The 141,654-nt window shown below is 46.0% G+C and overlaps 6 protein-coding genes and 1 pseudogene across 24 annotated transcripts; 4 read left to right on the top strand and 3 right to left on the bottom strand.

Moving 5' to 3' along the window:
• The first annotated feature begins 9,554 nt into the window (after window positions 1-9,554).
• EDDM3B (epididymal protein 3B) lies at window positions 9,555-9,998 on the top strand. The gene has a single exon (XM_062206595.1). It carries the CDS (start codon window positions 9,555-9,557, stop codon window positions 9,996-9,998), a length of 444 nt encoding a protein of 147 aa, XP_062062579.1.
• Window positions 9,999-17,277: 7,279 nt separating this feature from the next.
• On the top strand, window positions 17,278-18,196 carry RNASE6 (ribonuclease A family member k6). Its single transcript, XM_062204676.1, has 2 exons — window positions 17,278-17,422; window positions 17,726-18,196. Exon 2 carries the CDS (start codon window positions 17,731-17,733, stop codon window positions 18,193-18,195), a length of 465 nt encoding a protein of 154 aa, XP_062060660.1. The 5' UTR covers window positions 17,278-17,422; window positions 17,726-17,730; the 3' UTR covers window position 18,196.
• A 7,206-nt stretch (window positions 18,197-25,402) lies between these two features.
• On the bottom strand, window positions 25,403-105,866 carry RNASE1 (ribonuclease A family member 1, pancreatic). 11 transcript variants are annotated; one of them, XM_062204668.1, is made up of 7 exons: window positions 105,767-105,866; window positions 103,045-103,119; window positions 100,223-100,291; window positions 92,135-92,162; window positions 28,057-28,110; window positions 26,873-26,976; window positions 25,403-26,100 (listed from the first exon to the last, which is right to left on the bottom strand). In XM_062204668.1, exons 6-7 carry the CDS (start codon window positions 26,932-26,934, stop codon window positions 25,632-25,634), a joined length of 531 nt encoding a protein of 176 aa, XP_062060652.1. In that variant the 5' UTR covers window positions 26,935-26,976; window positions 28,057-28,110; window positions 92,135-92,162; window positions 100,223-100,291; window positions 103,045-103,119; window positions 105,767-105,866; the 3' UTR covers window positions 25,403-25,631. The 11 variants fall into 11 exon arrangements, with proteins under 11 accessions (XP_062060652.1, XP_062060659.1, XP_062060650.1 ...); XM_062204675.1 differs by lacking the exon at window positions 28,057-28,110 and having other exon boundaries at window positions 25,403-26,104; XM_062204666.1 differs by lacking the exon at window positions 28,057-28,110.
• Window positions 28,685-30,281, bottom strand: LOC133770517 (tyrosine-protein phosphatase non-receptor type 2-like; annotated as a pseudogene).
• A 266-nt stretch (window positions 105,867-106,132) lies between the features above and the next one.
• On the top strand, window positions 106,133-112,368 carry METTL17 (methyltransferase like 17). Its single transcript, XM_062205525.1, has 14 exons — window positions 106,133-106,223; window positions 106,377-106,530; window positions 106,620-106,754; window positions 107,943-108,024; window positions 108,249-108,330; window positions 108,668-108,741; window positions 109,219-109,313; window positions 109,651-109,721; window positions 109,915-110,022; window positions 110,279-110,347; window positions 111,008-111,058; window positions 111,312-111,404; window positions 111,642-111,826; window positions 111,914-112,368. The coding sequence occupies exons 1-14, from the start codon at window positions 106,143-106,145 to the stop codon at window positions 112,017-112,019; spliced, it is 1,386 nt and encodes a 461-aa protein (XP_062061509.1). The 5' UTR covers window positions 106,133-106,142; the 3' UTR covers window positions 112,020-112,368.
• A 7,600-nt stretch (window positions 112,369-119,968) lies between these two features.
• Window positions 119,969-122,722, top strand: SLC39A2 (solute carrier family 39 member 2). 2 transcript variants are annotated; one of them, XM_062204662.1, is made up of 4 exons: window positions 119,969-120,196; window positions 120,377-120,507; window positions 120,736-120,786; window positions 121,212-122,722. In XM_062204662.1, exons 1-4 carry the CDS (start codon window positions 120,082-120,084, stop codon window positions 121,842-121,844), a joined length of 930 nt encoding a protein of 309 aa, XP_062060646.1. In that variant the 5' UTR covers window positions 119,969-120,081; the 3' UTR covers window positions 121,845-122,722. The 2 variants fall into 2 exon arrangements, with proteins under 2 accessions (XP_062060646.1, XP_062060647.1); XM_062204663.1 differs by lacking the exon at window positions 121,212-122,722 and having other exon boundaries at window positions 120,741-120,770.
• Window positions 122,723-130,440: 7,718 nt separating this feature from the next.
• NDRG2 (NDRG family member 2) lies at window positions 130,441-139,036 on the bottom strand. Of its 8 annotated transcripts, none has more exons than XM_062205518.1 (17): window positions 138,962-139,036; window positions 137,407-137,473; window positions 136,619-136,699; window positions 136,251-136,292; window positions 135,884-135,989; window positions 135,527-135,647; window positions 135,305-135,367; window positions 134,112-134,172; window positions 133,825-133,911; window positions 133,587-133,643; window positions 133,307-133,410; window positions 132,766-132,810; window positions 132,418-132,469; window positions 132,121-132,168; window positions 131,840-131,875; window positions 131,624-131,675; window positions 130,441-131,433 (listed from the first exon to the last, which is right to left on the bottom strand). In XM_062205518.1, the coding sequence occupies exons 3-17, from the start codon at window positions 136,691-136,693 to the stop codon at window positions 131,267-131,269; spliced, it is 1,116 nt and encodes a 371-aa protein (XP_062061502.1). In that variant the 5' UTR covers window positions 136,694-136,699; window positions 137,407-137,473; window positions 138,962-139,036; the 3' UTR covers window positions 130,441-131,266. The 8 variants fall into 8 exon arrangements, with proteins under 8 accessions (XP_062061502.1, XP_062061501.1, XP_062061503.1 ...); XM_062205517.1 differs by lacking the exon at window positions 138,962-139,036 and adding an exon at window positions 138,349-138,421; XM_062205519.1 differs by lacking the exon at window positions 138,962-139,036 and adding an exon at window positions 138,097-138,191.
• Between the last annotated feature and the right edge of the window lie 2,618 nt (window positions 139,037-141,654).

Below are 141,654 nucleotides of genomic sequence, written 5' to 3'. Positions count from 1 at the left end.
TGTTGCCTATGAAAATAGCTTACCTGTTCACGTTGATGAGTCTTTTCCCCATTTACAACCTCAGTCCACTGACCACAGCTGGTTCTGCTCTCCTTGCCTTTGATGTTCCTGCACGTGCCAGTTTGTCCTGAGTGTCTGTCGCCAACAATGGTGGCTACGTTCGTTGCCAGGGGCCAGATAATGAGACACCAGCACCTTTTCTTTTCTGCTCTAGCACATATGCTTAATAAATGAAAATGTCCCTGAAATCAGTAAGAATCAATTTTCTCGCTGATTCTTGACATGTTGACCCTTCCTCATTTTTTCTGCTCAGCTGTACCCTGAGAGGGTTGGATGACAGAAATAAATGCCTTTTCATTATCAGTAAGTTCCTTACCAGGAAATAGAGAGATGAACTTTACCTTTTCTAAAGATAATTGTGGTAAGTTAACCTATTGAGAGGGGTAAAAAAAAATTCTAGGGCTCATAGGCATGAAACAGAATTTTCAAGAGAAGCAAATCAATTTGCTCAAATTGGTCATTGTCAAAATAAAAGCCAATATATCTTTTTCAAGATGAGAAAACTTAGGACTAAGTAGCAGCACGCAGAGATGTATTTCTCTCGCTCTCTCTTTCACAGACACACACACGCACACACACGCACACACACACGCACACATGCATACACTGCAGCACGAACACCAAGATGGACTTAGGATAGCCAACTGTTTTTTTAAGCATGAGGCAGTTTTGATATTGTTTCGAATGGGATGCTTCTAGGAGATATTCTCTTATCATGACTGTTTTATGCAAAATTCGAAAAAGTATTATATTATATTCTCTTTAACCTTTTTGTTTATCAACTGATAGCTAACAAACATGAAGTCTTAGGGAAGTTATAGAAAGACTCCAAGCTTATCCTTAATTCTATTTCAAATAGATTTTGTTACAGGTGAAACGGCAGTGGAGAAAATATTATTACTTCAGTTCTTTGTCTCACATGGAAGTTTCCAAGCAGACAAGCAGAGAGATTTAAAAGCAAGATTTACTAGAGTCTGAGACCTCCAGCCAGAGTGGCATATGGGGGTGGGTTTCCAAGAGTGGCGAAACCTGAAGGGGCTGGTGGTACTGGGGTTGCTGAGCACAATTTGGGAGAAGAAAGAGAAACTTACCAGCTTGACACTCAATTACAAGGCAAGGACATAACCCATCACAAGACCTGATCTATAGTCTTATTTGCAGTATTTACTTGTTTATAGTAAATGGTGAGCTCAGGATGGAATCCCCACTCCCTTCTCCCTTGCTATTCTTCTGGAAAATTGAAAGCTTGCAGGCAGGCACTTTTGACCTTGCTAAAAATAACTTTTAGGGGAAGGTAAGCACTTTGTCCAATTTCCCCGGGACCACCCTGACTGCCTATTAACCCACGTGACTCCTCACAATTTGTCTCCAGGTAAACATATAAAGGTTAATGAACTCTCTTTGTGAAATACACTAATGAATCTATAGGTTCAGTGGTTAGCTTCCTTTAATCTACCTTGTTTATTTATTTATTTATTTGACAGAGTTAGACAGTGAGAGACAATGAAAGGTCTTCCTTCCGTTGGTTCACCCCCCAAATGGCTGCCATGGCCAGAGCTACGCCGATCCGAAGCCAAGAGCCAGGTGCTTCCTCCTGGTCTCCCATGCGGGTGCAGGGCCCAAGCACTTGGGCCATCCTCCACTGCCTTCCCGGGCCACAACAGAGAGCTGGACTGGAAGAGGAGCAACCGGGACTAGAACCCAGCGCCCATATGGGATGCTGGCGCCGCAGGCAGAGGATTAAGCCAAGTGAGCTACGGCGCCAGCCCTCCTTTAATCTACCTTCTGTCAACAGGAACCTGGATATTTTATTTATAAAGTAGCAGTTAACAAGTAAGTTATGAATCACTGGTTTCTCTGTCTTATGAATATCTCTAATTAGTGATGACTACTAATGGTGTGACAATGCAATAGTGGAGTCTTGAACTGGAAACCAATTCTTCCCTATTGGTACTCAACAATGCACAGGGCATCCACAGAAAACTGTATGCTGTGCTCCAGGATATATTTTTATCTGTGGAGAATTAAACAAACTCTCATGTATGTGGGAAACCCCTTGTCTCAATAAATGGGAAACAAAAGGTCAGTTTGGCTTAGGATACCTGACCACTCCTGTGTCAATGTATAATCCATCTGAAGCAGATTTTCGGATAGATTCTCTCTTGCCACACCACAGAAATGGAAGAATATTACCTGGTAATCTGTGTGATTCTAAATATCCCATGTTCGGTCAGTCTCTTCTGCCATGGACTAATTTATCTGTTACTTTAGGTGTCCTTGCGGATTCCACTTCAAAGGCTGTTGTCCATCAGCAGCAACCATTGGATTCCCTTGCCAGAGTAGTTTTAGAAACAGAATTGCTCTTGATGATTGATCAACTGAACGAGCAGGTGTCTGTGCCTTTGCTAATAGTACACACAGTACTATCTGCAACTCCCCCGGGGAGGTTAAAACCCAGTCACACAAGAAAAGGGAACAAGCCGCAAGTCTCCACAAGGTCTCACCAAATTCTCCATGGTTACTTGATAAACTGTTCAGGCCTAGGTCCATTGCTCAAAATAATTTTGCAAATTGAATTTGTAATATCGCTATTCTTTATATTCTGTATTGTTCTTTTGAATCTTCATACACATTAGTTGTGAAATTCCCAAAGAAATATGACTCTTAACAAAGGAATACTAGCCCAGGACTTTGAGATGATAATCAAAGCCTAAGGAACAAAAAAATTGAATTTGACAATGAACTCCTTGAAGACAGCCTGATGATTTTCTTTTTGGTCCTCTGTGATCCTCAAATGCAATTCAAAGTTTTTTTTTGTTTGTTTTTTTTTTTTTTTTTTTTTTTTTTGGACAGGCAGAGTTAGACAGTGAGAGAGAGAGAGACAGGAGAGAAAGGTCTTCCTTCCCTTCCGTTGGTTCATCCCCCAATGGCCGGCACGCTGCGCCGATCTGATCTGAAGCCAGGAGCCAGGTGCTTCCTCCCAGTCTCCCATGCAGGTGCAGTGCCCAAGCACTTGAGCCATCCTCCGCTGCCTTCCCGGGCCACAGCAGAGAACTGGCCTGGAAGAGAAGCAACCAGGACAGAATCCGGCACCCTGACCGGGACTAGAACCTGGGGTGCCAGCGCCGTAGGCGGAGGATTAGCCAAGTGAGCAGCGGCGCTGGCCAGGTATTTTTTTTTTAACATTGACTGTTAGCAGTAAACATTTTCCCTCTAATGTGAGACCAGACCAATTGGAACAGATCATTCCTAGTGCCAAGGGACAATTAAACCTAAATGGTTCATCAGTGATGCTTTCAGAGAAATAACCTTATCAAAAGGAGGAATGTGAGAATTAACAATACAAGAATCACGTATCAAAATCCTAAGCACAATGACGTCAACAAGGACCACAAAAAAGCTCTCATGTGTGCATTTTCAAAATACCTGTATGTCCACTTGTTGCCTTGTAACTAGCCTGCCTCAAGAATAGTCTGTGGCCCCAGCATTTCAGATAAACCAGGTAGTGGTTGTTTCCGCCAACAAAATAATGCCAATGTATCCAATGAATTCCATGAGCTTTATTTTGAAGCTGTTTATCTGGATTTCTTTTCTTTGTCTTTAGAAAATCTTTACCTTTTCCCTGATTTCCTTGGGTGTATGCCTAGGACTTTCCTAGCTTTCACAGCCTCAATTGCAACCCTTTCCTTTTCCCAAATAAAATCCTTTGTTCTGCAGAGGGCATTGGCTCAGTGGTTAAAAATGACAATTGAGACACCTGCCATCCATATCCAAGTGCCTGGATTAGAGTCCAGGCCCCGCTTCTGATTCCAGCTTCTGGTGACACACACTGGGGGAGGCACCGGGGATGGCTCCCTGTCACCAATGTGGGAGATCTGATTGAGTTCCTGGCCCTTAGCTTCAGCCTGACCCTCCCCCAGCCATTGTGGACATTTGGGGAGAGAATCAGCAAATGGAGACTCTCTCTCTCTCTGCCTTTCAAAAAAAATGATAATGAATAAAATGCTTAAAATCTCTTGTTCCATATGGCCTATGTCTGAGTTTCTTTTTTTGTGGTTGATTGTTGCAGTTGATTTCTCCACAATGTCGCAGTGGGTTCGTTTCTGAGAGGAGCAGCGTGGTGGGGGCAAGAGGCGCGGAGTCAACACACAGACCCCGGGAGTTGGGTGAAAGCAGGCCTGAGGCGAGCAGCCTGCAGACTCGTTTATTACAGTTGGTACAACAGCTTATATAGCCAAGACCAGCCAATCTGGTCAAGGGGAGGTCTATACCCCAACCAATCACAGCCTGTTGCCAGGCAGTTTCCAAAGCCATCCAATCACAGCCTGTCGCCAGGCAGTTTCAAATCCATCCAATCACAGCCTGTTGCCAGGCAGTTTCCAAAGCCAGGTGGGTTTCAAAGCCATTCCTGACTAACTGACGCTCACTTGCTAGTGGCCACCTTCGCATGGCCTTCTCATTCCACTACAGTTGATAGGCTGATCCTGAGTTATATAACTAATGAGTTCTCCTGAGTTCTCTGGGACATTCTAGAAAATTATAATATTAGGGGTGGTGGAGACCCCTAAGGGTAGAGATTGGTCAGGCGTAATGGAGATCTGTACTTGTGATTGGCATCTGATGTAGAATTAACCTTGTGGGATTGAGCTCTTGTAGGATCTAATGCTAAAAGTCTTGGTAGAGACAGAATTGAATTAAATTGTAGGCCACCTAGCTGGTGTTTGGAGAGCCCACATTCATCTAGTGTCAGACGTGTTGTTAGGGTGTAGAGATTCAGAGTGTGATTTCCTAGAGTTATTAAAATAAGGACTTCAGCATGGAGACATCCACTCTCTCGTGGTGGAATTTATCTTCTATTCCACTGTTCCCTTATAATATTAATCTTCTGTCCCCTAGTTGTGTCCTTGGCCCTGTATTCCTTTTTGTAAGAGTTCACATTCTTCATTCTGAGTTTTAATTGTAATCAAACCAAGACTTTCATAAAGTTTCTTGATTGAAAATGAAAGGGCCATTTGAACTTTTTCACTGGGTTCTTCACGTTATACTGTAAAGTTAATGACTGATCGGATGCACATGCATTCAATGTACCTGGCCCATTCTGGTGAACTTTTTGTTCCCCATCATTGTTATCATAAAGCAGATAGCATCACTGACTCTTGTACTCTCAGTTCTTCTTTATTATGTTACAAATCCAGGCAGTATTTTGATTGTACCTGGGCACACTTGGCAGTCTTGCAACATCTAACTTACAGAGGAGGTCTATGATCACATGCTTTCCTTAATTTCTCCAAACCACTTAATCTCATTGAGAGAAAAGGTGAGAGTAAAAGCAAGGAAAAGAGAGACAGGATGAGAGAGGGAGAGAGAGAGACACCATTAGTGCCAGCCTTGGGGTTACAGAATTATGAAAATTTAAGTGTATTGCTACCTGACCATGGCTTTACTGTGGCTTCATAAATTCAACCAAAACCTTGGGTGTTTGTTCTTATTGTTGTAATATTTATATTCCATTTTTTCTGGTTAAAATATTCAAGGCAGAATTAAACATTATTAACACTGAAACTTCATTAACAATGAAAAATAATATTTGAGGCAGGTGTTGTGGCTGACACTTGGGACATCTGTATCCCATAATGGAGTGCTGGTTTGATTCCTTGTTGCTGCTTCGCTTCCACTATAGCTTTCTGCTCACGCATCGTGGGAGGAAGCAGATGATGGCTTAAGTGCTTGGGACTCTGCCACCCATGTAGGAGACTCAGATGGACTTCCAGGCTCCTGGCTTCAGGCTGTTCTAACCCTAGGGTTTAACCCAGCAGATGGCCTTTTTTCTTTTTTAAAGATATTTATTTTATTTATTTGAAAGGCAAAGTTACGGCCGTGGTGGGGTGTGTGGGATATTTCATGGGCTGGTTCACTCCCCAAATGGCCACAACGGCTGGGACAGCCTGAAACCAGGAGCCAGGAGTTTTATCTGGGTCTCACACATGGGTGCAGGAGCTCAAGAACTTGGGCCATCTTCTGCTGATATCCTAGGCACATTAGCAGGGAGTTGGATTGGAAGTGGAGCAGCCAAGACTCAAACTGGCACCCATATGGGACTCTGACTTTGCAGGTGGCAGCTTAATCTGTTATGCCACAATGCTGATCCTTTAAAATGTTTTAGAAAATGTTTAGTGAATTAAAATATATTATTAATGTAAAGAAAATAAATTCTATATATTTCATCAGTACAGTTGTGAGAACCATACTTTCCTCTTTTCCCTCTCCCTCCCTCAACCCCTCTCCTTCCTTCCTTTTTTTCTTTAATTTTTACAAAGACGTAATTTCAATCCACAGGCTTAATTCACTACTAACTATAACAAGTATAAAGTAGGAAGACCACAGTTCCACAGAAGTATAAGCAGCAATCATATCACAAGATATCTGTTTCATCCTATTTTTTTTTGTATTTTATATTAACTGCCACATTTCAGAGAAAGCATATATTTGCCTTTTGGGGACTAGCTTATTTCACTAAGCATGATGGCTTCTAGTTGCATCCATTTTGTTGCAAAAGACAGGATTTCATTCTTTTTTATGGTTATTTGAAAAGACAGAGTTACAGAGAGGGAGAAGGGGAGACAGAGACAGGTCTTCCATTCACTGTTTCACTCCTCAAATGGCAGGAACAGCCTGGGCTGTACCAGGCCAAAGCCAGGAGCCAGGCAGGAGCTTCTTCAGAGTATCCCATGTGGGTGGCAGGGACTCAGGGACCCAGGCCATCATCTGCTGCTTTCCCAGGTGTGTTAGCAGAGAACAGGATTTGAAGTGGAGCAGCTGGGACTCAAATCAGCACCCATATGAGATACCAGTGCAGCAGGTGACAGCTTAACCCACTGCACCACAGCACGGGCCCCGTCAAATGTCTTAACGATTACATTCAAAGGTTAAGAGTTCCTTCAGGACTCAAATCATTAGTTACTACCCAAGAAACTACTGTCCCAAAAACTACTAAGCAGAACTCTCCAATGCAAACCCATTTAAGCAACTTTCCAAAGTAATAGTTGACCCACCATCCTGGGTTGCTTTAATAGTTACTGATTTCTGCAAACATGAAAAGGTACTATTCCCTGCAATTAAGTTTAGGTTGCTTCCTAACTGGCTTTATATCTTAGAGACAGTAGGATTTTGGCTTAGCTCACAGTACAATTCATGAATCTAAGCTTGGGATACATAATAAATTTTTCTCAACATCAAAATTCAAATACCACTTACTTAAGAAAAACTAGATTAACAAGAAATATTGAAAATGCCTGGGATAGAACAACCTTATATGTAATAATATTATCAACAACAGATACCAGCACAATACTTAACGGTGTTGGAACTATGTTTACATGCACTTCTTGTAATTCTCAGTTACCTGTTGATGTTCTATAACATACCATAGAATGCGATACCTTGAAAGACTGTGGCCCTCTTTTTAGTTGCTTCTTCATGTGTCCTTCTCCCTCTTTCTATGCTTATTACATCGCTCCTTGACTTGAATCGCAATAGGTAACACAAACTTGTTGGAAAGGGTTCTTGATATATGGGATCTCAGGAGAGACACTTTACTTGTCTTTAGGATCATCTCTTTAGCTATGTAAAACAAATTCCCAGAATTCCTCCCTTTTTCCCTCCTCATAATCCAAAGGATGACAGTAGGAGGATGCATGGGAGATTCTCTGAAACAAGACCCACCCACCCCCACAGCCTATTATTCAAGCAATGCTTGACGTGAGTTGGGAGTTCAAAGACAACATCTGGATATAAATGGAACACCCTGCTTTTCTAATAAGATGGCCCAATGAGAATCTCAACAAAGGTGGCCTAGCTAGGAGCAGCCTGTGAAAGAGTTGGCAGAAAACACATTCAAATATCTCACTTTATTCATTAGGATTATCTTTGACTGGATTCTCTTTCACCTTTCCACTGAAGTACCACAGGTCACACTTCCAGAGGCAGTTCTCCTTGCTGAATATTCCTACAACATGGCAAAGCCATTCCAGGATTTTTTTTTCTCAGAAGTTTGTGGATGAGTTTAGAGACCTGGTTGCCTCCTATAAACTCTGTGGGGTCACATTCCTCCAGTGCCTTGCAATTCCTTTGTGCCCAGGAGTCAATCTTTGATGTCTGTGGCCTTGCTGGAGGTTATTGTCAGGGTAAACCCAAGTGTTCTAGATGAGAAGATACAGGAACATGATCACACACGAAGGCATCCTCCGCCCTCCCCACCATCACCACTACAAATCTGGAACACTCTATCTCCTGCTGCTATTTCTTCCTCTGATACTTGTAGCCTTCTTGGGTGCCAAGCAAAGAGGAAGGACAGACTCCTCTCTTGAGATCCACATACTGATACTACAACCAGTGACCTGAACGCTGAAACTGAGCGAGGTGAGTAAGAAGGACTGGCACTGAGGATGCTTGGGAGAGAGGCCTAGAAAAGCTTGAATTTTTAGATAGCAGGGTTAGGAATTGAATGTCATCCAAATCCTGGGAAACAGGCCAAGATCCAAGTCAACATTTATCCCACTGCTACAGCTTTTCCCCCTTCCCCCAGTCTCCCAAAGCATAATGCCTTCAAAGAGCTGGAATCCTGGCAGTCTCATTGGGTTAGGCCTTTGTGACCAGGGAAAAGCTAACACATGAGAACATATCTATCCCTGTACTGTGCCTTAGGTAGGCCCTCAACACCCTCAGAAGTGCTCTCACGTGCATGTCTCTCACTGGATGCTCGCAGATCTGTTACAAGCACTGGGCCCATGTAAGAACGCTCTTGCTCAGAGCTTAAACGAGGTTTGGGTAGGGCCAGGTGCACTCCTCGTGGTAAATGAGGACAGAGGGCTGGCTTAAAGGGGAGACCTTTTCAGGCAACTCAACTCCCTCTGCCATGACCAGAGTGGTTCCTTTGAGGCTTGCTCGCCCGGAGCGGTGCCTCTGCGCTGGGGTTCTTTGTTGATGGTGTTCCTGACCAGCCTGGGCAGGGACTTCAGAGAACACGAGCCTCCTGCCGAGGAAGTCCCTCCCAGGTGCTCACTCATCGTCTACATTCCCTTAGTCGGTGGCAGCCCTCACCACTATCGTGACATAATCTTTAAGTGTCTTCTCTTCTGGACATACATTCTTCTGAGAATTTAGCTGGCAAAGAAAGCTAGCTAGCTGGTGATTGATTTTTCAAGTAGAGTGGTTAGAGAGTAGTTCAGAGTCATTTAAAACTCTCAGACTTCATTTTTTTTTCTACTACTTTTGGCTTTGCCCACTCAGATGGCTGCATGCATTTATTTCTCAGAAGCCTTATTATCTAATGTGAGTTATTATCTTCTAGTCTGGGAAGCAAATGCTACTATTGGGCCCTTTTGCTTGTATTGGCAAAGACAGGAATTGTAAGTTGGAGCTCGGCTCAGGGCAGTGTGTCAGTAATTTTATTTCTCTTCTTCCCCATGGACATGCAGACAGTCTTTGTGACTACCATGGCATCCTCTCCAAAGCTCTGGATCATTCTCTTGTCCTCGGTGTGCCTCCCATGCAGGCTGCTTGTACACAGCAAGGATTTTTCATGGAAGGAATTCATGGAGCGGCACTACCTAAGTCCAAACAGAGAATTCAGCACATACACTTGTGATGTCCTCATGAAGCAGAAAGAAGCTCCAAAAGACAAGAACCCCCACATATTCATTTATATCCCATGGTACAAAATAGAGCATATATGTGTTAAGAGCACTTGGAATGATCGCTACAGAAATGTGTATGTATGGACCCAGAATACCCTCAAAGTACTCAAGTGTAATCATGAGAAATCTGAAAATGTCTACAAAGAGAGTAGGGGTTACAATCACATTCAATTCCATTGTAACATGGATGGATATGTTGATAGCATAGAAAGCTTAAACTTAACAGAACCTATCCTCTATTAGAAAGTCTACTTACATGCTCATGTTTTGGTAGGCTATTCAGTGCTTCCCAAGTGCTGGCTCTGCATATATCCATAGTCCCTGCCACTCTCCACTTTCTATTCATGTGTCAGTATAGAACACTTTAGGGTTAGGTATCACACGGTATTTTGATACTACAACTTTGCCTGTTATTTCTCTACCTGGACCAATCTTCAGTCCTTACTTACCTAATTAACTCCCACATTTTCTTCATATAACATCTCTGCTTGACTAATCTCGAACTTTTCTTGATATTGTCTCTCCTTATCCCTATACAACATAAATAGCAATTGCTCCCCAAATAAATTGCATCTTTCCAAAGTGTGTGCCATGTATATAAATTTTGTCTTAAGCGTATGTACTTAATGATTGATATGAGTAGTGTGCATATGTGTGATATAGAATATGTTTGTCTATAATTTGTGCTGTGGATATATTTTAAGGTGTACTTGATGTGCGTGTGTGTCTAACATGTGTGATATACCTATGCACGTGATGAGGTATAAATGTCTACATGCTAAGCTGGAGACAAGCTGTAACCTGGGCATTGAGTGTGGTGACAGACTTTGTTAGACATTTATTTGACTCATGATGCTGGTGGGTGGAAAGTGCTACAGTGTGACACCATCATCAGATATTCTTGATAGACTCACGATGGATAGTGTCTCATGACAAGAGCAGGAGAGAGGAGGCGGGCAGGGAAGCAAGAGAGTGGTGGGGGCCAGACTCAGTCTTTTATAGAAATTATTTTAGTAGGCATTTATTGACTCCTTTGAAAGATAACTTACTGCAAGACACCATCATTGATTCCTTCACATGGCCAGTTGTGGTGAAATCATTTCTCTTAAAGGCCCCCTTTCCTCAACACCTTTACATTGGAGAATTGGGCCTCAACATTAATGTTTGTCAAGGAAAAGCCACATTTAAACCATAGCGCTCTGTAGGGACAGAAGACTGTCCCTGAAGGCTCACATCCTGCTCAGCTACCAAATGTAATCACTGCACTGTCCTAGAACCACACTCATGACATACTTCTGCATCAGCCTGAAAGTCCAAAATTCCACCTGAAACTCAAGGCAAACCCCGCCCCAACTGCGGGCTGCAAAATCAAAACCAAGTTACCCACTTCCAAGACACAATGGTGGAACAGGCATAAGGTAAACACTCCTATTCCAAAAGGGAGGAATAGACAAGGGAAAAGGTATCACAAGCAACTCTGAAACCCAGCAGGGCAAACATTACATCTTAAAACCCTGAATCCAGGCCGGCGCCGTGGCTTAACAGGCTAATCCTCCGCCTTGCAGCGCCGGCACACCAGTTCTAGTCCCGGTCGGGGCGCCGGATTCTATCCCGGTTGCCCCTCTTCCAGGCCAGCTCTCTGCTATGGCCCGGGAGTGCAGTGGAGGATGGCCCAAGTGCTTGGGCCCTGCACCCGCATGGGAGACCAGGAGAAGCACCTGGCTCCTGGCTTCGGATCAGCACGATGCGCTGACCGCAGCAGCCATTGGAGGGTGAACCAACGGCAAAAAGGAAGACCTTTCTCTCTGTCTCTCTCTCTCTCTAACTATCGACTCTGCCTGTCAAAAAAAAAAAAAAAAACCTGAATCCAGAATCTTGTGCTCAGTGGGGAAAGGAACAGGCCCCCGAGGCCTTGGGTGGACCCACATCTACAGAACTGGTGGGCTTTCTGAGCATTTCCACGTTTGTGCCAATCTCTGTGCTGCTGGTGTGTGTTGGCTGTTCTCCCATGACTCCGCTCGGCATTCTAGCGCAGGATCTCTGTGGTTCCACAGCCTCCTGCAGCATATTTCTGCTGGCCTCTCGGCTTTCCTTTAGAATAGTGGAAGCCCCTGTGTTCATCCTGTGAACCTGCAGAATTAGGACCATGAGGACTCCACAAGATGTACGGCTTTCCCACTCCAGAGAGTAGCACAAGCTGTACCTGCGCCAGTGTAAACCTTGAGCTCCGTGCTGTGGTACATTAAGCACAGTCTCAGGATGGCCTCTGGCAGCAAGCCTGTGGAGAGTACTTCGGGCCATTCCCTGAAACACTCTGCCCTCCAAGGCCTCTGGGCCTGTGCTGGATGGCCCTTTTCGCACTGTCCTGATGTCCAGCACCTGTCTCACTTTTAATCTGTGCAAATCTACTTAGTAAGCACTTGCTGAACTTAGCCCTTGGTTTTCTCTTCCAAATACATTTTTTTTCGTATTTTACATGACCTGTGATTTTTATAAAAGATTTATTAATTCATATATTTATTTATTAAAATTTATATATTTATTTGAAACTCAGAGTTACACAGGGATAGACAGAGAGGTAGAGAGAGAGAGAGACACAGTGAGAGAGACAGAGAGGTCTTCCATCATTGGTTCACTCCCTAATTGGCCGCAACAGCCAAAGCTGAGCCAATCTGAAGCCAGGAGCCAGGAGCTTCTTCCAGGTATCCCACATGGGTTTAGGGGCCCAAGGACTCGGACCATCTTCTACTGCTTTCCCAGGCCACAGCAGAGAGCTGGATCGGAAGTGGAGCAGCCGGTACTCGAACTGGCACCCATATGGGATGCTGGCACTGCAGGTGGCGGCTTCACCCACTACACCACCGTACCGGCCCCTCATATATTTATCTGAAAAGGCAGAGCAACAGAGATGAGAGATGGAAAAAGAGGGAGAGAGTCAGATAGAGGTCTAATTTTTTTGTAACTGTAATGAAATACTTGAGGTATACTAACTTGTAAAGATAAGGAGTTCATGTAACTCATAGTTTTATAAGCTGGAAGTCCAAACAGCACGGTACAGTCTCTTACCAGGGTCCATTACCTGTCACTCATGGCACATGGCCTTCTTACTGTCATAATCCCCGGGTGACACATGGCATCACACAGCAAGAGACTGGGAGCATGCTTTCTGTGTCTGATCTCTGTAGCTCTTTACATATACAAAGCCGTGAGGATTGAATCAATGTGGACCCAACCTAATGACCTAATGTTATCTAATTGTTTCCAAAACAAGATCATTTAAGTTCCCTCCCTCTTAATATCTTCAACATAAGACTTTGGAAGTTAAACAAATTCAAGGGGACAAATCATATAAAACTATAGAATGCATGAAATTTAATTTTTACTTTGATGAAAACAAACATGTCAAGATCCTATCAGTCAGGGTCAGCATTGTAATGTCACTGCCTGCAATGTGTGGGAGCTGAGTCATGTCCCAGCTGCTCCACTTCCAATCCAGCTCCCTGCTAATGGCCTGGCAAAGGCAGCAGAGGATGACCCAAATGTTTGGTCCCCTGACTCCAACAGATGAAGCTCCTGGTTCTTGGATTTCAAATATAAATGGTATCTGAAATTCCAATTGCTCATTGCAGATTTATAAGAAAGCAATTGATTTATTTATTATTGTCCAGCCTTCCCAGAAACAGAAATCCTTCTTATCCTATAGATATTTGAAGCCGTTAAAATCACTGGATAAGAGTGACTATTTTGGCTGTAATACACAATGGATTGGAAGGAAAACAGGCCAGGAGCAGAGTCCGTGAGGGAAGCTATTGTATGAAACACCCCCCCCCCCATAAGACAACGAGGTCCTGAATAAGGGCAGCAATGGAAGACAAGACATTCAGAAGGTAACTGTCACAAACACGCCCTTCCCTCTGGGATCATGGGCCTTCTCACACACAGTTCACTCTTTAGAGGCCCTTGTCACTCCTTCATCTAACTTCCAACTATTTCTTAAAATTCAGCTGAGGCCTTAGTCCCTCCAATATTCTTTATCCTCTATGATATCTCCACTGTTGGTAAAAACCAGCCCTGCCTTATCTGAGGTGCCATATCACACCTCAGGCGCCATCTTAGGCTCTGGCCCAGTTGCCATCTTGAACAATAAGTTTTCAGTTTCCCACCTGGCTCACTAAACGTCAGGTGACTTAGATGGTCCAACCACAAGCATCAACTCCACCCCACCCTAATGGCATTTGCTGCTCCCACTTCCCTACCCTTGCAAGGCTATAACAAGACCTGCTTTTCTTTACATGTGCTCTCTCTTGACCCCTCTCTCTAGCCCATCCATCCTCCTGACAATAAACTCTTCAACTCTGGTGTTTGCTGCATTTTGTGCTGGCCTTTCACTGGTGCTGTGACTCAGATCCAGGCTTTGCCATCAATCTTGCTCTCCCTTCAGGGATCTGAGCTGTTTTGGGATCCCGGATTTCTGCCAGCCACAAAACACACCCCCAGGACCCTTTCTTTGCCATCAAACGCTCTGTGATTCCCATCCACACATCGGCCCTTCAAAATCCTGAGTTAAGATGGAGTGGGCAGAGGATCCTCTCAACTTGACTTTCTACAGGTGTGATTCTACATGACTTGTCTCTGAAGTCCTGATACCACACACCACAACTCCTATGGCCTCATGCCCTTCTTTGGACTTTGTGTCCCGGGCAACAGTGGGTGTGGGGGGCAACAGTGGGTGTGGATGATGGCTCAATCCCCTGTAACTTTTTTTTCTTTTTCTTTTTCTTTTTTTTTTTTTTTGACAGGCAGAGTGGACAGTGTGTGAGAGAGAGACAGAGAGAAAGGTCTTCCTTTGCCGTTGGTTCACCCTCCAATGGCCGCTGCGGCCAGTGTGCTGCTGCCAGCGCACTGCGCTGATCCGAAACCAGGAGCCAGGAGCCAGGAGCCAGGTGCTTCTCCTGGTCTCCCATGTGGGTGCAGGACCCAAGCACTTGGGCCATCCTCCACTGCACTCCCGGGCCATAGCAGTGGGTTGGACTGGAAGAGGAGCAACCAGGACAGAATCCGGTGCCCTGACCGGGACTAGAACCTGGTATGCCAGTGCCGCAGGCGGAGGACTAGCCTATTGAGCCATGGTGTCGGCCCCCTGTATCCCTTCTACAGGCTCTGTGTCTCAGGCTCCTCTGGGTGCAGGTGAGAACTCCCACCCTGTACTCCCTTACTCTCCTTGTTGGACTGCTGTGATCTTGGGGATGCCTGCTATCTGCCAGTCCGACCTCTACAGGTCACTACAGGTGCTTCCTCGTCCCATGTTTCATCCGACTCTCCTCTCCGTTGTCTCCTAAATAATTTTGTTCCTCTAAAATTGGCCCCAGATCTCAAACACCACTGCCTCATCTTTCTCTGCAATCAGGCATGGCCCATGTATGACCTCAACAACCAGTCCAAATGGCCACTACTTCCCTTAACCAGCCAAGCCTCCCTTAACGTGGCTACAACTCATCTATCTGTCTCTCACCCTACTTTATCAACTACTGGATTTTGCTTTACCCTTGGCCCTCTACCAACAACGGCACTTTATATGCGCTCTCCTTCAGGAACCTCCTATTGTGGCTACTCTATTCACTAATATTTCTGCTTCTACAAACTCCTGTACTCCCAATACTCAGAGAATCATGTCATCTACTTCTGCATTCTGCCAGGCAAGATGCAACATGTTGAATTACCACCATAACAGAACAACCTAACGAGCTTTTGCCACATAACATTCCCTGTGTCATCAATATAACCATCACTTCCACAGCTTCCTTCCTCTAGCCCACCTGGAACTTCATTTCTTTAAAATCATACCTTACACAGTTGTATCAACTGTTCTACACCAGGGCCATATGTATTGGTGATCCTTTTCCCTCATCTAATATTATGCAACTACTCAAAGTTCCTTTTACAGACTAGTCCCTCCACCCACAAGAGAGGAGCAATGTTCCTCCCAGTCTTGGTTGGAATTAGCTTTGCAGCTTCCCTCTCCTTGGTGGCAATCTCAGGAACTGCTCTCTAGGCTGCAATGTTACATCCATTAACTGGTTCCAAGAACAACTCCAACAACTACAAGAGGAGGTCACCAGATTCATTGAAATTTCAGCAGATGCTATTCAGGGTCTTCAAAATCAGATCACCACACTAGCAGATGTAGTGTTACAAAATAAAGGAGCTTTGGGCCTTATAACAGCTGAAAAAGAGGGAACTTGTGTTTTTCTGGGAGAACAATGTTGCTATTGTGTTAATCAACCTGGCCAAGTAGGGTATGTTAAAACACTCCTACAGATTACCACATCTGTTCAACAATCTGGGCTAGAAAGCTAGAAAGAAGAACCCCTTCTTGCTCCCTTTCTATGAAGTCCTCTCATTACTTGGTTAATGCCACTCCTAGAACCATTGGCTGCTATTCTCACCCTGGCTTTTATACCACCTTGTCTGTTTAAGGAGGTGATAATGGAATATGAACCACTCTTCACCAACCTGGCGGTCAACCAAATGCTATGACAGGGATATACTCAGCTCCTCACTCAGGACTTGAGGTGTCACCCCACACCAGCAGAAAGTGACTCATTGCCCAATGCCAACAGGAAGTAGCTCTAGAAGACAGATCATCGTCCCTCCACCCGTCCTGGGCTTTTGGGGCTAATGAATCCCATACAACATCTACTTTATAAAAAACAAAAGGGGAGATATTAGTAGAAACCAGCCCTGCCTTATCTAAGATGCCATCTCAAACCTCAGGCATCATCTTAGGTCCTAGCTGAGTTGCAATATTGTACAATAAGTTTCAGTTTCCTGCCTGGCTCACTAGAAGTCAAGTGACCAAGATGGTCTAACCACAAGCGTCAACTCCACCCCTACCCTAATGGGATTCACTGCTCGCACTTCCCTACCCCTGCAAGGCTATAGCAAGATCTGCTTTCACTTGACCCCTCTCTCCAGCCTGCCGATCCTCCTGACAATAAACTCTTCCTTTAACTCCGGTGTTTGGTGCGTTTTGTGGTGACTTTGACCCATAGTCTTTGTAGAGTTCTTCGTCATACCATAAGTGCTATTTTATATTTATGAATGTGCATTATACTTGTCTATTTAGTGATTATCTCCTTCATTAGCTCATGAGTAGCACAGTACCTGAATCTGAGTAGCACAGTACCTGGCCCAATAAACACATGCATGACATTTTGTAGGAACTCACAACATTATCTAGTGTGTGGCAGCTACTGTATCAGATTTACATGGAACATTTTCTCTTGAAAAACTGAATCCACAGAGCTTAAAACTGAAGTCTCAGTTTAGGAAGGAAGCATTCAGCCCATATCAGGACAGATCACTTCCTCAAAACTTTTAGCTGTGAGCCATCTTGCTTCTTTAAGCGGGCTTTCTCTTCCTGTTTGCACAGAGTAGCAAACTATTTTAAGGAGCAGGCTTGAAAGTCTGCTCTCATGCGTACTCCGCAAGGTTTCTCTTTCCTGGGGCTCAGAACATTTCTTCCCTTACCCTATATGGGCAGCTCTGGTAAGCTTGGAAGAAGAGAGGCAGACCAAAGCTTGTGAGCCTGCAATGAACCATTATCTCTGTTCTCAGAGGAAACACTAAGACAGAGACCTGTAAAGACCAGAAACTTCCGGGCTGGGGTGAGTAGAGCAATGATAATGACCAGGAGCATAAATATCTCTGGAGGGAAGGGGAGGGAACCAGGCTCCTGACGCTATCGATGGTCATCAAATGCATGACTGCAGGTCAAAGAGAAGAATGGGGTCTTCCAATCAAGGAAAAAGGTCTTATTGGGCTTTAATTTCTTTGGAATTATGAGATTCTATGTGAAAGAGAAAATGGGTTTTATTTTCTTGAACAGCTAGGACATCTAAATAGTTAGGATTAAAAGTTTTACTCTTATTTTGTCTACTTCTATCATTATCTTTTCTCTTCCTACACAGAAACGATGGTGCTAGATCTTCAGGGATGTTTGCCCCCCTTCCTATTGCTGCTGCAACTATTGGGTCCCATGTGTTCACTTTGTGCTTGGCCTGAGTACCTCACCAAGGCTCGTTGGTTTGAAATTCAGCACATTCAGCCAAATCTTCTCCAATGCAACAGGGCGATGAGAGGTGTCAATAATTATACCCAGCACTGCAAGCCCTTCAACACTTTTCTGCATGACTCTCTTCAGGATGTGGCTGCTGTCTGTGATTTTCCCAAAGTCACCTGCAGGAATGGTAGGCACAACTGTCACCAGAGCTCAAAGCCTATCAACATGACCAACTGCAGACTCACTGCAGGGAAGTATCCTGACTGCTCCTACAGTGATGCAACCCAGTACAAATTCTTCATTGTCGCCTGTGACCCCCCTCAGAAGAGCGACCCTCCCTACCACTTGGTTCCCGTACACTTAGATAAGATTATCTAAGGCTTTCATCACTTTCCCTCTCATTTAATAAATCTGAATAAATATGCTTTATAATTTCCTCTGCTTTTTTTTTTGTTTGTTTGTTTGTTTCCTTGTTCCCACTGAAGAAGGAAGGATGTCAGTGGAAGAATTAAAGAGCTTAGGACACCAGACCAGAGATGGGACAAAAAGAAGTAGGATTTCTGCTTTGGAGCTATGTGTATTGACAAAGGTCATAAGGCAGAGGGTAAAGAAAGGGTCAGACTTCCAGATTTTTAAATCTGTGACTTGGGCCAAATAGTTTACATAACTTGTTACATTTAACTATACAACCTTAATTAGCATCTTTACCTCCACTTTATAAATATTGTTTCCAAGAAATGAACTGATTTAACTAAGATCACATTTATAAGAGGTATGTATAATTGACAGAACTTGAATTAAGTTCCTAAGCCCATGTCCTTTCATTCTTACATTAACATTGAGAGGAGACTGCAAGTTATATAACAAGGCAATATTTAAAATTTTTATTTTACTACTTCCTGCTTTATTTGTATGTCCTTGCTAAGGTTTGAATGTGTCCCCCAAAGTTCATGTGTTGGAAATTTAATCCTCAATGCACCAGAGCTCAGAGGTAAGACCTTTAATACATAATTAAAACATGAGGGCTTTGCTTTCATGAATGGATTAATGCTTGGATTGTAGGAGTGGGTTTGTTATAAATACAAATTTGGCCCCTCTTACTCTCTTGCATGATTTCTAACCATATGCTTCTGTATATAATCTGCATCACCAGATACATCCCCTGGATCTTGGACTTCCCAGTCTCCAGAAACATGAGACAAATACATTTCTGCTCATTATAATTGATATTCTGGATAGCAGGATATATTGGACTAAGGCAAAAAAAAAAAAAATGAGTGGTGGAGCTGTTGATATTAAAAAAAAAAAAAAAAAAAAAAAAACCCTGACAATGTGGACTTGTCATTGGAATAGACAGAGGCGAGAAGAATCTGGAGGCTCAGGCTAGTAAAAGCCTACACTGTCATGAGCAGAGCATTAAGATTCTAGTGAGGATCGGGAGAAGAGAAGAAAGGCAGGGACACTCTGCAACATCTTAAAGATTAGTTAACTAGTGGTGATCATACACCTGGTAGAAATATGGAAGGTAAATGCCACCCCGATGAGCCTTTTGATGGAACTGAGGGACAAGGCATTGGAAACTAAAGTGAAGACCCTTCTTGTTAGACAGCTGGGCAGAACGGTGCTCATGTCCTCGGACTTTGTGCTAGGCAGGTCCCGAAGGAACATCTGCGGCAGCTGTGCCTCTAGAGGAGAAGCCATTTCCTCTCTCCTCCTCCTTTTTGTTCCTTGATTTCACACCCTTACCCCAATTCAAACAATACCCCTAGATACTCTCACCTCTCCTTTCTGTGCCTCTGCTGGGTGCCTAGAGGCACGCAGCCAATATTAGCTCAGTCAGTATCACTGGATCTGTGAAGTGTTGTCTGCCTTTGATAACTGTGGATCTGAAGTTTTACACTTCTTTATTGGTTTCTGGATTCTGATTTGTTTTTTGTTTTATGGACAACACCTAATGTCTTTCTAACTCAGAGATTATGACTTTTTAAAAACCATAGAGAAAATAAAACAACATAAACCAGCTGGATAAAACAGAGAACGTATTTATTCCGTCCTTTCTTTTGCCATGAGGCAATTTCAGCATTTTCCAGTTTTCATCTTTCTCTATTTTACCCGTCCAACCTCTGTGAGGAAAAGAAATAGTTACCAGATATAATCTCTCGAACTAAAACTTTGGAGTGAAAGCAGGTTGAGAACAGGAGACATCTAGATGTTTGCACGAGATTTCTCTTAGCTCTCTTGAAGTCTCACAAATAGCAGAAGGGGAAAAACTAGTGTCTAGACCGCCCTAGAATATCAGTGTCAACAGAGGAAGAAAAACAGGCAGTTTCAAAGCCTTTTGAATGATGACACTAAGACTTTTATTGCATGAAATTTCCGGAGATTCAACTCAACAATACTCAGAGGGTGCTCAAAGTCCTCAGATGCCCTTCTTTCCTGAGCCCAGGAACCTATATTCATGCCTTCCTTTCCAGCGTTCTATTCTGAAGGCTATAAAATGAAAGTGATCCTTGTAAATTTATTTCTGTTCCTATGATGATGAAGGAATGATTGGGGGTTTCCTTTCTGTCTTTGCCAAGACCCAATGCAATAATCCAAGGAGAATTATAGATTGAAAGTGAGTTGTTTCGGGTATAAGGTGGTGACAAAGAGAAAGTTGACCTAAGAAATGAGAAGACTCAACCCAAGAGAACTAGAAGAATTGATTATATACTGTACAACAGTATTTGTATGATATTTTGAAAAGAAAAACTATCGTGAAGGAGGATAGATAAGTGGTTGCCAGGTCTTAGGAGATGAGGGAAGGAATGACAATAAAGACACAGCACAGAAAATCTGGGGGCAGGGATGATGGAATTGTTCTGTGTCCTGTTTGTGTTAGTGGCTATACAAATCCATACATGCATCAAAATGCATGTAATTGTATACAAAAAGGTCAATTTTACTGTAGGATAACTTTTAGAAATTAAAAACAGGGAGAGAGAGAGAGAGAAAAAAAAGAAAACAACTTGGGAGCTAAGCCATAAAAGCACACCCTCTGTGAATCAATAGACTTAGATTTCTTTATTCCATTGTCAGTTCCAGGCCTATGTGTATTCGTCTTTTGATGAAGAAAGTCAGATCACAAAGAGCCCTTCCTACCTTGAAGGATGTTCTTGATATTCCTTAGTTCTACAGAACTACAGACACGATCACATGTATATGTGGTCATAGGTACACAAGCTTAGGCTCACATGCAAACAGATTTTGGCCCTAGGTTACAACCCCAGCTCCCCTAACCCCAGATTCCCCCTCTTCAAGTGATTGCTTAGTTGTGTTTGTGGAAGAGGAAGGGGAGATGGGGAAGCAAGGCTGCCAAACAAACTAGCCAAAGCATGGCCCGGTTCTATACCTTCATTACGCATGTTTCCAATGAGGTCTAGGAAACCCCTGTCCCACTGTCATTGCTGACCTGATCTCATCTCAACATCAGTTAAGTGGAAGTGGAGCAACCCAGGAGTTGGAGAGGAAGAAGGGCAACGGGGATTTGAACCAGTGCTCCTATGGGATGCCAGGGTCACAGGAAGCATTATAGTGCCAGCTCCACAAGGACTATTTTCAAAGAAGATAATACAGGAATGGGAAGATAAGCATGAAGGAAGGGAGCTAAGAAGACACCTTCCACCTACACACGGAAACCCAAAATATAGGTGTGGGCTTAAAAGTGGAATGGTGACTGCTGTGGCCTAAGCCAATCAGTATAATATCTGTGCTCTGAAGAAGCCATGTACCAAGTTCCACAGATTCAGCAAATTCACCATGACTTTTCAGCATCCTCTAATCTTGTGATTAAAGAAACACCTGTTGGCTGGCACCGTGGCTCAATAGGCTAATCCTCCGCCTGCTGCGCCGGCACCCCGGGTTCTAGTCCCGGTCGGGGCGCCGGATTCTGTCCCGGTTGCTCCTCTTCCAGGCCAGCTCTCTGCTGTGGCCTGGGAGTGCAGAGGAGGATGACCCAAGTGCTTGGGCCCTGCACCCCATGGGAGACCAGAAGCACCTGGCTCCTGCCATCGGATCAGCACGGTGCGCCGGCCGCAGCGGCCATTGCAGGCAAAAGGAGAACCTTTCTCTCTGTCTCTCTCTCTCTCACTGTCCACTCTGCCTGTAAAAAAAAAAAAAAAAAAAAAACACCTGTTAAGGAGTGACCAGAAGCTGGGCTTCCATTTGGGGTCCCCATTGTTTGCCACTCTGGATATGGATAACTCTGAGTATGACAATATAGAAAACCTTAAGATCAATAGGAAAGTCTGAAACTATTAGCAAATGAATCCTTCTTTGATACATACTATGTGTAGTTATAATGTGGGAACTGGTGCCAAAGAGAGAGGCAGGAGAGGAAGGATGGAAAGCCAGTTAGAAGAGGCAGAAGACATCATAATTTTGTCAGTACACTTAAAACTGCCAGGGGTCAGAAAGAGCTGGGTAGATAAAATGTCTTTATCTGTTGTCTTGCTCAATTTGTGATGCTGTAACAGAATACCTGAGACTGGGTAATTTATTACCAGAACAGGAATTTATTTTGCTCAGGGTTCTGGAAGCAGGTGAGTCCAAGATCCCGGGGCCTTCTTGCAGCAGCATCCTATGGCAGAAAGGCAAGAAAGCACCAGAAGGCAAGACAGAGCCTCCTGAGAAGAATATTAGCACATTCATGAGAGCATGACCTAGTCATTTCTTACAGCTTCCATCTCTCAATCCTGTTGCATTGGGGGATTAAGTTCCCAATACATGAACTTTGAAGACCGTGTTCATCCATCCTCCAAGAACGCAGAATCCCTGAAGTGTGCTCGGTTTCAAAAATCTTTTGAAACCATGTTTTTGAAATGCTGCTTAGAAGAATTTCCACTGACTACGGATGGTGTCTTCTGCCTTCAAGCAGATATTCATCTTAACATGTTAGTTCGTCAGTTTTAAGACTAATCTGCCTGATTTAGTCTCCTAGAAAGGGTTAGCATGCCTTTATTTCGGGGATAGCAATAGTCTCCCCACAGAAAAAGACTTCTCATGACTGAAGTGCCTAAAGTGTTTCTCTCCATGGTTGTGCCTGGTCCTCTACATGACAAGATTTGGCCTTTCCCCTCCTGTGTCCGTCCTCCTGTTCATGGAACCTTCCTCCCTACAGGCTTCCTGGCAATGCAGGTTTGCACCTGGGCCATTGACTTCACACTTCACCTATCATTTTAATCCCTCGTGGGAGTTCCCCAGCAGTCCTGAGTTGGGGAAAGTACGGGAAACCCGATAGCCAGAGCTAGTGAGTGTGCAGATGCAGAAAACTTCAAATGAGTTTTCTTAAAATCTTGCCTAAGGTATTCTCCCAGGACTAGAGGTAGGGAAAATGTTAGGGCTGGAAACAAGGATGACATGAACTTCAGAAAAGAATTAAAGGGAGCATAGTTAGAAATGTAGTGTCTTTTTCCTTCCTCCATTCTTTTTTTTTTTTTTTTTACAGGCAGAGTGGACAGTGAGAGAGAGAGAAAGGTCTTCCTTTACCATTGGTTCACCCTCCAATGGCCGCTGCGACGCACCGCGCTGATCCAAAGCCAGGAGCCAGGTGCTTCCTCCTGGTCTCCCATTCAGGTGCAGGGCCCAAGGACTTGGGTCATCCTCCACTGCACTCCCAGGCCACAGCAGAGAGCTGGACTGGAAGAGGGGCAACTGGGACAGAATCCAGCGCCAACCGGGACTAGAACCCGGGGTGCCGGCGCAGCAGGCGGAGGATTAGTCTATTGAGCCGCGGTGCCGGCCCCTTCCTCCATTCTTAAAATCTTATAAGGACAAAATCTCACTGTCACACAGATGCTAAGATGGACCCTTCTTCCCACCTGTGAATCTTTTTCCTCTTATACAGCCCTCAGGACCAGGGATTCACTCTAGATAAGAAAATCAGAATCATGAGGCTGGCACTGTGGCATGGTGGGTAAAGACGCTGCCTGCAGTGCCGGCTTTCCATATGGATACTGGTTTGAGACCCAGCTGCTCCATTTCCAACCCAGCTCTCTGCCGTGGCCTGGGAAAGCAGTGAAAGATGGCCCAGGTCCTTGGGCTCCTGCACCCACGTGGGAGACCTGGAAGAAGCTCCTGGATCCTGGCTTCAGATCAGCCCAGCTCCAGCCATTGTGGCCATTTGGGGAATGAACCAGTGGATGAAAGACACACCTATCTCTCTCTCTCTTTCTCCCTCCCTCAGTCCCTCCTTCCCTCTGCCTCTCTGTAACTCTGCCTTTCAAACAAATAAATAAATCTTAAAAAAAAAAAAAAAGAAAGAAAGAAAGAAAACCACAGCCACTCTCAACATCACATAAAGACAATGACAGAACTGACCCTACTGGTTTGAAGAAGGGTCTTTCTCTATTTCTGCAACCTCCTCCAGATGCAAGTATAAAGGAGGGATCGAATGTCGTTGATTAAGTGACGACAGAAGCCAGGTCTAGTCCTTTGCATGGCATTGAGGAAGTGTTACCAAGAACTGAGCTGTCTCGCAGGCCAAGTATACTGCAAGTCTGTGAGAGAGTGTGCTATCAAGCACTGGAGAGAACCACAGCTCTACAGCACTTCGTGAAGGACAGACTGGGAAAGTCTCCTCTAGCATCAGAAAGAACCATGATAAGGGAGCCAGAAAACCTGGATTCTAATTCCACCTTTGCCACTAACTAGCAAGTCTATGAGCAAGTACTAAAAACGCAAAGGTTACATTTTTTTAAGAGAATACAGATGTCATGCCATTTATTAAAAGGCATGCTACAATGCTGTACCTGTTAGGAAAAGAGATTAGAGATACCAAGTAATAGTCAGCAAGTATACAAACTGAATGAAAATGGAATATACTGTAGAGTACAGAAGCTTGAATTAGCCATGCACTATGCATTTAGAAAATATGCTTTTTAATATTTTCATCTCTTTGCATTTATAACAATTCACTTCAACAATCACAGATTTCCTTTTCTTCCAATGCCACAACAGAACTTACATTTGGTCAGGGACAACAGACATGTGGTGCACACAGACTTACCTCTCCCATGCCATCAGCAGGGACTGTTATTCTATCCTATCACTGTGTAGAATGGTTTCTACAGCATTCTAATTAAACATTTTCAATTAAAGTTGATATGTAAGTTGAAATCTACTTGTTATCTAGCAATTTCTTCATCCCTCCCAGCTCTAAAATCCAGGGTTCTGATTTTCTGAGTAAGAGGACCATTTTTTTCTGGCTTAGTACTGCTTAGAAGGATAAAGGAAATTCAAGGTCACAATTTCATAAATTCCTCCTCCCCACACTGGGCTCAAGCTCTCCTTCGTTCTTCACCAGAAAATTGTAGTATTCAAGTTCTACCCCCTCTATATAAGGCTGCAGCTCCCTTTTACCTAAAACAGCCTACATTCGAGAGTTTTATGTTCAGTATCAAGGAATCTACAAGGAAAGAAATTTTTTCTCAAGTCACTTAAATCCAAGAGTTAGAAAGGAAGGCACCTAATTACTCCAGTTGCCATACAAAAAGCTAATGGAAACAGTATTGAATGGAAAACTCCAGAAATCATGATGATGGTTGCAACTAAGTTTTATTGAAAGAAACAGTGATCAGGTTAACACAGGACTCCCCCCACAACACACTCCTGACACCCCCACCCAAACCATGGAGAAGCAAGTCTCAAAAAGTGTGTGTGTTGGAGAAGAGACCTAACTGGAGCTGTTCCCCTTATGGTAAGGAAGGAAGAAGGGAGTGGCAGTGTCAAAATGATGGTCTTGGAGATGGGGGGAAGTGCTTCATTCTGCTCTGGCCTTACTCCACAGAAGCGTCAAAGTGGACTGGCACAGATGGGTTCCCCTCACAAGCTAAAATGATGTATCTTTCTTTCTGAATGGTCTGGTACTTGCAGTCAGGGTACTTGGATGTACCTAACAGGGAGCAGTCTGTGGTGCGCATTTTGGAGGTGCTCTGGTAGCAGTTGGTCTTCCCGTCCTTGCAGGTGACCTTCTCCTGGAAACAGACTGCCTGGATCTTTTGCAGGGGTTCGTGCACAAAGGTGTTCAGTGGCTTGCAGCCCTGTGTTATGTCCTGTTGCTCCATCTTTTTGTTGCAGTAGGTGCTGCTGAGGGGAAGTTTTGGATCTACGTGCTGCCGCTGGAACTTCATGGCTGGGGATTCATTGTCCAAACCAGACTGTGCCAATCCCAGCATTAGCAGCCCCAGGACAAGTAGGATGAGGGGCTTGTCCAGAGCCATGGTGATCTCGCTTTCCTGGAAGAGTCTGACTGGGAAAGGGAGAGAGAAAGAAAAGCATCCTCTCAGAAAGAATTCCTCATGCCACCTGTGGTCTATGTGGTTTACAATCTCACTTTCAGATCAGTCAGACATCCCTCTTCCTGAGAGTTTTTCCCAGGGAGGAAACGCTCGCATGTACCTTTCTCCAAGTGTGTTTTACTGCCACTTGCTAGATAGAGGCCCTCCATCCCTCCAGGTGGGGGATCACAAGTGACATAAAATCCTGGGAGTACTGTCTTTGAATACTGGAGTTTCTTTGACCCAAAATACAGTTGAAAAATAAAATACATGTGTGCCCAATGTGCAAATAGCTCATTAGAAGATCATTTTCAATAAACTGTGAGCCAGACCCTTGAGTTATTACCAGGACCTTGTCTGAAAGAGCCCCGTTCTTACAATTCCAAGGACACTCAGTCCAGTGCCTGCCACTGGCATCATAAACGGATTTCACTGTATTTCAGTGAGAGATGCTTTCCTCCTTCAGATTGGGGAATCCCTCTTCTCCAGCCCCCTGAGTATCTTTGCAGCCTGCAAGTTCCATCCCCAAGTCCCTCCCCTTAGCAGATACATACCTGACACAAGTTTTGTGGGCACTAGTGTCAGCCCAAACTTTCTGACCTATACATCAGAGCTAAGCAGGAATTACAGAGAAACCAAACCCCAAATTTAGGAGTGGGAAAAATGCTGAGTTTGCTGGCTCTCTTCTTCCCAACTCTCAAGTAGAAGCAGCTCCTGGAACCATCTCTTGGGCTGCTTACCTGATCTCCAGCTCAGTCCCCTGAGGGAGTGGATGGGCAGTTTCTGCAGTTACTCCGTCCATGGGCTGTGCATTTTATATTAAGCTGTGAAGGGGGGTTGGCTTCTAAGAAGAAAAGAGCGGGAAGGTTATCTAGGGCTCAGAACAGGTGAAAACAAGGATGTTGTCATGAAAGGAGTGGGGAAGCAACCAGGCCACTCCCTTTTCAGGACTTTTGGGAAAAGAGTGAATCATTGCCTCTAAGAATTTTTCTTACCATGTAAACCTCATCTATATGCTGATTCATAAGGAATGCCTGCACTGGCGCCCAAATCTCACATACACCAAAAAAGCCAGGTACCTCTTTGAGGTCCCTTTTCACTAAAGAGTCCTTGAAAGTTAACAAGGGGGAGGGGGGGCAGCGCCGTGTTGCAGTAGGTTAATCCTCTGCCTGCAGCACCAGCATCCCATATCGGCACCGGTTCAAGTCCCAGCTGCTCCTCTTCTGATCCAGCTCTCTGCTATGGCCTGGGAAAGCAGTACAAGATGGCCCAAGTCCTTGGGCCCTTGCACCTGTGTGGGAGACCCAGAAGAAGCTCCTGGCTTCACAAGACCTTTCTCTCTCTCTCTCTCTCTCTCTCTCTCACTGTCTGTAATTCTAACTCTCAAATAAATAAATAAAATCTTTAAAAAAAAAAAAAAGAAAGTTAACACAGGGCTTGTAGGGTGACTATGGGAGAGGGAGAACTCTCCTCAGGGGTCCTGGAAAAGCTCTGGTTGGAATTCTACGTCTCCCAACAGCACTTTACCTGGGCAGGTAGGGAGGGAATAGGGGACTGTCCTGCTGCCCCCCAGGAAGGCTTCAGGACCTGGAGAAGGAAGGAGGGTATATCTGATCAGTGAGGAGAGGAAGTGGCTGCTTTCTCTCACCCTCCACCCCCACGCTGGGGTCTATGGTGGTTTTCATTTAAATATGTAGTGACCACTGATTATATAGGTCAGAGCTGAGCACAGAAATTAAAAGATAAATCAAACTTCCAAATTTTCAGGTGGGAAAAATACAAAATTGGCTGATTGACAGCTCCAGAGTAAGAGTTATCCAAGTATCCCTCTGGGATCTAGATTCAGACAGCAGAGACAGTTATAGGATTTAATCTCCCTGTTCTAAAGTGTTTTTGTCTCTAAATAGGAGACAATAATACGTACTTCTTAGATTTGTTGTTAGGCTGAAATAAGGTGCAGAGGGCTTTGAGGAATAGCCTGGCAAAAAGAGAGAATTCATGTGTGTCAGCTCTTGTGACGGTTCACAGGGGGTGGGGGATAATTTAAACACAAGGTGATATTTGAATTGCTTTCTGACAGGGATAGAGTCAAGTAATTGCCAAGATTTTGTTTTTGATAAACACTTGAGCTAAAAAACCACAGGCAGTCTTGAAGTCTTGAGGAGAAAAACTGGCAGAAGTGAAAAGTGTTATTTTGCTGAGAGGAAATAAACCTTTTATTTTTAAAGTTTACTTTTTTTTTTTTTGGCTATTTAACAAAAATATTTAATGCTGCCAAGAAGTGTAAAAATACAGGAAGAATGGCAGTACAATACAAAGTAATCTCTCCTATTTATTTCTTTTACAACTTGCTACGCTTCATACACGCATTAAGAAACACTTAACAGCCCATGAAATTCAAGGGTTCTGTGAAGTCTGCTGCTGGTGGGTGCTCCCCATTCCCTGGATGCAAGGTTTACTTTGTAAACAGCAGGGAGGCCATCTTCAGGTTTTAGCAAGCCTTACTTCAGTTTCCTGAGTGAGGTTCAGGTCTTGCTTTGCACATCACTGGTTCAAAATTTATGGCTGCAGAATACTCTCAAGTCATGAATATGTAGGTATCTGTCAATCTTGCCTTTTTTCTTTTGTTCAGTCTCATTAAGCCTCTGTTTCACCTGCCGCACCTCCTGAGCCCTGGCGGCTTTTCTGTCCTCTCGGCTCCGTTTCTGTAGAACACCCTCTCACTCTTCTCCAGAGCATCTTGCATTTTAGGGGAAAGTCCTGTACATTGGTCACCTGTCAGTTTTTCTTCATCTAGACCTATTCAGTTCCCATTATATTTTTTAGTCATTATTTTATTTGGTGAATGATCAAAAGCAGGAAATAAATCTTCCTTAGAAAGTTCTTTCCACCATTTTTGTATGTTGGGATCTCCCTTTACACACTGTGCTCCTTCTATCACAGCCATATATGAGAATCTGAGTTGATCTCGTGTCTGAGTAAGTCCCATTCGGTATCTTCTCATGTTCAGTTACACTTGTTTGACAATGATATCTCTTTTTTCCATCAGAACAAGACAGGTGTCTACCAGAAAGAAGGTGCCATAGCGCCCAATGCCTGTACTGCAGTGGATGGTCGCAGGCCCACGGTCAGTGTTCAGGAGCCAGATTCTCTCACTTTAAATACAAAATTGAGAAATGAAGCCAGTGATTCAGGGTCTCCAAAATCTGGCCAGGTAGTATAAAGTGGGATATTGTTCAGATCTCACCACTACTGATATTTTCTAACTGTAGTCGGTGTACTGGATAATATGACTTCACATCTTCTGATGAGAGCTTCACACTGAAGCCTGTTTCTTTAAATAGCATCTCTTGGTCATCTGCTGACCAGTACTGTGCACATTTAACGGATTCTTTCTCGCCAGTTCGGTTAGCATGACAACTGCTTTGGTCTTTTGCTGCCAAACCATGAGCCAGAAGTGGCAACATGTATTAGGAACTGGACCCTGTGTTACGACATAACTGCTCTGCGCCTCTTCTGTGTCAGCTAAGTTGGCATTAATAGAATCATTTTTAGTATTTCGCAGTTTAACATGACTGTGATCATATGGGCTTACATCTCTTTACCTGTATCTGTTTCGATTTCTGTTTTCTGGAAACTTGGCCACTCTATGAGGATAGTCATGCGACCTATTTCAAATTTCCAACTATGGCGGCTGCCAGTGACACTGAGCATCCAGCTCCCCGAACGGGATCCTGCTTGGTGGTAGTGGACATGGCGGCTGCAGCGATGGGGGCCACCTCTGGCGGAGAGGCTCAGGCCCCGCAGGACGCTGGCAGAGCGCTGGCGGTGCAGCGTGTGTGTAGTGGATACTGCCCACGTGTTCACAGTGAGGCCACAGGCTCCCGAGTATTGGACACGGCTGCGGTCCTGCTTCTGCCTCAGCAGGCCTTGCGGAGGCACACCTTCCTAAACGGAATGCGGCCGCAGTAAGCAGAAGGTTATTGGGTTATTACTGGGTATTGCTTTAAGGAAGACTCCTTATCATACTTGAAGGCGTAGAAAACGAGCCAGAAGCAACATGAGCTTTTGCTTCCCACCATAAATATGGCTCGCGATGCTTACGTCCCCTGCTTGGTATTCTTTTACTGTAATCAACCAGCCGGACATTCCTGATTGCTATGTTACTTTTTCAACCCTGGACTAAAAATAAAAGACGCCGGCTGAAGCTATCCATCGGCACTCTTCTGCTAAAGGCTCCTCTGTCTTGGTTCATCATCTGAAACTCCACAAGCAGCCCCCAAACAGGGACCCTTGGCACAATGTGCAAGGGATGGCTCACCTCCCCCAGCAACAGTTACAGACGCTTCAACGATCTGCTGGAGATCCCGGTGAGTCAGGAAGATGGGGAATTCTCTGTCCCCGGAGCAATGGAAACATAGGGCAGAATTGAATTATTTGCTTACGCAAGGCAGATCCTCCATTCCCCCAAAAGGTCATCGGGCAATTACTGCAAGAAACCGATGGCTGTTTCTCTTGGTATCCTGACAAGGGCACACTAAAGGTGGCCGATTGGGAGAAAATAAGACAAGAACTACAACAGGAGCCACGAGCCCCTGTTCCTGTGCTTGCATGGTATCGCTGTTGGGAAGCAATCAGCGAGGTTGCTAGCCCCTTGGTGGCTCTCCAACTTTGCCACAGAAGACTGAGCCTTCTGATTCTGCTATGGTTGCTGCAACAATGGAAATGCCACCAGTACAATCAGCCTTACAGGGAGTGTTAAAAGAGACCCAAGCGCAAGGGGACCCCTTGTTAGCTGTTCGCCCTATTATTAGACCACAAAATGCCATAGCCCGGCATGATACTCTACCTTATAATGGATTTAAAGAACTAAAGAAGAGTCTCACAAAATATGCGATGCAAAGTTCCTATACTATAGGTTTGTTAGAAAGCATAGGAGGAGGCTGTGAAATGAATCCTTGGGCTTGGCAAACTTTGGTTTAAGTTTTGGTTACACCAGCTTAATATACAGTTTGTATATAAAAGATACAAGAATATCAAGATCTGGCCCACATACCAACTATGGAAAATCTGACTTGGGCCGGCGCTGTGGCATAGCAGGTAAAGCCGCCGCTTGCAGTGCCAACATCCCATATGGGTGCCAGATCAAGACCCAGCTGCTCCTCTTCCAATCCAGCTCTCTGCTATGGCCTGGGACAGCAGTGGAAGATGGCCCAAGTGCTTGGGACCCTGTACCTGTGTGGGAGACCCAAAAAAAGCTCCTGGCTCCTGGCTTCGGATTGGTGCAGCTCCAGCCGTTGTGGCCATCTGGGGAGTGAACTAGCAGATGGAAGACTTCTCTCTCTCTATCTGTCTTTCCTTTTCTCTCTGTGAAAAAAAGAAAAAGGAAAAGAAGAGAAAAGAAAAGAAGAGAAAAGAAAACCTGACAAGTGGCATTCCTAATAGGTGATAGTGCTTTTGCCACAATCAATCAACAGGTCGGCTATCCCTGTGGAGAAACTTATACCCAGAGTTCTAATGTGGCCTTAAAAGCCTGGGAAAAGATTCTGGATGTTAGGGACCCTTCCATCTTGTTTTCTGTTATTAAACAAGGACCACAGAAAATTACATGTCTTATGATTAATTAGAAAAGGCTATCGAGCGTCAAGTCAATAATCAGAAGGCAGCTAACATTCTCTTAAAACAAATGGCTTACAAAATGCAAATCAAGACTGTAAAAATGTTTTAAAGGCAGTCTATTCAAAGCCTGAAACTACTCTGGCAGAACTGATTAAGCCATGTCAGACAGTGCATACTGAAAGTTATAAAATTAATCTGTTGGCTGCTGCCCTCAAGGGTCCCCATAAAAACTGTTTTAGTTGCGGTAAACTGGACGTTTTAAGTGAGATTGCCACTCCACACCTAAAACTGCAACTCGCCCATCAAAAAGTATCCAAAATGTCAAAAAGGTTATCGTTGGGCCAATCAGTGTCATTTTGTCCCATCGAGAAACTCCAAAAGGGGCCAACCCTTGGCCCCGGCCAAACAGAGGGTATTTCTGACTCAACAGCAAAATCCTCTGGATCCCCCCTGCCAAGAGCCTTCCAACAAGCTTTTCATGCTACCACCTACAGTGCTGCAACAGACTTATATTTATAAGAGCCCGTTTCTCTAGAAATGCTACAAAACCCCTATTCAACTAATACGGCCTTTGCCTCCAAGATCTGTAAGATTAGCTCTCCGATCTCATGCACACAACAAAGGAACTGTTGTGGTTCTTGAGGTTATTGATGTTGATTATACTGGTATGATTTATGTACAAGCCTGGTCCAATTTACTTCAAGAACTTCCAGTACAAATTTCTGTTGCTTGGGGCCGGCGCTGTGGTGCAGCAGGTTAAAGCTCTGGCCTGAAGTGCTGGCATCCCATATGGGCACCAGTTCTAGTCCTGGCTGCTATTCTTCTGAGCCAGCTCTCTGCTATGGCCTGAGAAAGCAGTAGAAGATGGCCCAAGTGTTTGGGCCACTACTCCTGGCTCCTGGCTTCGGATCAGTGCAGCTCTGGCCATTGTGGCCATCTGGGGAGTGAACCAGTGGATGGAAGACCTCTCTCTCTGTCTCTACCTCTCTCTGTAACTCTGTCTTTCAAATAAATAAATAAATATTTTTAGAAAAACAAAAAAATAAAATTTCTGTTGCTCAACTCCTTGCTCTCTCCCACCTCTCCATCTCTAATAAAGATAAAGTTCACGGTGATTTGGACTTTGGATCCATCCTGATTGCTGCGTCACCTCTATTTTGGATGACCGACCTAAAATGACTTTACAAATTGGAAATAAGGAATTCTCAGCATCAGATGCTTCTATAATTCTCCCAATACAATGGCCTGCCTCTTGGCATTCAGTCTTTGCTGACCCCTTGTGGGGAATTGGTGGTAATTCTCAGGCTCAACAAAGTAGTACTTGGTTAGCTTGATGTGATCCTGGAGGCCAACGCCTTGTTGCTCACGTTCGCCCTAACATGCTTCCTCTTCCCTGTCCCATTTGGGGCAGAGACTTATTACAAGTCCAAGCTACTATCCATACAAATTTACTTTTTTAAAAAGATTTATTTTCCTTACTTGAAAAACAGAGTTACAGAGAGAGGTCTTCCATCCTCTGGTTCAATCTACAGATGGCTGGAGCTTCACCGATCCAAAGCCAGAATCCAGGAGCTTCTTCCAGGTCTCCCACACAGGTGCAGGGGCCCAAGGACTTGGACCATCTTCCACTGCTTTCCTAGGCCATAGCAGAGAGCTGGATTGGAAGCGGAGTAGCCAGGACTAGAACCGGCACCCATATGGGATGCTGGCACTTCAGGCCACAGCGCCAGTCCCCATACAAATTTATAATAGGGGCCTCCACCAAACCAACCCATCCCCACACAGCCCCACCTCTAACTTGGCTGCCTTAGGAGCCAGTATGGGAAGAATAATGGCTCCTTCCTAAAGAAAAATTAGTTGTGGTGGAGGTCTTCATTCAAGAGCAATTACATTTGGGACATACTGAACAGTCTACTAGCCTTTGGAACACATCTATTTTTACTATAAAAAATAAATAAGGAAAATGGTGGTTGCTTCATGATTTATGTGAAATTAATAAATGTATTCAACCCATGGAACCCCTTCAATGTGGGTTACCTAATCCCAATTTAACCCCCTTAAAATATTCTTAATTCATTGTTGATTTAAAAGACTGCTTTTTTACCATACCTTTGGTTAAGACAGACAGGGAAAAATTTGCTTTTACAGTGCCAGTGTTAAGTCATGCTCAGCCCATAATGCGTTATCAGTGGAGAGTACTTCCCCAAGATAAGCTAAACAGTCCTACGTTGTGTCAATATTACGTATATAAGGCTTTAACTCCTTTCAGATCAAAGTTTCCAGATCTTACCGTAATCCATTATATGGGTGATATTTTAATAGCAGGTCCCACCATTAGTTACATGCATTTACAACAACTAACTACTGATTTATTACAATATGGATTACACATTACACCAAAAGAATACAAAAACAGTCTCCTTATTCTTATTTAGGCCATAAGTCACTCACCACTAAATCTATCCCTTCTCTTCCTCAGCACGTTTACCTCAGCCTTTAACCTTGGTCCAATTACAACAATATTTGGGTCACCTCAATAAGGCTCATCCTTACTTAAGACTAGCTACTCAACAATTACTACCTCTTTTTAAAGCATTTAAAAGAAAAAAAATCCTGCTGATAATATTAAAATATCTCCTCAAATTCAAAAGGCTATTAAAGGCATTTTTACACTAAGAGAATTTTGTTGACCACATTCCTAATAATACTCCATTACAGTTAGCCTTACTTAATACCCCTACTAACCCAACGGGGATGTTATTAGCACAATCTCTTAGAAAACATTTTTATAGTTAAATGGCTTTACCTAAATCATACCCCATCCCGTAATACCTATCCCTATTCTCAAGCCATGGCTGATTTATTAACGAAGGATGTCATCAATCTCTTAGTTTAGTTGGATTAGATGTGGTTAATATTTATGTTCCTTTTTCTAAACAAGAACATGAGACTTTATTACAATTTCAACTTACTTATCATATTGCTTTTATAGATTATGTAGATCTTTCTTATAATTTGCCTAAAGATCCTTGATTAACTCCTCTTTCTACTTTGCCATTCTCCTTCCGCTCTAAAATCTCTAAGGTTCCTATTGCTCAAGCTCTTACTATGTTTTCAGATGGATCCCCTACAAGAGAAGTTATTACCTACCAACAGGATTCACACTGAATAGAAAAATATACCTTGCCTCAAAAAACAGCTCAACATAGCAAATTGGCAACAGTTATCTTGGTCTTACAATTGTTTAAAGATCAACCTTTTAATTTTATTGCTGACTCTCAATATGTTGCTAATTTATTGTTTCACCTACCAAATGCCCAAATTAGTCCTGCTATTGATCCTAATTTACTCAGCCTTTTCTTAACCCTGCAGACTTTGTTTTCTTTGTACATTGCTCACATTCGCAGTCACAGTCACATCCCTTTACCTGGTTTTCTTTCAGAAGGCAATAGACATGCAGATGAAGCTTTACATGTTAATACTCTTTTTTACTGATCCTCTTCAAAGCCATGAGTTTTTTCATCAGTCAGCTAAATCTCTCCATAAACAGTTTAAAATCCCTCCTTCTGATGCTCTTGCCATTACTTCTAATTATTCCCAATGTGCTCAAACCCCTCATTATTTTCCTTTTGCAGCTGTTAACCCTCTTGGTCATTGGCAGATGGAGTAACTCACTGACCCTTACTAAAACATTTCTCCTATGTACATGTTGTTATTGATACCTACTCGGGCTATATCTGGGCAACCCTGCTTAAAGGAGAATCCACTTGCCATGTCATTAAACATTTTAACGGCTATGGCTGTCATGGGGAAAACCTTCCCAATTAAAAACCAATAATGGACCCTCTTATACCTCTTTTGCTTTTAAACAATTTTGTCAGTTTTGGGATATTAAACTTGTTCACAGAATTCCTTGTAATGCCACGGGCCAAGCTGTTGTTAAACGAGCCATCACACTCTAACGACTCATCTACAAAAACAAATAAAAAAGGGAGGAAATACCCCTGGAGAAATTAATCAGATTATGTCAATTTTGTTATTTACCCTTCATCATTTAACATTTTCAAATCTCAATTCTGCCGCTTTTGACTATGAAAGCCCAGCACAAAAGCACCACTGTCTGGTACATGAAGGACCATGACTGTTAGTTTATTATAAGGACTCCCCTGGCCCTAACTGAAAAGGCCTTGAACCGTTAATAACATGGGGGAGAGGGTATGCTTCTGTTCCATCTCCTACAGGTCCTGTGTGGATTCCTGCCTGCTGTGTGCACCCTGCCCGACAACAAGAGCTGGCATCAAGGTCTTCAGGGTCCAAACTACAGTTCTGTCTCTAACTGGAAGACAAAGCCAGTTCTGTTGTTTCAACCCCCAGTGTCACGGGAAGAAACACCAACTCCCTGGAAGACACCTAAACCTGAAAGACCACCAGTTACATGGTCGCCTCTGCTGGATCGCCTCTGCTGGACAATGCTTACTTTGGGAACAAACAGAACACCAGAGACTTTGCTTACTGCAGTTTTTGCTCAATGAACATATAATTCCACCCTTATATTGATGATTTTAAGGCTTTACTTCCCTATCCCTGTTTATAGCACTAATTGTTTAAAAACTTCTTTACCAAATGTTACTGTAACTATTTTTTTTTCTTTTGTGACAGGCAGAGTGGACAGTGAGAGAGAGAGAGACAGAGAGAAAGGTCTTCCTTTGCCGTTGGTTCACCCTCCAATGGCCGCCGCGGCCGGCGCACCGCGCTGATCCAAAGGCAGGAGCCAGGTGCTTCTCCTGGTCTCCCATGGGGTGCAGGGCCCAAGGACTTGGGCCATCCTTCTTTGCACTCCCGGGCCACAGCAGAGAGCTGGCCTGGAAGAGGGGCAACCGGGACGGAATCCGGCGCCCTGACTGGGACTAGAACCCGGTGGGCTGGCGCTGCAAGGCAGAGGATTAGCCTATTGAGCCACAGCGCCGGCCATGTTACTGTAACTATTGGAGATCCTTTATTGTTTTCTTGTTTTGGGGATTGTCCTAAACCTGACACGTAGGGTTTTGGGTGGACTAAGCATGGCAAACATTTACAGTCTGGATGGGTTAAGCTTAGGTCATTGTCTCGGCCCATTAATTTCACAAGAACAAAACAGGAAACAGGTGAGGGAGACACAGGCAGTTACTCCTGTGGGATCAGTGATCAATCTGGTGATCCACCCATTTCTCATAAACTTAATATTATTGTGCATGTTGTTCGTAGTCCTCCCTGATTTCTTAGTCCTCAAGAAAATTTTTAGATATGTTTAGTGGGTTCTGTCCTTAATCAATCATCTTTTTGTATGAGAGAAGGAAATTTCCCCTCTAGTAGTGATTCTGTATGTATAGTGCTATTATCACTACCTTTGAAAATGAAACTCGACATGACCTTCTTAGATATTCTAATACCTCGATTAAACACCCCATTCCTTTGTGACTTTTATTCTTTGTTTTACACAAAAATGTCTATTTTCATGATAAGTGAAGAATTTTCTTCCCCAAAAAGCTACATCTCTTTGAGCCATTAAAAAGATGCTTGACTTTGTGTTTTCCATCTACAGTATCCCAACTTCTAGATCAAGTAATCAAGGCATACACTTTAAGGAAACCATCATAAAAGAACTATTACTCAAAAACCACCCCCTTACCACCTTCCACTTCCTGAAGCTGTGCTTGGTTTGCAGAGCTCAGCCTCTCTTTTGTCTCTTCCCTTTTCAATCTCTTCCAAACATCTGTGCAGAAGCCTCTCTCCCCCTCTCTCTTTTCTTAAGATTCCAGAACCATTTAGAGCTAGTCAAATAAGCCATAAGCCTTATTTCCTACTGTAGAAAAAAAAATTTTTTACCTTCTGTGAAATGGACTTCCACCAATGAGGGTGGTTGCCCATGAACTGTTTTCTGTGGAAGAAAGGAAATCATTTCCTGGCACCCTGAAATCCCTGTGAGGAGACCATGGAGGAGTCTGAGTGAGAAGGGATGGTGTAGAGGGGGATATCCAGTTAGAGTAAGTGAGAAACATGGAGATGGAGTCCACTGGGTTCCACAGGTGTGACTGCAACTGCTCTACTCAAGACCTTGGCATCCTCTGCTTGTCTTTCTAAGACTTCCTAAGAAAGTGACTATGCAGTGAGGATGTCAGATTTCCCATTACTTCCAAAATGCCAACTGCTCTGTCATTGGTCATGGTTGGCTATACAGCCTTAAGTCCGAATTCTTTTTCTTTTTCTTTTTTTTTTTTTCTTTTTTTTTTTTTTTTATGTGACAAGAGTTAGACAGTGAAAGAGAGAGAGAGAGAGAAAAGTCTTCCCTCCATTGGTTCACCCTCCAAATGGCCGCTACGGCTGGAGCTACGCCAATCCTGGCCCCCCATACCAGTGCAGGGGCCCAAGCACTTGGGCCATCTTCCACTGCCTTCCCGGGCCACAGCAGAGAGCTGGACTGGGAGAGGAGCAACTGGGACTAGAACCTGGCACCCATATGGGATGCTGGTGCCGCAGGCGGAGAATTAACCAAGTGAGCCATGGCACCGGCCCCAAGTCTGAATTCTTGAGAAGAGTGAAGGAAAGACAGACAGGAGTACTCACGGAAGTCACCCAAGAACCAGTCCCATCATGAAGCCATGTTGGTAACTGGCCTATGCCCAGGCTTGGGTGAAATGTGAAGGGAAGTGCATTTTTGTTCCATCCACTAAGGGCCTGGAAATTAATGCCTATTCCCCCTGTGGGGTCAGCAGGACTGGGGACTCAAACTGAGGTCCAATCAGGGTCTTGTCCACTGGAGCAGCAGGAGGGAAGGAAGAGAAAACAAGGAGAGGATGAGCGGGTCAGAGCTCCCAGCTCCTCAGTCTCTCGGCTACATTCGTTCATTGCATTAGGGATGCTGGAGGAGAGAGAGAAGAAAATTTTCACCTACACCTACACCACCTCACCCTCTTGAATTCTTGTCTAAGACCAGCAACAAATGGATTTTCTACCTTGTCAACTAAAATAAAATGAGAGTGAAAAATCAAAGTTAGAGCTTATTCAGAGTGAAAAGGAGAACTTGGCCCAGGAGGACAATCTGTCAGAGCAATCTGAGTGCTGCTTCACATGTTTTGGGTCAAGTTCAACTTCCATATGGTTTTTTCAGAAGTGATACGTGCAGAATGGATGATTACACATCAAAGGTATGTGTCAATTTGCATTTGGTTATTTTTTTCCATAGCACATCTGGTTACTGTTCAAAGAAAAATGTATAACAGTTCAAGGAAGGGTAAGCACTGGGGTCATTAATCATTCTCCTATAGGTGCCCCTGAAGACGTGAGCACCAGGCTCTCAACCTATTGTTGTCTCCTTTGCTCACTGAGCTGTTTCTTTGGATGTGGGGTGGGTGTTTGCTGGGTCATGCTGACACCATGGAAACCCAGTTGTACAGCTTCCTCAAAGCCTAGGAGTAAAATAGCCTGACCAACTCTAGGCCTCTGCTGCTTCTATGCATGATAAAACCATGAAGGAGGCTGTCTTTAGGCTCACAACTCCAACAGACTGTAAATGTTCACATTGAAAAAAATATGCAAATTCCCATCTCTCTAAGAAGAAATAAATGACCAAGTATATTCACATTAATAGAAGTTTAACAACTTAAATTGCAAAACTGAGGGGACATAGAGAAAAAGCATTGTAATTTAAAAAATTTATTTATGTTGATATATGTACTAGGAAAAAAGAATTTTGGCCTATCCTTGGTTCCATGATCAATTTACTGGGTTAAAGAGGAAGTTTTAGGAATATAGTCTTAAAAGAGCCCCAGAAATTAGGGATAAGTTTAGTAACAGAGTTCATAATACAGAATTAGAGGATGCTCATTAATGAATTTCAGGTATCAATCAACAGTGACTATTCATTAGGAATTTGTGGTACACATTTTTCTAAGTTACTAGGCAGCCTAAATGGCAAGTACTGTAAAAGATAAAAGATACAGGCCAGCGCCGCGGCTCACTTGGCTAATCCTCTGCCTGCAGCGCTGGCACCCCGAGTTCTAGTCCCGGTTGGGGCGCCGGATTCTGTCCCGGTTGTTCCTCTTCCAGGCCAGCTCTCTGCTGTGGCCCGGGAGTGCAGTGGAGGATGGCCCAAGTCCTTGGGCCCTGCACCCGCATGGGAGACCAGGAGAAGCACCTGGCTCCTGGCTTCGGATCCACACGGTGCACCAGCTGCAGCGCACCGGCCATAGCGGCCATTTATGGGGTGAACCAATGGAAGGAAGACCTTTCTCTTTGTCTCTCTCTCTCACTGTCCACTCTGCCTGTCAAAAAAAAAAAAAAAATAGTACAGGGGGGCCAGCCCAGTACTGTGGCCTAGTGGGTGGGGCCGCCCTCTGCAATGCTGGCATCCAGTGTGGGTGCTGGTTTGAGTCCTGGCTGCTCCACTTCTGATCCAGCTCTCTGCTGTAGAGAAACAGGAGAATGACCTACATGTGAGAATGGTGGAAAGAGAAGGAAGTAGGTACCAAATGTAGACAGGGAAGCAGCTGAGAAACAGGAATTTGGGCAAGAATATCAACAGAGAAGGAAGATCCTTGTCAGAAATAAATCTGCTTGTACAGCTTTCAACACCAAACTTTTTTTTCTTGACTTAGGGTCCATTGATATTTCATGTGTTGTTATCATGGCAGCAAAAATGATAATTTTCCAACTCATGTACTCTGTATTGAATAGCTCTTGATTTCTAGCATTAGCAAAAACCCTCTCTTCCCATTCATATTAATCACAATTATGGACTCATAAACCTTATGTTTTTCAATGGCATATAATCCATTACTATACTTAGCTGTTTTGGTGCCCAGATTATCCCATTACTGGCCACCAGGATCCCCTTCAAGCTATCTTTGTGACATGCTACCCTTTCTGCTTTCCTAGTGCTTCATTGTCTTCTGGTATAATTACATATTCCTGCTTTATCTTGCACCTGCCCTGTCTCAGTGCTGGTATCAGTCATTTTCCTAAAGATCTCTGATTCTTTAGTAGGATGTGGTATTAGAGACCAAGATCTGGGTGCAATATGTTTTCATTGCTAAAGGAGTGTCTTTGTTTCAAGTTCTAGCAGTGAACAAAGGTAATAAATATATGCGTGAACATATATATTCATATATATAACACATATTTAAAAATACACACACCATGCATATGTGTATATAGACATACCTGCATTATACATACACATGTATACATGTTTTAGAAATCATGAGTTCACACCATATGTTCAATACACTACCACAAGGTTCTTGCTTGCTTTCCCTGATTCCATAATTATGTGTCCTTTCTTTCACTATGTGAATCCTGGCTCTTAACTCTTGTACTTATTTGCTCACTCTTTTAAGAAATCTAAAGTAGTTTGAGGGTTGCTTAGCTCATACAAAACAAGATTGAAAAAAAAAAAGTTCAGGATAACTTTGCTAATTTTCCCATCTCCCTTCCCTACTATTAAGATCAAAGATTTATACTTAAACTACCATAAAATCAGGAGAGATAATAGAATTATTGCTGTTTAGTACTACACAAAAAAGAATAACTTAGTGTGATTGGCTTTTGCTTATACTGCTGCATTGGGGTTCAAATTCATGTCTGTGTCCCCAGCATTGTTGCTTTTTCCACTATACTGTATTCAATAATTCACAAGTGACAAGATAAATGGACATAGGAACAGTAGGAGGTGGTTTAGAGACTGAGAAGATAACAGGGGGCCAGTGCTGTGGTGTGGCTGGTAAAGCTACCACCTGTAGTGCCGGCATCCCATATGGGCGCCAGTTGGAGTCCTGCTGCTCCATTTCTGATCCAGCTCCCTACTATGGCCAAGGAGAGCAGTAGAAGATGGCCCAGGTCCTTGGGCCCCTGCACCCACGTGGGAAACCTGGAGGAAGCTCCTGGCTTTTGGCTTCAGATTGGCCCAGCTCCGGCCATTGTGGCCATTTGGGGAGTGAACCAGTGGATGGAAGAACTAACTCTCTCTCTCTCTCTCTTTCTCTCTCTCTCTCTCTCTCTCTCTCTCTGTCTCTCTCTCTTTCTGTAACTCTGCCTTTCAAATAAATAAATAAATCTTGAAGAAAAAAAACCAGACAAGCAGGCAGATACATTTGGCATCATGGGAGCACTTTCTCTTTTCTTTGGATGGCTGCTGGATTTAACAGGCATATAATGAGAAGTGTGCCCTAAGGAGCTAGAAGGTCAATGAAAGTTCAGTGCATATCCCAGACCTCCCAGCTCCCTTCCTAATAGCAATATTCCACTTACTCTCTACTCCCAATCCAATTTTAAATGCTTTTCTCTAGAAGAGAACATTTTTAGGAACTTGAACAGTCCATAGTAGCTCAGAAATGTCAAACAAATACCCCACTGTTTGCTGAGATCTTAAGTCAATAATGGTTTTATTGTTCAGGTGAATAAGAGCTGCAGTTCCAGTCATCTGAGCTGGCTGACTTACTGCCAGATCTGGAAGGGGATTTGGTCTGTTTTTCTGGGGCCAGGGCTTATCAGTGAGGCTTCCCCAGGAGCCCAAGGCATTAAAGGTTCTTGAGAAAGAGTACAGGGAAAAGGGTATAACAGGGGACCACAGGCAAGACTGCTACTACTTTCTCTTGGCTGGCTCCCTTCCTCTTTCTCTCATGCAGAAGGCAGCACTCTAAGACAGCATTGAGGTGTAAAAGGAAAACTGCGTTGTTTGGACACCTAATCTTCCATACTTCATCCATCCCATTGCATCCTTTCTCTCTTCTTCTGTGTTTAACTTTTCCCCTGAAGGACTCAGGCACTGTCATGGCTCCCTGTGGAGGGATCAATGCTGAAGAGATGGTTGGTTGTACCTGGTGTCCCAAGTCCTTCTCAGAGGCTCCTCTTCGAACTTGTGTTCCGTGTTGTAAATCTCAATGTGTCTATGGCTTATATCTGTGTTGATACCTCAATATTGGATCGGTCCATTCAAGTCCCTCCATGTGTGTTGCTCTCCAATTCTACATAAAGATGTAATTAGACTTGTGAGTCTATCCTTCCTGCTCAAACACTTCAATCGGTGCTTTATCTCTGTCTCTCTCTCTCACTGTCCACTCTGCCTGTCAAAAAAAAAAAAAGAAGAAGAAGAAGAAATCCATACATGACATGAAAGAAAATTTCTCCCAAAAAAACTGAAGTCTTAAAGAGAAATCAAAATGAAATCTTGGAAAGGAAGAATTCAATAGAACAAATTAAAAATGCAGTGGAAAGCACAGGAAATTATACAGTCAGACCAAAAACAAGAAGAAATTAGAAAACTAAAAAACTCCATTGGGAATCTATAGGATTTTATCAAATGACCCAACATTCAGGTTCTAGGAGTTACTGTATGCATGGATGCATGGAATGAGAGAAAGGATTAGAAGGCCTTTTTAGTGAAATACTAACAGCAAACTTTCCTAATTTGGAGAAAGAAAGGGACATCCAGGTACAGGAAGCCCATAGAACTCCTAATAGACATGACCAGAAAAGATCTTCACCATGACATATTGTAATCAAACTCTCCACAGTAAAACATAGAGAAAAAAATTTTAAAATGTGCATGAGAGAAATGCCAGATTACTTTCAGAGGATCTCCAATTAGACTCACAGTGGACTTCTCATCAGAAATCCTACAGGTTAGGCAAGAATGGCAAAATATATTCCAAATCTTAAAAGAAAAAAACTGTCAACCCAGAATACTGTACCCTACAAAACTCTCATATGAATGAAAGTGAATAAAGGCCTTCCATGACAAACAGAAATTGAAGGAAGTTGTCACCAGCTATCCAGCCTTTCAAAAGATGCTTAAGGATGTGCTGCACACAGAAACTCAGTACATCGTCATCACTACAATAGAAGGTAAAAGCAGAAAATCTCCCAGTAAAGTACAAAGGAAATCTAAAGTAAAACAAAAATAGGAATATTTACAGGAAAATGGCAGGGCAAACTCATTACTTATCAATAGTTACCTTGAATGTAAATGGACTCAACTCTCCAGTTGAAAGGCACAGACTGGATGAATGGATTGAAAACAAAACCTGTCTATTTGCTGCCCGCAATAAACACATCTCATCAACAAAGATGCACAGACCTAAAGTGAAAGGATGGAAAAAGATATCCCATGCTAACAGAAACCAGAAAAGAGCTGGTGTAGCCATCCTAATATCAGAAAAAATAGACTTTAACACAAAAACTGTCAAAAGAGACAAAGAAGGGCACTATGTAATGATTAAGGGATCAATTCAACAGGAAGATGTAACTATTATAAATACATATGTGCTTAATTACAGGGTACCTAACCATTCAAAAGAAATGTTAAGAGACCTAAAGGGAGACATAGACTCCAATACAATAGTAATGGGGGACTTGAATAACCCACTTTCATCAATGAACAGATCAATCAGAAATAAACAACAGAGTTAATCAACACTATAAACCAAATGGACCTACAGATATTTACAGAACTTTCCATCCTACAGTTGCAGAATACACATTCTTCTCACCAGTGCATAGGACTTTCTCTAGGATTGACCACATGCTAGGCCATAAAGCAAGTCTCAGCAAATTAAAAAAAATCTAAATCATACCATGTATCTTTTCAGACCACAATGCAATGAAGCTGCAAATCAAGAACTCAGGAATCTCTAGAACATATGCAAACACATGGAAACTGAACAACATGCTCATGAATGAACACTGGGTCATAGGAGAAATCAAAGAGAAATCAAAAACTTTCTGGAAGTAAATGAAGACAACAATACAACATATCAAAACTTATGGGATACAGCAAAAGCAGTGTTAGGAGGAAAGTTTATAGCAATTGGTGCCTACATCAAGAAATTGGAAAGGCACCAAGTAAATGAGCTATTAATGCATCTCAAGGAACTAGAAAAAACAATAAACCAAACCCAAAACTAGTAAGAGAAGAGAAATAATTAAAATTAGAGAAGAAATCAACAAAATTGAATCCAAAAACCAATAAAAAAAAAGATCAGCTAAATGAAGAGATGGTTTTTTGAAAAAATAAACAAAATTGACATACCATTGGCCCAACTAACCAAAAAAAAAAAAAAAAGGAGAGAGAAGGCCCAAATTAATAAAATTAGAGATGAAAAAGGAAATGTAACAATGGACACCACAGAAACAAAAGAATCACCAGAAATAACTATGAAGAACTGTGTGCCAACAAACTGGAAAACTCAGAAGAAATGGATTGATTCCTGGACACATACAAAACCTATCTAAGGCCGGCACCGTGGCTTAACAGGCTAATCCTCCGCCTTACGGCGCCGGCACACTGGGTTCTAGTCCCGGTCGGGGCACCGGATTCTATCCCGGTTGCCCCTCTTCCAGGCCAGCTCTCTGCTATGGCCCGGGAGTGCAGTGGAGGATGGCCCAAGTGCTTGGGCCCTGCACCCGCATGGGAGACCAGGAGAAGCACCTGGCTCCTGCCATCAGATCAGCGCGGTGCGCCGGCCACAGCAGCCATTGGAGGGTAAACCAATGGCAAAAAGGAAGACCTTTCTCTCTGTCTCTCTCTCTCTCACTATCCACTCTACCAGTCAAAAAAAAAAAAAAAACAAAAAAAAACAAAAAACAACACAACCCTATCTAAATTGAGCCATGAAGACACAGAAAACCTAAACAGACCAATAATCAAGAGGGAAGATTAGGCCGGTGCCACAGCTCAATAGGCTAATCCTCTGCCTTGCGGCGCCAGCACACTGGGTTCTAGTCCTGGTTGGGGCGCTGGATTCTGTCCCGGTTGCCCCTTTTCCAGGCCAGCTCTCTGCTGTGGCCCGGGAAGGCAGTGGAGGATGGCCCAAGTCTTTGGGCCCTGCACTCCATGGGAGACCAGGATAAGCACCTGGCTCCTGCCTTCGGATCAGCGTGGTACGCCAGCCACAGCGCGCTGGCCATGGCAGCCACAGGAGGGTGAACCAATAGCAAAAAGGAAGACCTTTCTCTCTGTCTCTCTCTCTCTCTCACTGTCCGCTCTGCCTGTCAAAAAAAAAAAAAAAGAGGAAAGATTAATCAATAATAAATATCTTACCAGCAAATAAAAGCCCAAGACTGGATGACTTCACTGTTGAATCATCAGACCTTTAAAGAAGAACTAACTCCAATTCTTCTCAAACTATTCAAAACAACTGAAAGAGGGAATCCTCTCAAATTCTTTCTATGAAGCCAGCATGAGCTTAATTCCTAAACCTGAAAAATATGCAACAGAGAAAGAGAACTACAGACCAATTTCCCTGATGAACATAGATGCAAAAATCCTCAACAAAATTCTAGCAAATTGAATCCAACAACACATCAGAAAGATCATTCACCTAGACCAAGTGGGATTTATCCCTCTATGCGAGGATGTTTCAACATTCGCAAATCAAAACTACCATGAGGTTTCACCTCACCCTTGTTTGAATGGCTTTCATACAGAAATCAACAAACAAGAAATGCTGGAGAGGATGTGGGGGAAAAGTTACCCTAATCCACTGTTGCTGGCAATGTAAACTGGTAAAGCCACTATGAAAGACAGTATGACAATACCTCAGAAGTCTGAATACAAACTTACTATATAACTTAGCCATCCCACTCCTGGGAATTTACCCAAGGAAAATGAAATTAGCATATGAAAGAGTATCTGAACCCCCATGTTTTCTGCAGCTCAATTCACAATAGTTAAGACATGGAATCAACCCAAATGCCCATCAACTGAAGACTGCATAAAGAAATTATGGGGGCCGGCGCCGCGGCTCACTAGGCTAATCCTCCGCCTAGTGGCGCCAGCACACCGGGTTCTAGTCCCGGTCGGGGCGCCGGATCCTGTCCCGGTTGCCCCTCTTCCAGGCCAGCTCTCTGCTGTGGCCAGGGAGTGCAGTGGAGGATGGCCCAGCGCTTGGGCCCTGCACCCGCATGGGAGACCACGAGAAGCACCTGGCTCCTGCCATCAGATCAGCACAGTGCGCCGGCCATAGCGCGCCGGCCTCGGCAGCCATTGGAGGGTGAACCAACGGCAAAGGAAGACCTTTCTCTCTCTCTCTCTCTCTCTCTCACTGTCCACTCTGCCTGTCAAAAAAGAAGAAGAAGGAGAAGGAGAAGGAGAAGAAGAAGAAGAAATTATGGGATATGTACACCATGGAATAGTACACAGAGGTAAAAAAAAAAAATGAAATCCAGTCATTTGCAACAAAATGGATGAATCTGGAAAACATCATACTTAGTGAAATAAGCCAGTCCCAAAGCAGCAAATACCATATGCTCTCCCTGACCTGTGATAGCCAAAAGAACATCTAAAAGGCAATCTGTAGAAGTAAATTGACACTTCGAGAAGCAATGACTTGAACAGCCCTTGTCTTGACTGTTGAAGAATGGCTTTTTTTATATACTATTTGTTGAACTCTTTAATAGAGTTTATCATATCTGTATAAAGTCAACTGAAAATAGATCTTAGTTAAAAATAAGAGCGGGAATAAGAGAGGGAAGAGGAAGATGGGTGGGAGTATGGGTAGGAGGGTGGGCAAGGTGGGAAGAATCACCATATTCCTAAAGTTGTAATTATGAAGTGTATGAAGTTTGTAAATGTAAAGCTATACAGTTCTGTATACATTCCTGTGGACTTACTTCTAAGGGTACAGTTTAAAACTTGCCATGGGATCTGTGTGATACTATAATGGTGAATACACACCATTATATTGTCAAACCCATAGAATGCACAACACAAGTGACCCTAATGTAAACTATGGACTTCGGAAGATAATGGTTTGTGAATGGAAGCTCATCAGCTGTAATCAATGTACCAGTCTGGAGGTGCGAGGTGAGGTGTAGACAATTGGGAAGGCTGTTGTGTGGAAGAGGGATACAGGGTGTTTATGGGAACTCTTGTACTTTCTGTTCAATTTTTCTATTAACTTAAAACTTCTCTTTAAAAAAGGTCTATTTAAAAACAGAAGTCTCCCCTTTTTGATTTCTTAAAAAAAATTTCAGGGGCCAGCACTGTGGCATAGCAGGTAAAGCCACCACCTGCAGTGCCAGCATCCCATATGGGTGCCAGTTCAGGTCCTGGCTACTCCACTTCCAATTCAGCTCTCTGCTATGAACTGAAGAGCAGTAGAAGATGGCCCAACTCCTTAGGCCCCTACATCCACATGGGAGACCAGGAAGAAGCTCCTGGCTCCTGGCTTTGGATGGGTGCATCATTGGCCATTTGGCCAATTGTGGAGTGAACCAGCAGATGGAAGACCTCTCTCTCTCTCTCTCTCTCTCTCTCTCTCTCTCTCTCAGCTTTTCCTCCTCTCTGTGTGTAACTCTGACTTTCAAATAAATAAATAAATCTTTGAAAAAAAATTTCAGATACCAAAAAAGACACAGAAAGGCTGTGGAAATAGTGGGTGATCCTGTGCCTGGCTGGGAGACTGCCTGCCTAGCCCATGCATGTGGTTAAGAGAGCATGGCACACCATGTCTCCCGGGAAAGACCCTGGTTGGGGGCCAGCACACTGGGAGCCACACATGACCTGACTGCTGGCAGGCGGCAAAAGCTCCAGGCACATTTCCCCCACCCCCACTTCCTGTTGTGAGGCCTTGTAAACAGCTCCCAGGTGTGGCCCAGACCCATAAGACCAGGGTAAGGCTACATGGGCTATGTGACCTTCAAGCTGACTGGAGAAGCACAACAGTGCCAGTATCAGCTTTTTCCCATAGAATTAGTGGTTTTTTAAAAAAATTTTATAGAAAGCTTTTATTTAATAAATATAAATTTCATAAGTACAACTTTTGGATTGTAGCAGTTCTTGCTCCCATACCCACCCTACAACCCTCAAACCATCCCACTTTCTCCTCCCTCTCCCATCCCATTCCTCATTAAAACTGTATTTGCTGCAATACTGATACACAGAGACATTTTTTTCTTTTACCTTTCTTTTTTTTTTTTTTTTTTACATTTTAGCTTCCATGTATAAGAGAGAACACGTAGAATTTGTCTTTCTGGGTCTGGCTTATTTCACTCAACATTGTGTCTTCTGGTTGCATCCATTTTGCTATAAGTGGTAGAATTCATTCTTTTTTATAGCTGAATAATATTCCATTGTGTATACATACCAAATTTTCTTTATCCAGCCATCTGATTATGGACACCTTGGTTGATTCCATTCAACCAAGCACTGTGAACAGTGCTGCTATAAACATGATTTTGCAGGTATCTCTTTGATACATTGTGTTGAAGTCTTTTGGGTATTTACCTAGTAGTGGGATTGCTGGATCATATGGCAAGTCTATAGTTTTTTAAGAAATCTCCACTCTGCTCACACTGTTTTCCACAGGGGCTGCACTAATTTACATTCCCACCAACAGTGTGAAAGTGTTCCCCTTTGTCCACATCCTCGCCAGCATTTGTAACTCTCCACATTTTGCATTTTAGTCATTCTGACAGCGGTGAGGTGATATCTCATTGTGGTTTTGATTTGCATTTCTCTGATGCCTAGTGATGTTGATTGGTTTTCATATATTTGTTGGCTATTTGTATTTCTTTTTCTAAGAACTGTATATTGAAGTCCTTTGCCCATTTCTCAGATTTTTTTTATTGTTGTTCAGTTTTTCAAGTTGCTGATATATTCTAAATATTAATCCAATGTCAGATAGGTGGTTTGCAAATATCTTTTCCCATTCTGTTGGATGTCTCTTCACCCTATTGATCATTTCCTTTGCTGTACAAAAGCTTCTGAGTTTGATGTAGTCCCATTTATTTAGTTTTGCTTTTGTTGCCTGTGCTGTGAGGGTCTTGTCCAAGAAGTCCTCCCCTACACCAATGTCTTGGGAGTTTTCCCTGTTTTTTTCCATCAGCTTCATAGTCTGAGGTCTCTGATCCATCCCGAGTTGATTTTTGTATATGGTGAGAGGTATGGATCTTATTTTATTCTTCAACATATAAATATCCAGTTTTGCCAGCACCATCTGTTGAAGAGATTATCCTTACTCCACTACATGAGTTGGCTGTATGTTTGTGGATTAATTTCTGGGTTATTTGATTGATCCCCGTTGATCAATCTATCAGTTTTTATGCCAGTATCAAGCTGTTTTAATTACTATAACCTTGCAGTATGCTTTGATATCAGATACTGTGATGCCTCTAGCTTGTTTTTTCTTGCTCAGGATCACTTTGGTTATTCTGGGTCTTTTGTGATTCCATATGAATTTCAGGATTTTTTTCTATCTCTATAAAGAATGCCACTGATATTTTGATAGGGATTGCATTGAATCTGTAAACTGTTTTAGCTGATATAGACATTTTCATGACATTGATTCTTCTGATCCATGAGCAAGAAATATCTTTCTATTTTTTGTGTCCTTGATGACTTCTTTTATCAATGTTTGATCATTTTCATTGTAGAGATCTTTCACTTCTTTGGTTAAATTTATTCCTAAATATTTGATTATTTTTGTCACTGTTATGAATGGAATTTCTTTCTTGATTTCTCTTTCTGTGAATTCATCATTAGCATACAAAAAGCTACTGTTTTTTGTATGTCTTGTAACCTGCAACTTTACTGAACCGGTTTATCAATTCTAACAGTTTTTGGTGGAGTATTTATGTTTTCCCATGTACAACATCACGTCATCTGCAAACACGGATAATTTGACTTCCTCTTTTCCAATTTTGATGCCCTTTATTTCTTTCTCCTCTCTAATTACTCTCGCTAAAACTTCCAGTACTATATTGAATAAGAGTGGTAAAAATGGACTTGTTCTAGATCTGAGAGAAAATACTTTCAGTGTTTCCCCATTCAGCGTGATATGATATTGGCTGTTAGTTTGTGAGATATTATAACATTGAGGAATGTTCCTTCTATACCTAATTATACCTAATTTGTGGAAGGTTTTTTTTTTTTTTTTATCATGGAGGGGTGTTGAATCTTACCAAACACGTTCTCTGCATCTATAAGATGATCATATGGTTCTTGTTCTTCATTTGCAGATGCTGGGCCACCTTTGCATTTCAGGGCTGCCCAGGGTCAAAGCCATCATTGCTTAGTTGTTGTTTTTGCTTTATTGGAGGGGGGAAGGGCAGAACTGATTTATTTGTGAGAAAATATGGAAATCTTGGGGGACATTCTCAAGAGCTTCTAAGTTTTGGTCTGCACAGATCAGAAATCCAAATAACCACAGAAGCCAAGTGGATACTAAAATAAGTAATATGAGCAATGTGTGGAACTAGGGAAGGTAAAACAGAAACACTATGGGCCCTGGGAGGACATTTTGCCAAGCACTCAAGATACTCATACCCAGAGCTCGGTTCAAGTCCCCAGTACTCAACCTCAGACCCAGATTCCTTTTAAGGAAGCAGATGATGGTTCAAGTACATGGGTCCCTGCCACACAGGGGAGAACTGGATAGAGTTCCCAATGCCTGGCTTTGAGCTGGTCCAGTCCTGACTATTGTGGACATTTCGGGAGTGAACCATTAGATAGAAAATCTCCCTCAGTGTGTGTCTTACAACAAGAAAACAAAAAGTCAGCCACAAAAAACTGGATCTAAAACAGTTTATCTTCTTACTGAAAAAGAACAGCAACATTAAAAATACTGAACTGCCATATTATATTTAGAAATAAGATCAGAAGAGTGGGATGTGTGACTTGGAATGAGTCCTAGAAGACCTATGATAACTGGAGTTTTGCTACTCAAGAGAGAATATACAGCTCACACAGCTGCACAAACAACAGCTGTCATAGAGCACGGTCTACAAGCACCACAGGTGCACATTGGTAGAAGCCTCCCCAGTGTTAGAGTGGGGCTGGGAGACGGGACACAAGGATAGCCAAGATGTATCTCCATTCCCTCAGGAACTAGTCCTGGTACCTGCAGGGAAGAACAGCAGATGTGAAGGTAGATAACATGGTCTGAGAAGATCGTGACTCACTCGAGGATGACCCAATGACAGACAGCAAGATGGGGAATATTTGTCCTTTGGGGATAGGACAGTCTTTTATGGAAATTGTATTCAAGTTGTCTCTGGAAATCCAACACTCCAGCCTGCCTCAGGTTGTAGTCGTTTCTCAGACCACATGGTTGGTTCTGAGTTGTGCATTTTGATATTTCTTTGAAACTTTGCAGATGAAGGCAGGTGTGAGGTCGCAGTTACTGCTGCCCTCTCACAAATACATGAGCAACATCGGTCTGAGGATGGAGTTGTGCACAAGGACAAAGCAGCATGGAAACAGAGAGGAACTGAGTCCTGTTTTCATCATCTGAGTTCTGATAAGCTGTTTGTTGAGACATAACAATGGTTTAACTGTTTAACTGTGCATTCGACTTCTTACAAAATAAGAAAGACCAAGTGCTTAGAAGGACGGGGCTTCACAGAAAGGAGATAGAGCAAATTTTGGATTGTAAATTTTTGTAGTGAAATGTATTCATTTACACGGGGGTAGCACCTTAAAGTAAAGCAGTCCAAATACATCTCATTGAGAATATGGTTTTCAGGTGAGGGTCTAGAGAGAGGCAGCGAGTCATGTGCATAGGGGGTAGGAGTGGGACTGGGGTGGCCCCTAGATAGGGACACACCTGGTGTCTTCAAGGGATAGCAAAAGGGCCAGGGAACTAAGGAAGAGGGAATGGGAAGAAGAATGGGGGATTAGTCCTGAAAAGCAACTGGCTTTGGAGGGTCATATAAGACACATGAGCCTTTAAATTGCTTTGAATTTTACCCAAAGTGAAATGAAGAAGCACTGGAGATGTTTAGCAGAGTTGCATGGTCTGAATTGTATTTTAAAAGGACCACTATAGCTGCTGTGGAGGTGTCAAGGGTGCGAGCAGAAAATCTAGTGACAACACTTCTCCCATCACCCAGTGGGACCATGTATAGCTGTGGAGACAGTGACAAATGGTCGGATTCTGCATGTGTTATGAAGGTAGAAACAACAGACTTCCCTGACAGCTTGGGTGTGTGATGAAAGAGAAAGGGAGGCCATTACAGAATTAGACATGATGGAGTTAGCTTCAACCGAGATGAGAAATATGTGGAGAAGATTATGCGTGATAATCACTATTTCCACTGAGGACATGTTAAGTCTGATATATGCACCTACTAGACATCCAAGAGGAGATGTGGAGGACAAAGTTGTAGAAGTTCAGGGTCCGGGAGAGAGCTGGGCTGAAGATTTGAACATTGTTAGAAAACTGGTGATGCTTACATCAGAGAGACTAGATACAATCCTGAAGGGATGTATGCAGACACAGAAGAGAGAAAAATGACAGATTCCTGGGAATCCCCTACAGCAACAGTGCAGGATGGAGGGGAAGAACTGGGGAAAGATACTGAGAACAGGGGTCATGAAACATGACTCAGAAGTGAACCCTTTTCCTAGTCACCTCTTGGACAAGAAGAAATGTCTTTTTGTATACCCAGAACTTGGGACACCTCTTCCCCAGACTCCTCAGCTCCATCAACAGTGGTCAAGGGTTAGGCCTTTGCACTTGGAATAAGAAGGTCTTCTGCTGATGGGTTTGATAGTTTGTGTGCTCAGAGTTGATTGCTACCTGCTCCTTAACAAGACCGACCTAGGAACAACCTTCCTGTGACAGAAACCGGATGAAAGCCTGGTGAGACCAGCTCTGGGGCTCTCAAGGCACACAGTCATGTGGGTAGGGAGGCAAGGGATGTGCGCAGGGCTGTAGCCACCCTTTCCTGATTTATATGTATTTTAAGTTTCTATTGAGCTTGGAAATAAAGAAGGAACACAACACTACATAGGTATGCCTATTTCATTCAAGACATTTTTATGAAGTCTCACTGTAACAGTATCCTATAAGTAACACTCTCACTCATTTTTTAGAGATGTTATAGACTTTCACCTATGCTCAGGATCCAAGGTGTTCAACCATCAGACTTACTATGTTTGTGGATCTGCAAAGAATTTTAATGTGTGCTTGATAGAAGCAATAAAGTACATAAAATTACAGACTTATGTGTTAATCATTCACTCACAATAAAAAAAATACAGAACACTTCTATGAATGCTCTAACATCAATTGTCTCAATTCTCGTCTATGACACACATTACATAATTTTGTATGTAATTTTACCTAGAGCTTTAACTTAAAAAATACTACCTCGAAAAATATTTTCATGGAAAGATTATGGATCCCAGGAGAGCATGAAACCCTGAAGCTCAGGGGCAATGATGTGGCCATATTCATAAAATTCTGTAGAAATGAGAGGCTAAATGCAGGTATTATGTTCTCATCATTATGAAAGGTACTCTAATTATTTGCTTCTTCAGATTCACCATCAAACTGATGGAAGATGTAATTCTTGTAATAATTTATTTCCCTTTGTTCTGATTTCATGAGAAAATACAGTATGTTAAAAGGTGATTTGTTCTGTCTCAGTTTGAGTAAAGGTCCCTGAGAAATCAAGGCCCTCTCAAAAGGAGTTGCTATCCACCTAAGCAGGTCCTGGTCAAAAAGAGACAAAACCATCAGTCCTAGTTGTAATGCTTCAACTTCAGGAGTAAGAAAAGCAGACAGGTATGTTCTGGCTCACCATACATATCACAGAGTGGGCAAAGCAGCCCTGGATACCACACTGACACTTTGATGAGATAAATTTTTACCTTTGCGATGCTTTATGCTACTTATTTCACACACATACACAAGCTACAACATTATCTTTTTTACAAACATATGTGTAGATGTTGTCATTGTTTTATAAATTACAAAACACAGTCATAAAATGGGTGAGTAACTGACCAGTTCATGAAGACTCTCATGCAGAATGAACCAGGGCTAGCGCTCTATATCGCATCATTTATAGATGCTGCCTTACAGAACACCAGTGGGATTCTTGTGTACCCTGAGATGTCATTATGTGACCATTACTCGTGAATGCATTTTCTAGTTCCTAAGGAAAACACTCTGCTTTATCTCTCTCCAGATGCACCTCTCCAAATTTCCATCTGAGTTCTACAGAACTTGTTCACAGTTGAAGAAAAGAAGAAAGGCTCAGCCATTCATCTTTCAGGATCAAGATCTGCTTTTGTTCAATGCCCTTCAGGGGAGATATGTAGGAGGTCCTATAACAAATATGGGGAAGGCACGGGACCAACTTACTGAAACCAAAATTGATGGATAGCCAAGCTTTCTAATTGAGTTAAATCCCATTCCATTCTCTGCAGTTAAATGAACTTGCACCTTGGGATTGTGACTGTCCTGTAAATTGTGTGCACTGTCGCTTTCAGAGACAGCTTCTGCATGAGGAAAGCTGCATGTGTGAGGTTATTGACCGTTGGCATCTCCCTATCAGCAGGTGCAAGGCAGACATTGCCCAAGTACCTTGGGCCTTAAGAAATGGCAAGTGTTGCACATCCTATTTTTGCACATGGGCTCTGTTTAAGGGAGGCGTTGATCAATTCTGAGACCATTGTACTAAACAGTGGTTTTTAACCATAGATGCAGATGTCTTTTCCTCAGAAAATATATTACAATGTTCATTGATTTTAAAAAATGACAATTCTAGGCCAGCGCCGCGGCTCACTAGGCTAATCCTCTGCCTGCGGGGCTGGCACACCAGGTTCTAGTTCCGGTCAGGGCGCCGAATTCTGTCCCGGTTGCCCCTCTTCCAGGCCAGCTCTCTGCTGTGGCCAGGGAAGGCAGTGGAGGATGACCCAAGTGCTTGGGCCCTGCATCCGCATGGGAGACCAGGAGAAGCACCTGGCTCCTGGCTTCGGATCAGCGAGGTGCGCCAGCCACAGCATGCCAGCGGCAGCGGCCATAGGAGGGTGAACCAACGGTAAAGGAAGATCTTTCTCTCTCTCTCTCTCTCTCTCTCTCTCTCACTGTCTGCTCTGTCAAAAACAAAACAAAACCAAAAAAAATGACAATTCTAGAACATAATTTCAGCTATTCCTCTCAGTGGAAGTGCAAATGAGGTCTGCACATGTGCTGCTGCATTAGGTTACAAGGGAAACCATGGTAATAAAACAACAAAGAGCCCAAAAGGATTTTTTCTTCTTTTTTTTCTTTTTCAAAGTCCTTCATTTTCCTCTCACCAATACTCTTCTTGTTAGAATGGACCTACAGGGCCAGTGTTGCAGCAGTGCTTGCCATACCAGCATCCCATATTGGAGCGTAAGTCAAGTTCCAGATGGTCCACTTCCTATTCAGCTTCCTGCTAATACACCTGGGAAGGCAGAGGATGACGGTTCAAGTGCTCGGGCCCCTGCCGCCCATGTGGGAGACCCGGATGGAGTTTCTGGCTCCTGGCTTTGACCTGGCCCAGACCTAGTTGTTGGGCCATGCAGAAAATGAATCAGCAGGTAAAAGATCTCTCTCTCCCTCTCTCCACTCCCGCCCCCCCCCATCACTCTGCCTTTCAAATAAATAAATAAAACTTCTTAAAAGTGGACCTAAATATTTTGAATTAAGTGGTAAGAATTTCTCACATTTTTTTGTAATGGAATTTTATTTTTTTCACAAAGGAAGCAAGGGTGGATATACAAACATGAAATGAGGAAAAAAGGTGTATTTTTTAAAAGATTCTTTATTTATTTATTTGAGAGGTAGAGTTACAAACAGTGAGAGGGAGAGACAGGTCTTCCTTCTGTTGGTTCACTCCTCAATTGGCCACAACGGCCAGAGCTGCGCCGATCCAAAGCCAGGAGCCAGGCGCCTATTCCTGGTCTCAAATGTGGGTGTGGCTGGATTGGAAGAGGAGCAGCCAGGACTAGAATCAGTGCCCATATGGGATGCCAGCACCACAGGCAGAGGATTAACCTATTGTGCCACTGCACCGGCACTGGTACATTATTTTGTAATGGTATAATTTAGTGAAGAAAACATTTATCACTATCTTCATCCCAAATAATATGATGTCTACTTTTTACTTTATATAAATATATATATATATTTGTATTTCTGACTTCCACATATGAGAGATAACGTATTTTTCTACATCTGGCTTACTTTACTTAGCATAATGACCTCTAATTTCATCTACTTTGTTACAAATGCCAGAATTTCATTCTTTTTATGGCTGAGTAATATCACATTTGGTACATTTACCATATTTTCTTTATCCATTCATCCACTGATGGACAGTGGAGTTGATTCCATATCTTTGCAATTGCAAATGGTGCTGCAATAATCATGGGAATGTTGGTATGTTGACTGCATTTCCTTTGGATATATTCCCAGAAGTGGGATAGCTGGGTCGTATGGTAGATCTAGTTTTAGATTTTTTAAGAGCCTCCATACTGTTTTCCATAGTGGCTGTCCTAGTTTAAATTTCCACCAAGTCTATTAAGGTTTCCTTTTCTCTTTAACCTTGCCAGCACTTGTGTTTTTGCTTTTTTTTTTTTTTTTATAATATCCACTCTAACTGGAGTGAGATAATATCTCATTGTAATTTTCATTTGCATTTCCCTGATGACTAGCAATACTGAGAATTTTCTCAAGTGTTTGTTGGCCATTTGTATTCAAGATGTAGCTTTTGTCTGTTAAAAGCAAATTATGGGGCCAGCGCTGTGGCGCACTAGGTTAACCCTCCGCCTGCAGCGCCAGCATCCCATATGGGTGCCGGTTCTAGTCCCGGTTGCTCCTCTTCCAGTCCAGCTCTCTGCTGTGACCCAGGAAGGCAGTGGAGGATGGCCCAAGTGCTTGGGCTCCTGCACCCGCATGGGAGACCAGGAATAAGCACCTGGCTCCTGGCTTCGGTTTGGCGCAGCTCCGGCCATTGCAGTCGTTTGGGGAGTAAACTAGCAGATGGAAGACCTCTCTCTCTGTCTGTCTGTCTCTCTCTCTCTATGGTCTGTAACTCTACCTGTCAAATAAATAAATAAAAAATCTTTAAAAAAAAAAAAAGCAAATTATGCCAAAGTTACATTTTACCCAAATGTATCAGTAGGCTTATATTTGCTCCTGCTTCATATTAAGAGGTCTTCTCCCAAAGTTCTTAAATGTAAAACTGGATCATTTGTGCTAATCCTGGAGGCATGAGAGGTGAGATGAAAATATGCAGAGAAAACAAGCACATGGAGCAAAAAAAAAAAAATCTTAGGGGCATGCTCAGCAGAATTTTAAAGGAAGACTATACTTGTGAAAAGGGAAGTGTGAGATGAGCCATTTCTTAGGCCACTGTAGCAAGTCTGATGGTCATAAACACAAATACCTGCAGCATCCAGACAGGTGGCCTCACTGAGTGGACAGGATGAGGGTGAGGAGGGAGGAGTGGAGTCTGGGAAGACTCCTGAGCTGGCGTCCCCTGCCACAGAGGTGGCCACTGCTCAGCTCTAAGTGACGGGCTACAGTGACGGAGTCTCAGTGTGGCTGTCACCATCACACGATTTTGTAAGATGAGACAGGAATATCAATTTCATGTGGGCGTCTTAAATTGACACCCAAACCACATATTATAGGTGACACTATAAATGCTGCTCAGGACTGATTTTTCTGAGCCACATACACCCCTGTGACTGAATTATATGTTTTTGCATCATATTATAGACACATGAGTATAGCTATCAAGTTCACAGAGGGGATATTTTGTGTTTAATTTATCTTTACATCTTCACCCCTTATAAAAATGACTTCAAACAATATACATAGAAAAAAAAAAAAACAACTTGTAGAACACCGTAAGCTCTACATTGAATCCTAACCAGGTCAATGTTGTATCCACATTTACTTAAAATATTGGTGGTCAAATATTGCATTTGCAGATGACAGCAATATAAAATGTAAAATGTCAATTAATCTGCTGGAAAATTGTGTGGAAAAATGTATACCATTCAAAGGTCTAATTCCAGTTTCCTAAACTAGAAGGTGGACCCAAGATTTACCATCTCTTAGTACGCAGTCTCAACCCTCCAACCTCCCACTGTCCTTCCCCACTCTATACAATGTCCCACACCATCCCCTTGCACTAGACAGCTCACATAGTCCTTAAAGTCTCTGAAAACCCTGTCTACCTTTTATGATGGCCAGTTCAAGGGGACCTTTCTTCTGGAAGTTCTCCTTGTCCAGCCAGCACAAGTAAGTTCCTTTATCCTTGGTGCTCACAAAACCTTGTCCATACACTGGACTGGCATTTGGCCTAGCGCTTAAGATGCTGGTTAACACACACACATCCCATGTCAGGGTGTCTGAGTTTGATGCACAGCTGTGGCTTCTGAATCCAGCTTCCTGCTAATGCAGACCCTGAGAGGCATTCTCTCTCTCTCTCTCTCTCCCCCTCCCTCCCTCCCTCTCTCTCTCTCTCCCTCTCCCTCTCGCTCTCGCTCTCCAGCTCACAACCTCTCAAATAAAATAAAAAGAAACAAACAAATAAATAAAAGATACATCTATCAAATTGGTAAAAATTGTTTTACAAACATTCACACAGTAGTATTATCCCTATTACACTGAGATGAAATTACATGTCTATAACTGTTTCCCCCTGCTTCTCTGAGGAGCAAGAAATAACACAGGTTTCATGTTTCCAGCTACACATCATGACTTTCATACCTCTAGGAACACAGCACACTACCCATAAAGGTCGATTTTTTTTGAAAATCTAGATTCATTTTTCTGTAATATCACACAATGAAACTGAATAGGAAGGAGCACAGCAACCCCAAAACTGACGACTTGGTAGAAAACAGCACAGAGAACTGAGCCCAGGGTGGACCCACACTCGACTCTGCATGTCTCTGCTCTGGCAGATTTTACAGAATGACTTTCCTCTGGAAGCTCCCAGTCATGCGATTTTACAGAAAATAGAAGCAATATTGGAGGCCAGACTTAAGCAGGACAAAGTGAATGAAATGCAGGTGGAACAGGAAAAAATCACCTTGAAGATGTGTTCAAAGATGATTTATTATCTGCAGAATTTTGAGCACAAGCGAATTCATAGCTCGAGTTTCCAGCCAGAATGGTGAGGAGGTGGAGAACATTTGTGTGAGCGGAAGCAGGATGTTACCAACATTGAAGCAGAAGGTGAATTCCATTGTCACCCACGGCCTGCCCCAGCTCCCTCTGTTCTGAGTCCTGGCCAGCCACGAGGAGCTCGGTCTTTCACTACTCTGCCCAGTTACAGGCTGTGTTCATTCTGCAGGCAATGTACAGTTTTCATCTACAGAGTTCAGATCCAACAGACAAAACTCTGTCCTACACAGGGTGACTTGGAATTAAATTCCTTATAGCAGAAGGAATAGTGCTGTCCTTGGATGTCTGTTGGGGGCCAACTGACAAACAAAAAGACGGATTGCACAAGTGGGACATTAGCCAATCTGTGGGTTTCTGCATGGGCAAGACGCAGACACCTGCTTGCTCTGCCAGCCCCACCCCCAGGCTGCTCCATATCTACAGTCCCATGTGGGGGGAAGCAGCTGCCCTCGAGCCTCAGGACAACCAGCTGGGTCTGTTCTCACAGGAGCTTCTGCACAGAGACTGGGTAAGTTACTGGGACAAGGAGAGGAGCCACAGGGCAGCAACTGAGCGAGGGGAGAGGCGAATCAGTGTCCAGGAGACTTGGCACACGTTGGGGATGGGAAGGGAATTGGATATATGACCCAGAGTGACAGCAGAGGGGCCTACAGCGTGAGCCACAAAGACTGTGTCATAACTAGGCCAGGATCAGCATGGTCACTTCTCTCTCTTCTTACAGGAAACATGGCTTCAAAGCTGGACAATTTCCAACTATGTCTCTTGCTGTTGCTGGGGATCTTAGGAACAGCTGTGTCATTCCAGGCCATCCCTCGTAATTTAACCCCAGCTCAGTGGTTTGCAATTCAGCACATAAAGATGGCCAGTAGCATTGCATGTGGCAGTGCAATGCGGGTAGTAAACAGTTACACAGGACACTGCAAAGGCAAGAACACTTTTCTTAATATAACTTTCAGCGATGCTGTGGATACTTGTGTTCACACCCCAAATATGCGCTGCCTGAGAAGCTCCAGGACAAATTGCCATCAGAGCTCACGCCGGGTACCGTTAACAGACTGTATCCTGACCAGAAATGCAAAGGACTACAGGAATTGCACATATAGAAAGTTAACAAAAAATAAATCCTATGTAATTGCTTGTGCCCACAAATCTCCGAAGGATTCTCCTGTATTCCCAATAGTTCCAGTTCACTTAGATGGGACAGTGTAGTTCCTGCACCACCCCTCATCTGCCAAGCTCCACGATAGCCCAGATCCCATCCCGCCACCCTGGGCAGCACCGTCTGTCCTCATCACCACTCCCCAACCCCCTTCAAGCTTTGCTGAGCTGAAATGCCTGTGGACTGTTCAATAAACTGTGTGGAATCATCTGGATCTTCTGTGTCTCTCTCTGTCACTCTGATGTCAGGCACAATCTGACCCAGAGACACTTGGGTTACTCTGCACTAGGAGTCTGGGGGACAGTGAGGTGCAAGAATGAGATTGTATGTCAGGAGGCAGCACAGACTTCTTCCTCTCCTGCCTGAAGCTAAGTGCAGGCTCCACTGATGGCTGCCTACTGACAAAGACCTTGTGCTGAGCAAACTGTACTCGGGCATCTCTGGACCCTCTTCATAACCAAGCCTTACTGGGCTTCAGAGTCCTTCCTCATAGAGTCCAGTGTGAATAGGAACCCTCCTAACTCAGTTTCTCCTGAATCTCTCACCCTTCATACCTGATCAAGTTTCTCTTCCCCACTTACTCCATGTGGATCACCCTGGGAACCTACATTTCATGTGTTGCACTAAAATAAATTTATCTTTTTGTGTTTTTTGACAGGCAGAGTGGACAGTGAGAGAGAGAGAGAGAGAGAGAGAGAGAGAGAGAAAGGTCTTCCTTTGCCGTTGGTTCACCCTCCAATGGCCGCCACGGCCGGCGCGCTATGGCCGGCACATTGAGCTGATCCAAAGCCAGGAGCCAGGTGCTTCTCCTGGTCTCCCATGCAGGTGCAGGGCCCAAGCACTTGGGCCATCCTCCACTGCACTCCTGGGCCACAGCAGAGAGCTGGCCTGGAAGAGGGGCAACCGGGACAGAATCTGGCGCCCTGACCGGGACTAGAACCCGGTGTGCCAGCGCCGCAAGGCGGAGGATTAGCCTAGTGAGCCGCGGCGCCGGCCGTAAAATAAATTTATCTTTTAATTCCACCTTTCCATTTTTTGAAGTATCTTCATGCAAGACGGCTTTCACTCCAGTCCCCAACAAGATGTCGGGCCTCTGAGGCCTCACTGGCACGGCTTTTACAATGCACATTTCCAGCAGTATGCTGGTCACCACCTAAGAAACGCCTATGTTCCACTCTCCCTAGCTTTTCCTGCTTTCTGACCCTTGCCAGAACTGCCCTTAGCATTCCACTTATGGGCTTGTGGATTTGCACAAGGACATGGGTTTGGGAAACCCCTGTGCTCTAAAGAATCCACTGACTTTAGGACATGCCATGAACTCATGCTTCCAACTATCCTGGAGTAACAGAAGGACAAGGTCGGGTGTCGCAAAGCTGGTCAATGTCCTGTGAAGAAATGGGAAGCTTCCGCCCCTCGGTTTCCAGATGCTATGTGCCTTCCCGCTCAGGGCTGCACCATCTCAGTCCCCAGACACCAGGGAGCAGTCACCCGCCTGCCCCAGCCCTCTCCACCACGTGTCCTCATCCACTCTCCTGTCACTGGTCCATCCGTTCATCCATCACCAGACGTCTATTGAGCAGATTCTGTGTTCCAGATGCAGTGCTAAGGGGTGATGATGCAAATGAGCAGACGTGTTCCTACTCTCCTGCTGCCACACTGTGGCTGTGATAAGAATAAAGACACAGGGTTGGTGCTGTGGGGCCAGCATCCCATATGGGCACTGGTTCAAGTCCTGGCTGCTCCATTTCCGATCCAACTCCCTGTTAATGGCCTGGAAAAGCAGTGGAATATGGTCCAAGTGCTTGGGCCCCCACACCCATGTGGGAGACCCAGAAGAAGCTCCTCGCTCCTGGCAACAGATCAGCCCAGCTCAGGTTATTGCAACCATTTACGGAGTGAACTAGTGCGTGGAAGATTCTCTCTCTCTCTCTCTCTCTCTCTCTCTCTCTCTCAAATAAATTTTTAAAATATTTTTTAAAAAGAAAAAAGATACAAAATTTTTTTAAGGAGACACGGGCCGGCGCCGCGGCTCACTAGGCTAATCTTCCACCTGCAGCGCCGGCACATTGGGTTCTAGTTCTGGTTGGGGCGCCGGTTCTATCCCGGTTGCCCCTCTTCCAGTCCAGCTCTCTATTGTGGCCCGGGAAGGCAGTGGAGGATGGCCCAAGTGCTTGGGCCCTGCACCCGCATGGGAGACCAGGAGAAGCACCTGGCTCCTGGCTTCAGATCGGCGCAGGGCGCCGGACACAGCACGCCAGCCATTTGGGGGGTGAAGCAACAAAAGGAAGACCTTTCTCCCTGTCTCTCTCTCTCACTGTCCACTCTGCCTGTCAAAAAAAAAAAATTTGTATTCACATTCAGGAGACAAATTACACACAGCAGTATAGCATAGACATGGGATGTGGCTCAGGAGTAACACTGCAATGTCCAAGAGGGGTTCACTCTAGGCAATGAAATGATGAGAAGCAGTGGTCATACAGACATTAGGGAGTGGGGGCAGAATTCACAGGCCCTAAAATAAATAAATAAAAAAAACTCAGAGAGCCCAACATGTAAATCGTAGAGCTTCACATGCCAGAGGGATTTACCCAGGATCAAAATGCAACAAGGAAAGAGTGGGCTCAGCAAGAACTTACATTTACATCATATCTTAAACCTTAAAAACATAAAACTTAAAAAGTAAAATTAGGCAGCTTAAAATGTTGAGGAGTTTGAATAAGAAGCAATTCATAGGGCCAGGCATTTGATGTAGTGGTTAAGATACCACTTGGGATGATCACATCCAATCTCAGAATGCCTGGGTTCATGACCAGTTCTGCTCTTGATTCCAGATTCCTGCTAATACTCACACTGGGAGACACTTGTGATGACTGAAGTAGTTTGGTTCAAGCTACAAACTTGGGACAGCTTGATTAAGTTCAGGCTCCTATTTTCAACCTGGCCCAGCCAGGTATTTGCGGAGTGAACCCATGGATGGAAAATCTCTCTCTCTCTATCTCTCTCTCTATATATATCTCTCTCTCTCTCCTCTCTCCCCCCCTCCACCCTCCTTCCTTCCCTCTCAGTCTTTAAAAATAAAAGAAGAGGGGCCGGCACTGTGGCGTAGTGGGTTAAAGCCTTGGCCTGTAATGCCAGCATCCCATACGGGTGCCAGTTCAAAACTCCGCTGCTGCACTTCCAATCCAGCTCTCTGCTAGTAGCCTGGGAAAGTGGTAGAAGATGGCCCAAGTCCTTGGGCCCCTGTACCCGCGTGGGAGACCTTGAAGAAGCTTCTAGCTCCTGGCTCCTGGCTTCGGATCGGCGCAGCTCCAACCATTGCAGCCATCTGGGGAGTGAACCAGCAGATGGAAGACCTCTCACTCTCTGCCTCTCCTTCTCTCTCTGGGTAACTCTGACTTTCAAGTAAATAAATAAATCTTTAAAAATAGAAAAGAATGGGCCGGCGCCGCAGCTCACTAGGCTACTCCTCCACCTTGCGGCGCCGGCACACCGGGTTCTAGTCCCGGTCAGAGCACCGATCCTGTCCCGGTTGCCCTTCTTCCAGGCCAGCTCTCTGCTGTGGCCCAGGAGTGCAGTGGAGGATGGCCCAAGTGCTTGGGCCCTGCACCCCATGGGAGACCAGGAGAAGCACCTGGCTCCTGCCATCGGATCAGCGCGGTGCGCCGGCCGCAGCGCACTACCGCGGCGGCCATTATTGGAGGGTGAACCAACAGCAAAAGGAAGACCTTTCTCTCTGTTTCTCTCTCACTGTCCACTCTGCCTGTCAAAAATAAAATAAAATAAAAAAGAAAATGTATTTAAAAACAGAAAAGAATGGCCGGCGCTGTGGCTCAATAGGCTAATCCTTTGCCTGTGGTGCCAGCACACTGGGTTCTAGTCCTGGTTGGGGCGCCGGATTCTGTCCCGGTTGCCCCTCTTCCAGGCCAGCTCTCTGCTGTGGCCTGGGAGTGCAGTGGAGGATGGCCCAAGTGCTTGGGCCCTGCACCCGCATGGGAGACCAGGAGAAGCACCTGGCTCCTGGCTTTGGATCAGCAGAATGCACTGGCCGCAATGCGCAGGCTGCAGCGGCCATTGGGGGGTGAACCAATGGACAAGGAAGACCTTTCTCTCTTTCGCTCTCTCTCTCTCTCTCTCACTGTCCACTCTGCCTGTCAAGAAAAAAAAAAAAAGAGAGAGAGAGAGAAAAGGAGAAAAGAGAAAGAATTATTTTATAAAAAGCAATTCATGAATTGGGATGCCCCAAACACTAAAGAGATTGAGTATTCCAAGGACAAAACATCAAAGACAAATAGTCATTGAGAAAATGTGGAAGCGAAATAGAGAGTATGTGATGGGTTGCAGTTACAAACTGCCTTAGCAAAAAGCGTCTAGGCATGCAATCCTATCATATACAAGCTGGCTACTCTGGATTGACTGAGGTTATGTTGTGCTTCTAACACAGCCTCTTATCAGAATGGACCCAAGCTAAGTTTCCCTTTCACTGGCTGTTTAAGACCAGCAAAAACTTAAAACAGCAAGGCTGTTTTTGAGGCCTAGTTGATCTTGTCTGCTCAGGAGTTATTTAGGCCAGCTGTGCATTTTAGCTTTGCTTTAAAAGTACTGATCAGGTCACCCTTATAACCACAATAAACGTGTTACATTTACAATGACAAGATGCTAGAAATGCTATAAAATATACGTGGAGTAATTTTACTGGAAGGTGTAGGATGCCACTTACGGATCAAGTGCCAGTGTCCTAGTCTAGAAACCGGGGTGGAGATGACCATTTCCTACTACGCAGTCCCTCCCCCCTCCTTGTTAAACTTCTTGTCTGCACAGGTGCAGCACTCGGGTGAGCACTCTTTTGACCCGGCAGGTCCTTTGGGAGTGCCTAACTTGGAAGGGAACAGAGGTGCAGCATCGTCGACTCTGCCCTCTGACTTTGGCCCCGAGAGCCCTGGGCCCTCAGAGATGGTGATTCCATTCCAGAACCACTCCAGGATGACTGAGGTATTGCTCTTGTTAGCACTACCACCGCAGTCACGTCTCAGCCTCTGCTCTGGAGATGCCGTAAATGTTTTTGCACCTCCAGATTTGTCTGCTGACTGGAGTATTGTAAACGCGTGGCGTATTTGGAAAACTGCAAAGCTCGACAGGATCCCCCAACTTGAGGTAAACTAAGGCATGGAATAACTGGCACCCTGGAGCAATAGGTTAATCCTCCGCTTGTGGCGCTGGCATCCCATATGGGCGCCAGTTCTAGTCCCGCTTGCTCCTCATCCAGTCCAGCTCTCTGCTGTGGCCCAGGAAGGCATTGGAGGATGGCTCAAGTGCTTGGGCCCCTGCACCCCCATGGGAGACCACGAAGAAGCTCCTGGCTGCTGGCTTCGGATCAGCACAGCTGATCACAAAAGTTGTATTTTAACTTGTAGTTAACTTATATATCTTTGTTTTCTTCTGTTTCTCTGAGGACCTAGAAATAATGTTTCATGTATGAAGCTACATGTCAATCCTGTTCTTGTAATGCCACAAAATGAAATTGAACAGTGGGGCTGGCCCTGTGGCACAGTAGGTTAATCCTCCGCCTGTGGCGCCAGCATCCCATATAGGTGCTGGTTCTAGTCCTATCTGCTCCTCTTCCAATCCAGCTCTCTGCTATGGCCTGGGAAAGCAGTGGAGGATGACCCAAGTGCTTGGACCTCTGCAGCGGCATGGGAGACCCAGAAGAAGCTCCTGGCTCCTGGCTTCGAATCAGCTCACTCTGGCCATCGCAGCCATTTGGGTAGTGAACCAGCAAATGGAAGACCTCTCTCTGTATCTACCTCTCTCTGTAACTCTGTCTTTAAAATAAATAAATCATAAATCTTGAAGAAAAAAAAAGAGGCCGGTGCCGTGGCTTAACAGGCTAATCCTCCGCCTTGCGGCGCCAGCACACCGGGTTCTAGTCCCGGTTGGGGTGCCAGATTCTGTCTCGGTTGCCCCTCTTCCAGGCCAGCTCTCTGCTATGGCCCGGGAGTGCAGTGGAGGATGGCCCAAGTGCTTGGGCCCTGCACCCGCATGGGAGACCAGGAGAAGCACCTGGCTCCTGGCGATGCGCTGACCACAGCGGCCACTGGAGGGTGAACCAACAGCAAAAAGGAAGACCTTTCTCTCTGTCTCTCTCTCTCTCTCACTATCCACTCTGCCTGTCAAAAAAAAAAGTGGATATCAACAAAGGCAATACATAATATATAATGAGTTTAAAGAATATTGTCCTTATAATTAGTATATTCCTCTGGGTGCCACAGTATAAAGGATCAGTATAAAGGATAAGGAAGCTACAATTAAATCCCAGTTTGTTCCTTAAATATATGCGTTTGGACAAGTGACTTCATCTCTCAGAGATGTTTTTGTGTTTTTAAAATGAAGATGATCTTGGCTTCCTCTTGGAATCAACAAAAGCATTAGATTATGCAGAATTCACAGATACAAGATACAACAGTAAGCATGCAGCAGGCATTCTATTCACTGACTCATTCATTCCTTCAATGAGCAGTTTTGAGTATTGTAAACACTATGAACATCAGTAAACAAAGAAAGGCAGATCCGATTTCTGATCTCATGGAGCTGACAGCCCAGCAGGGAACATATGCACGCATAAAATAATAACAAAATAAATATATAAATACACACAGGACAAGGACCATGACAGGGAGGAAAGTCGCTCTGAGAATGTAGTTCCCTGGGCCTGAGAGGGAAGGCTCTCTTGGGGCAGAGGGTAATGGGCCCAGGCATTTTTACCTTCTTCAAAGTTAGGAAACACAACTTCAGCCCTAGGCACCACTGACTGACACACTGTGGTCATTCAATTAATAATACTTCAGCCAGTGGGCACACACAGGACATGCAGCGTCCAAACGTCCATTCACGCTCTTCTGGTAACACCATCTTGACCCCATTCTTCCATTTGCACCTCTTCCCCTACCTCTGCAGGATGCTGACCACCTGCTTGCTAATCCAGCAGAAGCTGCTCCCTGATCATGAAAATGTAAGTGCTATCACAAGTCTTCCCAATTAGGCCAAAAAGACGGCCGGCTCCTAAGTCATACACAAACGAAGTAACACAGGCTCCCAGCCTGTCTCCCTCTTAGCCTGCGAGTGTGTGAAACCTTACCCACACCTGCCGCCCTGGGCAGGAAATACCTTGCTTCGGATTCTGACCGCATCACCCTCCCATCCCAGTCAGGGATCCCATGCATAATTTCCTGAATAAACTATTCTTACATGGAACTCCCTTCTTCATTCCTCAGAGGTCTTTCTGGGTTCAGCGTGCACTGCAGGCTCTGCCAACATTCAGACAACCTCCACTCCCCTCATATTTACCTTTCACTCCCTTCCTTGCCATTCAGCTCACCCAGTCCTGGCTTCTCCCTTACCAGGCATCCATTTCCCTCGCCTTCCTTTCTCTCTGTGGAGTTTTTCCCTCCAGTTGCTAATGAGGTTGTGGAGAAGAGAAGCCCTAAGGGGGTGCCCAGTGCATCCATACCCGATCCCAGCATTTCTCTGTCACTCCCCAGCTGAACCACCTTCGCCTATGCTGGCTGCAGATCTGAAGTGCTGAGTGGACACGCGGGGAGGAACTTCTGGAACTGCTCTTCCTCTCGGGATTCTACTCCTATGAACATACGATGGATGCCTCTAAGGAGCACTTGAAGTTTCGCAAGGAGCTTCTCAACCCAAAGCTGTAGGTCAGGAAAAACACAGGGGTCCTCCAGCACTGCTGCTTTTTAAAAAACAATAACTTGCAATTTGTTTTAGAATTCTCCTCAGTGTGAACATGAAACTGCCTTACTTTGTCCTTCCCAATGACTGTTTGTCTAAGACATAAAAATAATTGCTTTGCCTCTCCCTCAGTGTGTAAGGACCACAGCTTGACAGAATAACATATGCAAGTTTACTTATGAGTTCTCATTACCAGAAAACCGAACTATTCCTCTACTGGTGTGTGACAGTTTATGCCAACACAATGCTTTTTGTGGACCAGCTGTTCTGTGAGGCCGGCCTTAAGACTGCAGATCCAGCATCTCGGCACAAGGGCGTGAGCACATGAATTCTATGCTTGCGTCTGCACCCGCTGTGAAGGGATTCCAAGAAAGAAAGAGTACCAGGGGCGGGTCTGGACAGCCAGAGGGAGGATGAGAGGACGGCGGTGGCCCGCCATTCTGTCTCCACCGCTTCCCACCCTCTGAATTATTTCACCAGAAGCAGATATTGCCTACTCAGAAATACGGAGAGGTCTTAAAAACAAACAAAACGGCATCCTCACACTGCCCCGCAGTCCCCCTTACCCAGCCTGCTCAGGAAAACGCCCTGATGGCCAACAGACCGGGGAGTGAGAAAGTGCTGGTGGTGGAGGAAGAGGGAGCCGCCAGTGTGCACCGCCTGCTGGACGCCCTGGGAGAGAAGACCCCGGTCCAGCCCCGCGGCGACCAGAGTGGCACAGCAGGTGCTCATAGTCTGCCCTGTCCCAGCAGGGGGCTAAAACGCTCGAAGTGGTTACGCAGAGGCGACAATCCAAGTCAGCAGGACTGTGCCATGCCAATCAATCTTCGTGTTTGTCCTCTGTGGTTCTCATTTAGCTACGGGGAGAGAATTTTAAGTCGAGGTCCTCTCCCGCAATGACAGGTTTGGGCCCCGGAGGCGCGGCGCCCCCTGCCGGCCTCAGTGGCGGCGGCCGCGGGACCGGGCCCCAGCTTGCTACCCGGCTACTCGGGGGATGCTTGCCCCGACCCCACGCCCTCCGCTCCAGGCAGCTCTTTCCAGAGCAGTGCGGACAAGTCTGGGGCTCCAATCTAGAAAGGAAGCGGGAGGCCCTCCGCGTACTGGCTCCAGAACCCTCCACAGGCCCCGCAGGCACAGGGAATACCATCCCGCAACAGATGCTGCCCTATCCCACCACCGCCACGCACGCATGCACGCCCGCCCGCGCTCGTTCTCGCCCAGGAGGAAGGCGGGGAACTAGGGGACGGCGGGAACCAGCCCAGAGCACGCGTGGCAGCAGCCTGGTCCCGCGCCGCTCCTGCCCTCTGCTGGGAGGAAGGCGCAGTTACACATGGCGGTCTGCGACGGCCGCCGAGGGAGGCCTAGGCCTGTGGCGCTCAGCCTTGACGCAGGCGCCCTCGGCCACTGAGGAGACCGGGAAACCAGTGAGCCGAGGTCAGTTAGGGGTGCAGATTCCAGAAATGACGACGAGGGATTGGGTCGCAGGATTCTGTCATGTGAGAAGAGGAGGTGTCCGCATAGCCCAGGGATCCTGGCAAACAGCCAGTAAGGCTGGCTGGGACTGACATCTTATGAACATGTGTAGTGGCGGTGGCGTTTTGTAAAGTTGCTGCAAAGGTTAGGCAGAAATGTGTTACGGCATTCACGTCCTTCTTCATTAAGGGGGTTTAGAGCTATGAACATTCCTAAAGACGAGTTCCTTGTACTACAGCCATGCTGGGCCCTTGACCTGGGGCATCTTATTGAGGAAACATTTCTCGGGTACCTGGATGCTAAGCCCTGCTGGAGGTATATTGTCAGACAACGCAGACCAAAGGGGAAAATCCCCTCTTTCATGGGGCCTTTCTCCAGTGAAGGCGGACAGACAATATAATAGTTGTGCAAATTATACAGACTGCTAAGGTAATAAGCTATACCAGGAGAACATCGCAAGAAAGAAGCAGTGAGTGACATTATGAAATGGGATAGTCAAGGCAAGCATCCTTGATCTTGCGACAGCTAAGCAAAGACTAAGAGGTGGAATGGCCACTATCCTTGACATGGCTAGGAGCAAATGTCTCAAAGCAAGGCTCTGCCTGGGATCTTTCCAGAACAGCAAAGAAGCCAGATCCTAGAGAAGAGGGAGGAGAATGGGAGAGGCCTTGTCCTGAGAAGACGGCATTTAAGAGCAAGCGGACTTTTGTAGAGTTTTAGTTTTTATTCAGGGTGAAATGAGAAGCACTGCTGAGCAGGGTTGTGTGATCTGAGTTATGTTAAAGGATTTCCTAGGCTGCTGGGGACGGGGGTCAAGGGTAGAAGCAGAGGGTCTAGGCCCAAGGCTTTGACAGTAACCCCCTGGGGAGATCAGGCCTCTCAGAGTGAGTTTTAAAAGTGGAAAGAGCTGAATTCACTGACAGGCTGGAAGTGGGACAAAAGAAAAAGAGATGAATCGAGATTAATACCAAAGCCGTTAGCCTCAAGAGGGAAAAGAAGGGGTGAACATCTGGCTGATGTGGCTGCTTGGGACACCACAACCCATACTAAAGTGCCTGGCCTGGTTCAAGTCCCAGCTACTCTGCTTCTGATCCAGCTTCTTGCTGTGGCAAGAAGTGCCCATCCTGGCAGGCAGCAAGTGACGGCTCAAGTACTAGGGCCTCTACTATGCACGTTGGAGACCCAGATGGAGCTCTGGGTTCCTGACTTTGGTCTGGCCCAGCCCTCGCTGTTGCAGGCATTTGGGGAATGACTCATTAGATGCAAGATCCATATCTCTCTGTCTCTCTGTCTCTGTCTCTCTCCCTCCTCTTTCAAATAAAATGAAAATTAAATTTTTAAAGATTTATTTATTTATTTGAAAGGCAGAGTTACAGAGAAGCAGAGAGAGAGAGAGAGAAAGTCTTCCATCCTCTGGTTCATACCCCAAATGGCTGCAACAGCTGGAGCTGGGCCAATCCAAAGCCAGGAGCCAGGAGCTTCTTCCAGGTCTCTCAAGTGGGTGCAGGGGCCCAGGGTCTACTGCTTTCCCAGGCCATAGCAAAGAGCTGGATAGGAAGTAGAGCAGCCAGGACTCAAATCAGCACCCATATGGGATGCCAGCGCTGTAGGTAGTGGCTTTACCAGCTATGCCACAGCGCCAGCCCCCCAAATAAATATTTTTTTAAATTTTAAAAGAGAGAAGAGGACAGTGATGCCAATAGAGAAACAGTCTGAGGTAAAGAATAAAGGAGAAGGTAATTATTCCCATGTGCCATGTATTTCGAGTGTCTGTGAGACATCCAGGTGAAGACATCTAGCAAAGAGTTGGATGTACTTTCCCAAGAAGCAGGAGAGGGAGCTGGACTGGATATATAAGTTTATGAACTCATGGAATAGCAATGACATTTTAAAGCCATAATACTGGATAAGACCACCACAGCAGTGTGTATGTAGGTCAAGAAGATGACTGAGAGCTGAACCCTGGGATCTCCAAAATCAAGATGGGGGGGTGGTGTTACTTGTGGAGGATACTGGAAACAAAAGCCTTGAAAGATAAGGGAGGGGCCAGCGCTGTGGTGCAGTGGGTTAAAGCACTGGCCTGAAGCGCTGGCATTCCATATGGGCACCGGTTCCAGTCCCAGCTGCTTCTCTTCCGATCCAGCTCTCTGCTATGGCCTGGGAAAGCAGTACAAGATGGCCCAAGTCCTTGGGCCCCTGCACCCACATGAGAGACCTGGAAGAAGCTCCTGGCTCCTGGCTTCGGATCTGCGCAGCTGTGGACGTTGCGGTCATCTGGGGAGTGAACCAGCAGATGGAAGACCTCTCTGTCTCTACCTCTCTCTGTAACTCTTTCAAATAAATAAAATAACTCTTGGGGAGGGAGAGAGAGAGAAAGAGAGAGAGAGAGAGAGAGAGAGAGAGAGAGAGAGAGAGAGAGAGAGAGAGGAAGGGAGGAAGGGAGGAAGGGAAGGGAAAAGCCAGGAGGCAGAGACCTACCTACACTCAGTCTGCAGGTTACCTGCCTCTCATCTCTGTTCTTATCACAGAAACCACCTTCTCAGATCAGCATCATCAAGGAGGAGGAAGTGATCAGCTGTGCTTGATGTTGCTGAGTGTGGAAAATCAACCCTATCTCGGTGGGGCTTCTCACTTCCAATACAAGGACAGCTTCCATAGCCTCTTGACCCCCAGTGGATGGCGCTGAGGAGGCTGGGGAGTCCCGTGAGGAGATTCAGAGTTCTCAGCCTGGAAGCTTTGCACAGAAGGTGACTAGGAAGGGGGTCCACATTCAAGCCATATCTCCTGTCCTACAGAGGGAATGAAGAGGTGGAAAGCCAGCTATCTACCTGTGGCTCACTCCCTGTGGCTCAGCAGTAGCTCCCTCCCTAGACCTGAGACTTCACATGCTCTCCACTTCTGCTCCCCCTCCCCTGCACACTCACTTGCTTTGTCATGTCCTCCTTCCTCCCCCATGATACTCACCGACTGTGCACATCACCCTGCCAATCTTCAGTGTCGCACACAGACCCACCTCATTTTGTAAACAGCCACAGAGTTCTGCTGGAACCTTCTAGGTGAGGAGCCATGTGTCTAACTCCCACTTCTATGGCTAGCTTTCTGTGTCATGTAGGCCAATCACCCCACCACTCTGGACCTCGGTTTTGAAGTGAAGGGCTTGGAATAAAAGACCGCACTGTTCTTTCCAGCTTAGACTCTGTGTAGTTCTCTGAATCCCTGATTACTCCCATCCTTAGCTGTCTGCAGTTCAGCTATCTCTGATGAAATTTTTTAAAAAAATACCCTAACACTAATTAATCCCAAGAGGAAGCTTTGACAGGTGCTTTATAGCCTACAATATCTCAGCATCCAACATTTTCATGCCTTATGGTTTTGCAAGGAGTGTTGGAAACAAGCAAGAAAGCCTCTACCTCTTTGGTGCATCTGTTTCAGTAAGGCAATTGGGAGTGCGCCTCCCTTCAGGGCTGCCCAGTAGCTGACATTCTCCATCCTCATTTAGAGCTGAAAAGGTTTTCCTCTGTGCACATGACCCAGGGTGACCCACCCGCAGACTCCTGTCCCACCCTTGTGAGAGATTTAAGTGTTTCCCGGCTGGAAAAGAGAACATAAGCATCTTGTCTGAGATCACGCGGTTGCTGAATAGCAGAGCTGTGAGTCAAACTCTGATTTTTTTTTAAGTCCTTGCACTTTAGATAGGCAACTAAGCTTGGCCCTTTTAAGGGAAAGATATGAGGCAAGTAGAAGACTGAGTCAAAGGACGATACCCCACACAGGAAAATACCCTGGTTTTGGAGGAAAAATACACCTTGATGGTGTTAGGAAGCCAAGGATTTCTCTGAATAGAACCACAGGGAAAACCCCCACTATAAAAATGTCAGCAGGAATTACTGTTGTTGGGAGACAGAATGGCTCAAACTGAAATCTCTTGAGCTCAAATCGAGCTTCGTCTGGTACAGATAGGCCTGGATCTTTATCTAAGGGTTTTCTAGGCATTAGGCCTCCTGCACCTTAGCTCCATTCCACCTATACTATTAGTTAGCAGCGTTTCCTTTTTATCAACTCACATTTCCACAGTTTTGTTGAATGCAATAAAAAATATGAAACCACAGATTTGATGTATTATTCATTCACACTAAAATAAACACATCACAATGAGCACTTTAAATGTATATATGTAAGCTTCTTAACACCAATTCACTCACTTCCCCTTACCTACATACATTTCACTCTCTTACATTCAGCTTTATCTTGTACTTTAACTTGAAAAATTCCACCTGGAAAAATGCTTTCACAGAAAAATAAAGGACCCAAGGACAGTAGAAAAAAAATGAATCCCAAGGTTAAATATTTGATCATATTTTTCCATTCTGTTCAAAGCAGAGGTTCAACAACACAGGCTTATTTTCTCATCACTATGGAAATGTTCCTAATGACTTCCCCGAATTATTCCTAATATTTTTCATGGAGTTAACAAAAGAAATAATTTGTGTTACTTTTTGCTATGAGTCCTTACATAAGTAAATTAGTGTGTTAAAAGGCAATTCTTTCTGTCTCAGATTTACCAAGAGTCCCTGAGAAATGGAGGCCCATGACGAATTAACCCATCTTAAGTCAACCTAAATGAGACTTTGTGGAAAGAAATGAAATAACTGTTTTGTGACCTTAGCTTGCTATCTGCTCTCAGTCTGTAACAGAGCATGCAAAAATACGCCCTTTAAATGCCATTACCGACCTTTCCATTCAGTCTACTTGCCAAAAGTATCTCCAGGAATTTCAAGAGCACAAGTCACTCAAAACAACTGGTCTACAAGCATTTTGAAAATTTGTTTTAAACTACTGTTCCTGTGCTATTTTGTGATCCAGTGGGATTAGTTCACAATGTATATAGCACCACGCTCACATGCTAACAGTACATATTTGGCTTCGTAAGTCTTCATTTCTTTTTTAAGGGCCTGTCTTGACATTTATTCACTCAATGTTGTGCATTCCAAGTTTTACAGTGTACCTGCCCCTCCTCTAAGCACTGGAACACAAATGTGAATAAGGACAGTTTCTACCTTCCAGCGTTCTCATCAGAAGCCTGGCAGCTCACAAGAAGTTATGATACACAGTGATGTGTTAGTGGCATACAGCTTTTTGATACCAAAGTTCCATGACACCAAAAATGTTCCTGTAAGACTGTGAAGTTAGCACCTTCCCATTTCCTCTTCAATGATGTACAACGGGCAAGAGAGATCCCTAAGATGTCTCTAGTACAGCTTTCCATGCAGCAGCCTTCCCCCGGGAGAAGCCCTCTGCCCCACCTGCCATGTCTGTGGAAGGTGACCTGCTGGGAGCAGCCCTTCCTAAGTGATTGCCTCAGATGCTCTACTCCAGTCTGTCTTCAGGGACATCTAAGATCAGGAAGAAAAGGACTGCTTTATGTCCCGGATATAAACAGTGTCTGTATTCTTTGGGAGAAGGTGGTGTTGAGGACACTGATGCCTTGTCTTCCAAATGAGAGTACATGTCAACATTGGCTGAGAGTTGAGTTGATACTGGACTGAAGTAGAGCTTTGTTTGGCAGGAGTGTGGAGCCGGTTGTGGGCCTGTTAGTGGGCAGCAGGAAGATGACGACATTGATTGGAAAGAGGAATCAAAGAGCCAGGGCTCTCCTCTCGCTCTGCCTAAATCCAGATCCTGCTTTTCGCAAAAGCATGTCAGATACATGATCTTTGCAGCAGCCTGACTCCAAGCCATGAGTTACGGCGCAGGAGTGGTTCTACACACCTAATAAAACCAAATATATGCTGTTAGCATGGTTCTACGCTCCCTGGCCTTTGAAATGAATGATGGGAGTGAGTTTAACAAGTCCTTCCTGGATTGTGTGGTCCTTCTTGTCAATAACCAGATTGAAGACTTCCCCTCATCACCACTGGCCCGTCGGTGCTACTCCAAAGAGTCCAGAACTCACCGAGAAGGAACTGTTTTATAAATATGGTTTAAATGAATGTCTGCTGGTGGAATAATGTCCTGTCACAGAAATTCTTGGTTCTGACTTGTAGTGCTTGCTACAGTCATAAATTGTGAGACATCATGGGAACGTGATGTGATCCCACTGTACTTCCCTGAAATGTCATCAGCTCAGGAATTCTTTCCCCCCATCTCTTAAGACATCCAGTTCCACAATTTTCATGATCTGTGTTCAAAGTACCTCACACCCAACCTGCCACTCCCCACAAATACTTCTACCCTGATCATACTCATTTAGCCACCAATTTCTATATCTAATTATTCACACTGAGAAGCAAGCAAAGGCTAACTATCGCATGCTTGAATTTATAAAGTCTGAGTATTGGGCTGAGTACCCAAAACATTTTTGAAAGGTGAAAGAGTACTTAAAACAAGTCTTCAGGGTGGGCATTTGGCTCAATGGTTGAGCCACTGCTTGGGATGCCACATCACATGTTTCAGTGTCTGGTTCAAGTACTGGATTCTCTGCTTCCAATCCAGCTTCCTGCTAATGTACATCTTGGAGAGGCAGCAGATGGCAGCTCAACTACTTGGGTCCCTGTTATGCATGTCGGGAACCTGGATTGAGTTATAGGCTTCTGCCTTCAGCCTGGCCAAGTCCTGGCTGTTGCAGGCACCTGGGGAGTAAACCAGTGGATGGAAGACAATCTACCTGTCTGTCTATCTATCTCTCCCTTTCAACTAAAATGAAAATTAAATAATTATTAATTTAAAAACTCTCCCGTTGATTTTCATATTCACCCACTCATTTCAATTGTCTATAAAGAGCATAAAATATATATAAACAACATATCTCTTGAGCCAATCACACCTCTTCAGCCCCATAATGATTGGCCTGCATTCCTACATCCAGATTTCTCTATAGTCAATACGGTTCCTTTTTTACCTTTACCTCCTTATTTTACTCAGCTCCATCCTGGAACACTAAATCTGCCTTGGCTTAGTCATGCCAGCTGGCACCTGGCTCTTCCTGCTGATCATGACCCAGGCTTGTAAATCATGTTCAAGTTCCTCACTTGCTATTCCAGGGCCTTGGCACCCCAAGGTTATTCTCTATGCCATCAGACTGATTAGCTACCTGTTGTGAACCCTTCGCTTGCTCTGCCTTGCCCTGCCTGGAATGACATGGAAGGTCCTGACATCTGTGTCAGCCTTAGCTCATACTGCTCCATGTTGGCTGGCTCTTTACCCTCAGGCCCATCCCTTGGTGTAAACTGGTTTCTGTAAACTTGAGTAGATCAATGTTCCTGCTTGCGAGCAGTTTTTACTTCTCTAAAAGCTTTATGCTAAACATTTTGCAAATTTTACTTTATTACATCTACCCAATAACTTTACAGCATTTTACAGTTTAGAAGACTGAGTCGTAGCAAAGATGAGTAAATATCACAGGGTTAGCATCAGGACCTGTCCCAGACTAGGTTGTCCATAATCTAAACTCTTAACCAAACTTAGATAAAAATTTCAGAGATACAAGCCTGCAGGTCTCAATAAATGCCTTCTTTATGCTAAATTCATGATGACTCCAGGGCTGGTGCTGTGGCATACTGGATAAAACTGCCACCTGCGAGGGGCCGGTGCTTTGGTGTAGCAGGTAAAGTTGCCGCCTGCAGTGCCGGCATCCCATATAGCTGCTCCTCTTCCTCTTCCAATCCAGCTCTCTGCTGTGGCCTGGGAAAGCAGTGGAAGATGGCCCAAATCCTTGGGCCCCTGCACCCATGTGGGAGACCCAGAAGAAGCTCCTGGCTCCTGGCTTCGGATCGGCGCACCTCTACTCATTGCAGCCAATTGGGGAGTAAACCAGCGGATGGATGACTCTGACTCTCTCTCTCTCTCTCTCTCTCCCCACCCCCGCCTCTCCTTCTCTCTCTGTGTAACTCTTTCAAATAAATAAATAAATCTTAAAAGAAAAAAAAAAAAACTGCCACCTGTGGCACTGGCATCCCATATGGACACTGATTCAAGTCCCAGCTGCTCTACTTCCAATCCAGCTCTCTGCTATGGCCTGGGAAAGCAGTAGAAGATGGCCCAAGTGCTTGGGCCCCTGCACCCAATATAGGAGGCCCAGAAGAAGCTCCTGGCTCCTGACTTTAGACCGGCCCAACTCTAGCCATTGCGGTCACTTGGGGAGTGAACCAGTGGATGGAATACCTCTCTCCCTCTCTCCCTGTCTTTCTCTCTAACTCTGCCTTTCAAATAAATAAATAAATCTTTTTTAAAAAAATAAATAAATTTATGATGGTTCCACTTGCCTTGCAAGCAAATTTCCAGTTTCTTAGGAAGAGGTCCATTTACCAACCCTCCCCTGAAACTGTCCTCTTCAATTCCATCTGAGCATCTTTCCAACTTGTCAAAAGAAACAAAGAAATCATCACCAGCTCAGAGTACGAAAAGCTCTAGATCCAGATATCCTTTTGTTCAGTGATCCTGAATAGACATGTAGGCAGCCCTGACAAAAAAGAGCGCAAACCCAGTCACATTGCTGAGCCTGAGACCAGAAGATGTCAACACACCAAACATTTTTTGAGTTAAGATTAATTAGCTCCGTCTATTCATTGCAATTAAATTTGCCTGCACATGTTACTATGAAAACTCTTCATGCAATATATAACACAAGTGGTGTGCACTGTCACTGCCATTCCCACAGGTAGCTGCTGGATAGGGAAGATAGTGATGGCTGTGGTCTCTCATTGGCAGGTTAAAGGCAGACACTGTCAGATATCCCATAACTAAAAAATTCTCTTTTTTTTACTTAATAAATATAAATTTCTAATAATAATAATAAATATAAATTTCCCCCCATAACCTCCCTCCCACCCGCAACCATCCCATCTCCCACTCACTCTCCCATCCCATTCACATCAAGATTCATTTTCAATTATCTTTATATACAGAAGATCAATTTAGATCAAATAAGTAAAGATTTCAACAGTTTGCACCCACACAGAAATACAAAGTATAAAGTACTGTTTGAGGACTAGTTATACTGTTAATTCACATAAAGAAATCTCAAATGGTAGACATCAAAGTGGCTTTGAGCAACCGTGTGGCCAATGTCCTTAACAGATGTTTTTACCATGATAGAGAAAAGCTCTTCCTGGAACTGTATCTTACAATGTTCCTTGATTACAAATAATGACATATTGAGTATTAGCCAATAATTCAGTGCCAGCTGTGGCACTAATGTGGCACTTAAGCTAATGAAATAATAGAATGAATTGCATTTAGCAGTCTGTTGATTCTAAAGACAAAATCATGCTGAAAATCTAGGGTACTTTCCTTGCATGTGTTTGTATTAGTTCCTGTTTCAGGTAAACAGGTCCACAACCCAAGAGCTTTCCTGTCAATTAGGTCACTTGGATTTAATTTGGAGTAAATGAAGGACAGTTAAACATGTTCAGAGAAACCTTAAGAAGAAACAGTCAGAAAAATCACTTTGGGGATGTGCTTTGAAAACAACTTAAAGAAGAATGGGCAAGGATTTGGCAGAAGGTTGTCTGACTCATTTCTCAGTTCACTGTAACAAGTCTGATACTCATAAACATGAATGTTTCCAGGAGCCAAGCAAGTGTCAACACGGAGTAAATAGACATGATGATCATCACGAGGGAGGAGCAGATTCAGTGTATTTTTGCTTCATGTTATAAACTTTCTACCCAATGAGACTATAAACATCCCAAAAGAGTTACACTATGCCTGTCTAGTTTTCACCTTCTTGTCACCTATCAAAAATGCTTCTACACTATACATATGGATAACTGAGGAAACTGAGAATTCACAGAACAAGATGGCAAAGCAGGGCAGTATTAACTCTGCATTCAGCCCGATCCAGGTCAATATTAGTGTTCATATTACTATAAGGACATCAACAGTAACATGACTGCATTTTCAGACGACAAGAATATAGAAAGATAGTTAAAAAAAAAAAGTGGGTTAATTTTGTTGGATAATAAATACATCCAAAGGAATTTTATTAAAGATTTGTTTTATTTATTTGAAAGACAGAGTTATAGAGAGAGGTAGAGACAGAGAGAGAAGTCTTCCATCCGCTGGTTCACTCCCCAATTGGCTGCAATGGCCAGAGCTGCAACCATCCGAAGGCAGGAGCCAGGAGCTTCTTCTGGGTCTCCCACGTGGGTGCAGGGGCCCAAGGACTTGGGCCATCTTCTACTGCTTTCCCAGGCCATAGCAGAGAGCTGGATTGGAAGAGGAGCATCCGGGACTTGAACTGGCGCCCATATGGGATGCCACTGCTTCAGGCCAGAGCTTTAACTGGCTGCGCCACAGCACCAGCCCCTCCAAAGGAATTGAAATCAGCGTATGAGATACCTGCACTCTCATGTTTATAGCAGGTCAATTCACAACTACAAAGGTATAGAATCAACCTAGATGCTCATCAACTGATAATTGGATAAAGAAAATGTGGTATATTCACACAATGGAATATGACTCAGCCATAAGAAGAATGAAATCCTGACATCTGCAATGAAATGGATGGAACTAAGATCATTATGCTAAGTAAAATGAACCAGACCCAGAAAGACAAATGCCACATGTTTTCTCTTATTTGTGAGAGTTCATATAGAAAGTATAAAAATGTGTGGAAGTCGTATCATTTGGTATGTACTTATAAATACTGCTTCACTGAATAATACCACATACATGACAATATGCTCTTCTTTCCCATGTTATGATCACTGTCATAAATCCCTCACTTGGTGATGGTAATCTGTTTTCAAGAAAAAATAGTATATATGTGTATGTATATAATTGTCTAAAGATGAAGTGATTGTGGTAAGATGTTAAAAATTGTTAAATTTTTAAAATTAAAAAATAAATTTATTTTTAAAAAAGATTAGTTCAAGGGGCCAAAGCAGTGGTGTAGCTGCCACTTGCAGTGCCGGCATCCCATATGGGCATTGGTTCAAGTCCCAGCTGCTCTACTTCCGATCCAGCTCTTTGTTATAGCCTGGGAAAGGAGTGGAAAATGGCCCAAGTCCTTGGGCCCCTACACCTGCGTGGGAGACCCAGAAGAAGCTCCTGGGTCCTGGCTTCAGATCAGCACAGCTCCAGCCGTTGTGGCCAACTGGGGAGTGAACCAGTGGATGGAAGACCTCTTTCTCTCTCTGCCTCTCCTTCTGTGTGTAACTGCCTTTCAAATAAATAAATAAATCTTTTTAAAAAATTAGTTCAAGAGCCCAATTCCAGTTTTTCTCACCTAGAACTTAGAATGTCTCTTACTGCTCAAACCTTCCCTGCCTGCAATACACTTCCTACCTCTGTGCATTTTCCCATGCCAGCCTCTTTGCTCAGAAGACCCACCCCTTCCCAAACAACCTGGTTAACCCCAGGTCATCCTATAGTCCTTCTCAGATAGAGCTTCCTCCTGGAAGCCTTCCTAGAATCATCAGGCAAAGTAACTTCCTTCATCCCTCTGCGTCTATCAATCCACACTCATGCAAGAGTTATTGTTTCTATCACATGTTTGTTTCTCTGCTTTTCCATAAACTACTTGGGAAGCAAGACTGTGTTTCACGTATATTAATACATCCTATATCTACAGTTTCAGGAATAGAGTACACAATCCATAAATACCTGTTTTATAAAAATAAAATTCCTATTTTACATAATGAAATACAAGCATTGGGTTTATAAATGACCAATGTGAACAAATGCACAATGCTGAAAACCTAGAGTGGAGTGCTTTACGTGATAACAGATTCTCATCCCTTTACAGATTTTATAGAAAGTTGTGTGTGCGCGTGTGTGTATTTTCATATTGTGTTAGTTGACATGGAGTGGAAGCAATAATCAGATCAAAACCAAAGTCTAGAGGAAGTTAATCCAATGCAAGAGGACACAGGAAGGAACTCCAGGGGAACTAAACAACTGATTTAACCTTCTGCAGAATTTTGAATAAGAAATTCAAATTCTATAGCTTCCAACATACAGGGGTAATGAGATGGAGACTGTGTGACCAGGGATCCAGGGAAATTACTAAAAGCAAAAAGAAATCGCATTCCTCCTTTATGATCAGAGCAATCAGTTTTCCTTTAAGTAACATGGCCCTTTGGTGTGCTGGAGCAGGAGTAAAAAGAAGAAGATGGACCTGTCCTGCTGATTCACAGGAGATTTTATTGATGTCTAACACCTATAGTAACATCACGGCTTGGATAAAGTCTTTTCTACTGACTTCAAGATTGGAACAAAACGAAGATACTGCCTCCCAAAATACATTCTGTTCTTTCCCTGGCTTTAGCCCTTAACACAGAACTTGGAACACATAACCAAATCAGTAAAGAATCCCATTAAATCAGGAATGAAAAGCAACTTCCATGTCATACATAAATGTCTTCTCCTATTATATACCTTCTCTCTCTCTCTCCCCCTCCCTCCCTCCCTCCCACTCTTTCTTCCCCCTTTCTCTTTTCTCCTCTCTCTTCTTTCCCCATCCCTTTCTTATCACATTTGTTTTTCACTTCCTAGGCAGCTTCCCAGGTTAGATGGCTGTGCTATTTCTGGTGCTTCACAAAAATTCTTCCAAAAAGTTCCCTCTTCAGTCAGTCCTTGTTGCAAGGTAATACATTGGACATGGTATTTCTAAAGATACAAAGAAGTTGATGACAGATCCAAGTTTCTTTCTTGGGATTCCTCTCTTAAGTCTGGACTAGAAACCCCTGAACTTGTTGTTGGGCAATGGAGGCCCCTGACCAAGACCACTGTAATGAGATAACTTTAAGACTTTCTTCAGAGTCACCAATTGAGAGCAGAAAGACTTCTACATCTTTACTGTTATGGACATTCTGGTCCTTATGTCCAAGTCTCAGTCTCTTGAAAGAGATATGGGAGATTCCCAGTGGGTGTCTAACCCTTGGGCTTCTCTCCTAAGATCTTGCTGGTGCAGTAGCATTCACACTGAATCTCTAAAAGAGTTCCTATGTGAACATGATGCATGTTCTGAGGATGTCAAGGATCCATTTGTGCCATCCCATGCCAAGACTAGCAATGCTCTGTGGTGCTCCCTTGCCCTATATCTGTGGGAAGTCCTATCTGGACTTGCCCCAGCCTGACTTTTAAAAATGTATAATCCCTCTGGAATCAGCTTGCTCTCTTCAACACAGATTCCTGTTCAAGGAGACCAGATCCAACCAGCAATCTCTGCCCTGCAGCAGGATCTTTTCCCTTTTTTTATGTTTAACTGACATAAAAAAAACTACGTATATTTGGGACTATCACATGGTATAGAAACCAAATCAGAGTCAACACTACCTCCTCATATATTTATCACTTATTTATGGTGAAAATACTAAAAATACTTTCTTCTAGCTTTTTATAGAAAAATATACAGTACACTATATTTATCTATAGTAACCCTGCATAATAGAACACTAGAACTTCCCCTTCTCCTATAACTTAGTGTCTCTCAACTTTTCCCCATCTCTTTCACCCTTGCTCTCTCTAGCCTCTGATAACAGCCATTATACTCTTGATTTCTTTTTTGTTTGTTTGTTTATTTTAAATTGGTGTTTATTTTCCATCAACCTCATTTCCATTTTTGCTTCAGAGACCGTGAAGAGCAGCTTAAGACCACTCAGTGGTTGTTCCTACCCATCTGCCTGAGCGGCGGGAGCTGCAGACAAGTCTTCTGTGACGGGTTAGCACTCCCGTCTTCAGTAGGGAACTGCTGAATAGGCACAGAGAGCACATGCATGCCTTCAGATCAGTCTGCTACCTCAGGATGAGTAGCAGTAAACTTGGGAGCTAGGGTTCTCCTTTCACCTTGAAATTCCTCCCTGGTCACAGTTTTTTCAGCAGCACCTTGCTCTTCTTTTTTCAATTGCTTCAGGATCACTGTAAAGTATAGATCAGGCATGACCTCCCACGGTGTTCACGCAGATGGTCCCACGCACGCACAGAACCTCCCAGGCCAGCATCCACCACATGAGACCCACGGAGTGAGTTCCCTTGGTGTTGCATGGGACAGTGATGTCCACTTAGAACAGAGGTGAGTCTGTTACCCAGTGATTGTAGACAAGTTCACATAAGATGCCTCTATGAGAGGCTGGCGGTCAGCCTGGGACCAGTAATCACCAGAAGATGTGGATCCCAGAAGTTTGTCTGGATCTGGTTAGTTAAGGTTCCAGCTGTAAGGTGGCCACCTACAGGAGTAGCTCCAGTTGGAGCAGCAAACTTCAGCACAGTCCTCTGGCCAGTGTTCCTGGGGGATATCTCACTGGCATCAGCAGATTTTTCAATGACAGCAATGACAGGTCCTCTTCAGATTGATGATGTAGATGCCATCACTTTCCCTTCTGTAGATGTACTGTTCCATTTGGAAGTCAAGGTTGGTGCCTCCTAGGTGGGTTCCTGCTGCAAGGAATTTGAGAATATCCCCCTCCTTCATTTGCAGGACATCAAAGGCTCTGAACATTACTACAGCTTCCTTTCAAGTTACACCGGCAATCAAGAACAACACCATATAGATCCCTCACCAGGTAGCATACAAAGGCTGTATTCTCAACTTGTATGAGGCAGTGCTGGCATCCCATATGGGCGCCAGTTCAAGTCCCACCTGCTCCTCTTCTGATCCAGCTCCCTGCTGGTGTTCTGGGAAAGCAGTAGAAGATGGCCCAAGTGTGTAGGGCCCTGAACCTGTGTAGGAGACCCAGAAGAAGCTCCTGGTTCCTGGCTTCAGATTTGCTCAGCTCCAGCCATTGCAGCCATTTGGGGAGTAAACCAGCGGATGGAAGACCTCTCTGTCTCTCCTCCCCCCCAACTCTGCCTGTCAAGTAAATAAATAAATCTTTAAAAACAAAAAAAAACACTCGGGGCTGGCACCATGGCACAGTAGGTTAATCCTCTGCCTGCGCAGCCGGCATCCCATATGGGTGCCAGTTCGAGTCCTCGCTTCTATTCTTCCAATCTAGCTCTCTACTATGGCCTAGGAAAGCAGTAGAAAATGGCCCAAGTGCTTGGGCCCCTGCATCCACGTGGGATTCCGGGAAAAAGCTCCTGGCTCCTGGCTTCAGATCGGCGCAGCTCCAGCCACTGCGGCTAACTGGGGAGTGAACCAACAGATGGAAGATCCCTCTCTCTCTCTCTGCCTCTGGCTCTCCTTCTCTCTGTGTGTAACTCCAACTTTCAAATAAATAAATAAATCTTTAAAAATAAATAAATAAAATAACAAAACTTACATTAGAAGTTATCTTGTAGTGGGAGGAGGAAGGAAGGAAGGAAGGAAGGAAGGAAGGAGGTTGGGAAGGTGAGACAGAGGAAGAAAGCAAAGAAAAAAGAAAGAAAAGAAAGCAGTAGGAGACATAAGACCAGGAAGAAAAGGGGAAACTTCAGGATAATGTGTCACCCCGGTAGCCCAGCTAGAAGGGAAGGTATATAGTGAGTCTCACAGACAGTGGCAAATCAGAAGTGGTTACTTCAGCCAACAATAAATGCTTACAAAAACCCTAGTGAAGGCAAGGCACTCATAACACAGAGATAAAGTCAAAATGGAAACACAGAGAAACTAGAATGACTCAGAACTCCGAACAGGTCATGTTTGAAGGAGTCATTCACACACTCCCAAGGGGGGTGAAACTTGAGTCCTTCTCTTTTTCTCCTATCCTGGTGCAGGGGCATCATGTGCAGCTTCAGCATAGGCTTTTGGAGACTGAGCCCTAATGAAAGCATGTGAGATCTAGTGACTTTCTTGAAAAATTGCCTAGGAGGAAACATTTTACAAAGCACAGTGTGTGCCCAAAACTTGAATAGTGGCATTTGGGGCCATGACATGATCTCAGCCATATGAATAGCATTCTGAGGAAAGGAAAAGAAGCTATGGGTCTCAGTCCAAACCTTTGACCAACTGACTGTAGAATCTTGGCATATTCTCCCAATATTCTTTTTTTTTTTTTTTTTTTTTTTTGACAGGCAGAGTGGACAGTGAGAGAGACAGAGAGAAAGGTCTTCCTTTTGGCCGTTGGTTCACCCTCCAATGGCCGCTGCGGCCGGCACATCACGCTGATCCAAAGCTTGGAGCCAGGTGCTTCTCCTGGTCTCCCACGCAGGTGCAGGGCCCAAGGACTTGGGCCATCCTCCACTGCCTTCCCAGGCCATAGCAGAGAGCTGGCCTGGAAGAGGGGCAACTGGGATAGAATCCGACACCCCAACCGGGACTAGAACCTGGTGTGCCGGCGCCGCAAGGTGGAGGATTAGCCTGTTGAGCCACGGTGCCGGCCCCCAATACTCTTTTCATCTGGAAAATGTAAGGCTTGGATGAAACGTCCAGTGTGTGTGTATTTGCATGGTTTGAGTATGTGTATATGTGTATGTGTGTATAAATCCCACATTCATGATTACATGAAATAAAACCATTTTATATTCATGGTAGATTATAAAGTCTCTAGGTATAAAATATCTGTTACATATGTATGTAGAGTCTTCAATTATCACTTAATATTCAGAACTATCATTGCACTTAGGCAAGATAGAAGATTGGCAAAAAAAGAGTGAGAGATGAATTCAGCAGTAAGAACTTCTGAGGTCATGTAAGTCAGTGGACTTGTCAACAGCCTGGAGAGATACAACCAGTGAGTATTAATTTAATAGTCTCAGTCCTCAGATTTCTCTAGGGCAGGAAAGCTTTTGCTCCCTGCTCTCAACTGCCGTTAGACTAACAGAAAGCAAAAGGACAAAATGTCTTTAACTCTTAAGAGCACATACTGGCCGGCGCCGCGGCTCAATAGGCTAATCCTCCGCCTGCGGCGCCGGCACCCCAGGTTCTAGTCCCAGTCAGGGTGCCGGATTCTGTCCCAGTTGCCCCTCTTCCAGGCCAGCTCTCTGCTGTGGCCCGGGAGTGCAGTGGAGGATGGCCCAAGTGCTTGGGCCCTGCACCTGCATGGGAGACCAGGAGAAGCACCTGGCTCCTGCCTTCGGATCAGCACAGTGCTGCAGCGGCCATTGGAGGGTGAACCAACGGAAAAGGAAGAACTTTCTCTCTGTCTCTCTCACTGTCCACTCTGCCTGTAAAAAAAAAAAAAAAAAAAGCATATACTGGGTGAGGGTGATATATAGCTTGAAATCCCTCAACATCAATAATGGACTGAATGCTTATATCTCCCTAAAATCCATCCTAGTGAAATCCTAACCTCAATGTAATATATTAGGAGCTGGGACCTTTGAGGGGTAGTTAATCATTAGGGTGCAGCCCTCATGAATGAGAGCAGTGCTCTTATAAAAGAATCCCCAAGGAGCTCTGCAGTTCTCTCTCCGCCATTTGAGAGTGCAGAAGGCCCTCCGCAAACCTTAAGGCCCTTAAGGCCCTCACCAGAACCCAACCATGCTGCTACTCTGATCTCAGTCTTCCAGCCTCCAGAACTGTGAACAATAAATTGTTGTTGTTTCTAAGCCTCTAGTCTGTAGCACTTTGCTCTACCAGCCCAAACTGACTGATCCCATTCTTCAGTTACCTGCCTTGGGTTTTCTAAGAAGCCACAGAAATAAAGGAAGGTGTCTTTTTGACACTTTTTTTAATCCATTATTTTAATTTCAACACCCCAGTTATTCTAACTCATAAGTATTATCATGCCCGTATTCACAGAGGTAACAAAACAAAACAAAACAAAACTCTCATGTAGGCCAGGCATTTAGCCTAGCAGTTAAATTAAGATACCAATTAAGACACCCAACATCCCACATCAGAGTGTCTGGGTTTGATACCTGGCTCGAGGTCCTGACTCTAGTTTCCTGCTAATGTATACCCCAGGGGCAGTTGTGATGGCTCAAGTAATTTAGTTTCCTATCACCCATAATAGGAAACCTGGACTAAGTTCCTGAATCCCAGCTGCCAGCTTCAGCCCTGGCCTAGCCCAGCAACTGTGAGCATTCGATGAGTGATTTGATGGGAGCAGATGGGAGCTCTTTCTGTGGATCTCTCTGTCTCTCAAATAAATCAATAACCTCACGTATGCTCAGGATGCATGGCGACCAGCCATCATGCTTATTGTTTCTCTGTCTCTGGTATTGGCTAACTCGTGCACTCCTGGTATCTTCAAGAGGTAAGGCATCTTGTCTGAGTACCCATGCTGGCAAGTCACACAGTTCTGATTCCACCCTAGCCAGCTGTTTCACAAACTCACACGGTCTCCCTAAAAGCAAGTCTGACCCTGCAAACAAAAACTATGAGACAGGCAGTAGATCAACTGTGCACCTAGAAAATGTTTTTCAATGGTGGCATGATTTCGTTTCAGAGAAAGAATGTTCCTCATAAAGACTGGAGAACATCTAGGCATCTAAAAGTCAACACCTATTTTACTTAAAAGGAAAACCGTACTGACTCTTGTTAGGAAATGGCTGAATTTACCCAACAAAGAAATTACACAATCTGCATGAGAGGTATGAAACTCTGGGAAGTACTACTGCTTATGTCACTATTTCCTGAACATCGGTTTCTTTTGCTTTCATGAGTTTTCCCTTCTTATCTGCGTACTACCTGTGTTATTATCTATGTAACTTTTTCGTTAAACCAAAACTAACCTTATCCTAAGCTATAATATCCATGAAATCATAGATTTGATGTAGTAGTTCCATTATGTGACAGATTAAAGCAACACTTACAATGCTCTTTGGTGTACCCTCTAAAATCAGTTTACATGCCATCACTGGTTGCACACAACATTGAGGATCTATAAAAAGCAGTAACACATGAAAATATGTTCCCTGGAAGAACAGTGCTCCATGAGGGTAAAATAGGAACTCCAAGGAATAATAATCTGAATTTTTTACCAAAATTTTTCAAAAAAGACACCAACTCTGGCAAGCTTTGTGTACTGGCCATAACAGGTGTAAACTGAATTCTGGACAGGGAGGGTTATCAATTTTTTCTTCAGGCTGGATCAAAAAGCCCTTAAATCCATCCTCTCCTTGTCTTCACTCTGATCCCAAGAGGACTCTCTTCTGCAATGACTTAGAGTCCCCACCACCTTGATCCTGTATAGAAGCTTTGATTGGATGTCATGAATGGACTCATGCCCAGAAATAAGTATCTACCATTGGAATATACACTGGCCCCTGTGAATTTGATCAGCACAAGTCAGTTTCCCATGACTGATTATCCTCCTCACACTGACAAGCTGAGCTTCTAGAACTGCAAATTCAATACAAGATCCTAGGAAATAGGTAAGTAGCAAGGTTCCAATATCATGTAAGACCTTGTGGTAGGGGCCACCATTGTGGCACAGTGGGTTAAGCTGCTGCCTGCAATGCCGGCATCCCATATTGAGTCCCAGCAGCTTCCTGCTAATGTGCCTGGGAAAGCAGAAGATGGCCCGAGTGGTTGGGCCTTGCCACACACGTGGGATACCCAGATGGAGTTCCAGGATCCTAGCTTCAGCCTGGCCCAGCCCCAGCCATTATGGCCATTTGGGGAATGAACCAGCAAAAGGAAATTCTCTCACTCTATTTCTCTCTCCCTATCCCTCTCCTTCTTTCTCTGTAACTCTGCCTTTCAAAATAAATCTTTAAAAATATCCTGTAACAGCTAATTTTATATGTCAACTTGTCGGGGCCATGGGCTGTCCTGGTATTTGGCCAAACATTATTGTGGGGTTTTTTTTTAATTATATTAACATTTTAATTGATGGACTTTGAGTCAAGCAGACTGCCCTCCATAATTTAGTAGGCTTCATCCAATCTGATGGCCTGAACAGAAGCAAAGGCTAACCTTAATGCCAAGCAAGATGAATTCTCCAGATCTCCAGCAGATGGCATTTGCTTCTTGTTTTTCTTTTTAAAGATTTATTTATTTATTTGAAAGGCAGAGTTACAGAGAGGCAGAGGCAGAGAGAGAGCGAGAGAGAAAGGTCTTGCATCTACTGGTTCACTCCCCAAATGGCCGGAGCTGGGCCCATCTGAAGCCAGGAGCCAGAAGCTTCTTCAGGGTCTCCCAGGTAGGTGCAAGGGCCCAAGGACTTGGGTCATCCTCTGCTGCCTTCCCAGGCCATAGCAGAGAGCTGGATCAGAAGTGGAGCAGCCGGGACTCGAATTGGCGCCCATATGGTATGCCAGCCCTGAAGGCAGCGGCTTTACCTGCTACGCCCAGTGCTAGCCCCAGAAGATGGCATTTGGACTCAAACTGGAACACCACTTCCTGGTTCTCCAGTCTGGATGACTCACAGATTTTGGCCTTGTCACCTTTCATAATCACAAGTTAATTGCTTATGGTAAAGTACACACACACAATGGGAACTTCCAAAAGCTCATGTCAAGTAAAATTAAAACCAAGTTTATTGTAGTGCAAAAATATTTAGAGTCGGCCGGCACTGTGGCTCAGTAGGCTAATCCTCCACCTTGCTGTGCCGGCACACCGGGTTCTAGTCCTGGTCGGGGCACCGGATTCTGTCCTTGTTGTCCCTCTTCCAGGCCAGCTTTCTGCTGTGGCCCGGGAGTGCAGTGGAGGATGGCCCAAGCCCTTGCCCTGTACCCGCATGGGAGACCAGGAGAAGCACCTGGCTCCTGGCTTCAGATCAGCGCGGTGCGCCGGCCGCAGCGGCCATTGGAGGGTGAACCAACAGCAAAGGAAGACCTTTCTCTCTCTCTCTCTCTCTCTCTCTCTCTCTCTCTCACTGTCCACTCTGCCTGTCAAAAAAAATTAAAAAAAAAAAATTTAGAGTCCACATATATTTTTTCGTAACATGCATTTTCTATTAACTTTTAGAAGATCCTTTGTGTAAGACAGTTCTTTGGTTCCGTTACTCTGGAGAACCCAGTTCAGTGATACCTTTGAATTTGTAGTTCTACATTCAGTAACCGCTCACATCTCCAACTAACATCCTCCTCCCCCAGCTTTGCCTGAGGCCAGATAACCATGTTTGGACTTTTACTACCAAACAGTGGCAGGGCAGAAAAGCAGGGAAGGTATGAACTCCAAGGGCAGATCCTCTCACTAAGCATGCTGGTAGCTAAAACTAGAATACTACAAACATAAATATTTCCAAAACCCTAATGAAAACACTTATTTGTTCATATTACAGACAAATAGGATGAACTAAAGAATCAAAGTTTCATTGTTTTTGTAGAGAATACCATTTATATTAGTTTTTTGGTTTTTTTTTTGTTACTAGAGTGAAGTATGTAAACCAAGCTGCTTATGGAGAAAGAAGGTTTATTTTGGCTCATACTTTTGAAGGTTCACAGTCGGGCAAGTCCTGTTGGTTCAACGTCTGGTGATACCATTCTGGCAGAATCTGAGGCAGAGTGAACATCACATGGCAACTTGTAGAGCCACCAGGATGATTCTGCCCTAGGGGCCTCGTCCAATCCAATCACTTCCCAAAAGCCCACTTTCAGACATCATAACAGGATTAAGTTTCCACCCTCTTACCATTAACATAAGACAACAGTGTCCAAACATTAACACATGGGCTTTGGGGGACATTCGACAGTGACAGTAATACCCAAACTATAGCACTATTTAAATTGGGTTTTGATTGGCAACTAAATAGGAATGCAATCAAAAAATTGGCCAAAAGTAAACATAGTAGCTTACCTAGCTTTTTTTTTTTTTTTTTTTTTTTTTTTTTTTTTGACAGGCAGAGTGGATAGTGAGAGAGAGAGACAGAGAGAAAGATCTTCCTTTTCCATTGGTTCACCCCCCAATGGCCGCTGCGGCCGGCGCACTGAACTGATCCGAAGCCGGGAGCCAGGTGCTTCTCCTGGTCTCCCATGCGGGTGCAGGGCCCAAGGACCTGGGCCATCCTCCACTGCACTCCCGGGCCACAGCAGAGAGCTGGACTGGAAGAGGAGCAACCGGGACAGAATCCAGCGCCCCGACCAGGACTAGAACCTGGGGTGCCGGCGCCGCAGGCAGAGGATTAGCCTATTGAGCCACGGCGCTGGCCACCTAGCTTGTTCTAAAACAAATGTTTCACGGACAGGGATACTAGCAGGAGACCTTGAGCATGTCAAGGAAGAGAACCAGCAGAATGGAGACCCCTTTCCACCTCTCACATTCTAGAATATATATTTTCTTATGAAAACAACACTACTACCTGGACAATAAACCAGAGAATAATTACCTAAGTAGGTTATCCTGGATTATGGTTCCTGTTTTAGGGATGAAGAAACAGAAGTAAGAAGTGTAGGATTTATCCTAAACATACTATGCACTCCTCCTCCAAGAGGCATGGAAACACTCCAGCTTTTGAGGATTCTGCCACTACCATCTGCTAACCATCTGGGTCTCTGCTTGCTCAGCTTTAAAATGAGGGTAACAGCACATATCTTGTATGTTTGTTGTGAGAGTTATATGAGTCAATTAAAGTAAAATGCTTATCCTATAGGAGTTGCTTGAACATGAGAAGGTACAATTTGCTCCAAAGTTTTCTGTATGGGCTTAGAAACATAACCAGTTGTACTTAATTGTATTTCAGATTATCTAATACATACAAAGAAGGATCACTTTCATTCTCTCCAGGACTAAAAATCCAAAACTGAAATAAGAATGTTCACTTCTATATACAAGGATGTTACTGGGCTCTCATTGCAAGGAAAAACTACTTAGAGTTATTCTTCCTTAGGTCATATCACTGTACTTTGTAGTATACAGAATATAATATAGAAAGTATATCCACAAGGGATATGTTCCAAGACTCCCAGCGGATGCCTGAAACCACAGATAGTACCAAATCTGTCACTCAGTGCATTTTCCATCTTAACAATCACTTGTCCTTTGTGACCCTAACAGTTTAAGGTGCAACAGCACAATTACCATGAATTTCTCTTTCCTTCTTCAACATTTCATGGATAGATTTGCTCTTAAAAATCTTAGCAATCTCAGAATATAATTTTTTTTCTTATTAAGTCAATAGCCTCATCTTTTTACTTACATTAAGTACTTTACACCTTCTCTTTGGCATATGCATATTCCCAGCATCCATGCTCTTGTGCTTTGTGGCAGTGTTAGGTATATAAGGATTACCTGAAAACAAGCCCTATATACTGTGACAGTTGATTTGAAAACCAATCCAATTACTAAGTGACTAACAGCAGGTAGCGTATACAGTGTGGACAAAGGAATGATTTACATCTCATGCTACTCTGAACGGTGGCAACTTAAAACATAAATTGTTTTTCTTGAATTTTTCACTTAATATTTTCAGAACATAGTTGACCTATGGTAACTGAAAACATGTAAAGTGAAAACACAGATAAGTTTTCTGAAAAGCAATACTCTCCTGGGTTTCCTTGGGGCCAGTGACACACAGGTGCACCTGGCAGATTTGATGCTACAAACCTGTAGCTCCCATCCCCCGACACATGTGCAGGAGCATCAGTACCTCAGGTTCTAGCAGCATGAATAGTACATGACCATGAGCTTATCAACAGCTACATCCGTGGGGTTTGTTGTTGTCATTCTGTTCCAGGATATACATCACAGTTTGTTTATGTAAGGGGAAAGAACTGTGTGTCTCAAAAAGTGACTGGTTTGTTAAATTATTTAACAGTCATAGAATGGAATAATTTGCAGCCATTAATCAGAATGAGGTTTCCTAGTCACTGCCTACAGAGATGGCAGCCATTATGCCCGCCCTCAGACCCCTGGTGAAGCCCATGATCACCAAAAACTAATCCAAGAAGTTCACTGGCACCAATCAGACCAGTATGTCAATATTAAGAGTAATGCATGGGGCCGGCACTGTGGCATAGTGGGTAAAGCTGCCGCCTGCAGTGCCAGAATCCCATATGGGCACCAGTTCAAGTCCTGGCTGCTCTACTTCCCATCCAGCTCTCAGCTATGGCCTGGAAAAGCAATGGAAGATGGCCCAAGTCCTTGGGTCCCTGCATCCACATGGGAGACCCTGAAGAAGCTCCTGGATCCTGGCTTCAGATAGGTGCAATTCCAGCCATTGCAGCCAATTGGGGAGTGAACCAGCAGGTAGAAGACATCTCTCTCTCTCTCTCTCTCTCTCTCTCTCTCTCTCTCTCTGCCTCTCCTTCTCTCTCTGTGTAACTCTGACTTTCAAATAAATAAATCTATAAAACAAACAAAAAAAAGTAAAGCAAAAACCCAGAGATATTTACACAGGGTGAAGAGAAGATTCAAGGGCCAGATCTTGATGCCCAACATTGGTTATGGGGGCAAGAAGAAAACAAAGTACATGCTGCCCAGTGGCTTCTTGCAAAGTTTTAGTCCACACCATCAAGAAGCTGGAGGTGCTGCTAACGTGCAACAAATTTTACTGTGCAGGGATTGCTCACAGTGTTTCCTCCAAGAACCACAAAGCCTTCCTGCAAAGAACAGCCCAGATGACCATCAGAGTGACCAATCCCAATACCAGGCTCTGCAGTGAAGAAAAGGAATAAACAGCTCATGTGCACACTTCGTGTTTAAACAAAAGCCTTTAAAACTAAAAAACAAAACAAAACAAACAAAAATGAGTGGTAACCTTTGCCAAAACATTGTTTGTGGTACAAAATAAGGTATAAAATCCTGTGCAGAAGACATAAACTTTTTACTCTCTAGATACAGCTATCTGTGGAATAAAACGGAGAAGATACAAAGACACACCTGTATGTATGCTAGTGGGGGGGGGGGAGAAGAGGAGAGCGAGAGCAAGACAGAGAGAGAGAGAGAGAATGCAAATGCAAAGAAACTGAATATTTACTGCTTTTTGGAAAAACACTAGTGTCCAAAAAACAAAGATTAGAGGGAAACATCTCTGTGATTATAGAACAGAAAACCAACTCAAACTAAGTTACTCTTGCCTTACATCTACAACACAGATCACTTCTGTGATCCCAAAATGTGTAGGAATTCCTCCCCATCAGCAAGTAAGCAGTCAGTTCTGCAGCAGGCATCAGCTGGGTATCTTCCAGTTCAATTCATTTCTGACTCCATCTACCTGGAGATAGCATCAGATCCCACAGATTGACTGTTAGACTGGCCCCACTCACTTCCAATGCCAATCACAAGCCCCTGACTATAAACTAGAGTTCCCACAAGCTCCTCCTCTGGTTCACTTGATTGGCTTGAGCAATTCATAGGGATCAGGGAAGCTCTGATATTTACCTGTTCATTATAAAGATGTTACAGAGGATACAGATGAAGAATTGCACAGGGCACAGAACAAGGTATGGGGAAAGAGGTATGGAGATTCTATAACCTCTGGGCATGCCACTCTCCAGGGACCTCCACATTTCCAGCTATGCAGAAACTCTTAGAACCCTGTTCTTTGGTAGTTTTATGGAGACTTCATTGCATAGGCCTGATTGAAGTATAGACAGTCATGGCAAAAAAGGTAGGACCTACTGCTAACACACTGAGTTAGGAACCCAGTAAGGCCTATCCAGATTCTTCTTGGCCCCTCTGTATAAAGGGAATGTGTAGCATGTCCTTGCGGGTATAGGGCAGGACCCCTTCCAAGTGGGAGGCCTTGTGATTTACTGTCTGTGAAGGTAGGTCAGAGAGTTTCTTTATGGACAAAGGAAGAACAGAGTTTGTATGGTCCTCCATGGGGAAGAGAAAGTCTAGTTTCCATTGTCAGCTTTGGGGAGGGAGCTATATGAGCCAGGAACTGGGAAACACACACACACACACACACTTTAACTATATTCACCTCTTTAATGTTTGAGTTTATATCTCACTATATGCATGAACTATCTATCTGTACTCAAATGTAATCATTGGACACAGATTATTTCACACAACCCTTTCTCAGTCTGTTCCGAGGGTCCCTGGCAGAAAATTAATAGTAAGAACTAGTAAGATGAAACCTGAAATTATCAGAATGAGGCAGTGTAGATTCGACCTCAGGAGCAGAGACCAGGAGAACCTTTGCTTTTGGAGCACAAAAGCCAAGAGCTTCCCTGAAGATACTCTCTCACTCCTCCCCCTCATCCTTTTCTATCTCCACCCCAATATGGTGATTGGGGCTCATGGCACAAAATGAATGAATGCTCATTAGATTTGGTTGTTTTCTGGAGAAATGTGAATATCCCAAGGCAACAGCTATAATGGACTTGGGGACCAGCTGACCATGGGAGAATGAAAAACTTGTGCTTTAGAAGTTGATCCATTTGAGATACACATTTTAAATTTTTTTTTCTTTTTTTCTTTTTTTCTTTTTTTTGACAGGCAGAGTGGATAGTGTGAAAGAGAGAGAGACAGAGAGAAAGGTCTTCCTTTTTGCCATTGGTTCACCCTCCAATGGCCGCTGCGGCAGGCTCATCGCGCTGATCCGAAGCCAGGAGCCAGGTGCTTCTCCTGGTCTCCCATGGGGTGCAAGACCCAAGGACTTGGGCCATCCTCCACTGCCTTCCCGGGCCATAGCAGAGAGCTGGCCTGGAAGAGGGGCAACTGGGATAGAATCCGGCGCCCCAACCGGGACTAGAACCCGGTGTGCCGGCGCTGCAAGGCGGAGGATTAGCCTGTTAAGCCACGGCACCGGCCACATTTTAAATTTTTATAATTTATTTGAAAGGCATGAAGATAGAGACAGAGCTCCCATCTGCTGGTTCAGTCCCCAAATGTCTGCAACAGCCAGGACTGGGTTGGGACTAGAGTCAGAAGCCCAGAACCCAAGCCAGGTCTCCCACTTGGGTAACAAGAATCCAGTCACTTGAATCATCACTGCTGCCTCGCAGGGTGTGCACTGACAGGAAGCTGGAGTCGGCAGCTGGAATTTGAATCAAACCCCAGTACTCCAATGTCCCACACATGGGTTTCTTAACTGCTAGGCTAAATACTCGCCTCTGAGATACACATTTCTGTCTTGGAGTTTATTTCTCTGTTTTTCATCTTAGGGTTCAAGAAAAGTGATGGAGGAGGGAGTGGCTTTTAGAGGCTCAGCCTTGCTAAGTAGAGCCAAGAGGAAATGTTCTGGTGACATCTCCTGTCCCTGAAAACCACTCTCCTGTGTTGCTCATCACCCTACAGTGCTGGCTGCGACCACTGGGAATCCTGCACCCCAGGAAGTGGAAGTCATGAAGGTTACTGTAGAAGTCCTGCATCTGGGAGAAACCAGTCCTACCTAGCAGCAGAAAAGCAAGAGATAGGTCCACACCAAAACCATGTTTTCTGGGAAAGCCATGAAGTGGGAACCAGTCACTTTCCTGGGGGGCACAGTATCTCCCTCCCCTCCGGTCAAGAAATGTAGTAGGGAGGCAGGTGTTGGGGTGCAGGTTAAGCTACTGCCTGCAATGCCAGCATCCCATATTGGGGTACCAGTTAGAGTCCCAGCCACTCTGCTTCCAATCCAGCTCTCTAATGCTCCCAGGAAAGCAGCAGAGGATGACCCAAGTGCTTGGGCTCCTGCCACCCACATGGAATACCAGATGGAGTTCCAGGATCCTCACTTCAGTCTGGCCAAGCCCTGGCTCTTTGCCACCATCTGGGGAGTGCAGAGCAGATGGAAGATCTCTCCCTCCCTCCCTCTCTCTCTCTCATACACACACACACATACACAGTCATTCTGATTTACAAATAAGTTTTTTAAATCTTAGAGAGAGAGAAGAAATGTATATAAATTCTCTCCACTTTTTCTACATCCCCTTTCTGCACCATCCATCCCGGGAACTCATTTGGCCTTGCCCTCTTCTACTTGGCCCACCCCCTTCTTTTTCTTCTCTGGGCTTCTGCCTTGATTCCTATCCTTCTCCCTGACTCAACACATGCCCAATTTAAGATTTGTTAAAGGGACTCAGGTGAAGGGAGCTGCCTGTCCCTCAAGGAAAGGGCAACTTCCTCTCTCTCTCTCTTTCTCTTTTTCTCTCTTTCTTCTGAGGTAAAATTACAGACAGGGAAAGGGAGAGACAGAAAGGTCTTCCTCCACTGGTTCATTCCCAGATGGCCGCAACGGCCTGAGCTGTGGAAAAGGACAACTTCTTCTAGACTTGGCATAAGAGATCCCTTCTGCTCCCAAAGCATCTTTGATCCTCACCTAATTGCTCACTAATAATTATCATAATTTACATTTGTAAAGTGATTTAGGGGTTGCAAAGCTTTTCTTCCCATCTGATTCCTCTTGTAACCTTGTGAGCTAAAGCAAATATTGTCACATTCCCACTTTTAAAAATAGACTCAGAGTTTTAATGAGTTGTCCAAAGTCAGACATCTAATAAGCAAGAGGCCAAGAATAATGATGAATCCTTCAAATTGCCCATAGAATGAAGTCCTCCACCAATAAAAACCTACTTTATGCTGCAAACTAAGAAATCACAGCCACCTCTTCCACTCAAACTCACACCACCTTATTCGTAAATTCCTCATTCAGCCCCTTGCCTGTTCCTGCCTTCCCACTCCTCACCAGGACCACAGAATGATCACCACAGCTACTTCCAACACTCCTGCAAAAGTCCTCCCATTGGCAGTCTTGATCCCCTGTATGTACACTCTCTTACTCAGCCCTGAGCTGGGGATCCCGCAGAATCAGGGCTGGAGATTCTACAGACTGGTGTTGACAACTTCCTCCCAAGAAGTGACTGTTTTAGTACCCAGCAGTCCACAGGGGCAGGACAGGGTAGGGCTGAGTAAATTGGGCACTGCCCCATTATCTTCCGAGGAAAAAGGTTGAGCGTTTCCATCCTGACACTCTCAGAGGACCTCAAGCAATAGCTGGGTTCTCTGGACAGTGGGAGCTCAGCAGTTCTTGGGGAAATCAGGCCCATGCATGGTGTGGCAGGTAGAGACAAGTAAATGGAAGGTAGCCCCAACTCCTAGGCTTTCCAAATAACTCTGTCTGCCCCCAAGCCTATTTTCCCCCCACAGGTCATAAGAGGAAGAGGTGCTATGCTGTTGCCTTTTATCCAGAAAAGCCGTGTCTAAAAAGGAATGGAATCTAACTGGAATGCACAAATCCGTTGGCCAAGGCAACCCAGCCAACCTGAGCAATAAGCCAGCCACCACCCTGTCTCCCCAGTCCAGTCCTCGGACCCTATATGCAATGTTAGGACTCTAAACTGAAGAGCATGGATGTCAAAGGGCCTGGGGAAAAGAATATGCACAGCTTTCTAGAAAGAAAGGGTTCACTCAGAGGTCAGCTAGGAGGGGAAGAAAGCCTGAGGGGCACTTACCTAGGGAGACAAAGAGCAAGAGGTGACATCTGAGGATAAGACATGTGCTGATTGTGTGGGCACCTCCCTCTCACTGTAAGGCTCTCCCAGCTTCCACAAAGAAAAACTCTGACTCCCAGACACACCCTTCCTCTACCCTAAAGCCAGAGCTCTGGTCTCAAGGTCTCTGGCCACAGTCCACACTCTGGAACACCTCTCCAAACCCTTCGCTAGTCTAATGCACTGTAGCCTGGGTTACCCACACAGGTGAGGCCAGCCTTTGTTTTTCCGTTAGTTCTTTCACCCTACCCACTCACCCCTGCCCACCTCTCTCCTTCAGGATTCAGAGCTTCTCTTATCATTCAGAACCCACTCTGATCTTTCACAGGCCAATAGAAAGGCATCAGGATTCCTAATGTGGAAAAACTGATGTGAAAGCTACATGTTCAGTTAGGATGCCCATCTTTTTTAATGTTTTATTATACTTTCACCTTTTCAGTTAACAGAAGCACTTGAAAGCTTCTCTTCAGCATATATGTTTTGTTTTATTTTCTTTAAGACTTATTTATTTGAAAGGCAGAGTTACAGAGAGAGAAGGAAAGAGAGAGAGAGAGAGAATTACCATCCACTGGTTCACCCCCCAAATGGCCACAACAGCCAGGGCTGGGTCAAAGCCAGGTCAAAGCCAGGTGCCTTCAGGTCTCCATCCAGGTCTCCCACGTGAGGGCAGGGGCCCCCGTGCTTGCACCATCTTCTGCTTTCCCAGGTGCATTAGCAGGGAGCTGAACAGGAAGTGGAGCAGCCAGGACTCAAACCAGCATTCATATGGGATGCCAGCATTGCAGGTGGCCACTTAGCCCAGTGTACCACAACACTGGCTGCACGATGCACATTTTAGTAAATCTACTGGATGGAATGAATGGAGATGCCAGGCATCTCATTCATCTAGGTCCTTGCAACATGATAGGGTGACAACAAACCTTCTCCTATTATGGAGTTCTCCAGAGTCTACCAGATGCCTGTTCGGTGTCTACGCGGATCTTCTCTATCACAGTGACACCTACTCAGTGTCCACATGATTCTTCACAGTAGGGAGAGCCTTCTCACATGCTCACCTGAATGCCTTTGGAGCCAGTCAAGTCACTGCAGTTGTGATGCTGTTATGCTTTCCATTTTCAGGGAAGCTGTAATATAAAAACAAACTATGTGTTGACCCTTCTTAGTGTCGTAAAGTTTTCCTTCTAAGAGCCTTTCTTTTAACTTTAGGTTCCTTTAGGTTTATAATTCCAAAGTTATCGGTCATATCTGATGACCTCTCGCTCTTCTGAATGGTCCTTTCACCTCACCAGGAGTCCCTTGCCAGATGCCATGGGAAAAAAAGGGGTCATGTAGGCACTGCCTGTCTTGTGCTCTGTGGCTCCAAATGCCAGTCTTTCCCACCGAAGAAGTAACCTCTGCCTTCTGTAAGGGGCCCAGGGGTCACTGAGATTCTGCACAGTGCTAAAGGGGCCTGGGGAGCGTAGTTCTGCTTGCAAGTCACTACCATGGAGGAGTTTATGGCCAATGTGGTATGATTTTCCGATGTCTATCCCCAGGGAGTGAAGAGATAAATATGTGTCTCTATACAGAACTTAAAAACCAGAGTCCAAGGAAAGAAACTCAATATATGAAAACTTTTTTTGAAGTCAGGCTGGAGAATAATTAAGCGACTTTCGGCAACTCCTTAGAGGCCTATGCTGAACCACGGACAGCTACCTCAAGGCCTTGCTCCAGCATTGCCGGCCAGCTTGCTCTTCCAGGGAAAATATTATTTTTTCCTTCCAGACTCAGTTTGGTATCATCCATAGGAAGCCTTTCTTGTCCTCTGGCACCCAATTCTCACACCTGAAATTAGGCTCACATCTTCCCTACTCACCTATATATTACACCTATCTGACTCCAGGCGTGTTTCTTCCCAGGAGACAGCTCAAAAAGGGTGCAATTTATATTGGTCTTTGTTGTCTGTACCTAGAATGTTATCTGTTATACGGAAGGGACCTCATAAATGACTATAGAATAATGAAATTTGCATCAAGACACCAAAGCACATGAATATCACTTTGTTTCTTGACATATTGGACCTATTTGCATTGCCATCTGCTATATGTAGAGCATGAGTTTCACTGCAATCCCTATATTTTATTAAGAGGAAAGTATCCTCTGTTTTAATGTGTATTTCTTTCCTAGTAAGGTTTCTTAGTTTTCCAAGTGTTGATTTTAATAATTATGATCTTATATTGTGAATTATCTCTTTATATTTCAATAATCATTTTCTGACAACTTGCCCGAGCTGTAGTCAGATTTCTTTCTCCTTATGTGAGAGGCCATGGGCCCAACTTTGTAATTGGATGAAGGACTTTTCTCCTAACTTATATAGAATCACATCATTATTCCACAGAAGGACAGCTTGCATCCTAAATTTGCTTACAGGGCCTAAGACAGTTAAGATTCTCTTCAATACAGACTCCATGATCTTGGGAACAACTACAGATAAGAAATAGTCCGGTAGTTCTTAGATACCTAAAATTCCTGGAAAACTACAGGTGTGGGGCCTGTACTGTGGTGTAGTAGGCCAAGCCTCTACCTGCAGCGCCGGTATCCCATATGGTTACTGGTTCATGTCCTGGCTGCTCCATTTCCTATCCAGCTCTCTGCTATGGCCTAGGAAAGCAGTAGAAGATGGCCCAAGTGCTTGAGCCCCTGCACCCACATGGGAGACCTGGAAGAAGCGCCTGGCTCCTGGCTTCAGATCGGCTTCGGATCCAGCTGTTGTGGCCAACTCGGAGTGAAACAGCAGATAGAAGACCTCTGTCTCTCTCCTTCTATGTGTGTGTAATTGCCTCTCAAATAAATTTAAAAAAAAAAAAAAGAAAAATATAGATCCGTAAAAATTATCCTTCCCACCTATTTCTTGACATTTGCCTAGTCTGTTCTCTAGAACTTCTCCCCTTAGACCACTAGGTGGAGGAAAAGTAGGAGTAGGAAGCAAGCAGTATTGACAGAGCCCAACACAAGGACTACTAAGACAGCTTTGCCATTAGTTAAGTTGCTGTTTTTTTTTGTTTGTTTGTTTGTTTGTTTGTTTTTTGACAGGCAGAGTGGACAGTGAGAGAGAGACAGAGAGAAAGGTCTTCCTTTTGCCATTGGTTCACCCTCCAATGGCCGCCGCGGTAGTGCACTGCGGCTGGCGCACCGCGCTGATCCGATGGCAGGAGCCAGGTGCTTATACTGGTCTTCCGTGGGGTGCAGGGCCCAAGCACTTGGGCCATCCTCCACTGCACTCCCTGGCCACAGCAGAGAGCTGGCCTGGAAGAGGGGCAACCGGGACAGGATCGGTGCCCCAACAGGGACTAGAACCTGGTGTGCCGGCGCCGCAAGGCAGAGGATTAGCCTAGTGAGCCACGGCGCCGGCCAAAGTTGCTGTCTTGATATTAATGGCCAAAGTCTCTTTTTCCAAGAAGAGTGAATGAACTATCTTTTTTTTAGATTTATTTTTAATTTATTTGAAAGGCAGGGTTATAGAGAGAAGGGGGTAGATTATGACCTGGTCAAATTGATTAAATCCAAATTGTTAGCTTATTCTATCCTGCTGAGCTTTTGCAAGCATGAAAAACAGTAAGTTAGCACTTTCCCAACAAATACTAAGCATGATAAGTCAACAAGGACTTGTGTTCAGAGTTTCAGATACCCTAAGGACATCACTGATCCATAAGGAGACTAGTGTGGAGGGTTTTGTTTCATGTTATTGAATAATAATGTGGATTAAAGACCAAAACAAATAAATTTCAGCTTTTGAGATGTTGTATTACTGAAGGAAAGGAATAATTCCAACTAGTCCATTGTCAGATTAAGGAAGCTGTGTCAGCCATTTGACAGGAAAGACATTCACTAGCATTACCTTACTGTCCTGCTCCTTACTTCTCTCTCTTCAATGCTCAGTTTTGTTTGGCTCCAAAGCATCCTATCTTCAGGTCTGTTTTGGAAATAAGAAAAGCATTCAAAATGAAAACTAAAATGTGGGGCATTTGGAACAACGGTTAAGCCACAATTGGGACACATGTATCTCATAGCAGAGTGTCTGGGTTCAAGTCCCAGGCTTCACTCTCCATTCCAGCTTGCTGTTGTGTATACCCTAGAGGCCAACAGGCAAAAGCTCAAGTGGTTGGATTCCTGACAACTATGTGGAATATCTGGATTGAGTGCCAGCTCCTGACTTCAACCCAGGACAGCCCTGGCTGATCAGTGCATTTGGATAAAGAACTATCAGATGAGAACTCTCTCCCCCAATCTCTTTCTTCTTCCTCTGTCTCCCTCTCTCTCCCACCTCATCCCATCTCTCTGCCTCTCTAATAAATAAATAAAATGTGACTTCAAATTCCAAAAACACATATAACAGTAGCATAAACTTACCAAGTATTGACTTTGAGTTGGGCATTATCTCATTTAATATTCATTCCAACTACTTGGTGAAGCAGCAATTATTATTATTATTACTTCTCTGGAATTTAACTTTAGAGGTCAGCACAGTGGAGCAGCGGGTAAAGACACCACTTGTGACATCAGTATCCCATAAGTTCCAGTCCTGGTTGCTCCACTTCCAGTACAGCTCCCTGCTAATGTCCTGGAAAAAGCAGCAGAGGATGGCCCAAGTACTGGGCCCCTGCACCAAGTGGGGAACCTGGAAGGCATTCCTGGCTCCCGCCTGTCCCAACCCTGGCCATTGCAGCCATCTGGGAAGTGATCCAGTGCCTTAGACTATGAGACTTGAGAAGCCAGGCATTTTATTTCTATGTTCTACTACTTCTCTAGTAGAACACAGAGCTGATGTATAGGGATATTTTTATCCTGCCAATAAAAGTACCACAAAAGATGAAACCAAGTGTGGCAGCAGAACCAAACTCAAAGAGGAAAAAGGCACACCAAAAGAAAGGTAAGCCTGAACAGGAGGAGAATAATGAATAAGGTATTTACACAACTGTCCCAAATACCTGAAGCCTACTTCTAAAGCATTTCGATTATAAAGGAGAGGTCTCCTCTATTGGAATCAAATCTTGTTAACCTAACAAATCAGACATTTAATTCTTCAGCTGACACAGTTCCCCATGGTACTCCATAATTATCATATTTGGACTCTTGCCATGACAGCAAAGGAAGAACTTCTACCCATTCTGTCACTAGACTTCTATCCCAGCAGAGTAAGGATGGACCATGGTTAACTGAAGTGTTTGCTACAGGTATCAAGAGTTTATGGCACAGTAAGCTTCTTTCTTTTCTTTCTTTTTCTTTCTTTCTCTCTCTCTCTCTCTCTCTTTCTTTCTTTCTATCAGGCAGAGTGGACAGTGAGAGAGAGAGACAGAGAGAAAGGTCTTCCTTTGCCGTTGGTTCACCCTCCAATGGCTGCCACGGCCGGCGCGCTGCGGCCAGCGCACTGCGCTGATCCGAAGCCAGGAGCCAGGTGCTTATCCTGGTCTCCCATGGGGTGCAGGGCCCAAGGACTTGGGCCATCCTCCACTGCACTCCCTGGCCACAGCAGAGAGCTGGCCTGGAAGACGGGCAACCGGGACAGAATCCAGCGCCCCGACTGGGACTAGAACCCGGTGTGCCGGCGCCGCTAGGCAGAGGATTAGCCTGTTACATGCTAACACCTCCAAACACTTAGCATAAAGTTAACTAACTTGTGCCCCAAGCACCAACAATATGGGGTATAGCATATTGTGTAAAAATGAAATCAGTGTTAAACTAGCTGTCACCTAACGATTTGTGATCTTGGGGGCCGGCACTGTGGCACAGCGGGTTAAAGCCCTGGCCTGAAGCGCCGGCATCCCATATGGGCCCCAGTTCTAGTCCCGGCTGTTCCTCTTCTGATCCAGCTCTCTGCTATGGCCTGGGAAAGCAGTAGAAGATGGCCCAAGTCCTTGGGCTCTTGAACCCCTGTGGTAGACCCGGAAGAAGCTCCTGGCTGCTGGCTTCAGATCGGTGCAGCTCTGGCTGTTGTGGTCGTCTGGGGAGTGAACCAGTGGATGGAAGACCTCTCTCTCAGCCTCTACCTCTCTCTGTAACTCTTTCAAATAAATAAAATAAACCTTTAAAAAAACCTGTGATCTTGCACATATTTAACCATCAGAAGTCTCACTTTCCTCAAGTGCAAAATGGGGCTGACAACAGGATATGCCTTGGTAGGAACTAGATTACGTAGAAGGATTTTCTTAATTTTGAAAATTTATTTTTAAACAGAGAGAATCTCCTGTTGATTCACTTCTCAAACCCCAGCAACAGAAGGGGTGAAGCCAAGCCTAAGTCAGGGGCTGGTCATTCAACCCGGGTCCCCTACGTGACAGGGACCCGAGGACCTGGGCCATCACCTGCTGCCTAGCAGGGTGTGCGCCAGCAGGAAACTGGAATGTGGAACCCAGGCACTCTGATATGGGATGCTGACTTCCCAACAAACCCCAAGGAGAAGTTCCTAGCACACTACCTAGCACGTGGGCGTTCTCAGCAAGCGTTAGCGTTAGTTTACTGCGAAGACGGGTTTAATCTGACGAGAAACTGACAACTGATTAAACTGTTAACTAACAATTATTAATTTGCTACCTTTAGTAGTTTAAATCTGGTTTCCTCACCTTTTCATTACTACATTCTCCAGTTTCACAGAGGAAAACAACTCCAGGCTCAGTTCTACAGGGAGAAAAGCAACCAGAAACAGACTTTGCCAGTCGAAGGCCCGCCTCCGTCCCTCAAGCCCCGCCCCCCAATTTCGGGCTCCAGCAGCACCCCCTTTCCGCCGATCAGGTCGGACCTGACTTCCAAGTCCCGCCCACGAACGGCTTCCGCCGCGAGTAGATTTACATATCGACTGCTTATTGGCTGCTAACGAGCACTCCTTCTTCTCATTCGCTGATTCTGTCTCGCGCGAAATCCCGGAGGAAGTTCCGCGCGTCGTTGGGAGCTGAGGGTCACTGGGACTTTCGTTTCTGTTTCCGGTTCGCCTGCGAAGCCATGGCGGCTGCGTCGGGAAAGAGGTTGTCCTCGATATTGGGCAGATGGCGCCGCGGGCTTCGAATGGCCCCCCAGTCCCGGGTGAGTACCTACTTTCTCTGCTCCCGAAGAAGCTCTGGGACCCTAGAGACAGCTGCGCTCCAAGAAGGAGCTGTTTGGCAGCCCCTTCCTTTAATTGAGCGCCCTCAGTCTTCCTTTGTGGCTGGCACCCAGCTTTCCTTTCTCGGCTTCCAGGCGCTGGCGGCCCTTGTTCGCGGCGTGAGTCAGGTAGATAACAAGTCCGATTTTCTGGGGAAGAAGCCTCACCGTCGGCACCCTGGCATCCTACGTCTGCCGTGCGTGCAGCTGCCACAGGCACTGGCTGACGCCGCCCAGCTACTGCTACTCCGTAAGTAACAGCGGGAAAGGGGTATCCGAGGAGAAAAAGAAATGGGCCTTTGCACACAGGTAATTCTGCTTTTCATCTCTGGCCTCCAGGGAACGCAGTGCCCAATGTGGAGAAGCATGTGCAAGCACTTACCAATTATCTCTGGAGCCGACACTTGCCCCTAGAACCTGAGGAGCTACAAAGACGGGCTGTGAGTCTGGAGAAAAAATTCCTGGAAAACGCAGGTAGGATTGAAGACTGATGAAAGATTAGGCCGGATTGAAACTGGGGAATGAAGTGCAAGAGATAATTTTACAGTCTCTCAAATAGATATTGGAGTTTCTTATTTGACTTTCTGCCTTACTGGAAGATAGATTTGTTCCAGAGATTACCCTTGGGACTTGAGGAAGGAACGGAATATGGCAATTGAAATCTGGATCCCAGTTGGGACCACCTACATTTTTTTTTGTTTTTTGTTTTTTTATTTTTTATTTTTTATTTATTTTTTATTTTTTTTTTTATTTTTGACAGGCAGAGTGGACAGTGAGAGAGAGAGACAGAGAGAAAGGTCTTCCTTTGCCGTTGGTTCACCCTCTAATGGCCGCCACAGTAGCGCGCTGCGGCCGGCGCACCGCGCTGATCCGATGGCAGGAGCCAGGTGCTTCTCCTGGTCTCCCATGGGGTGCAGAGCCCAAACACTTGGGCCATCCTCCACTGCACTCCCTGGCCACAGCAGAGAGCTGGCCTGGAAGAGGGGCAACCGGGACAGGATCGGTGCCCCGACCGGGACTAGAACCCGGTGTGCCGGCGCCGCAAGGCGGAGGATTAGCCTGTTGAGCCACGGCGCCGGCCCCACCTACATTTTTATTAAGGTGAAAGAAAGCCCCTGTAAAGTTAACTACCTAATGCTGAAAACCTCTGGGATTGGAGGAATACATGTAATATATTCACGATTGTGAGCTCCTTACAGACCTTTTATTCATCTTGAATTCCCTACACCCCCCACAATCTGGCTCTGAATGGGCATTTAGTACATACTTGCCAAACACAATAGAGTCCCTTTCCCACCTATAGGAACATTCAAGATGTCACAGTCTTAAGTTTTGGGGAAGTGAGGAAATCCACAAAATAATTGTCCTTCTCTTATCCTTTAAATCTAAATTGTATTTTCCTTTAATATAGAACAAAATTTGTTGGGTAGGGTCAGTTAAGTTGAATATACTGCTGTTGGAGGCAAATATTATCTCATACACTCTAGGGGTACTGGTGGTGATTATCCTTAGCTGAAATTTTTCTCTAGGTTTAGCTTCTTTCTTGAGCTTTGAGGCTTTTCCAGTGGGAGAGGGAAGAACCGGGTGGGCAGTGTATTAAAATATTGGATCTGGTCTCTGTTCTCCTTAGGTCCTCACTTCCAGTCCTTGTTCTCACCGCAGACTCATTCCAGACCGAAGAAAAGCTTCGTGGAGCAGTGCTACATGCCCTGCGCAAAACCACCTACCATTGGCAAGAACTGAGGTGAGGGGGACTAGAAAACGTGCAGAAGGAAGAAAAGTTGGACTTGAAAAGGAGAATGGGGCCGTACGATTGCATGATCAATTCAGTGTTTGAAAAAGCGCCTGAGTGATAGTGATCCCCAGGACTACTCTGTCCTGGGGAGTGAAAAGCTAAGCTGGAAGAGCCCTTTCCAAGATTTTATTTCCTCACAGTGGTCAGCAGATGTGACTCTGATTTTTGTACAGGTACAATGAAGGACTGAGCCTGGTGTACATGGCAGCAAGACTGGATGGTGGCTTCGCGGCAGTCTCCAGGGCATTCCATGAGGTGAAAAATCTCAGTGTCTAACGTGAACACTCTTACCTGATGTTCCCTTATTGATTCATAAAGTAGTCTTGTATGGTAGGGATTCTTAGGGTGCTGCATTTGCTTTTATGCTTTGCTTTTTTTTTTTTCTTTTTAAGTTCTCTATTCCTGTAAAAGGATTCTGTGACCCAAGAAAGGTTCAAAACCACTATTTTAGGAGCTTGTTGTTAAGTGTTTATGTTGAATCTCAGAATGTGTTCATGTCTTTTTCCTCTGTCATAGTCCCCTAATTCATATTTACTAAGGCACTAAATAAGTATCTGCTTACCATACTGTGGGGTGTTGTGTGTTTCTCCAGATCCAAACTCGAATTCCAGAGTTTCAGCCACAAACCTTAATGGACTTTGGCTCGGGTACTGGCTCTGTCACCTGGTGAGTAACTTGCTTCTTCATCCCTGTCTTTCTCAAGTCTAGTTCTAGAAAGCCATACTTAACACCAATCCAATATCAAGAAATTAATAAACCACAGGAAAAATAGGAAACTTGAGAACCTAGAATGTTTCTTCTCTCTGATTAGGCAAGGCAGAAGAAGGTATATGGGTTAGGGCCAGAATTTAAAAGAAGTATCACAGTGAAAGAAGACCCATATCTGAAAAGGTTAAAAGCAAAGGAATAATAGTGTAGGGCATAAGTTTTTACATGTAAAGTTCTTTTGACTACAGATAATTTTCTGAGCCTTCCTTTTTTTAAGGAATTATAAATAAAACAAAAAAAAACTGTTCATTTTCATTTTTCCAACTTTTTTAAGCATGATACCTGTTTTCCCAGGGGTGGGGTTAATAATAGATACATCTCCTATAAGAGTGACTTTTTGTCATAGAATTGGTGGTTTATATTTTGCCATTTTAGGGCTGCTCACAATACTTGGGGCCAGAGCCTACGTGAATATTTGTGTGTGGACAGATCAGCTGCCATGTTGGATTTGGCAGAAAAACTACTGAAAGGTGAAGACAAACTACAAGATTGAAGTCTTCCAAAATCGAGGAAGTTAAAGCTAAGGAGTACTAGAAAGGGTGGTTTTATTAGGAAGTAGAAGAGAGGACCAAAAGTAAAGGTGAATCTGTTCCTCTTCCAATTTAATGGTCAAGCAGCAGGAATTAGAGGCCTTTGCTGGACTATGTATGGATTGGGTAAACTTTTCATTGTGGTGCCTCATTCTCCTCTGGTGGTTTTCTTTATTCTCAGAGCCATGTTTCTTATTTGGATATCTATTCAGTTTACACCTGTGACTGTAAACTTCATATACACTCATGATTGTCACATTTCTTCTTTCTTCCACAGGTGGTTCAGAGTCTAGGGAGCCTTATGTTCCAGGTGTCTTTTTCAGACAGTTTCTACCTGTATCACCTAAGGTAAGTGGCAGTGTTTAGAGTATTCTTTGTGTTGAATATGGCAGATAGAAAACTGTGGCCTTAGGTTTGCAATCCAGCATTGAGTGTTGGAAGAAAAAAGGAAGCAATAGAAAAAACTTCAGGGCTAGGTCTTTGTTGTCCTCTTGGAATACGGAGATGTCAGGTCTTTCGTGTTTCTTCCCTTGGTCCTCAGGTGCAGTTTGATGTTGTGGTATCAGCCTTTTCCCTAAGTGAACTGCCCAGCAAGGCTGACCGCACTGAGACAGTTCAGAACTTGTGGCGAAAGACAAGTGGTTTTCTGGTGAGTTGAAACCCCGTAAGTCCTAAAGCGACTTTATAGATTTCATGCTTTCCCTACTTTCATTGTCCTCATTCTTGAATAGTTGTCCCCTTTGGAAGTGTCTTTATCCTCTTTTCAGATCTCTTATCTCCATCTTACACATAACGCCCATTTCCTTTTAGTACTCATACTTCCTCTGAATGTTCCTACAGAGCTGCTGACGTTGATGCTTTTGTGTAACTTGGGGCTTCTGCTTATTTTCCCCTCTTGTGAACAGGTGTTGGTAGAGAATGGAACCAAAGCAGGGCACTGCCTTCTCATGGATGCCAGGGACATAGTCCTTAAAGTAAGATTCCTTCTCCTTCCTTCACTCCCACTCACCTGACAGCAGTCACTCTTACTCCCTTGAAAACTGAAGAACTGTCATCCGTTGGTGAGGGAGACTCTCAGGAAATAAGACGTGTAAATATATACATATGTATGCTAGAGCAGTAGTTGGCGAGCAAGGGCCTGTGGCCGACATCCAGCCCACCACCTGTTTTTGTGTGAGCCGTGCTTACTCTGCATGTCTGCATTCACTATGACTGCTTTCATGCTCCAAACAAAAGAGTTGACTAGTTGGGAAAGAGATTTTTGCCTACTCTCTGGCCCTTTAAATAACAGGTTTGCTGATCCCAGATCCAGGGCATTACTGATCCAAGAATCTTGTCTCTATGAGAGAATTAGAAGCCAGAGTACAATCATATATTCAATTGTCCTGGAGTGAGATTTTCTTGAGTGGAGGCTGCTGACAAGGGAGAGTCCACACTGAGCCAAGTTCCTGCTGCAAAGAGAAAGTTCTTTGTTCGGAGTATTAGAGATGTGGGCAGCTTAACCCAAAGGACGTAGTTAATCATTATTAGACTTGAACATTAAAGCAGTCTTCAATTTACTAAGTGCAGAGATTGAGTTATGAAAATAGGCCCTACAGACCCAGCTTTATTTCTTTGTTTTTCTGTGATTCCAGGGGAAAGAAAAGTCACCCTTGGACCCTCGGCCTGGTTTTGTCTTTGCCCCAGTGAGTATTACTTCTACCTGACCCCACACACAGATCAGAACTCAAATGTCGCAGGAAGAGAGGGGGTAAAGCCAAGCTGCTCTCCACTCCTTTGTGTCCCTGTCCGCTTTCTACCTAGGGAGTCCCTCACCCCCGCTTCCCTCTGCCCCCATGTTCCCCTCTCCCTAGCCCCTCTTGACTGACACTCCTAGCTTGTAAGTTTTATACTCTGTGGCTCTTCTGTCTTAGCTCATGTCTTTATGTCTGTTCACAGTGTCCCCATGAACTTCCTTGTCCCCAGTTGACAGCCTCTAGGCCCCTGGCCTGCAGCTTCTCCCAAGGCTACCACCCCATCCCCTTCAGCTGGGTAAGTACTCTGGGAATACTGGAGCAGGGAGAAAGTAGCCTGGAGAAGCAAGAAAAAGAATCAGAGGAGGGAGGAGTTGGAGAATTCAAAGAATAATCTGGAGATTTTAAGACCTCTGTATGTTATTTATGGACTGAAAAGGGGAATATAGGAATTTTGAGGGGTGGGGAGCGGCTTGCGAGAAAGGTGCCTAAGAAGGTTTTTCCTGTATTTTTCCCCTCCGTATCCTTATCTTAGAACAAGAAACTGAAGGAGGAAAAGTTCTCTATGGTGATCCTCGCCCGGGGCTCACCAGAGGAGGCTAATCGCTGGCCCCGTATTACCCAGCCTGTCCTTAAACGTCCTCGCCATGTGCATTGTCACCTGTGCTGTTCAGATGGGCACATGCAGCACGCTGTGATCACAGCCCGTCAGCATGGCAGGTATGGGGGTGTGGGGGATGTCACCAAAGTACTGGGACATGGCAAGAAACCACAGCCCACACTGACATCTCTTTCTCTATCCCACAGAGATTTGTATCGGTGTGCCCGTGTCAGTTCCTGGGGAGATCTTTTACCTGTGATCACTCCGTCTGACTTTCCTCCATCCTCTGCTCAAGATCCCCCTCAGAGCTGACAGGACTGTTGTTGGTATACTTCTTGGCATAATTAGCACCATCTTGGACATAACCACCATTTTTGTCCACTCCTCAAACTCCTGCACACAGGCAGGAATGCTCTCATAACAAACCCATTAAGTGGAGCTCTTGGGCAGTAAGTGCTGCCCCATTAATCTTGGAGTGCAGCTGACCTGTTCCCTACTTCTTGATGAGAAATAGACCCCTTGTCATTGACACAGAGCCACCATTGTCTAATATGTAAGCCCCCTCCCTTTAGGCCAAGGCGTGGAGATCCACTGGTCAGCAGTTGACCATGTCCACACTTCTGTACATAGGTTATCCTTCAATAAAGTGTATGCTTTGTAATCCTGGGTTTGTCTGCCACTTTCTTCTATCTTTTGGCACCTTCCACCTTTAACTGCTAGTTCTCTTGTACTGGGTTTAATTGGTATAATTGGCAATCAGCCAGGAGACCAAAGAAATGAGTAAGGGGAAAAAAGCCTCTCTGAGGGAAATCCTGAGTTGGCCATCTGTCTTTGAGTGGGGCAGGATGGCCCATATATTTGAGATTTGTAGCCTGCTGCATGAGACTGAAAGTGCTGCTCAGTTCTACGTCAGTTATTTGTTGAAAGCCGTGGTGCTTCAGGAAAGAGAAACATACTGTCGCGCCTGTTGGCTGGCCGTTGCTGGAGACTGTTTGGGTCATTACCATCATGGTAATAGAGGCAGAAGCAAGTAAAGAAGTTAGAACAGGAATTAACATCTCTTTAGGTCCCTTTTCGCATCCAATCTGGCAGAGGAAATAGAGGAACACAATTCTAAGCTAGAAGTTCTGGCCTGCTATTTCATAGACTAGAAGGAAGGAAGAAATGGAAAAGGATGCAGGTCCAAGCTTTCCTCTAAGCCAGAATGGAATGCCAAGAATTCGAATCCATGGGAGGAAGGAAGTGATGATGATGTAGAAATAGAAGCAGCTTCTCTCCAGAAGCCTTGTTAACATTGTCTGACCATGTTTACAGAAGACAAAAGCCCAACACATCCTGGTACTAGGAGGATAGGCAGACATACCAAAAACTTGAGTGACCGTGGGGCTAACATTGTGGCCCAGTAAGTTAAACCCCTGCTTGTAATGCCAACATGCCATATCAGAGTGCCAGTTCAAGTCCCAGCTACTCTGCTTTTAATCTAGCTCCCTGCTAATGCACTTGGGATAGCCCAAGTACTTGGTCCTCTGCCACCCATGTGGGAGATCTGGATGGAGCTGTAGGCTCGTGGCTTCAATCTGGCCCATCCCTGACTCTGGCCATTCTTTGTCACCGTGCCTTTCAAATAAATAAATCACTGCTACTGAACTGTTTGAAACAGCAAAAAACATCAAGCAGTTGTTGCCACAAGGTATTAGCTGCATGGGTAGTGAAATTAGGTACTGTAGAAGATGACCTCTCTTCACAGGGAACAGGGCATAAAAGATGAGTAACACCTCTGTTCATCCCTCCCTTTGGTAGCATTTACACACTGCACACCAAATTGAAGGAAAGCACTCTCTCATTGACTGGATTATTTCATTCATGAGGGAAGTCTGGCACAGTGAGGGAAATCCAAGCATAGAGGACTATAGAGGAAACAAGGAATCCTGTGGGAACTAGGAATGCAATGGGCTGTTTATGCCCAGGTATTTTGAAGACACAGCAAGGCCATTTTACTTGAACAAAAAAACAGTTACTGCAGAGTGTCCCCCAGGAATGGTATGGCCCTCTTCCTTCTCAGTCTGTTGGCTGAGCTGTCTCATTAGGGAGGCAAATGCAGTGATCAAATGTGACATTACTAAGTCAAGGAAAAAAGGTGAGCAGACAAAGGATACCAAAAAGGGAAGCAAACAGCCTATGAGAGTGACTAGAAAATAGATTTGACCCCTGGTTCATGTGTTTTGTGTGACAACATAGTTAAAATCAGGGGCTGGCGCTGCGGCATAGCAGGTAAAGCCACCACCTGCAGTGCTGGCATCCCATACAGGCGCCGGTTCAAGTCGTTGCAGCCAAGTGAGGAGTGAACCAGCGGATGGAAGATCTTTCTCCCCCCCCCCCCCTCTTTCTCTCTCCCTCTCTCTGCCTCTCCTTCTCTCTGTGTGTAACTCTGACTTTCAAATAAATAAATCTTTTAAAAAATTAATTAATAAAGACAATGTTGGCAGAGAAGCTACATGGGACCCTGTTGACCTCCCTGCCACTAGGTAGGAAATACCTACCTAGAGATAGTATAAACTACCCAAAAGGTACAGATATAGGAGAAACCACAAAAGAATCAGAGTTGAGATTTTATATCCAGCTTACACTGTTTTTAATAGGTCAATTGAAAAAATGGCTGCTGGGACATGGAGAATGACTAGATTATAGGGAACTAAGCAAAGTGGTGTTTCTTATTTACATTACTAATTCCAATATAATCCAGGCACTAAAAAAACTGACATTCTCCCTCACCACCTCTCCATCTCAGATGGCCACACCAATGCCTACATATCTGAAAATGTTTGGTGTATAGATAAGTCCAGCAGGGAAACTCAGTTGACTCATGTCATGGTTTGAGACAGGAGAAAATCAAAGCAAGCAGTGGACAGAACTGTGGTGGTATGGCTGGCAATAACACACAAGCCACGGCTGCTGACCATCTGCACTGATAAGTGAGCTGGATACCAAGGCCTGGCTTTGTGAGTGGCACATTGGTAAGTAGAGTAATGGTCTGTACTGGGAAGGCCTCTGGAGGGTCTCAGTGTGGCAACCGGTACAGGAACCAAAAGCAAGTGATTGTATGCTATGTGCCATCCTGTACATCTGTCTTAGGAAACAGGCAAATTCCCTGACAAACTTATGAGCCCTTTCCCAAGCCCAAGATGCAGAAATGGCTCTTTGGGTGCATGAACAGAAATAAAAGTGTTGGAATAGGATGGAATATAGCAAAGAGAAGTTTGAAATGTAGTGACTTGGTCACAGCCATAGCCCAATGCCAGGTGTGTTTTTGCTTCCAGCCCTACTACTTGACCTACATACAGGGACAAATCCACTGAGCTATCCAACGTATTAAAACAACAAACAAGGGTCCTATTGGGTAAGCCCACCTTGGCCAACAGGACTGAAGTCATTGGAAAAAGCTTAATACATGCATATACCCATATGGCCAGTACACCTGCTCCTTCTGAGTACCTGGGAGCTCTAGCCCTGGCCCCAAAGTACCATTCATTCATGCCTAATCCATACATCCAGATGTTCTCCTGCTTGGATTGGCCAATAAACAGAGAACATTTTGTTTTGAACACCACAGATGTGAGGCCCAGGGAAGGAGGTAATTAAACAAAGACTCCGATGATGCATTACCCCAAGGTGGATCAGCTATTTCTCGCCACAGTGTGAGGAGACTCTGGGCTGCTTAAATCAGTACCTGTTGATCCTGTTAGACTCTAGACCTGTGGTAACAGCTTATGCCCTAAATGGGCTGCAGGAAATACCTCAGGGCACTAAAGTCTGCCTCTTGGTCTGGCAGGCTATTTCACCATTAGTTTTAGGACTTACTAATGGACCCTGTGCTGTTGGCCAACATGTGGTGTGTTCCGCTGCACTGGCCCCTGGCAGCTGCTGCTGCTGCTGCTGCTGCTGCTGCTGCTGTGTTATCTAACAGGATTCTACCAGTGTTGTCTTCTTAGATGGTGCAGGTTTACCACTTACAAATCTTACTAAGCATTTGGGGTTTTGCCCTGGGATCCACTTTAGACACCAGTGCTTCCCAGCAATGGGATCACAGCTGTACTCGAATTCACAGTATATCTGCTTGCTGGGAATGTGGTCAACTTCCTCCATCAAGTTCTTCTGGACCACCCTGGTGAGTATCACCTGTAGAAAAAGATTCACTTGTAGGAAAAGACTAGGAGAATGTAGATAAACCCATAGCAGAAACACAAATAGGTGTCTAATATATTAAGTACCAGAGATATTGCCAACTTAAAGGCAACATCATGGCCAATTAAAAACACCTTGACTCAACAGGGTCATGGTTGGCTTTCTTTCTGGAACAGAACTGAACAAGCCACTTGGACATATACATCAACAACAGCAAAAAAAATGGAAACATTTGAGCAAATCTGAAATGGATTCATTTGGATGGTCCCCCAGTTAATGGGCACTTAAGCCCACTGACTGTCTGTGCTGTGAGCAACCTAACCACACTAAAGATAACCCAAATTATACATGATCCAGGGAAAGCTATACAATATTATTAAAAGATAGTGACTGGTTTGACACTGATTAGCAAAGATGGTCACGTACCTGCAGGAAGGTACCCAGTGGTACACAGCGGTTATGGAGAATTAACCTATGGCCCTTGTTGCCTCCCAGATGGCTGGGTCATCACATCTTGGAGTTTATTCTCCTGAGCCCAAGGTTGAGTTCTTTGATCACCTCCTACATCTGCATATTTGATCCTGCCGTGTTCCCATTGGGTTAGGTCTGTTTTTCAGTGTTATGATCATCTGGTTTCCATTTGTGTCCCCTCAATAGGTTTAGAAGATGTTCTTTTTTCCTTTTCTTTTTCTTTTTAATATTTATTTATTTATTTGAAAGGCAGAGTTACAGAGAGGCAGAGAGAGAAGTCTTCTATCCGCTGTTTCACTTCCCAGATGGCCACAACAGCTAGAGCTGCGCCAATCCAAAGCCAGGAGCCAGGAGCTTCTTCCGGGTCTCCCACATGGGTGCAGGAGCCCAAGGACTTGGGCCATCTTCTACTGCTTTCCCAGGCTATAGCAGAGATCTGGCTCGGAAGAAGAGCAGCTGGGACTCGAACTGGGGCTCATATGGGACACTGGCACTGCAGGCGGCGGCTTTATTCATTACGTCACAGCACCAACCCCAAGAGATGTTCTTTTTTCTTACTGAAGTTATCATTACTTTTACAAAACCACCTCTAAATGATAGCCAACAGGCCATACTCATGATAAGATCACTAAAATTCAAAAAGTTATACTCCAGGCCGGCGCCGCGGCTCACTAGGCTAATCCTCCACCTTGCGGCGCCGGCACACCGGGTTCTAGTCCCGGTCGGGGCACCGATCCTGTCCCGGTTGCCCCTCTTCCAGGCCAGCTCTCTGCTGTGGCCAGGGAGTGCAGTGGAGGATGGCCCAAGTGTTTGGGCTCTGCACCCCATGGGAGACCAGGAGAAGCACCTGGCTCCTGCCATCGGATCAGCGCGATGCGCAGGTCGCAGCGCCAGCCGCGGCGGCCATTGGAGGGTGAACCAACGGCAAAAGGAAGACCTGTCTCTCTCTCTCTCTCACTGTCCACTCTGCCTGTCAAATAAAAAATAAAAAAAGTTATACTCCAATACCGTATGGCCCTTGACATGTGCACTGCATCCCAAGGGGGAACATGTACAATGATAAAAACTGGATGTTATGTTTGCACCCCTAATCATTCCACAACACAATTCTAATAGCCCACATGAAAGATCAAATTAATGTCATGTCTGATTCCGCTCCTTCCTTAAGGGGAACTCTAGCAGGTGGCTTGATTCGCAGCAAAGGTTACTTGTTCCATGCATAATTCTTTTCAGTCTTTTATTTATTTATTTATTTATTTTTTTTGACAGGCAGAGTTAGACAGTGAGAGAGAGAGAGAAAGGTCTTCCCTTCTCCGTTGGTTCATGCATGTACTTACATTGCTGCAGTGAACTGTGCCTACAGAGCAGTCAAATAGCCTCACAACGCACCATGCATGACGTCCAAACCCCTTGTAGGCTCAGGGAGCAGCATGGAAGGGGTGCATGGGGGTTTGTGAGAGCCTAAGAGTTGTTTTCAAAGGGTGAAATATAGGTATATACTACTTGATGTAATAATTAGTGCCATCTTGGACATAACCACTTTTGTCCACTCAAACTTGTGCATCCAGGCAAGAATGCTCTCACAAACAAACCTATTAAGTCAGGCTATGGGGCAATATGCGCGGCCCTTTTGTCGTGGAATGCAGCTGACGTCTTCCCTGCCCCCTTTGGCCCCTGCTCCTTGACAAGGAGCAGATCGTTTGTAGTTTGGTGCAGACTCACTATAGAAACCCCTTCCCTTCGGCCCTGGAAGTGGAGAGCCACCGGGCAGCCACCTTTGACGACGCTCCCGTATGTAAGTTTCCTCTCACTAAACTGAACATTCTGCAAGCCTGGGTTTCTCTGCCACTTCCTTCAGTCTTCCTGCACCTTCAGCTTTGGTGGCCAGTCCTCGTAGACCGGAGTTTAGTCAGAACAGATGCAGAGGGATGGTCAGTGCTTTCTGCTCTCATACCTGCCAAGGCTGAACCTGCCTGATATCTAGGAGGGCACTACTGGTACCCCCATGGGCGTGTGCGTGCATGCGTGTGCATGTGTGTGTGTGTGTTTGAGGTTTTAATAATAACAAATTTTTAAAGAATGGAAGTGGATTTTGTGATCCTTTTAAAGCAGCAGGGTCAGTTGTCCTGGTCTTATAAAGAAGAGAACCCTGAGATTTTTGTTGTCAAGCTTCCCCCACAAATCTCAAGCTCAGCCTCTCATCCAGGAACAGTGCTGCTCCTACCGAGCCTGAGACCTGCCCAGGGAGATAATCTGGGGTAGTGGGGAAGGCTGCCCCCAGCCCTCAGAACTGGCTCAACAGGTCTCAGGGTTGTTGTGCAGGCCACCTGAACCAGCAGCTGTCTGGCTTCTATTTTTTTTCTGCCTCCTTCCTTTCCATCTTTTTCAGGGCCCTTCAGCTACCTAGACTTGGCCCCGTACATTCCCCTCAACAACTAATGTCCATTAGGACCAAGTCTTCATCTCCACTCTTAGATATCCAGGCAGGATCCTTCCATTGACTTGATTCATTTCTGTTTCCCTCCTTGGCCTTGCTGCTTTAGGGCTAGAGCAACTTTCTTTGCCTTAAAACTCAAAGTCTCTCCCACAGTTCATATTAAGAAACACGCACATGGGGACTGGTGTTGTGGTGCAGCAGGTTAAGCTGTCCTTTGAGATGCAGGCATCCCATATTAGTTCTAATTTAAGTCCCAGCTACTCCATTTCTGATTCAACTCCCTGCTAGTGTGCCTAGGAAGCAGCAGATGATAGTTCAAGTACTTGACTCTCTGCCACCCACATGGGAGACTTGGACGCAGTTCCTTGCTCCTGGCTTTGGCCTGGCCCAACCCCAGCTGTTGCGACCATTTGGGGAATGAACCAGTGAATGGAAAATTTCTCTCTATATCTATCTATCTATCTATCTATCTATCTATCATCTGTCTCTCCTTCTCTCTGTAGTTCTGCCTTTCAACCAAATAAATAAATCTTTTTTTAAAAAAAGACACAGGCACAGTCAGAAGTTGTGACAGTACCAATGTTGTAATACTAAAAATCCCTCCTCGGTATGCGTTTCCACGCCTGGGGCTATTTTTCTGGAGTTACAGGAAGGGGGAGTCCCCTTGCCTAGTAAGGCCACAGAGTCTCGGGCGTCTCTCAGCCCTACCTCTTTCCCTCCAGGTGGCCCCAAATCCCCTCTGAAAGGTTGCGTTTCAGGTATCAACAGAACAACCTATAAGACTTGGGATAGGGTGGAGAGGGTATGGAAGGCTTAGATCAAATATCCCGAGCGTGGCAGGACCCAATTGTCCCCAACACAAAACACAGCTAGGAAATAGCTTCCGCCGATTGTCCCATCTGGGGTGAGACTGACCCTGGGTATGAACTGAGACTCTCCACCGCTCTTGGATTAGTCATGGCATTGAGGAGGAGGAGGGGGAGACAGCACAGGGCTCTGCCTGGCAGGGAGTCTGGAGTTTCTGGTTCCGAAGCTCGAAGCTCGGGGAAAGGCATGAGTCAGGGGAGGGGCCCCGTTGGAGGGGGAGGGCGGGAAGCTGGGGCAGGGCCCTAATCAGCTGTGCAATGCTGTGCAAGCAGAGGCAACCCAGAACAGAACGAGGAGACCGAGAGTCTCCGGAAACTCAGGCAAGTGGGCACTCCAGCTTTGGCCTCCTAAAATACCACTCCTGCTTCAAAGATTAGAACGCAGTCTGTCTGAGGCCCGTCTTCCTGCACTCCAGAGATGGAGCCACTACTAGGAGTAAAAATTGGCTGCCTGTTTGCCCTGCTGGCTGTCACTCTGGGCTGTGGACTTATTCCCATCTGCTCCAAATGGTTCCAGATCGAGGCAGCTACAGGTATAACCATTCCCCACCCTTGCCCCGTAACCTGAGTCTCCCCTCAACCCTATCCTTATTCCTTGCTCTGATTCTCTCACCATCCTCAAGCTCAGGATATTGGGTGCTACTTCTTGTTCCTTAGTCACCTTCGTCTACCTCCTCATTGCCAGCTGGATTGTAACTGCTGCTTGTTATTAGGTCGTCACCGCCGGGTTCTCAGCCTCCTGGGCTGTGCTTCTGCAGGTGTTTTCCTGGGAGCAGGGTTCATGCACATGACCGTGGAAGCGCTGGAGGGAATTGAATCAGAGATCCAGAAGTTCACGGTGCAGGTGAGCAGCAGAGATGCTGAGCTGCCATCCCGTGAGCAAGAAGAGAAAGGCACCTACGGTGCTGGAGCCAAGGACACAGGTGGAACAACAGGAAGGAAAAAGCTTTGGGATTGTGTGGAATGACGAAAGCAGCTCAGGTTGGGGCTTAAGAAAGCAGTATTGCTGAAAAGCCAGGAGAGGAAGCTGAGTTGCTCTGCCTCTCTCTGATCTCTGCTTCTTTTTCCCTAGAACAGGACAGAAAATGAGAAGAATTCTTCCTCTACTGCCAGTGCAGCTCAGGTAAGTGCCTCCCAGCAGCCCCTACCTGGGTGGAGAGGAGAAGCAGAGGTGTCTTCCTAACCAGAACCTTCTGAGAGGAGTATGTGAGGGAGACCAGGAGTCCTGCCCTCCAGCTCAGTCACAGGAGAGCAAAGGCGCAGCCAAGCCAGTGTTCTCGGGTTTACAGAAGCCCAGCAGACCGCTGTGTCTGCCGTCCTCTCCCTGAGCGCTCTGACACCCGGTGTTCAGGGATTTCTAACCCTGCTGGACCTGCGTCTCTCCGCTCCTCGGGCACTCCTGGGGCCTGTCCATATCGACTCTCAGCTTTACTGCCCTAAGCTCTTTGAGAAGTTCTGTTAGCACATTTCGGTCTCCCCAGTCCCATCCAACGCACCGTCTTCCTTTCCTCTCCTCGCCCGTGTCACAGCCCCTCTCTCTGTTCCTAGATGGAGTATCCCTACGGAGAGCTCACCATCTCCCTGGGCTTCTTCTTTGTCTTCCTTTTGGAGTCGCTGGCGTTGCAGTGCTGTCCTGGGGCCTCTGGACAATCAACAGTGCAGGAGGAGGAATGGGGTGGGGCACACGGACTTGGATTCCACAGCCATGCACGTGGACCTGCGCCCTCCCGGGGACCCCTGAGAACGCTCGTCCTCTTGCTCTCACTCTCCTTTCACTCGGTGTTCGAAGGCCTCGCTGTGGGGCTGCAGCTGACCGTAGCAGCTACCGTGCAGCTCTGTCTCGCGGTCCTGGCTCACAAGGGACTCGTGGCCTTTGGTGTAGGACTGCGGCTGGTGCAGATAGGCACTGAGTCGCGATGGGCCATGTTCTCCATTCTGTCATTAGCTCTCATGTCTCCCTTGGGTCTATCCCTAGGACTGGCTGTGGTTGGAGGAGACTCTGAAGGGGGACAGGGCTTGGTTCAGGCCTTATTAGAGGGTGTGGCAGCTGGTACTTTCCTGTATGTCACCTTCCTAGAAATCCTGCCCCAGGAGCTGGCTGATCCTGAGGCCCCTCTGGTCAAATGGGGCTGTGTAGCTGCTGGTTTTGCTTTCATGGCCTTGATTGCCTTATGGGCCTGACTTTTCTGATGGACTTATCTAGGGGGACCTCCTACTCCCCAGAGACATCTCCCAAGCAGTCACCAGGCATCATCCTCATGGAAGGGATTCCACCTTCTCCCCATGAGATACATTTCTCACTCAGGACTAAGAAAAAGGTGCTCGGGCAGAGTGACTATTCACTGGAGAATTGGTGTAAAGACCACCACTCCAGCTTTGACTCTTGTCTCATTATGCTATCCTGTGCAATAAAGTGTCCACTTACCCTTCCCTTCAGCCTCATTGTATGCCATTTCTCCTGGTTGCCTAGAAATTTCCTGGTGCAGGAGGTGGCAGAATGGAGAGTGAAGACAGGAGTATTGGATGCACTCTTTTGTTCTGGAATGAGGGCCTCTAGCCATTCTGTCAGTTGCAGGCCATGCCCCTAGACATGAATGCAGTGCTGAAATTCCAGCAATCCTGTCCCACCTGACCCACAGGAACTGAGCAAATGAGCCAGAGTTGTCAGCATTCAGGTGGGAAGAGATTGAAAAACAAGCCATGGGGCCAGTTCTGTGGTACAGCAAGTTAAGCTGCCACTTGGGACACTGGTATCCTATATTGTAGTGCCATTGCAAGTCCCAGCTGCTCAACTTCTGGTCCAGTTTCCTGCTAATGTGCCTGGGAAGCCAACAGAGGATGGCCCTAGTACTTGAGTTCCTGCCACCCCTGGTTCCTGCCACCTGCCTGGTTGGAATTCCTGGCCCCTGGCTTCAGCCTGGCCCAGACCCACTGTTACGGCAACTTGGGGAGTGAAGTAGCAGTTGGGAACTATCTCTCTATCTCTGCCTCTGTCTCTCTCACTCTCACTCTGTTACTCTGCCCTGCAAATAAATAATTTTTTAAAATAAAAATAAAAACAGAAACCACAAGGTTGATTTTCTTTTTTTTTTTTACTTGCGCTAGCCACAGCCACCCCACTTCTACTACCTGTTGTCAGCCACCCACTGCATGCCTAACAGACTTAAGATCTGGGTAACTGGAGCCTGTTTCCACCAAGTTTCCACGTTTCACATAGAGCCCTAGTGCAGCCTCAGGGATACTAGTGCTTTCTTCTGGCTCCTTTTGGCTGCTTTGTGCTGAGGGATTACAAAGCGATGTGTTTGGAGGGGGAGAAAGGCGCCAGGTAAATGCCTGGGGTGCTTACGTGACTTAGTGGCCTTTCCTTCTGCCTGCCCTGCCAGTTGCCCTTAAGTCTGAATAACTCCTGTAATTTACTTTTTCTCTTAAAACTGCTAATGCCAAATCCCAAGGCAGGTGAGATTGAGGAAGAATAGGGTGAGTGTCGCCCAGCCTCAACCCATGAGGCAGAAGAACAGCTCCGACTGAGTGGGGAGGAGAGAACCAGTGACCTGCAGCCCAGGCACCCTTGCCAGATTGCCCCTTCTGATACTTTCAGTGCGGAAGCCCAAACAGCCTTGACATGGACAAGATTTCTTCACTGTCACTGTTGTCTCTGTCTCCTGTCCATCCTGTTCCCTCCCCACAAAGTCAGAGTACCAGCTTCCCTGCAAGGCCAGTTTGCACACCCAGGGATCAGTGAGAAGGAAAGCTGCAGGCAAAGATAGATCGATATAGGTAGATGGATAAGTTAGATAGATGATAGAAGACAGATAGATGATGTTAGATGGGTGATAGATACATAGATAGATGATAGATAAAAGGCAGACAGATGATTGATAGATTAAATAATACATGATAAGTAGATAGATAGATAAATGATAGATCAATGGAGAGATACAGAAACTCTAACACAAGGAAAAGTTTTCCTGAAGAGCCATCCTATTGTATTTTCCTATCAGTGTTAAATGCAGTAACAGCTAATACATCAGAATAGTGACTAATGTGTGGTAATAATAAGTCTCTACAGTGAACACCTGCTGTATGCTAGGCCTCATGCCATTGCTTTCCCATACATCAGCTCACTTTTACAAATCTGGCAGGTAGATATTATCCTCATAGCAAGTCTAGGGAAACTGGTGTTGAAAACAGGTAAATAATTTGATCACATACCTGGGCTGGGCTTCAAACTCAAGTTTTTGTTATTCTAATAAAAACTCGGCCAGCACCGCGGCTCAATAGGCTAATCCTCCGCCTTGCGGCGCCGGTACACCAGGTTCTAGTCCCAGTCAGGGTGCCGGATTCTGTCCCAGCTGCCCCTCTTCCAGGCCAGCTCTCTGCTGTGGCCCGGGAGTGCAGTGCAGTGGAGGATGGCCCAAGTGCTTGGGCCCTGCACCCGCATGGGAAACCAGGAGAAGCACCTGGCTCCTGGCTTTGGATCAGCGCAGTGCGCCAGCCGCAGCGTGCCAGCTGCGGCGGCCATTGGAGGGTGAACCAACGGAAAAGGAAGACCTTCCTCTCTCTCTCTCTCTCTCACTGTCCACTCTGCCTGTCTCAAAAAAAAAAAAAAAAAAAAAAAAAAAAAAAAAAAAACTAAAGGGGCAGGTGCTATAGCATAGTGTGGTAAGCCACTGCTTATGGTGCCAACATCCTATATGGGTCCTGGTTCAAGTCCCAGCTGCTTCACTTCTGATCCAGCTCCCTGCTGATGTGCCTGAGAAAGCAGTAGAAGACGGCCCAAGTGCTTAGACGCCTGCAGATGGGAGACCTAGAAGAAGCTCCTGGCTCCTGGCTTCAGCCTGGCCCAGCCCCAGCTATTGCAGTCATTTGGGAAGTGAACCAGTAGATGAAAGAATTCTCTCTCTCCCTCTCCCTCTCCCTGATTCTGCCTTTTAAGTAAACGAAAACAGAAAAGAAAAGCTCAATATATGGATTCTCTTCTCCTTTACCTTCATCTGAGCACCCCCTCTGCTCCTCATACTATGTCAGAATCCCAGGGCCGTCGCGGCGGCTCACTTGGCTAATCCTCCACCTGCGGCGCCGGCACACCGGGTTCTAGTCCCGGTTGGGGCGCCAGATTCTGTCCCGGTTGCCCCTCTTCCAGTCCAGCTCTCTGCTGTGGCCAGGGACTGCAGCGGAGGATGGCCCAAGTGCTAGGGCCCTGCACCTGCATGAGAGACTAGGAGGAAGCACCTGGCTCCTGGCTTCGGATCGCCACGGTGCGCCAGCCACAGCACGCCGGCCATGGCGGCCATTTGGGGTGTGAACCAACGGAAGGAAGACCTTTCTCTCTGTCTCTCTCTCTCTCTCTCTCACTGTCTAACTCTGCCTGTCAAAAAAAAAAAAAATACAAAGAATCCCAGAAGAAAGTAGACAGCACATTGATAACAGGCCAATTTAATCAAAGGAGTATTTAGTAAAGTATGGGCAACACTTGAGCAAGCACCAAATGATGATGTAACATCCTGAAGCTGAGTAATAACAATGCTATTGCCCAGGCTGAAGAGAAAGGAAGAGTTGCCAAAAAACAGAGAGGGCCACCCCATAGAAATCTGTGGCCCTTGGTAGAGAACACAGCTGGCGTGCAGGGATTCAACAAGGAGGGACTGAACGAATAACCTCATTCTCCTTCTACTCTTTGATCTACAGCCAGCGTCTCTTACTGGGCAAACCCAAACAGAAACCAGAGGACAGAAATGTCTCTTGAGATGTTGCAAACAGGTCAGCCTCATGGGGCACAGAACACAATAAAAAGATCTAGCAGGCAAACAGAGGATGTCCCGCATACAGCCCGCTCTCTGCTGCTTTCAATGTAAGTGATCCCACCAAGACTTTGGAAGGGATAAACTGACAGGGACAGGATTCTATGGTAGCTAAAGAACTATTTCTAGTACAGAGGATTTGCATGACGATAGAAAGGAGATGTAAGGAGAAGCACATTTGATGTCAGGGCTATTCACCACGTTTCTGGGTCACTGATGCTATCGGCATTGGAGGTAAATGAGGTGGAGCTTGGGATATTTCAGGCACGAGTGAGTCACGTACTTTTTGCCTTCTTCTCTCTCAGAAGCCTTTGAATTCCCCTTTAGCATCCTTTACCTTTGGCCCTCACACTTCCTTTCCTTCCCAGGTCCATTTCCTTTCTCTCAATACTTTTCACCAACCAGGACCAGAACCTTCCTTAGCTCAACTCACGTTTTAACAAGAGCTGGAATAAAACTAGAGAATAACTCCATAAAGAGAAATGAAGACCAGAGAAGGAAAAAAAGCTTCTGGTCAGTTTCAGAAGACATGACCCCCCCCCCCAGCAAGGAGCCAGAGAGGGCTAAAAAGGAGCAGGAGATGAATGTGGTATCTGAGTAAGATTGAAACAAGGAGGACTGGAATAAGAACAAGAATAAAAGTCATAGGAGAGGAGGGAGAGCAGAGATAGCTGGGGTGTGGTGACAAGGAGCCAGGTGGAGGGGTAAGCCTTGATTCATGTAAGAGATAGGTTGCAACAGAAGGTAACTAGGATGATAAGAGTTGAAAAATAAGGGGGCTGGCGCTGTGGCACAGTGGGTAAATCCACCACCTGCAGTGCTGGCATCCCATGTGGGCACCAGTTCAAATCCCGGCTGCTCCTCTTCTGGGCCAGCTCTCTGCTATGGCCTAGGAAAGCAGTAGAAGATGGCCCAAGTCCTTGGGCCCCTGAACCTGCATGGGAGACCTGGAAGAAACTCTTGGCTCCTGGCTTCAGATTGGCGCAGCTCAGCCATTGTGGCCATCTGGGGAGTGAACCAGCGGATGGAAGACCTCTCTCTCTCTCTGCCTCTGTCTCTCTGTAACTGTGCCTTTCAAATAAATAAATAAATAAATCTTTTTTAAAAATTAAAAATCAGAAGGAAGATATGCAGGATGGAAAAAGGGATGAGATGAAACCAGTTGGAACAGTCGCGAGGGAATTCACGTGGGACAATTTTGAAGTCTCCTCCATCCCTGCTACCTTTCTCTGTCCCACATTCTCGACACACATCCCATCCCCCTACTCAAACAGGAAGGACACAGAAGAAGGAGGCCTCCAGTTGTTCTCCTTCCTAGCGCCACCTTCTCATTTCTGCCACCAAGAAGTTGTCCCCTGAGGTGACTCTTTTGGAACTCCCCTACCTTCCCATTGCTTTCACGCTGACGGTTTGCTGTGGACATCGCAGTTGTAGGATGACAGCTGGTGACTACGGGGGCATGGGGAACAGCACCAAAGAGAAACCAGGGTTTGGAGACTGCGCTGCAGCAGGATGGGAGGCCAGAGGTCAACATGGGAGACTAAGATACAGCTAGGAACCAAAATCAGACAGCAGGACGTTAGCCCTTGCAAGACAATTTGTGCCACTTCACCCTCCCTGCAGGACAGGTTAGGAGCGTCTTACCTCCCTCACTGCTGGAGGCAGTCCTTGCTCCTGGCTCTGGTCTTATTTGAGTAGGTCAGTACAGGTGAGTGTGGCACCCAGCCGGACACTCATGCTTCTCACTGACCATAGGAGGAGCCCTTTACTGCTAACCAGGTGACGTCCACAGATACACAAAGGCAGCAGCCTATGAAGATGCTCACAAAATATCCATTGTAGATTTCTAAAAATTGTTTTCTGAGTTACTGTGTCCAGATTTGTTGACTATCAAGTGCAGAAGGCATCCAATTTCTGCTCTGTTACCTGATTTGGGGAAAATTCTGATGCTAGTGATGAGCGGGCACCAATTACACAGCTCTGGACATCATTTACCCTCCACACAGCCCTGGCCTCTAGTCAGAATGATTCTTATTTTCCAGTTAGTCCTGAAATTCTTCCCTAGCCATTGGAGATGCTCTAATGTTTAACATCCACCCATCCTTCCCACTGTAGTCTCCTTGTTTTGTGTGTATCATCAAAGAATCATTTTTATAGAGATTACTGGAACTGGCATTGTGACACAGTGCATTAAGCCCCCACTTGTAAAGCCAGCATCCCATATGGGCACCAGTTCAAGTCCCAGCTGCTCCATTTCTGATCCAGCTCCCCACTAATGTGCCAAGGAAAGCAGTGGAAGATTGGCCCAAGTGCTTGGGCCCCTGCAACCACATGGAATATGTGGATAAAGCTCCTGGCTCCTGGCTTCAGCCTGGCTCATCCCTGGCCATTGCAGCCATTTGGGCAGTGAACCAACAGATGGAAACGCACTATTTCTCTCTCTTAGATCTCTCTATCTTAGATATCTCCCTCAGCTCCCTCTCTAAGGAAAGCAATATCTTCCCTCTGCTGGTTCACTCACCAGATGGCCACAATGGCCAGGAATGAACCAGGCTGAAGCCAGGAGGCAGGAGGCAGGAGCTTCATCTGGGTCTCCCACGTGAATACAGGGGCCCAAGCACTCAGACCATCTTCCATTGCTTTTTCCCAGGCCATTAGCAGGAAGCTGTATGGGAAGTGGGATCAATCAGTGCCCATATGGAATGCCAGTTTCTCAGGTGGCAGCTTTAACCCACCAGGCCACAGTGCTGGCCCCAGAGAATCAAAATCTCTTCTTGAGATCCAGATCTCATTCCCATTGAATCTTAACTATCCTGGGCTTCTATCCCTAAAGTCTAGGGGGTGCATTCTTTGAGAATGAGGAGGACAAGTCCAAAGCTGTGCCAGAGTAGGTTGGGCCTCCACATGTGGCACCAGCATCCCATATGGGTGCTGGCTCAAGTCCCCGCTGCACCACATTCAATCCAGCTCCCTGTTAATGGCCTGGGAAGGCAATGGAAGATGGCCCAAACATTTGGGCCCCACCCTTGCATCCATATGGGAGACCGGGAAGAAGCTCCTGGCTCCTGGCTTCTGATTGGCCCAGCTCCAGCTGTTGGGCCATTTGGGAAGTGAACCAGCGGATGGAAGACTTCTCTCTCTGTCTCTCCCTCCCTTTGTGTTTTTTTGTTTTGTTTTGTTTTGTTTTGTTTTTTGTTTGTTTTTGTTTTTGTTTTTGTTTTTGTGGGAGGTAAAATAGCAAGGTTTATTAGGGAAGGGACATCCGTCATGACAGATGGGCACCTCTCCAGACAGGACCTGCTCTCCCTCTCTTTGTAACTCTTCCTCTCAAATAAATAAATCTGTAAAGAGAGAGAGAGAGAATGAGGGGGAGACAGAAACAGGGGTCCTAAGCCCAAAGCAAGACAAGAAGTAGGGAGTTTGTGATTCAGCTTCTATAAAGTCACCCACCTCTCATCTGACTCTGATCTTGAGAATGAACATGGACAGTGGTTCATGATACCAGGATCTCCCTGCATAACTATTGGACAGTACCACAAAGAACAACAGGGCCTGGGGAAATTTAGGAAGGGACCTGGGAACCAGGGAGTTATTAGGAGTCATGCCAACCACACGGGGGCACTGCGTCCCCATGAGCCGGACTACACTGCCTAGGACCAACAAAGCAAGGAGGTCAGTCAAGGACAGCAAACCCCCTCCCCAGCTCCCAGTAGACAGCACCCTTCCCTCTATCTAATGCTTATACTTCTCATGCAAAGGCATCTATACGCTAGACATACACGCTCTACATGATGCACACTCACACAAATGCCATGTAAATGTAATTCGCTCCCATTTGTGAAGATTACCCTGCTCTCAGTGTTACCCATGGAGGCAGATATGCAGAAAAAAAATCTGCCTTTCCTTCCATATTGCAAACAGCTACCACTGCCAGCGAAGATTGAGGCCAACTGCAGTTCTTTGCCTTTCCTGTTGTTTTGCTTAATAGTGGGCTCCAAGGACTCCAAGACTACCCTGCACATGGGTGTCCAACACATTCACCATCCGAGAGCCAGCTCCACAACCCTGCTGAACACCCAATACCGCATCCCACTCCTGACCATGGCCTGCCTCTTTTAAAGTAGACTCCGTCCTATGGGAGACAGCGGTGAAATGCTCAAGAATCAAGAGCATATTCCACGCCTCACCTCATGCCCACCCATGTGTCAGCACTAGCATACTGCATCAGCCCCAGCTCCGTTCCATTAAGGAAAGTGTGTAATTGCCTTGGGGGTTCTATAAATCAATGTAGCCAATGACCTTATAATAATAGCCCAACCGCAGTACCCTTGCCAATAATGCTACAAGGTGCCTTTTCTTTTTGACTTCTCATGCCCCAACAGTCCAAGAATCAGCCTGCACCCACCAAACCATATCTGAATTCCTCTTGAGGGTTGTTGTTGAGAACCATAAACATGGTCGTCTTAGTTTCCACAGCTCTTGGATTCCATGGCCATGGCAGAGGAATTCCCAGGAGGAAACCCTCTCCTGTGCTGTGACCAGCTTCCAGGTGGGATGGACCATGAGCAGGCCAACCCCAACAGTAACTGCATTAGCTCTGTTCTATTGCTCATACTGAACCACCCAAAATGGAATCTAAGCCGCCCTTAGGAAGGGCCCTGCAGGAAGGTAGGTAGTAAAATATCCTTGGCTCTTCTTTCTTGAAGATCCTGATGCTGGTGGCATCTCTGAAATCCTATGGCCTTTCTTGATGCTCCTCTCTCCCAAGTTTGAAAATACCATCCGTATCAAGAACATCATTCCACTGGAACAGCAGCCTGTTTCTATATGGTCATATTTTGCGACGTGTCCATGGTACATAGACCCTCTTTCATAGTTTTTGTTACTTTGAGAAGATAATTTAAGAGTTGGGCAGGGAGAAGTTAGGAAACAGGGGGAATGACGCAGGCATACCCGGCCAAGAACAATGCTGGTGCTGAGATTCCTCTATAGTTTATTGTCACAGCAGAAGTTGTGGGAGACAGGAGGGCACCCTCCACACATAACACATATGGTCAGAGCCCCAGGGTAGCCCTTCCCACCTCGATGCCAAGCCCCAAGCAGTCCAGCCCACACTTGGCTCCCTCCCCCATCCCACTCTAGATGCACGCTGACAGCTACCAAAGTTAGTGCAGCCACATGGCCCCAGGCCCCTTCCTATTGCCCTAGCTCCAATCCCTCCACCACTCTCGTTCACTGCCCACTGCCTTCCATTCTGACTTTCTTTTTACACTTAAGATGTTTATGTCCCATCCTGAGGGCCGCTAACCCATCAGCAAGCCTCCCCAGACACACATTCATTCAGGCCCACACCCTAGAGAGGCCTAAAGAGTTAACAAGAAGCCATATCAGCTTTGGTGAATGGAGTCCCCGCCCCAAGTCTCCTGCCCTTGCAAATATGGGATAAGTATGGAGAGTCTGATTGGAGGCTCCAGACAACTACAACCACCTCTTATCCCTCCTCTACAGACACCTAGACCAAGGAGAGAGGACGCACGTCTTCTCCTTCACAACACCAGAATGGGAGATGGGGATAATTTGGGGGTCTGGGTCCCTAAGAGATATTAGGACATCTCTCACAGGAGCTGGGGGGAATCACAGGTTAAAGGTCAAGGTTAGGGTAGCAATCAAAGATCAAGGTTGTCTCCCCCCATGATCTGCCCATTTTCCCTTGCTTGCTCTGGCCCAGTGCCCTTATGCACCTCCCAGGTTAGTGCTGGGGGAGGTGAGGGCTGGGTCCCACACCAGGACAACAAGGATCGCTCAACAGGAGACCTCCATAGTGTGCCCTGGAGGCCCTGAAGGCAGAGTGCCAGACTCGCTGCTCTGGGACAGGGTGCGAGAGCGGGACCGGCTGCCATCAATGGACGCTGCGCTGGTCAGAGAGGCTGTGCGAGACCGGGACAGGCGAGTCATGCAGGATGAGGCCACTGTGGAGACAGGACAAGCAAGCGGTCAGAGAGGAGGTGGGGAAGGCAGCGGGGTGCTTGGGTGGGGCCGGGGGTCAATGAGCTTGATCTGGCAGATGGGGGGAGTGTCTAGGAATTAACCTAAGAGGTTCCATCCCTCCTCTTGTGCAGTATCCCCGGTCTTCATGATAGCCCCTCTTCCCATACTCACTGTAGCCCATGCCTTGCAGGAAGTATTTGAAGGCCTCGGTCAGTTTGCCTGGCTATGGAAGTAAGATGAGGAGAGGGAAAGAATGAGATGAGGTTAAGGCCGAGCTAGAGCCCAAAACCATGGTCTATGTGGGGTTGGGTGCGTGGCACAGGGCAGAGTTCTGTGCCACTAATATTCCACCCCACTTCCCCATCCCATGGGCAGCAGGGTACTCACCTGAGTCAGCTGGGGCTGACCTCCAGAGTCAGCCATCTGTTCAGGAGAGCACCACCCAGAAAAAAACAATGCACACATAAATCAAAGGAGCCACGGGAGCAGATAGCTGTCCTAGCTTCCTCACTTGAGGCCCTCTGCTTTATCTTCATTCAAGTACCTCCAAGCACCTCTAAGAACCTCTCAGTACCCTGGTGGTTTAGAAGCTGAGTCTGCAGAGGAAAGATATATGGCTCTGGACAGGGGGCCAGGAGGCAGGCTGGGCACGGAGCAGGGTTACTGACCTTCAGGAACGAGGTCTGGGTAGGGTCCAGTTTTGAGTTACATTCCACCTGGAGTAAGGAGGAGGCAGATGAATGAAAGAGGAAAACATCCCTGCGGCCCCTCTTCCCCAAGAGACCCAGGGACCCAGACCCCAATTCTTTTCTTATCAACCCCTTTACCCAGTTCTTCCTTATCAGTAACCAAATGTCTACAGCCCAAAGTTGATCTCCCTGTCCCAAACAGGGCTTGCCCCTTGACAAGGTACTCCTCTGATCACCACCCTAAATCCAACACCACCTCCAAGATATCCAACTGACCACAGCATCTTCATGGGGTGCTTGGTCTCCCACCACCAGCATCACAGGGCACCTGGAGGCAATGTTGGGGAGAAGTCGGTGAGCCTTTGGCACCTCACCTGCCTCTTCCTAGCAGAGCAGCCCAGGAAACATGGGGCTCCCAAGAAGCAGCAGCCCTCCATTTCCCCTCTCTGATCCCACCAAGAGGCTGTAGTGGGGGAAGAGGAAGACCGAGAGGGAAGAGAGTCGCTAAATAGGATGGGTGGGTGGCAACAAGCAAATCCCTGGCAAATGCCCCTCCTTCTAAGGGCTTCAAGCACCTAGGGGAGATCCAGGGAGGGGGCAAAGCCTTATCTCTTAAAGTCTTACTTGAGGGTGATGTCACCGCCACGCTCGAAGTTCAGATCTCGGCGGCTAGAAAAGGTTACAACAGTAGGGATTTGAGGCAGGCGGCGCTACTGGTAGCTACCATTACCCGTCCGGACACAAGCTATCTTCCCAGAGGGAAGCAATCATTCCCCTTAGAGCTACGGTCAAATACTGGTGACTAGAAGTGGAAAACTGAAGAAAGTGGCAGGCAGACCCCAAGCACAACCCCAACAGTCATTTGTGCCCAAGATCCTTGCTCGGAAGGCAGTGAAGCAGACTGAAGGGCACAGAACAAAATGTTGTCTTACTACTGGGAATCCAAACTCCTGGGAGGGAAACAAGAGAAAGGAGACAGAGCCTCTACATTCTTCCCCAGGTCTGTCCCGAAGCCGCCGCCCCAGCTGCACACCAAAGCCTGCCCACCTTGACCACTGTGTGCTGGGACCTCCCTCTCCTCCTCTGTGCCAGCCCAGGACCCCTGGTGACTGCTTCTGCATCCCCCCACCACACACACACGTAAACACACACAGAGCCCACCCACTTGTTGTAGCTGTTCCAATACAGTTCAATGTTGTCCAGATTGGGTGCATTTGTAATGATATTTCTATATTTTTGTATCAGCTCGGAATTTCCAGACAGCTCTTCCTAAAGGAGAAAAGAAGAGACAAAATTAGGGTTGGAAGCGAGTCAACAATTACTGCATGAGCAGAGGCAAACTTTCTTCTTTCCCTGGATCCTGTCTCTGTCCCTGAAGAAGTCACCCCATGCATTCCGGTCCCTGCTGGTCTGCTCTGCCCCTTCCTTCTTCCATAACCACATACCTGGCTGAAAAGATGCCCAAGGATCATCTCCGACATGGAAGAGGTGAGGCCTGTTAGCTGTGAGGAAAGGCAGGCGGCAAAGTTCAGAACGTTTTATGGAAAAAGAGACCCAGGCAGGTGATAACGGCTTCACTGTCCTGCCCCATCAGGGTCCACTCAGTGATGCTAACCAGAGTCTACCTGGACCCATAAAAGGGAATCCCCCACTCCAGGTCGCAGCACACAAACCCCTTCAAACCTTGTGGGCTGCCCAATCCATCCAGCCCTTGGCATTGGGATCAATGTTGATGAGGACAAGACCTTCGACCGTGTCCGGGTGGTTAAGCTGAGGGGCGGCAGAAGGGTGAAATCACAAACGGCACAGCCCCATCCCCTCCCCCATGGAGCTCTACCTACGCTTGGGCTCCCCTAGGGCCTGATCCTCACCCCCACACCCGCTGCCTCCCCCCAAGACACACTACTGAGCAACGCTCTCCTCATCGGCCTGGGCCCTCCCTTCCCTTGTCTGGGGCTTTCCTTTCTTACAGCATATCGCGACAGGACGTAGGCTCCCGCTCCAACACCAACTCCAATTATTGTAGAGAAACTGTGAAAAGGAAATGTACATTGCATGGGCTCTGTGGTCCCAAACCTGCCACAGCCCAGTCTCTTCAAACCCCTCAGCCTCCTTCCCAAGGGCACAGGCACGAAGAGGAATAAAAGAGACCCTCCTCTGGGGGATGCTGGAAACAAAAGGAAGGCCCCAAGGAGTGAAAGCCTGGACTGGTAGCCGGCGTCGACCCTGAAGTCTAGCCCCAGCCGGGTGACCTGGTGACTTAAAAAGAAACAACCAGCCAGACGCTGTTTTCCTGCACATTCTGTTTTCAGGAGCGAGTTCAGCTCGTTCTGCTTCAGTTCCCAGCTCCTCTAGAGCTGGGGTGGGGAACTATGTCTCTGCCAAGGGCCATGTGGATATTTATAACATCATTCACGGGCCATATAAAATCATCGTCTGAAAAATTAGCCTGCTACAGATTTAATGAATTTCGAGTCCCGCCTGCGTTCGCCTTGGCACGCCGGGCCAAATGATTCTACGGGGCCTTATATGGCCCACGGGCCAGACATTCCCCACCCCTGCTCTAGAACTTGAAGCGAGATGTGAAAACAGACAAAACCTTAGGGAACAGCAGCAAGAATGGGAGAATGCAGGCAACAAAGTGAACCAGAGCCACCGCGAGCTCTGGTGCCTAGGAGAAGCCACACCAAGAACACAACCCAGGAACCAGCACCTGCCTTTGCAAACCCAAGAAGCCTCCTGGGCTTTCCCTTCCTGCTCCCACTCTCTCTGACGTACAGGGCTCCCAGTTCACCAGGTGTGTGTACAGAGGAGGGCAGGTGGGAGGGAAAGAGACAGGTCTATCTGGTTCCTCAGGGATTAGGCAACCCCTTCCTCTTCTTCCCCAGCTTCCTGATCAGAGAAGCCCTTCCTCAGCCCAGGGCAGGGCCACGCATCGGCCCTTCCTTCTCCACTGCACCCGCTCCGACTACTCCACTGGCTCTCCTTGATTCTCCAATCCCCCCACCCTTCCTCTCCACAATCAAGGTGGGAGCATGGAGGAGTAGGGATGTATGGAGGGCAGAGAGAAAACAGGCTAAGGCCCACAGAGGACACCTGAGGTCTAAGGGACTCCCTAAGCTGGGAAGAGAACTCTGGTCTGGAAGGGGCCCCAGGCTCTCACTTTAAGTACTGCAGGATGCAAGGGATCATGTCTGCAAGCTGGTCCAGCGACGGGTACTGATAGCTGCAGAAGAGAAGAGTGTTAAGAAGACACCACCTTGCCCCCGGGGTCCCCACCTCGGGATGCCCTCCTCATCCTTGGGCCTCCCACCCCCAGTGGGATTTGCCCCACACCTGCCTTCTGCCTCACAGTCTGGGGAAGGGGTTAGGAGCTCATTCTCACCCCAAAGGGAACACAGGAGCCCCCTCTTCCATTCCAGGAGCATCCACATGAACCCGCACAAAGTTCTGGATGATTTCCTGCATGTCCCCAAACTGAAACAGTGGCTGGAAGCAAGATTTATCTAAAGAGAACCCACATCACCCCCAACAACAGATCAGACAGGCAAAAGCGTCCCCAAGTCTGAACCCACCCTCTTTCTTTCATGCTACAGTCACACTCAGAGGAAATTTCTTGACATGTTCGCCCCACAGCCCCTTTTCTGCTCACACAGACCCTTCCTCTCCTATGGGGTTTTTACCCCACCCCAACCCCAGTTTCCCCCTAGAAAGGAAAAGGAGGGAAAACCAAGGTCCTTACAGTTGAGTCCCACATCATGGTAGGTGAGTATCGCTGGGCGTTTGGGTTTGGGGGTGCCATAAACAGTAAAAGTGACAGAGCCATAAGGTGTCTCCACTGAGTGAGTCTGCGGGAAAACAGGTCACCATCAGGTAGGAACAGGAGCCAGAGGACACAAAAGTCAGGGACTTAGGGAAATATGCCAACAGAGGGTGAGGCTGAGAGTGGGAAAGAATCATGCAAGATGGGGGAACATGGGAAAAGGAAGGAGGGAGCGGGGCAAGATTGGGGGAAGGGAGGACTGGTGGGGGGGCAGGAGAAAGAGCCAAGCAGGGGCCCTCTCTCTACCAGGGGAGAAGAGAGCCCCTTCTCCTGCCCATGCTGTTACCTGTCCCTGGTCCAGAAGGATTCTGGCAGCTAACTCAGCCTCCTGGAGACACACACATACAAACACACAAAACCACATATTCATAGATGGAGAACGAACACAAGGGGAGAGGTAGAGAGACCAACAGAGACCAAAGACAGAAAGAGATTGACAAATAAGAGACATGGAGAGGATGAAGGTTAGTGTAGTGACAAGACAAGGGCCTGGACTCCTAGCTGCAGTGCACGGGGGACAAGGCACGGGCAGAGGTGGAGAAAGTAGGGGATGGGTTAGGATCAGATCAGTGGGCTTGGGAAGCCAGGAGGCCAGGAGAGAGCTTAGACATCTGGAATGCACTCAGGTACGGGAGTCAGAGGGTCTCTAGTAACCTTGGCCGCCTGGGGTGTCTGTCCTGGCAACAGGGGCTTCTCCTCGGTGATCTGCACCTCCTGCAGCTCTGCCATGGTGGCCTGCAAGGTGAGGAAACCAGGAGAGAGGGGAGGTGAGGTTTGTCTCTACACCCTCACCTCTCTTGAAGTGCCTGGCTGTTTCTCTCAACACAGGGCAATGCCAGGTGCACAGGGACCCAGGAGCTGAAATCCACCTGGGGAATGGCCACAGGGCCTTTCCTCCACCCAGCTCCATTTCCAGGCCAACCGGGAGCAGGGGCAGTGGAAGAGGAATCCAGACACCACTTCTCTTTGGACTAGCCATCCCCACTGGCGCCCCTCGATCCCCCTCCCTTCCAGCCTGAACGGAAATATCAGGGTAGAGCAACAGGGCAGCTCAGATTTCCCGTGTTATATTTAGGGGCCACCCCACACTCTCAGCTAGAGGGTGACACTCGTGGCTCAGTGACTAGATACTCTAGAGGTACCCAGGGACAGGGCAGTGGCAGTTCACAATTGACTACGACCTTCAGTTGAAGCTCCAAGGTCAGCAGTCAAGGAAAAGGGGCTAAAACTGTCCAAAGCAAAGACCAATAGGCAGCAGGGGGAAAAAACAAGAGGGACATGTGTGTGCAACCAACCCAATAGCTCCTTTTCTCCCAAGACTTGCCCACCTGATTATGAATGAACTAGCCTACATTCAACAGAAGCGGGGCCAGGGAAGAGCAGAGCACCTGTGCAGGCCAGCAAAGTAACAAGCCTGCAGCCCGGGGTTTGGGGTCACTTACTGGGCTCCTATTCACTGGATGCAGTGGGACTGCCAGTCCGGGTTCTCACGCCTCCTCACCGTGAGGTCTGAGAACACATAGAAACAAGGTGACTGCCCCGAGAGAAAGAACTCTGGGTCTTTTAGGGACAGAAAGCTTCAGCCAAAACTCCGACTGGGTCACTAACCCTCCCCAGTCTCTACCCCCTGGGTCCAGAGAACACGACCTTTCGGCATCGACTGGAATCAATACAGGCTGGGGCAGTTATTAGTCCAGGCTGGGGGGCGGGGGAGGAAGTGCTGATGTGGAGGAAAGAGTGTGGCTGCGTGCAAACCTCTGGATTCTAATCCCAGCTCTGCCACTACCCTATGACCTTGGCCCAGTTGGTCACTACTCTTGGCCTCAATGTACCATCTGTAATCTAGAAGGGGCACTAAGCGGTCCCTAGGATTTTTGACAGCTCTTGACTGCGATGAGGGTGGCAGAGCAGAGCTGTTCCCCTGCACCGTTTAAAAACAAACAAGCCTCGTGCCTTCACTTCCCTCCTCCACCCACCCAGTCTCCCGGTAGATCCTGCGGGTGCAGGGGAGAGGGCGGTCCCAAAACCTCCTCCCTGTCTCCCCCGACGGCCCGCTAGAGGCAAGCACCAGCTGGGAAGGGATGGATAGGACTAGGGAACGACCGGGCGCAGCACCCGGAACCCGGCCCTACCTCGCCGGTCCCCTGGGGACCGACCCCTCGCGTGGCCGGCGAGGGGCTCCTAGACCCCGGGTGCAAATCCCGCGCACGCCCCAGTACGCCCGCCGCCCGCGGAGCCGCCGCCTTTGTGCCCCGCGGCGGAGCGCCCCCTCCTTGCAGGCCTCTTCCCCCGAGCCATCGGCCCCAGGCGCTGGGGCTCAAACAGCCCACTGGCCCGGACGCCGCCCCCAGGCCCCGAGGCCCTCCGCCTGCCCCTCCCCCTACCTGCTGCCGCCGCGGCCGCTTCCACCTTCACTTGCCTTTGACTCGGGCCCGCCCCGGCCCGGGCTCCCCACGGACCCGCCCCCCGGCCCGCCCCCGGCCCGGCCGCTCCCAGCAGATCCGCCCCTGACCCCCCGTAAACACGCCCCCCTCACCCCCGCCCAGGCCGTCCGCCGCTCCAGGCGGGGTGGGGGACTCGGCGGAAGGCTGGCGGCTGGGAGCGTCCAGGCTGCGCTCTCGCCCCCCACGACGCCCCCCGGCGGGGCGGCGTGGGGTGTGCATGCGTGGGTACCCTAAGCGGGCCGAGGGAGCCCACGCCCGCCCTCAGCGCCGCCCCTGCCCATGACACGGGCTGCCCGTCCACTCGGGCTCTTTCCTTTGCCCCCAGACTCGCTGGAGGGGACGGGTAGGGGGCGGACGTTCCCAGGGTGCTGGCACCCCACGATTTCCACTCTGCCCGGCCGGAAACAGGGCCAGGTTAAGGAAGGAGGGGGTGGGCGGGAACCGCCGCCGCGGACCTAGGGTCTGGCGGGCAGGGAGGGGCAGCAGAGCCGGCCGCTGGTAGGGCTGGGGGACGTCGGAGGCTCGGGAGTCCGGGCTCCCGGGGTCCTGGTACCTCTTCGTTTGCCGCGTCCCGACGCTTGCTCTCTGGCTGCTCCGGGAGAAGTTGGACAACAAGGCGGGGGCGGGGGGGCGCTATAAATAGAGGGCGAGACCAGGCGGGGGGGAGAGCGTGGCCAGCGGGGACTCCAGGGTCAAGGCCCCGAGCGGGGCGGGGGAGCGGCCGGGGACCCCCAGGGCTCCGACTCCCGGGTAAACAGGCGCGGGGGCGGGGCTAAGGTTGCGGGGGGGTGTAGTAGGGGCTAGGGGAGGACGCAGTGTCCCGGGCTGGGACCCAAGAGACCCTGTGGCTTCGGCGCTAACCCCTCCCAGTCCGGCCCAGAAAAGGAGGGCGAGACCAGCTCAGACCGGCTGAGTCGCAGCGCTCAGGCCGAGGTGTCTTTGGAGACGGCGGCGTCTCCTTCGCTGCCTGGATCGGTTTGCCCCTTAGACTCCTCTCTGTCGCCCACCCCCAGAGTCACCCTCCCCGTGCCCCTCCGAGGAAGCTGCCCTGGAACGGGACCGTTGATGTGGCCACGGGAATTCGAATGTGTCTTGGGCTAAAGGAACCCAGATTGAATTTCTGCCCACCTGCCCTCTCCCTTCCAGCGGCCCCCCCCCCCCCCCCGCCAGGATCATACCCACCCCATCCCCCTTCAGCCTGGTTCCCGAGTTGCCATTTCGGGGGCTGGGCGTCAAGCCAGTTGGAAACAATGGCCAATGGAACTCGAGCTGCCAACTGCAACACCAGCAGACTAACCCCCCCAAGACCCCCAAATTGCCCTCCCTCCGCCTGCCTGGGAACCACCCTCCTACCACCATCCTGGCCACCCCCAGCCCCTCCCATCAGAGGAACATCAATGCCCCTTTCATCCCCGCTTGGCAGGGTCTCTTGGAAAGAAGGAGAGGCCAAGGGGGAGGAGGTGACCTAGGGTAGGAAAAGTGGTCAGGGCTCAAACCCGGCCCCCAACAACCCCAAATCTAGAGGGCCCCCGACGTCCCCCAGTTTGGAGCACTCAGGTTTTCCTCTGTTGCCTCCTCCCACCCCCTCCATAACTATTTCCCAAGACACTGGCAAGCAGAGGCTGGACACCCTGGCTCCTTGCCTAGTCCCCTCTTCTCTCTGGATACCAGTTTAACACTGTCCTGCATGGGGAAAGGCCTGCTGGAATTCGGATCAGAACTAAACATGCACAGGGCGGGAGAGCAAGTTCTCACCAGTGCTGGTGGAACTTGGGCCGAAAGGGCCTGGAGGGAGCAGTTTGGCCTTCAGGTTTCTGTGATGTGTCCTGAGTAGTCTTACTCCGGGTGGGGGAGGAAAGACCTGGAGCTTCCAGCATCTAAATTCGTCCCTGGGTCAGGATGACTCAGGGGGAACCTGATAAGGGGCTTACGCAGGGGCATGGGACCGACACAAGATGGGAAATTTCCACTGAGATGTGTTTGTTTCCTAGGCCTAGGGGTCTCACCCAGCTTGCTGCAGGCAGAAGTGAGGATGGGGTCTGCCCTCAGGGTTCTTCCAAGCAAGAGAGTTCCTTCCCAGGGCAACCTGGGTGCAAGTGTCCCAACAAGGACAGTTTGCCCCTAACCTCCTTCCCTTAGCCCAGGAGCAGCTTCAAACAACACCTTCAACTAAGTTGCAGTCTTATGTACCTGCTCCGTGCAAGGGACTGTGCACAGCAAAGTCAAAGAACTGGGAAATTTGGCCACACCCTCGACAGAAATTTATGATTGTGTTGTAGGGAGAAGGTAGAAACAGAAAGTTAAGAAAATTGCGTGAATTTATACAAAAGCAGTTGTTTAGACAGTCCTGAGTCAATGTTTCCCATCTTTCTCAAGTGGAGATCAGTAATTTACATTCCCACCTGATGGTTTCAATATCCCTGGTTGGAGAAAAGAGAAATGCTTGCAAACTCTTTCGTCCAGCTTTCTGGTTATCACCATGTCCGGACAGGTGGTGGTACCTCTAGTGTGCAAAGCACACTGTTTACTCAGTTCCTGCTCAGGCTTCTTTATACAGACAGACGCCAGGGCACCTTGCAATACTTCAGAAATTCTCACTCCAGGCGGCTGCAGCCCATAGGTTAAGAACCATTGTCTCACTGTAATTCGGAAGAGGGAAAGGGCTTTGTCCCTAGAGTGAGCCACTCGGGTGAGAAGGTGAGAACCGCAGCCATAGAATATCTCAGTGGGAGAGGGGGAATTCTGTCTAGACAGAGCTTAAGGGAGAGTGTGGAGGCAGGGGTAGATAAGTTACTTTGAAGGACTGAATAGTAGGTGTTCTGTACAAGGCGTGTCCCAGATATCCCCAAACACAGTAATGTAAATGTTACTGTCCTCACGCTGCAGACCAGGAAACTCAAGTTCAGAGATGTTTACTGACTTGCACAAGGCCACCCAACTAATAAATGACAAACCCAGGATTCAAATCCCCACCCAGATCCTTGCTGCTCCTTCCACCTCAAGGTCACAATTAGATCATTATGACCCTAGTTGAAGAATAAAGTTGGTGATAGGTGGTTGATGTTTTGTAAGACAGATTGGAGCCAAGTTGTGTGGGTCTTTAAATGCTATGGGAAAAAAGTTTGGCGGTTGAAGAGCCATAGAATATTCTTGAGCAGAAGTGATGGGTAGGAAGCACTGCTTCTGAGAACTAACCTGACGGGGAGAAGATAGTAGAGATGGATTGTGAGGTGCATGGGAGTGAGG

The sequence above is a fragment of the Lepus europaeus genome, chromosome 11 (genome assembly GCF_033115175.1).
Source record: "Lepus europaeus isolate LE1 chromosome 11, mLepTim1.pri, whole genome shotgun sequence".
In the NCBI taxonomy this organism is placed as follows: Eukaryota; Metazoa; Chordata; class Mammalia; order Lagomorpha; family Leporidae; genus Lepus; species Lepus europaeus.
This window is presented reverse-complemented; position numbering and strand designations above follow the sequence as displayed.

What these genes read in the sequence shown, in the direction of transcription:
- RNASE1 (XM_062204668.1), bottom strand. Translation starts at nt 26,934, where the DNA reads ATGGACGGAGTAACTGCAGAAACTGCCCATCCACTCCCTCAGGGGACT. An exon ending in GGGACTGAGCTGGAGATCAG is followed by an intron (nt 26,101 to 26,872) that starts GTAAGCAGCCCA and finishes TTTCCCAGTCAG; the next exon opens with ACTCTTCCAGGAAAGCGAGA.
- RNASE6 (XM_062204676.1), top strand. Translation starts at nt 17,731, where the DNA reads ATGGTGCTAGATCTTCAGGGATGTTTGCCCCCCTTCCTATTGCTGCTG.
- NDRG2 (XM_062205518.1), bottom strand. Translation starts at nt 136,693, where the DNA reads ATGGCAGAGCTGCAGGAGGTGCAGATCACCGAGGAGAAGCCCCTGTTG. An exon ending in AGACACCCCAGGCGGCCAAG is followed by an intron (nt 136,293 to 136,618) that starts GTTACTAGAGAC and finishes GTGTGTCTCCAG; the next exon opens with GAGGCTGAGTTAGCTGCCAG. An exon ending in CCATGATGTGGGACTCAACT is followed by an intron (nt 135,648 to 135,883) that starts GTAAGGACCTTG and finishes GGTTCTCTTTAG; the next exon opens with ATAAATCTTGCTTCCAGCCA.
- METTL17 (XM_062205525.1), top strand. Translation starts at nt 106,143, where the DNA reads ATGGCGGCTGCGTCGGGAAAGAGGTTGTCCTCGATATTGGGCAGATGG. An exon ending in GGTACTGGCTCTGTCACCTG is followed by an intron (nt 108,742 to 109,218) that starts GTGAGTAACTTG and finishes TTGCCATTTTAG; the next exon opens with GGCTGCTCACAATACTTGGG. An exon ending in ACAGCCCGTCAGCATGGCAG is followed by an intron (nt 111,827 to 111,913) that starts GTATGGGGGTGT and finishes TCTATCCCACAG; the next exon opens with AGATTTGTATCGGTGTGCCC.
- SLC39A2 (XM_062204662.1), top strand. Translation starts at nt 120,082, where the DNA reads ATGGAGCCACTACTAGGAGTAAAAATTGGCTGCCTGTTTGCCCTGCTG. An exon ending in TCCAGAAGTTCACGGTGCAG is followed by an intron (nt 120,508 to 120,735) that starts GTGAGCAGCAGA and finishes CTTTTTCCCTAG; the next exon opens with AACAGGACAGAAAATGAGAA. An exon ending in CTACTGCCAGTGCAGCTCAG is followed by an intron (nt 120,787 to 121,211) that starts GTAAGTGCCTCC and finishes CTCTGTTCCTAG; the next exon opens with ATGGAGTATCCCTACGGAGA.
- EDDM3B (XM_062206595.1), top strand. Translation starts at nt 9,555, where the DNA reads ATGGCATCCTCTCCAAAGCTCTGGATCATTCTCTTGTCCTCGGTGTGC.